Source organism: Pan troglodytes, chromosome 4 (genome assembly GCF_028858775.2).
Source record: "Pan troglodytes isolate AG18354 chromosome 4, NHGRI_mPanTro3-v2.0_pri, whole genome shotgun sequence".
Lineage (NCBI taxonomy): Eukaryota > Metazoa > Chordata > Mammalia > Primates > Hominidae > Pan > Pan troglodytes.
In genome coordinates this window covers 138341069-138482182 of record NC_072402.2, presented here as the reverse complement: position 1 = coordinate 138482182, position 141114 = coordinate 138341069, and the positions used below count along the sequence as shown (strand labels likewise).

At 43.9% G+C, this 141114-nt stretch overlaps 9 protein-coding genes and 2 long non-coding RNA genes across 22 annotated transcripts; 5 read left to right on the top strand and 6 right to left on the bottom strand.

Annotated features, from left to right (window-relative positions):
• Positions 1–33389: 33389 nt before the first annotated feature.
• LOC107974883 (uncharacterized) lies at positions 33390–55613 on the bottom strand. Its single transcript, XR_001717939.4, has 3 exons — positions 55326–55613; positions 34721–34784; positions 33390–33801 (listed from the first exon to the last, which is right to left on the bottom strand). It is a non-coding gene; the product is annotated as an uncharacterized LOC107974883 (long non-coding RNA).
• A 71-nt stretch (positions 55614–55684) lies between these two features.
• Positions 55685–57871, top strand: LOC134810110 (uncharacterized). The gene is made up of 2 exons (XR_010157337.1): positions 55685–55804; positions 57768–57871. It is a non-coding gene; the product is annotated as an uncharacterized LOC134810110 (long non-coding RNA).
• A 2346-nt stretch (positions 57872–60217) lies between these two features.
• On the bottom strand, positions 60218–66493 carry ZMAT2 (zinc finger matrin-type 2). The gene is made up of 6 exons (XM_001140609.6): positions 66381–66493; positions 65947–66040; positions 64731–64854; positions 62875–62948; positions 62295–62440; positions 60218–61271 (listed from the first exon to the last, which is right to left on the bottom strand). The coding sequence occupies exons 1-6, from the start codon at positions 66396–66398 to the stop codon at positions 61128–61130; spliced, it is 600 nt and encodes a 199-aa protein (XP_001140609.1). The 5' UTR covers positions 66399–66493; the 3' UTR covers positions 60218–61127.
• A 1060-nt stretch (positions 66494–67553) lies between these two features.
• Positions 67554–75429, bottom strand: HARS2 (histidyl-tRNA synthetase 2, mitochondrial). Of its 5 annotated transcripts, XM_009449815.4 has the most exons (15): positions 75344–75421; positions 75103–75252; positions 73346–73363; positions 73189–73263; positions 72800–72919; positions 72574–72669; positions 71212–71337; positions 71000–71107; positions 70644–70742; positions 70231–70324; positions 69780–69907; positions 69444–69686; positions 69165–69281; positions 68772–68918; positions 67554–68357 (listed from the first exon to the last, which is right to left on the bottom strand). In XM_009449815.4, the coding sequence occupies exons 2-15, from the start codon at positions 75208–75210 to the stop codon at positions 68298–68300; spliced, it is 1539 nt and encodes a 512-aa protein (XP_009448090.1). In that variant the 5' UTR covers positions 75211–75252; positions 75344–75421; the 3' UTR covers positions 67554–68297. The 5 variants fall into 5 exon arrangements, with proteins under 5 accessions (XP_009448090.1, XP_009448091.1, XP_063667613.1 ...); XM_009449816.4 differs by lacking the exon at positions 73346–73363 and having other exon boundaries at positions 75344–75429; XM_063811543.1 differs by lacking the exons at positions 70644–70742; positions 73346–73363 and having other exon boundaries at positions 75344–75422.
• On the top strand, positions 75167–92975 carry HARS1 (histidyl-tRNA synthetase 1). Of its 3 annotated transcripts, NM_001246379.1 has the most exon segments (13): positions 75167–75644; positions 75915–76004; positions 83658–83777; positions 86994–87089; positions 87750–87875; positions 88862–88969; positions 89124–89222; positions 89457–89550; positions 89761–89888; positions 89981–90223; positions 91750–91866; positions 92058–92204; positions 92555–92975. In NM_001246379.1, coding segments are annotated over 13 exon segments (1530 nt in total). In that variant the 5' UTR covers positions 75167–75554; the 3' UTR covers positions 92627–92975.
• Positions 92976–93236: 261 nt separating this feature from the next.
• On the top strand, positions 93237–96085 carry DND1 (DND microRNA-mediated repression inhibitor 1). Its single transcript, XM_517978.7, has 4 exons — positions 93237–93360; positions 93491–93608; positions 93973–94434; positions 95131–96085. Exons 1-4 carry the CDS (start codon positions 93337–93339, stop codon positions 95586–95588), a joined length of 1062 nt encoding a protein of 353 aa, XP_517978.2. The 5' UTR covers positions 93237–93336; the 3' UTR covers positions 95589–96085.
• WDR55 (WD repeat domain 55) lies at positions 94534–102094 on the bottom strand. The gene is made up of 8 exons (XM_024356755.3): positions 101799–102094; positions 98563–98663; positions 98395–98482; positions 98106–98285; positions 97907–98006; positions 97649–97818; positions 97207–97564; positions 94534–95612 (listed from the first exon to the last, which is right to left on the bottom strand). Exons 1-7 carry the CDS (start codon positions 101987–101989, stop codon positions 97243–97245), a joined length of 1152 nt encoding a protein of 383 aa, XP_024212523.2. The 5' UTR covers positions 101990–102094; the 3' UTR covers positions 94534–95612; positions 97207–97242.
• Positions 102095–104445: 2351 nt separating this feature from the next.
• Positions 104446–119099, bottom strand: IK (IK cytokine). Its single transcript, NM_001280036.1, is given in 20 exon segments — positions 104446–104622; positions 104711–104745; positions 104917–105025; positions 105216–105304; positions 106109–106166; positions 106742–106822; positions 107103–107181; positions 107604–107622; positions 107773–107998; positions 108161–108200; positions 109298–109406; positions 110978–111141; positions 112242–112288; positions 112383–112453; positions 112917–113031; positions 113831–113998; positions 114828–114887; positions 115169–115261; positions 118458–118524; positions 119043–119099. Coding segments are annotated over 20 exon segments (1674 nt in total). The 5' UTR covers positions 119059–119099; the 3' UTR covers positions 104446–104594.
• A 248-nt stretch (positions 119100–119347) lies between these two features.
• Positions 119348–121521, top strand: NDUFA2 (NADH:ubiquinone oxidoreductase subunit A2). 3 transcript variants are annotated; one of them, XM_016953948.3, is made up of 3 exons: positions 119348–119484; positions 119576–119711; positions 121317–121521. In XM_016953948.3, the coding sequence occupies exons 1-3, from the start codon at positions 119452–119454 to the stop codon at positions 121406–121408; spliced, it is 261 nt and encodes an 86-aa protein (XP_016809437.1). In that variant the 5' UTR covers positions 119348–119451; the 3' UTR covers positions 121409–121521. The 3 variants fall into 3 exon arrangements, with proteins under 3 accessions (XP_016809437.1, XP_517976.1, XP_001140839.1); XM_517976.6 differs by having other exon boundaries at positions 119351–119484; positions 119605–119711; XM_001140839.5 differs by having other exon boundaries at positions 119351–119484; positions 119605–119711; positions 121270–121521.
• A 69-nt stretch (positions 121522–121590) lies between these two features.
• On the bottom strand, positions 121591–127654 carry TMCO6 (transmembrane and coiled-coil domains 6). 4 transcript variants are annotated; one of them, XM_001140277.8, is made up of 12 exons: positions 127408–127654; positions 127169–127281; positions 125229–125344; positions 124956–125139; positions 124589–124693; positions 124337–124422; positions 123967–124101; positions 123334–123445; positions 123043–123229; positions 122815–122909; positions 122269–122436; positions 121591–122024 (listed from the first exon to the last, which is right to left on the bottom strand). In XM_001140277.8, exons 1-12 carry the CDS (start codon positions 127490–127492, stop codon positions 121911–121913), a joined length of 1500 nt encoding a protein of 499 aa, XP_001140277.1. In that variant the 5' UTR covers positions 127493–127654; the 3' UTR covers positions 121591–121910. The 4 variants fall into 4 exon arrangements, with proteins under 4 accessions (XP_001140277.1, XP_009448088.1, XP_003310922.1 ...); XM_009449813.5 differs by having other exon boundaries at positions 123967–124086; XM_003310874.7 differs by having other exon boundaries at positions 123967–124083.
• Positions 127655–133863: 6209 nt separating this feature from the next.
• Positions 133864–135183, top strand: CD14 (CD14 molecule). The gene is made up of 2 exons (NM_001130466.2): positions 133864–133970; positions 134059–135183. Exons 1-2 carry the CDS (start codon positions 133968–133970, stop codon positions 135181–135183), a joined length of 1128 nt encoding a protein of 375 aa, NP_001123938.1. The 5' UTR covers positions 133864–133967.
• The last annotated feature ends 5931 nt before the right edge of the window (positions 135184–141114 follow it).

The following is a 141114-nucleotide window of genomic DNA, read 5'->3' as shown; positions in this document are numbered from 1 at the left end:
ATGGAGATATACAAATCACCAGTTAAGGTAAATATATGGGCATATGCAAAAGCCAATATTGTGGTAATTTTGGTTTCTAAGTGGTATAGTTTGGCTCCATGTTCCCACCCAAATCTCATGATGAATTGTAATTCTCGAAGTTGGGAGAGGGATCTGGTGGGGGATGATTAAATCATGAAGGCAAATTTCCCCCTTGCTGTTCTCACGAAAATGAGTGAGTTCTCATGAGATCTGGTTGTTTGAAAGTGTCCCCCTTTGCTCTCTTTCTCCTGCCACCATGTGAAGATGTGTTTGCCTCTCCTTCACCCTTATGCCATGATTATAAATTTCATAAGGCCTCCCCAACCATACTTCCTGTACAGCCTGCAGAACTGTGAGTCAATTAAACCTCTTTTCTTCATAAATTATCCAGTCTCGGGTAATTCTTCATGGCAGTGTGTGAATGAACTAATACAGTAACTCTACTTTTTGCTGTCTACAGAATTTAAAAGACAAATGCATAAAAATATTATAAAACTATGTTATTTGGCATACAGTGTCTAAAGATGCAATGTGTAACAACTATTACACAAAGTGAGAAATGGAGCAGTAGAGAAGCAGAGTTTTTATTTGTGATTGAAGTTAAGTTTGTATCAACCCAAATTAGATTTTTATAACTTTTTTTTAGACAAGGTCTCACTCTGTTGCCCAGGCTGGAGTGCAGTGGTGCAATCTCAATTCACTACAACCTCAACCTCTCAGGCTTGAGTGATTCTTATGCCTCAGCCTCCCCAGTAGCTGCCATTACAGGTATGTGTCACCAGGCCCAGGTAATTTTTGTATTTTTAGTAGAGACAGGGTTTTGCCATATTGGCCAAGCTGGTCTTGAACTCCTGACCTCAAGTAATCTACCCACCTCAGTCTCCCAAAGTGCTAGGATTACAGGCATGATCCACCATGCCTGGCCAGATTGTTATAACTTTAGGATGTCATGTGTAATCGCCATGGTGATCACAAAGATAGTATCTATAGGATATAAACAAAAGGAAATGAGAAGATAATCAAAGTATATGACTTTAAAGAATCAACTAAACACAAATGAAGGTAGTACTGTAGTAAATTAAGACAAAGATATGACATATGTAAAACAAATAATGAAATGATGAGAGTAAGTCCTTTCTCATCAATAATTACTCTAAATATAAATCAGTTAAACTCTCCATTCAAAAGGCAAAGTTTGGCAGAATAAATTTTAAAAAATGCAAACCTACTATTTGCCATGTACAGGAGACACATTTTAGATTCAAAGAGAGAAGTGAATTAAAAGTAAAGGGTTGGCAAAAGATAAATTATGAAAACTGGAATCATACAAAAGCAAGGGTGGCTATACTTAGACACAATATAGTTGAAAATAAAAATGTCATTAGAATAAAGATTGATATTCTATATTGATAAAATGGTCAGCCCATCTTGAAATTATGAAAATTATATATATATATATATATATATATATATATATATCTCCACTGAAACATCAGAGCCCCAAAATACATGAACCAAAAGCTGAAAGAATTGAGGGGAGAACTAGATAACTGAACGATAATAGTTGGAGACTTCAACATTCCATTGTCAATACTGAAAACAGCAACTATGCAATGATCAGCAATGAAATCAGAGACTTCAACAATAGTATATGCAAGTTACACCTAACAGATATCTATAGAGAACTCCATCCAACAACAGCAGAATACACATTCTACTCACGTACATATGGCACAGTTTCCACGTTTGACTATATGCTAGGCCATAAAGCAAGCCTCAACAAATGTAAAAGCATTGAACTCATAAAAGAATAAACAATCACAATGAAAACTGGAAATTAATAACAGAAAGAAATGTGGGAAATGCATCCAGAACATATATCCAGAACATATCTATATATACATATATTCTGATATATATCTGATATATATATCTGTAAAGGCTTTATTGTACTTCTTATATCCATAAAGATTCTTACCAGTATGAATTCTCTAATATGTAGTAAGGCAGAATTAACTTTATATATTTTCCTACATTTCTTACATTCATCAAGTTTCTCATCAGTTTGAATTCTCTGATATTGAGCAATGTGTCCAGACACAATAAAGGCTTTACTACATTCTTTACATTCATAAAGTTTGTCACCAGTATGAATTATCTGTTTCTCAGAAGAACTCAAATCAGATTAAAGACCTTATGTTCCTTACATTCATGAAATTTGGCACTTACATGAATACTCTGATATTGAGTACATTGTCCGAATACAAGGAAGGCTTTATTGCATCCCTTATATTCATAGTTTCTCACCATATGAATTCTCTGATACATAATAAGGATTAAAATTTAAATGTCCTTCCACAGTTCTTACATTTTTTCAGGTTTTTCAACAGTATGAATTCTCTTATAGTGAGTGACTTGCCGGCACACAAGAAAGGATTTCCAACATTCCTAATACTTATAAAGTGTAGAATCAGCATGAATTCTAATTTACAGAATAAACTCAATTCATTCTAAAGAGCTTCCCACATTCCTTATATTCATAGAACCTCTTACTAGTATGAATTCTCTGGTGTTGGCTAAATAGTCCACACAAATAATAGCTTTCACATATTCTTAACATTCATAAAGCTTTTCATCAGTATGAATTCACTATGTCTGTGATAAGGACTAAATTGAATTGTAATATCTTCTCACATTTTTTTACATCTATTGTGTTTTTCACAGTATGAGTTCTCTGATGTTGTGTAAATTGATATCCACTACTGGTCATCTCAAATTGTTTGTGATCACACCATTTCTAAACAGAACAAATTTTCTTTCAATGTATAAGTAATATAATATTACTTCTGTTTATAATACAATAATAGTTTCTGGCTCTTATAAATTACGTGATATAAAATTTGAAATTTCTATTTACTATTACTATTACTGTTACTATTGTAGATAGTAATTTAAGTAAAATCCTCCTTCTTAAGCATGCGCTCACAATTTCAGTTATTTCTAAAAACAGAGGCTTCAAGGTCAATTGTATTACTTCTTAGCCTGATTCCTTAATTCCTGGATTACATATTTAGTGTCTACTCTCCAGAATTCTGGGTCCAAAGGCTGTTGTGGTGATAGAAGATTATCCAGAAATAGACTGGCATATCTATAATGACAGTTTCATTTTTTAAAAGTTTTGCTAGTAAGCTAGGTTTTTTCTGTTTTGTTTTGTTTTGAGATGGAGTCTCACTCTGTCGGCCAGGCTGGAGTGCAGCGGCATGATCACAGCTCACTGCAGCCTTGACCTCTTGGGCTCAAGTGATCTTCTCACCTCAGTTTCTGAGTAGCTAGGACTATAGGCACATGCCATAGACATCCAGCTAATTTTTTTATTTGTGGAGATGGGGTCTTGCTATATTTTCCAGGCTGGTCTTAAACTCCTGGGCTCAAGCAATCCTCTTGCCTTGGCCTTCTAAAGTGCTGGGATTACAGGTGTGAGCTGCCACACCCAGCTGGTAAACCAGTTTTTTTCAGCTTACTACTTAAGCCCTTCCAAAAATTTTGTTAGCACACAATTTTCTGTGTGAATCTCCTCCCAATTAAAAGTACCTGCAATTGTTTGATATTGGCACTGAACACTAGTCAGAAATTGACTGTGTAACAAACTAAAAGATAAAAATCAAATAATAAAGAAAAGCATTTGTATTAATTTCACAAGGCTGCTGTAACAAATTACCACAAATATGGTGGCTTAAAACAAATTTATTCTCTCACAGCTGTAGAGGCCATATGTCCAAGATCAGGGTATTAGCAGAGTTATCCTTCTGCCAAAAGGCTCTAGGGGAGAATGATCCTTCTTTGTTCCAGCTTCTGGTGGCTGTTGACATTCCTTCTAGGTGTATCAGCCCAATATGTTCCTCTATATTAATTTGCTTCTCTTCTCTGTGTCTTTTTCTGTGTCTTATATGGACACTTATCACTGAATTTAGTGCCAACCTTGATAACCCAGAATGATCTCATTTTAAGATGATTAAGTTAATTACATCTGCAAAGACCCCTTTTCCAAATAAGCTCACATTTCCAATAAGGTCCATATATTAGGAAACGGGCATATCTTCTTGGGGGCCAACATTCAAACAACTAGAGCATTTAATAAGGTTCAATACATAATTCTGATTTAAAATAACTTTTAGGAAAATTCCTCTACTTGGTAGAACTACACATTAGAAACCTATAGTAGACATTAACTTTATATAGAAAGTTTAAATACATTACCTTTAAAACTGAAAATAAAATATGGATGCTTGCCATTATCTCTACTGTTTAATATGGTACTGTAGGTCCTGGTCCCAATACTATAAGACAAGAAAAAAATAAGCCAAGTGTGGTGGCTGAAGCCTATAATCTAAGCACTATGGGAGGCCAAGGCAGGAGGATTGCTTGAGCCCAGGACTTTGAGACCAGCCTGAGCAACACAGGGAAACCACATCTCCACACACAAAAAAATCTTAAGTTAGCCAGGTGTGTATGCACACACCTGTGGTCCCAGCTATTTGGGAGGCTGAGGTGGGAGAACTGCCTAAGCCCAGAAAGTCAAGGCTGCAGTGAACCGTGATTGCACTACTGCACTCCAGCCTGGGTGACAGAGTAAGACCCTGTCTCAAAAAAAAAGTTGAAAAAGGAAGAGATAAAACTCATTCATTATTTATTATTGATGCAATAATCTACCTAGAAAAACAAAAATAAGTCATAAACTCAGAACTGATCAGAAATATCAGCAAAGATGATAGAATCAAGAGAAATTTTAACTTATTAATAATATTTCACTATATTATCAATAATCTAACAGAAAATATAAATAAAAGCTAACATACCATGCACAACATTAAGAAAGCTATAAAAATGGCTGGGCATGGTGGCTAATGTCTGTAATGTCAGCACTTTGGGAAACCCAGAAAGGAGGATTGCTTGAGCCCAGCAGTTTAAGACCAGCCTGAGTGGGGCATGGTGGCTCATGCCTGTAATCCCAGGACTTTGGGAGGCTGAGGCAGGCGGGTCACAAGTCAGGAGATCGAGATCATCCTGACTAACATGGTGAAACCCCATCTCTACTGAAAATACAAAAAATTGGCCAGGCGTGGTGGCACGTGCCTTTGGTCCCAGCTACTCAGGAGGCTGAGGCAGAAGAATCGCTTGAACCCAGGAGGTGGAGGTTGCAGTGAGCCGAGATTGGGCCAGTGCACTCCAGCCTGGGTGACAGGGCAAGACTCTGTCTCAAAAAAAAAAAAAAAAGACCAGCCTGGACAACATAGTGAGACCCCATCACTACTAAAAATTTAAAAACTTAGCCAGGCATGGTGGCACACGCCTGTTGTCCTAGCTACTTGGGAGGCTGAGGCAGGAAGATCACTTAAGCCCAGAAGTTCAAGGTTACAGTAAGCTATGATTATGCCACCTCACTCCAACCTGAACAACAGAGCAAGACCCCAACTCCAAACAAAAGCTATAAAGCATCTAGGAATTAACTAAGAGTACACAAGATCTCAATGAAGAAAGATACAATATAATTTTACAGTATAGAGAAGATTCTAAATAAATAGAGACACATTCTATGTGCCATTCTAATAGCATCAGTTGGATGCCATTAATTAATATGAAATACAATCACCCCAAATTAGTCCATAAATTAAAAATCATTGACATTGAAATTCCAGTAGTATTGTTTTCATTTTTGTTTTTGTTTTGTTTTGTTTTGTTTTTGAGACAGAGTTTCGTTCTTGTTGCCCAGGCTGGAGTGCAATGCACGATCTTGGCTCACTGCAGTCTCCACTTCCCGGTTTCAAGCAATTCTCCTGCCTCAGCCACCCCAGTAGCTGGGATCACATGCACCCACCACCACGCCTGGCTAATTTTTGTATTTTTAGTGGAGACGGGGTTTCACCATGTTGGCCAGGCTGGTCTCAAACTCCTGACCTCAGGTGATCCACCCACCTCAGCCTCCTAAAGTGCTGGGATTACAGGCAATAGCCACTGCCCCCAGCCTCTGGTGGTATTTTTAAGGTGATAGATAATCTTAATCTAAAACTTTAAAAGAAGCATAAAGATCGTAGGTATTTTAATCTCTTTGAAGCAATTGTGAATGGGAGTTCACTCATGATTTGGCTCTCTATTTGTCTGTTATTGGTGTATAGGAATGCTTGTGATTTTTGCACATTGATTTTGTATCCTGAGACTGCTGAAGTTGCTTATCAGCTTAAGGAGATTTTGGGCTGAAATGATGGGGTTTTCTAAATATACAATCATGTCATCTGCAAACAGGGACAATTTGACTCCTCTTTTCCTAATTCAATACATTTTATTTCTTTCTCCTGCCTGATTGCCCTGGCCAGAACTTCCAACACTATGTTGAATATGATTGGTGAGAGAGGGCATCCCTGTCTTGTGCCAGTTTTCAAAGGGAACGCTTCCAGTTTTTGCCCATTCAGTATGATATTGGCTGTGGGTTTCTCATAAATAGCTCTTATTATTTTGAGATACGTCCCAACAAGACCTAGTTTATTGAGAGTTTTTAACTTGCAAGAGAAGTGAAGGACTTCTTCAAGGAGAACTACAAACCACTGCTCAACGAAATAAAAGAGGACACAAACAAATGGAAGAACATTCGATGCTCATGGATAGGAAGAATTAATATTGTGAACATGGCCACACTGCCCAAGGTAATTTATAGATTCAATGCCATCCCCATCAAGCTACCAATGACTTTCTTCACAGAATTGGAAAAAACTACTTTTAAGTTCATATGGAACCAAGAAAGAGCTCGCATTGCCAAGACAATCCTAAGCCGAAAGAATAAAGCTGGAGGCATTATGCTACCTGACTTCAAACTATACTACAAGGCTACAGTAACCAAAACAGCATGGTACTGGTACAAAAACAGAGATATAGATCAATGGAACAGAACAGAGCCCTCAGAAATAATACCATGCATCTACAACCATCTGATCTTTGACAAACCTGACAAAAACAAGAAACGGGGAAAGGATTCCCTATTTAATACATGGTGCTGGGAAAACTGGCTAGCCATATGTAGAAAGCTGAAACTGGATTCCTTCCTTACACCTTATACAAAAATTAATTCAAGATGGATTAAAGACTTAAATGTTAGACCTAAAACCATAAAAACCCTAGAAGAAAACCTAGGCACTACCATTCAGGACATAGGCATGGGCAAGGACTTCATGTCTAAAACACCAAAAGCAATGGCAACAAAAGGCAAAATTGACAAATGGGATCTAATTAAACTAAAGAGCTTCTGCACAGCAAAAGAAACTACCATCAGAGGGAACAGCCAACCTACAGAATGGGAGAAAATTTTTGCAATCTACTCATCTGACAAAGGGCTAATATCCAGAATCTACAAAGAACTCAAACAAATTTACAAGAAAAAAACAAACAACCCCATCAAAAAGTGGGCAAAGGATATGAACAGACACTTCTCAAAAGAAGACATTTATGCAGCCAACAGACACATGAAAAAATGCTCATCATCACTGGCCATCAGAGAAATGCAAATCAAAACCACAATGAGATACCATCTCACACCAGTTAGAATGGCGATCATTAAAAAGTCAGGAAACAACAGGTGCTGGAGAGGATGTGGAGAAATAGGAACACTTTTACACTGTTGGTGGGACTCTAAACTAGTTCAACCATTGTGGAAGACAGTGTGGCGATTCCTCAAGGATCTAGAACTAGGAATACCATTTGACCCAGCCATCCCATTACTGGGTATATACCCAAAGGATTATAAATCATGCTGCTGTAAAGACACATGCACACGTATGTTTATTGCGGCACTATTCACAATAGCAAAGACTTGGAACCAACCCAAATGCCCATCAGTGATAGACTGGACTAAGAAAATGTGGCACATATACACCATGGAAGACTATGCAGCCATAAAAAAGGATGAGTTCGTGTCCTTTGTAGGGACATGGATGAAGCTGGAAACCATCATTCTGAGCAAACTATCACAAGGACAGAAAACCAACACCGCATGTTCTCACTCATAGGTGGGAATTGAACAATGAGAACACTTGGACACAGGAAGGGGAACATCACACACTGGGGCCTGTTGTGGGGTGGGGGGAGGCGGGAGGGATAGCATTAGGAGGTACACCTAATGTAAATGACGAGTTAATAGGTGCAGCACACCAACATGGCACATGTGTACATATGTAACAAACCTGCACGTTGTGCACATGTACCCTAGAACGTAAAGTATAATAAAAAGAAGAAGCATAAAGATCAATAAATTTTATGTCAGCATTACAAATGAAGTGGAAAGATGGAAGATTCGGCCAATTAGGTATTACCATAAAATATATATATGGGGTGTGTGTGTGTGTGTGGTATGTGTGTGTATACACCATAATAATCAAAGGTGGACTCCAAGTAGATTAAACACAATATGGAGGTAAAGCAATCATGTTGATAGAAGGAAATATAGGGTGATACCTTTAAAACATAGGGGCAAGAAAGGACTTTTAAAATGAAACTTCAAACATAAGGCAAAAACAAATACATAAATCTCATTATAATTGTGTATTCAAGAGTATGTATTAAGCACTTCTTATGTGCTAGGCACTAAGGCTGTATATTAATAGTACATATAGATTATAAATACCACTCCTCACTAAAAGGAAACAGAGCTTTTGGGAGAAATTACTCACCTCAGGATAGTGGTGACAAAAGTGCAAGAAGAAACGAATATCTGTTTTTTCTTCAGAAAGTAAGAAACTGCTCAAAAATTATGGGAATACTTGTAAAAACACCACAGGAAACATGTGAAGGGTCTCCCACTGGAAAAATATGATACAGTTTGAATACCACAATGAATACTGACAGTAATGCATTATAACAAAATGCATAAAACAGAATCCATATATTAATGACTAATAATGGATACTAATGAATACATTAATATGAATAGATGTAAATATGGCTTAAACAGGGGTAGGGGAAATGGGAACATTTTTTACAGAAGAATGCCAATTAATACATGTAGAATAAATGACCATTTGAAAGTTACTATTTTTTAATCATCATAGGAATAATTGATTCAGACAAGAATCTTCAACAAATACTAAAACATTGGGGTAAAAGTTTATTGGTGATTAGTTTCAATGTATCTCCCTACAAATTAGTTATTAATTACAAGGAAAAAATGGTATCTTTGCAGTTGAGAAACTTGGTGAACATAACACTAACCAAGTTACATCACCAATAATGAGACAAACTGACATTATGTATCTTCCAATGTGCTATACTGAGAAGTCATAATATTAATTTCTGCTGCGATTATAAGGAAATAATCAGACAAGCTAAAACTCAGGATCATTCTATAAAACTATTGGTTTTTGTACCCTTTAAAATTTGTTAATATCATCAAAAATAAAGAAAAGCTAAGAACCATTTCAGATTAAATATGACTAACAGACCTAGGAACTAAGTGCAATGTGTGATTCTAAGTCAGAGAAAAAAATTCCATCAAATATATTATTTGGAAAATCTGTGAAACTTTAATATGGGCAGTATATTAGATAGTCAAATTATAATAAGATTAAATATTCTAATTTAATCATCATGCTGCCATTTTGAGGTGTATATTCTTGTTCTTGAGAGTTACATGCTGAAGTATTTCAATATGAGGTAAAAGGATTTAATAGCTGTAAAATTATTTTAACATTGTAAAAAGCATTTAACAATTAACATTTTACCATACACAGTCTTTCTCTGTGTGTGAGTGTGTGTGTACCTATAGATAGATATAAATAGATACAGATCTATTCCATATATCTCCAAATGAATATACATAGTGAGAGAGAGAAAGAATGTGGCAAATGGTAGCTTAGATTCACCAACTATGTAAACGTTCATTGTCCTGTTTTTGTAAGTTTTCCATGGGTTTGATATTTTCCAACATTTGAAAAAATATTCATAATCTGATTATTTTCTTTTCCCCACTGCTGCCACCCTGGTCAAAATTATTATAACCTTTCATTGAGGTTACTGAAATAGCTCTTATTGTATCCTCCTGCTTTTACCCTTTCCTCCTACATCATATTTCTAATATGGCAGCCAGAGTAATCCTTTAGCCACATCACTCCTGTGACAAAAAGAGTAGCTCTAGCTTCCTGTTTCCCTCAGGAAAGCAAAGACTTACAGTGACAAAGAAAACCCAAGTTATCTGTTTCTTTTATTACCACCTTGGCCTCATTTCCTCCTAATAATTATTATCTCTCTGATCCAAGCACACAGACGTCTCTGCTACTCCTTGAACACAACACAACAAGCATTCTTCTTCCTTAGGGCATTTGCTGTAGTTTTTCCCTCTGCCTTAAATGTTTTACCCCAAGAAAACAGCTTGGCTAACTCCCTCACATCCTTCAAGTTAGATATAATTTCTTAATGAAGTCTATCCTGATTATTCTATATAGCTCTTTAATATTGTGACATTCGTCCCATCTCTCACAGATTTCTGATTCTCTTAATCTGTTCTACTCTTTCAGTATGCCAAAGCACATTTTATCTTCACCTTAATGAATATAATTTCATGCCACTGCACTTCAGCCTGGGCGACAGAGCAAGACTCTGTCTCAAAAAAAAAAAAAAGAATTTCCATGCAAATGGAGACTGTAAGAGAGCAAGAATAGCTGTACTTACATCAGATAAAATAAACTTTAAATCAAAAACTCTAAAAAGAGACAATGAAAGTCATTATATAATAATAAAAGTTCAATTCAGCAAGAGGATATAACAATTGTAAATACAAAAGCATCCAATATTGGAACACCTAAATATATAAAGCAAATATTAATAGATCTAAAGGGAGAACAAGACTGCAATACAATGATATTAGGGGGATTTGCTATCCATTTTCAGCAATGGACAGGTCATCCAGACAGAAAATCAACAAAGAAACTTCAGATTTAAACTGCACTGTAGACCAAATGGACCTAGCAGACATTTACAGAACATTCCATCCAACAGCTGCAGAATACACATTCTTCTCAACTGTACATAAAATATTTAACAGAATAGATAATATGTTAGGCCACAAAACAAGCCTTGACAAATTTTAGATTGAAATCATATCAATTGTCTCTTCTGACCACAATGATATAAAACTAAAAATCAATAACAGAAGGAACTTCAGAAACTTTATACATTCATAGAGAGTAAATATGCTCCTGAAAAACCAATGAGTCAATGAAGAAATTAAAAGACATTTAAATATCCCTTTTGGACAAATAGAAATGGAAACACAATGCACCAAAACTTATGGGATACAGCAAAAGCAGTTCTCAGAGAAAAGTTTATAGCTATAAACACCTACATCCAAAAAGAAGAAAGGTTTCAAATAAAGAATCCAACATTATACCTCAAGGAACTGGAAATACAAGAACAAACTAAATCTAAAATTAGGAGAAGGAAGTAATAAAGGTCATAATTTAGGTGAGATGAGGTGGCTCACGCCTGTAATCCCAGCACTTTGCGAGGCTGAGGTATATGGATGACTTGAGCACAGGAGTTCAAGACCAGCCTGGGCAACATGGTGAAACACCATCTCTTCCAAAAATGAAAAAAAAAAAATAGCCAGGCGTGGTGGCAGGTGCCTGTGGTTTCAGCTACTCAAGAGGCTGAGGTGGGAGGAACTCTTGAGCCTGGGTAGTAGACGTTGCAGTGAGCCAACATCACACCACTGCATTCCAGCCTGGGTGACAGAGTGAGGCCTCGTCTAAAAAATATCAGCATATAAATAAATGAAATAGAGGCTTGAAAAAAATACAAAAGAGCAACAAAATTAAGAGTTGGTGTTTTGAGAAAAAATAAAACCAGCCAACAGTTAGCTAAACTACCTAAGGAAAATAGAGAGAAGACAAACAAAATCAATAATGAAAAAGGAGACATTATAACTGATACCACAGAAATAAAAAGGATCATAAGACATTATTATACAATTTTACACCAACAAATGGAATAACCTAGAAGAAATAGATAAATTCCTGGACACATACAACCTACTAAGATTGAATTATGAAGTTATAAAAAAATTTCAAGAGACCAATAATGAGTAAGGACATCGAATCAGTAATAAAAAGTCTCCCATCAAAGAAAAGCCCAATACCTGGTAGTTTCACTACTGAATTCTACCAACATTTAAAGAAGAATAAAAACCGGGCGCGGCGGCTCATGCCTGTAATCTCAGCACTTTGGGAGTCCAAGGCGGATGGATCACGAGGTCAGGAAATCGAGACCATCCTGGCTAACACGGCGAGACCCCGTCTCTACTAAAAATACAAAAAATTAGCCGGGCGTGATGGCGGGCGCCTGTAGTCCCAGCTACTCGGGAGGCTGAGGCAGGAGAACAGCGTGAACCTGGGAGGCTGAGCTTGCAGTGAGCCGAGATCGCACCACTGCACTCCAGCCTGGGAGATAGTGCGAGACTCTGTCCCAAAAAAAAAAAAAAGAAGAATACCAATTATTCTCAAAATATTTCAAAATACTAAAGAGGAGAGAATACATTCAAACTCATTCTGCGAGGCCAGCATTACTCCGATATCAAACCTGAAAAAAAGCCCCCAATTACTCCAGGGGAAGGAGCAAGTTGAACTGGAAAGGAGCAACCTGCCCTCACCACATGCCTCTGGAATCTGGGCAGGAGGAGACCCCTCAACCACCATGGACACTTGAGTTGGCAGGGAGAGCTGCTTAGAGAAGTGGTAGGGGAAGCAATCCAGCTGGTGCAGAGCCCAGAGGGTTTGATGTGGTAATGTCTGTAGTGAAGCATAATCAGGGATGCCCATCCCCCTAGGCTTGATTTGCTCCCATAAGAGACTTTAGCCCTAGGGGAACTGTTGGACATGAGCTCTCAGGGCAGTCTTGCCCACCAAATGAGGCCAGTCTGACGTGAGCACCCCTTTGCCTGCTGACCTCTCGCAGGGCCCCAGCCTGGCTGCACCTGCTTGCAATGCAGCCTCGAGTGCCCTCGGGGGGCTGCATCATAGCTCCTGCGCTGGCAGACTGCACCAGCCCACCCACTCCCTCCCCTCACTCCAGGCCCACAACCACCCCTATATTGCTGGAGTATATGTGCATGGGTGGATTTTACCTTCCCTGTCCTACCAGCATGTGCGTGCCCATGAACCCTCTGCTGCCACTGCTGCTGGGGTAAGTGCAGTCCACTCCACCACCTCCCCCATCATACTTCCACTGTAGTCAGAGTGCAGCCCAGCCACCACCAGCACCCTGTCCCAGCACCAACATTGTCACCAGAGTGAAACTAGGCAGAGAAGAGTGGACCCTCCACTGCCCTAAGTGACCACCTCCACCTACATGAAAACACACAGAAGGTGCACACAGTCCTGCACCTGCCAGCACCTTGCCCCCATGCTAACACCACCACCAGCAAACCACACACACAGTCAGTCACCAGCAGGGACCCCAACCCCTGAGCCATGCTGTCTCTGCCACTGTTATGAATGCCCGAACACCCATGAGCACCAGGCTACAGCCAATAAGCATGTACCCTGCCATGCTGCTTCTGGCACATGCAAATGAGGATGGACCCCGCTGCCACTGCCCTATGAAATGCTTTGGCTGTCACCACCTGTAGGAATGCTGAAACCAAAGATGCAGGAGCACCTCAATTCACCCAGTGCAGTGAGTTCCTAACCTCAAGGAGCCAGAAAACAAAGTTGGGGTCCAGTATTGGTCCCCTAGAGTTAGAGCACGTAGTCCAGGAGTTGTGAGCTGAGCCTTGGCCCCCTGAAATCTTCCAGAGACAAAGCCGGTCAACTGAACCCACCTTATACCACAATCAAACCCTTGAGGTCATCAAACGGGATAAAAGAAAAAACCCATCAAAGGACAGCAACTTCAAAGATTGAAGAAACATCAGCCCACAAAGATGAGAAAGAACCAGCACAAGATCTGACAACTCAACAAGTGAGAATGCCTTTATTCCTCCAAACGACTGCACTAACTCTCCAGCAAGAGTTCTGAAAGAGGCTGAAATGACTGAAATGATGGAAACAGAATTCAGAATATGGATAGGAATGAAGATAATCAAGATGCAGGACTGCATTGAAACACAATCCACAGAAGCTAAGAATCACAATAAAACAATGCAAAAGCTGCCAGACAAAATAGCCAGTATAGAAAAGAACATAACCAACATGACAGCTAAAAAAAAAAACACTATAAGAATTAAAAAAAAAAGAATTTCATAGTGCAATTGCAAGTATTAATAGCAGAACAGGCCAAGCTGAGGAAAGAATGTCAGAGCTTAAAGACTAGCTTTCTGAAATAAGACAGTCAGACAGTAATCAATAAAAAAAGAATGAAAAGGAAGACGAAGACCTCTAAGAAATATGGGGTTATGTAAAGAAACCAAAGCTATGATGTATTGGTGTCCCTGAAAGAGATGGGAAGAATGGAACCAACTTGGAAAACGTATTTCAGGATATCATCCATGAGAACTTCCCCAACCTAACTAGAGAGGCCAACATTCAAATTCAGGAAACGAGAGAACCCCAATAAAGATAGTTCATAAGAAGATAATCCCCAAAACACATAATCATCATATTCCCCAAGGTTGAAGTGAAAGAAAAGATGTTAAAAGCAGTTAGAGAAAAAGGTCAGGTCACCTACAAAGGGAAGCCCATAAGACTAACAGTGGACCTCTTAGCAGAAACCCTACAAGCCAGAAGAGATTGAGAGCCAATATTCAACATCCTTAAAGAAAAGAAATTCCAACCAAGAATATCATATCCACCTAAACTAAGCTTCATAAGCGAAAGATAAGTAAGATCCTTTACATACAAGCAAATGCTAAGGGAATTCGTTACCACCAGACCTGCCTTACAAGAGCTCCTGAAGGAAGCACTAAATATGGAAAAGAAAGACCATTACCAACCACTACAAAAACACACTCATGTACACAGGCCAGTAACATTGTAAAGCAACCACACAAACAAGTATCTATAATAACCAGCTAACATGATGACAGGATCAAATCCACACATATCAATACTAACCTTGAATATAAATGGGCTAAATGCCCCAATTAAAGGAACAGAGTGGCAAGCTGGATAAAAAAGCAATACCTAATGGTATGCTGTCTTCATCTGACCATCTCACACACAATAACATCCGTAGGCTCAAAATAAAGAGATGGAGGAAAATCTACCAAGCAAATGGAATCAGATAAAAGCAGGGGTTACAGTCCTAATTTCATATAAAACAGACTTTAAACCAACAAAGATCAAAAAAGACAAAGAAAGGCGTTATATTTTGGTAAAAGATTCAATAAGAAGATCTACCCAAATATGTATGCACACAACACAGGAGCATCCAGATTCATAAAGCAAGTTCTTAGGGACCTTCAAAGAGACTCAGACTCCCACACAATAATAGTGAGAGACTTCAACACCCCACTGACAGTACTAGACTAAGCATCAAGTCAGAAAATTAACAAAGCTATTCAGGACCTGAACTCAGCACTGGATCAAATGGACCTGATAGACATCTAAGGAACTCTCCACCCAAAAACAACAGAATATACATTCTTCTCATTGTCACATGGCACGTACTCTAAAATCAACCATACAATTAGATGTAAACCAATCCTCAGCAAATGCAAAAGAACTGACATTATACCAACTACTCTTTTTTTTTTTTTTTTGAGACGGAGTCTCGCTCTGTCACCCAGGCTGGAGTGCAGTGGCGCGATCTCTACCAACTACTCTTATACCAACCACAATGCAATAAAATTAGAAATGAAGACTAAGAAACTAGCTCAAAACCATACAATTTCATGAAAATTAAACAAACTGCTCATAAATGACTTTTGGTTAAATAATGAAATTAAGGCAGAAATCAAGATGTTCTTTGAAACCAAAGAGAACAAAGTTACAGCATACCAGAATCTCTGGGACACAGCTAGGCAGTGTTAAGAGGAAAATTTATAGCACTAAATGCCCACATCAAAAAGTTAGACAGGTCTTGGCTGGGCACAGTGGTCCATGCCTGCAACTCCAGCACTTTGGGAGGCTGAGGCGGGTGGATTACTTGAGGTCAGGTATTTGAGACCAGCCTGGCTAACATGACAAAACCCTATCCCTACTAAAAATACAAAAATTAGCCGGGCATGATGGTGTGAGCCTGTAATCCCAGCTACTCGGGAAGCTGAGGCATGAGAATCGCACGAACTCGGGAGATGGAGGTTGCAGTGAGCCAAGACTGCCATTGCACTCCAGCCTGAGTGACAGAGTGAGACTCCAACTCAAAAAAAAAAACAAAAAGAACTACAGTACTAGGAGCAAACCAACCCCAAAACTAGCAGAAAACAAGAAGTAACCAAAATCAGAGTTGAACTGAAGGATATTGAGACACAAAAAACCATTCAAAAGATCATTGAATAAACAACAAAAAAAGAACAATGAATCCAGAAGTTGGCTTTTTTGAAAAAATTAATAAGATAGGCCACTAGCTTGACTAATAAAGAAGAAAAGAGAGAAGATCCAAATAAACACAATTAGAAAGGACAAAGCGGGTATTACCACTGACCCCCCAGAAATACAAATAACCATCAGAGAATATTATGAATGCCTCTATGCACACAAACTAGAAAATCTAGAAGAAATGGATATATTCCTGGATATATACACCCTCCCAAGAATGAACCAGGAAGAAACTGAATCCCTGAACAGACTAATTATGAGCTCTGAAATTGAATCAGTAATAAGTACCCTATCCAAAAACAATCCCAAGACCAGATGGATTCACAGCTGAACTCTACCAGAAGTACAAACAAGAGCTGGTACTATTCCTACTGAAACTATTCCAAAAAATTGAGGAGGAGGGATTTCTCCCTAACTCATTCTAAGAGGCCAGCATCATTCTGATACCAAAACCTGGCAGAGACACACACACACAAAAAGAAAACTTCAGCACAATATCTGTGATGAGCATCAGTGCGAAACTCCTCAACAAAATACTGGCAAACTGAATCCAGTAGCATATCAGAAAGTTTATCCACCATGACCAAATAGGCTTTACTCCTAGGATGCAAGGTTGGTTCAACACATGCAAATCAATAAATGTGATTCATCACATAAACAGAACTAAAGACAAAAACCACATGATTATTTCAATAGATGCAAAAAAGGTGATAAATTTCAACTCAACTTTATGCTAAAAGCTCTCCGTAAACTAGGTAGTGAAGAAACATATCTCAAATAATAAGAGCCATCTATGACAAACCCACAGCCAACATCATACTGAATGGGCAAAATCTGGAAGCATTCCTCTTGAGAACTGGCACAAGACAAGGATGTCCTCTCTCCCCACTTCTTTTCAAAATAGTATTGGAAGTCCTGGCCAGGGCAATCAGGCAAGAGAAAGAAATAAAAGGCATCCAAATAGGAAGAGAAGTCAAAACTATCCCTGTTGCAGATGACATGATTCAGTATCTAGAAAACCCCATAGTCTAGGCACAAAAGCTCCTTCAGCTGATAACTTCAGCAAAGTTTCAGGATACAAAATCAATGTACAAGAATCACTAGCATTCCTATACACCAACAACAGCCAAGCAAAGAGCCAAATCAGGAATGCAGTCCCATTCACAATTGCCACAAAAAGAATAAAATACCTAGAAATGCAGCTAACCAGTGAGGTGAAAGATCTCTACAAGGAGAACTATAAAACACTGCTCAAAGAAATCAGAGATGACACAAACAAATGGAAAAACATTCCATGGTCATGCTCATGGATAGGAAGAATCAATATCATTAAAATGGCCACACTGCCCAAAGCAATTTATAGACTGAATGCTATTTCTATCAACTACCAATGACATTGTTCACAGAACTAGAAAAAAACTATTTTAAATTTCATATGGAACCAAAAAAGAGGCTGAATAGCCAAGGCAATCCCAAGCAAAAAGAACAAAGCAGGAAACATCACACTTCTTGACTTCAGACTATACTATAGGGCTATAGTAACCAAAACGGCATGGAACTGGTACAAAAACAGACACATAGACCGATGGAACATAACAGAGAGCACAGAAATAAGGCCACACATCTACAACCATCTGATCTTCGACAAAGCTGACAAAAGCAAGCAATGGGAAAAGCTGAGAAAAACAAGCAATTCAACAAATGACGCTGGAATAACTGGCTAGCCATATGCAAAAGATTGAAACTGGACCCATTCCTTACACCATATACAAAAATCAACTCAAGATGGATTAAAGACTTAAATGTAAAACCCAAAACTATAAACTAGAAGATAACCTAGGCAAAACTATTCTGGATGGAGGAACTGGCAAAGATTTCATGACAAAGATGCCAAAAACATTCACAAAAAAAGCAAAACTTGGCCAATGGGATCTAATTAAAGAACCTCTGCACAGCAAAATAAACTATTAACAGAGTAAACAGACAACATACAGGATGGCAGAAAATTTTTGCAAACTATACATCTGATAAAGGTCTAATATCCATCATCTATAAGGAACTTAAATTTACAAGAGAAAAAAACACCATTAAAAAGTGGACAAAGGACATGAATGGACACCTTTTAAAGGAAGATATACATATGGCCAGCAAGCATATGAAAAAAAGCTCAACATCACTGATCATTAGAGAAATGCAAATTAAAGCCACAATGAGATACCATCTCACACAAGTCAGAATGGTTATTACTAAAAAGTCAAACAATAGGCCAGGCGCAGTGGCTCATGCCTGTAATCCCAGCACTTTGGGAGGCCCCAAGGAGGGAGGATCACTTGAGCCCAGGAGTTTGAGACCAGCCTGGACAACATGGCAAGACCCCATCTGTATAAAAAAATACAAAAATTAGCCAGTGTGGTGGCATCCGCCTACAGTCCCAGCTACTCAGAAGGCTGAGGCAGGAGGATCACTTGAGTCTGGGAGGTCAAGGCTGCAGTGAGCTGTGATCATGCCACTGCACTCCAGCCTGGAAACAGAATGAGACCCTGTCTTAAAAAAAAAAAAAAGTCAAAAAATAACAAATGCTGGTGAGATTGCAGAGAAGACAGAACACTTACACACTGTTGGTAGAAGTGTAAATTAGTTCAATCATTGTGGAAAACAGTGTAGTAATTCCTCAAAGAGCTAAAAACAGAACTACCATTTGACCCAGCAATCCCTTTACTGGGTATATACCCAAAGGAATATAAATTGTTCTATCATAAAGACACATGCATATTTACTGCAGAACTACTCACAATAGCAAAGACATGGAATCAACCTAAATGCTCATCAATCGTAGACTGGATAAAGAAAATGTAGTACATATACACACCATGGAATACTATGCAGCCATAAAAACAATGAAATCATATTTTTGCAGGAACATGGATGGAGCTGGAGCCCATTATCCTTAGCAAACTTATGCAGGAATGGAGAATCAAATACTGCATGTTCCTACTTCTAAGTGGGAGCTAAATCATGAGAACATATGGACACATAGAGGTGAACAAAAGACACCGGGATTTACAGGAGGAGGGAGAGGATCAGGAAAATTAACTAATGAGTTCTAGGCTTAATATCTGGGTGACAAAATAATCTGTACAATAAACCCCTGTGACACAAGTTTGCCTACATAACAAACCTGCATTGTATCCCTGGACTTAAAATATAAGCTAAAAAAAGATGTTGTAAATTTATAGTATTGATAAATACAGTACAGTACTGTAAATGTATAAAACAAAAACAAAAAAGAAGAGCTTTAAACATATTATAACTTGCTTAATTTCATCCATAACAAGAATACAAATTAAAACCACATTGAGACATCATTTTTCATCAATCCGATGAACAAACATTTAGAAAAATTGACAATAGGCTCTATTAATAAGGTTGTGGAAAAATAGGCATTCTCATATATTGTTTGTAGGAGTGAAAAACATGGTAGAACCACAATGGAGGTAATTTGGCAATATCTTCAAAGAATGATGAATGCATTTGTCTTTTGAACTAGCAATTCCATCTTTAAAAATTTAAATATACACCTTCACAAATATTAAACATTATATACACCAAGTTATTTATTGTGACATCATTTATAATAAAATAACTAGAAAACAACCCAATGGTAATCAGCTGAGACTGAATGAAATATGATGAATCTACTGAACAGTGTCAATGGTGTACAATATAATTGTTAAAAAAAAATGAGAGGCCGGGCGCGGTGGCTCACTCCTGTAAACCCAGCACTTTGGGAGGCCGAGGCAGGCAATCACGAGCTCAGGAGTTCAAGACCACACCAGCCTGACCAAGATGGTGAAACCCTGTCTCTACTAAAAATACAAAAATTAGCCGGGCATGGTGGTGCGCATCTGTAGTCCCAGCTACTTGGGAGGCTGAGGCAGAAGAATTGCTTGAACCCGGGAGGCAGAGGTTGCAGTGAGCCGAGATCACACCACTGCACTCCAGCCAGGGTGACAGAGGGAAACTCCCTCTCAACAACAACAACAAAAAAAAGTCTTAGCCGGGCGCGGTGGCTCACACCAGTAATCCCAGCACTTTGGGAGGCCGAGGCAGGTGGATCACAACGTCAGGAGCTCGAGACAAGCCTGACCAACATGGTGATACCCCGTCTCTACTAAAAATACAAAAATTAGCCAGGCATGGTGGTGGGCGCCTGTAATCCCAGCTACTCAGGAGGCTGAGGGAGGAGAATTGCTTGAACCCAGGAGGCGGAGGTTGCAGTGAGCCGAGATGGTGCCACTGCACTCCAGCCTGGGCGACAGAGCGAGACTCCATCTAAAAAAAAAAAAAATACTTAGGCCAGGCACGGTGGCTCATGCCTATAATCCCAGCACTTTGGGAGGCCGAGGCAGGCAGATCACAAGGTCAGGAGTTCAAGACCAGCCTGGCCAACATGGTGAAACCTTGTCTCTACTAAAGATACAAAAAATTAGCCAGGCATGGTGACGTGCACCTGTAATCCCAGCTACTCAGGAGGCTGAGGCAGGAGAGTTGCTTGATCCTCGGAGGTGGAGGTTGCAATGAGCCAAGGTCGCACCATTCCACTCCAGCGTGGGTGACAGGGTGAGATTCCATCTCAAAAAAAAAAAAAGTCTTATCTGAGATTCTTTATGGAACAGAGTTCCATCAAAACCAATTAAAAGAAGCCTATGTGGCAAATAATTACTCTTGCTGCACTTTATACAAATAATTAGGCCAAGTATATTAAAGCAAATTGGTCTTACCATGATTTGTCTTTAGTAAAAATGGGAGACTGGAGAGAGAAAAAATATGTTTCAGGAACTATGGTACACCTTTTGTCAGATTTTAGTCTCATCAGTTGTTTTTGAGTTTTTTGTCTGCAATTTAGACTGCTTATTCCTGTAAACCAACCAGTGGTGTCTGGCTGATAGAAGAAACAAGGATAGGTGATATAAAAATGTGGATCAATATTCTAATTCTGGGCATGTATTGAAATCAGCTAGTGACTCCATATTAGCTCAGTTCCAACAGTTGCCTAGCTCATGGAAAGCCTTCTTATTTAGTTTACTTGAGATAACTTTACTTATTTTGCTTTACTTTTGTGGAATATATTGGTGTTGTGCTCTTTGCGTAGGAATGCAGAATAAGCTTACTCAATGTTTTCCCAAATTAAACACTTATTAATCTTCCAGATGTCACCTTTTATCAGTACTCAGGGTTATGAATGGTGCTTGACATACTGATGCTTTCTGATTGGGCTACTCTCTACCCTGAATACAAGAGACCCTAATAATTAGGCAGGAATATCATTGCCCCTATTCAGCCTGAAGAAGTTACAAAACATGGATCTTCATCCTGCTACAACCCTTAGGATTAAGAGTTTTCTTATAAAAGGGAGGGAGGGGCCAGGTGCAGTGGCTCACACCTATAATCCCAACACTTTGGGAGACTGAGGCCAGTGGATCACTTGCGGTCAGGAGTTCGAGACCAGCCTGATCAACGTGGTGAAACCTCGTCTCTACTAAAAATACAAAATTAGCTGGACATGGTGGCACACACCTGTAATTTCAGCTACTTGGGAGGCTGAGGCAGGAGAATCACTTGAACCTGAGAGGCAGAGGTTTCAGTGAGCTGAGATCATGCCATTGCACTCCAGCCTGGGCAAAAAGAGCAAAACTCTGTCTCCAAATTAAATAAATAAGTAAATAAATAAATGGGAGGGAGAAAGTCTGTCAGAGGCCTTTGAATCAGAGCAACTCCATCTTGAATGGAGGCTGGGTAAAATAGGGCTGAGACCTACTGGGTTGCATTCCCAGTCACATTCTAAGTCACAGGATGAGATAGGAGGTCGGCACAAGATACAGGTCACAAAGACCATGTTAATAAAGCAGCATGTGGTAAAGAAGCCAGCCAAATCCCACCAAAACCAAGATGGCAAAGAACGTGAACTTTGGTCATCCTCACTGCTCATTATATACTAATTATAATGCATTAGCATGCTAAAAGACACTCCCACTAGTGCCATGACAGTTTACAAATGCCATGGTAACATCAGGAAGTTACTCTATATGGTCTAAAACTAGGAGAAACCCTCAGTTCTGGGAATTGCCCACCCCTTTTCCAGAAAACTCATGAATAATCCACCCCTTGTTTAGCATACAATCAAGAAATAGCCATAAAAATAGGCAACCAGCAGCCTTCGGGGCTGCTCAGCCTGTGGGATAGCCATTCTTTATTCCTTTACTTTCTTAGCAAACTTGCTTTCACCTAAAAAAAATACCCAACATCATTTATCATTAGAAAAATGCAAATTAAAACCATATGAATATCATCTCACACCAGAAAGAGAGGGAAAATAAGTGTTGGAAGGGGTGTGCAGAAATTGGAACCTTTGTGCACTATTAATGGGAATGTAAAATGGTGCAGCCTTTTTAGAAAACAGTAAGGCAGTTTCTCAGAAAATCAAAAATAGAATTACCGGCAGGGCACGGTGGCTCACGCTTGTAATCCCAGCACTTTGGGAGGCTGAGGCCAGTGGATCATGAGGTCAGGAGCTCGAGACCAGCCTGACTAACATGGTAAAATGCCATCTCTACTAAAAATACAAAAATTAGCTGGGCATGGTGGTGTGCGCCTGTAATACCAGCTACTAGGGAGGCTGAGGCAGGAGAATAGCTTGAACCTGGGAGGCGGAGGTCGCAGTGAGCGGAGATCATGCCATCACACTACAAAATAACAAATACTATATGATTCCACTGATATGAGGTCCCTAGAGTAGTCAGATTCACAGAGACAGAAAACAGAATGGTGGTTGTCAGGAGCTGGGGTGTGGAAAATGGGAAGTTGTTGTTTAATGGGCATACAGTTTCAGTTTTGCAAGAAGACAGCCCTGAAGATTGACTGCCCAACAATGTGAATGTGCCTAACATTACTGAACTGTACACTTAAAAATGGTTAAGATGGTAAATTTTATATTATGGATTTTACCACAGCTTTTTAAAATTATTTTAAAACTGGCTGTCACAAAAAGGAAAAGAATATCAGGTGAGATTGGTCTAGATTAAAGAGACTGGAGAGATGTCATGACAACTAAAAGCAATGCATGATCTATAATTGGTTCCTGACTTTAAAAAATATTATATATATATATTTTATATATGTATATATGTATGAGTCCAATTGTCCAACCAAGTACCAAATGTCATTCTTCATTTCTTGCAGGCACTCACATTCTCCACAGAGGCCTACTGAATTCTTTCTCATCACATGGCTCCCTAGATGAAAGGAAAGGTTTCACACTGTGACAACCTTCCCCCAACCCACTGTCAAGGATTCTGACAACTATCCCTTTCCCTAGTACCTTCTTTATACAAACTGGGGATTGGGGAAAGGTAAGGGGGTGATACCGTGATTGGTTATCAGAAAGCTGGCTTGGCCACTAACTCTTGGCAATCAGGTGGAAGCTACTCTTAGAATTACTTCTTTCTGTTTTCAGCATAGCTCAAATTCCTGGGCAAAAGAAAAACTCTTAACCAGATGGGGCAGCTCATGCCTGCAATCCCAACATTTTGGAAGGCCAAGGCGAGAGGATTGCTTGAGCTCAGGAGTTTGAGACTAACCTGGGCAACAGAGTGAGATCCCCTCTGTACAAAAACTTTTTAAAAATTAGCCAGGTATGGTGGCATGTGCCTGTAGTCCTAGCTACTCGGGAGGCTGAGGTGGGAGGATGGCTTGGGCCTGGGAAGTTGAGGCTGCAGTGAGCTGTGATTGTGTCATTGCACTCGGATCTGGGCAACAGAGTAAGATGCCATCTCAGAAAAAGAGGGGAAATCCCTTGCATATTATCCTTTTACTTATTATGACAATTATTATTCTCTTTTCCCTTGTTTTGCTTTTTCAGGCTGGTCAACTATCTGTTCATTTGCTCTCTTCTGTATATGGGTGTAGGGGCATGGCTCTGCCACGTTGACCTCCCAACCTTATATGTACTCACATAGGCCACACAGGCAAGGCTTAACCATAATTAATCAAAGTCTTGGCGGACATTCTGTGATCCTTGGGGAACAGGATTATGAGGAACTACCACAAGGCCACTTTCAACTCATCTTTTTATCTTCTTCGGAGGCTGTCATGAGGCAGTTCTTATCACTTCCCAGGTTCTGATAAGGTATGAGGCATTCTGCCTCATCTTTCTTAGGGCAGAACTGCAAGCCATAAACTTCTTAGTTGCAAATGGACTCAGCTCCTCAGCAACAGGGTGTCTCATTACTCAGGTTGCCATCCCCTTTTGTATTGGTGCTGTCCTGTGGGAGAGCTGGAAATTCTGCTTATTTCCTTTTGTGTCTATGTAAGTAATAAACTGTCTGAATCAAACAAGGACTGCTGTTTCTTTACTAATCAAAGCTGCTAGGATTTGCCTGAGAATGGGTTCTTATTTTTCCTTGAAGTTCTGTTTCAAAATAGTTTCTTTTTCAAACCTTGTCAACTTGTCTTGGCAACCAGGGATTTGGTTCATATCTGGGAGAGATGACAGTAGTGAGAAGCTGCTCAGAGGAACTGTGGGGATCTGGAAATTTGGTGAAGAGCAGATTTACTCATGGAGTAGGTCTCAAAAGACTCTTACCAAGGCTAACCTCCAGAGTTTCTGTCCCAACCTTAAACCTCTTCAGCTCCTGACCCAGCCTAGTCTTCTCAGGAATCCATGCCTTTTTAGACCCCTCCTTGAAAAAGGGCTCTCTCCCATCTCCAAGAAAATGATAAGTTTGGTGGGGACATACATAGAGAACTAAAGAGGGTCCATGGACATCAAACCTGCCCCCAAAACACAGACAGGAAGAAGCATGCAAATATATCACTGAGATAATGCAGAAAGTAGATTGAATTTGGAGTTCCTTGACAGATAAGTGTCATGAGTTGGTATACCCTGGGCAGTAGGGTCAGCCTAGGCCTGAATGGTTCAGGAATGATGCTGAGTTTGAAGTTTCCTTCTACGCACCACAACTTCCAGACCAGAACACACAGACTTGGGAAGCCCCCATTTGAGGATGCACACCACTGAGAGAAACCCATGTCTTCCTTTCCCTAAAAACTGTTCCCCCAGCTGTGTCTAGGCTCACTCTCCCTCCTCCCACTCAGTGGCTACCTGCCACAAGTCTTGGACCAGCCTCAGTGCTTCCCAGATGACCAAACCGGGGTCATTTTAGCTCAAATCAACTTTCACAGCCAGTACATGAGTCAGACCCATGAAATCCTCCCAAACTGCCAAATGCCAGCCTTGGGTCTTTAAAGCTACCAGAGCTTCATTGTTACCTGGTTACTAGGTAATAACCCACAACAATTACTCCTCTCTGGATCTGGGCCTAAACACTCTGGTATCTTATAGCTCTTTTGTATTAATACTTTCTCTACGTGAAATGATATACCACATAGAAAACTGTACTAAGAGTTATTGAAGAATGTGCAAAAAATTAACAAGAGGTCCAAAGAAAACTAAGCACATGAAGAAAAGTCAAGCATTAACTTCAGGAAAAGTAGAAAGAAGAAAAGGAGACAATCATGGTATATGACCGTGTTCTGCTGGGAATTATATTTTGCAAAGGCATAAAAATGTTAACATGAATATTTATCTAACAAAGAATTGTTAGGGCCAGGCACAGTGGCTCACACCTATAATCCCAACACTTTGGGAGGCCGAGGTAGGAGGATGACTTGAGCCCAGGAGTTCGAGATCATCCCATGCAACACAGTGAGACCTCATCTCGACTAAAAATAAAAAATTAGCTGGGCGTGTGGTATGTGCTTGTGGTCCCAGATACTTGAGAGGTTGAGGCAGGAGGATCGCTTGAGCCCAGGAGGTGGAAGCTGCAGTGAGCCATGATCGCACCACTGCATTCCAGCCTGGGTGAGAGAGCAAGAGCCTGTCTCAATAAAAGAAAAAGAAAGAAAAGAAAAATTAAGTCATTTCAATCATATACAAACTATCCTAATTAATAAGAAGGAACACTTCCTAAATGATTTTCTAATGCTAAAATAACCTGATAGTGAATCCTATTGTAAAAAATACACACAAAAAAGGAAAAGCCCAGTCTAATGTCATTAATGTAAATAAATGGAAAAAAACCCATACTAATTATTAGAAAATTAAATCCAGTAGTACATAAAAAATAATAATACAGCATAAGTAGAATTTCTCCAAGATATGAGGTTGACTTAACATTATAAAAGTAATTAATATATATGCAAAGTTAATGAACTAAAGGGAAAATCATGATTATCTATGTACATGCAGAAAAATTACTTAATAAAATTCAACACCCTTTCATGATTTTAAAATAATCTTAATTAATCTTAAGATTTTTAGCAGATATTAGGTGTATCCCTAGGCATATAAGAGAATATTTGTAACTTGGTAAGGGTGTCCAGGGGAAAAAAAAAAGCTAAAGCAAACATCATACTTAATGGTGAAATGATGAAAGCTTTCCCTTTGAAATCCAGAACAAGACAGGGATGTCTGCTATCATCACTTTAATCATCCTGTCATCATTGTTCCAAAGGGCCTAACCAGTGTATACAACAAGAGAAAAATATAAAGGTCTGAGGTGTTCATATGGCATTCTCCATGGTTAGAAAAAGAAGGGGAAAAGTATAAGGAGGTTATTCCATAGGATTTTGGGGAACAGGTGGTATTTGGTTACGTGAGTAAGTTCTTTAGTGGTGATTTGTGAGATATTGGTGTACCCATCACCAGAGCAGTATACATTGAACTCAATTTGTAGTCTTTTATCCCTCACCCGCTTCCCACCCTACACCCCTGAGTCCCCAAAGTGCACTGTATCATTCTTATGCCTTTGCAGCCTCATAGCTTAGCTCCCACTTATGAGTGAGAACATACACCTTCTTATATGAAACTTTTTTATTTAGAGTTAAAACTCTGTATGTTTAGAGTTAATACGATTATAAAACTCTCTTTATTTAGAGTTAATATGATTATAAACATTATAATATCCAGAAAATTTACAGAAAAACTAGTAGGTAATAAGAATAGCAAATTTTCTGAACATGGAAGTAAATATTCATGAAAGGTCATTTATAAGAAAAACAAACCTGACGCTTCATTATAAAAACAAATATTAATTACATCTCATGGGTCAGAAGTAAAATTTTAAAAAATAAAATAGGTTTTAAAATTTAAAAATATTAAATTGGCAGTGAGGGAGCAACTCACAAATTATTTTATAACGACAAATGTTATCATAAAGGCCCATGCTTAAGAATCAGGCTGAAAGTTGCTTGTTCTGGGCCAGGGGTGGTGGCTCACGCCTGTAATCCCAGAACTTTGGGAGGCCTAGGTGGGTGGATCACTTGAGGTCAGGCGTTCCAGACCAGCCTGGCCAACATGGTGAAACCCATTTCTACTAAAAATATAAAAATTAGCCAGGCGTGGTGGCCCAGACCTGTAAGCCCAGCTACCAGGGAGGCTGAGGCAGGAGAATTGCTTGAACCCTCCAGGCGGAGGTTTCAGTGAACCAAGATCACACCACTGCACTCCAGCCTGGGCAACAGAGTAAGACTTTGTCTCAAAAAAGAAAAAAAAAAGTTAATTATTCTGCAGAACTTGGAGGTGATCCCAATGGTACCTCTGAGAAGCCACCCTGTCATTCTAAAAAGGATGAATACGATTAAGAAACATGTTCACCAGCCTGGACAACATGGTGAAACTTTGTCTCTACTGATACAAAAATTAGCCGGGAGTGGTGGTGTGCACCTGTAATCCCACGAAACTGAGGCATGAGAATCGCTTGAACCTGGGAGACAGAGGTTGCAGTGAGCTGAGATCGCACCACTGTACTCCAGCCTGGGCAGCAGAGTGAGACTCTGTCTCAAAAAAAAAAAAAAAAAAAAGAGAGAGAGAGAAAGAAAGAAATATATTCAGAGGAATCCTATGAAGAAATAGAAAGTAAAACATCTAGTATTTCATCATTAATAGGTAATCATAGAGAAGAATAAAAAGAAGAATAAGGAAGGATATGAGCAGAATTGTTACTAAAGGAAATCTATGTTGTATTTTACTAATTGTTCATTTTGGGGCTTTTTTATCTTTATTTTTTTGTAGAGACGAGGTCTCACTATGTCACCCAAGATGGTCTCAAACTTCTGGCCTCAAGTGATCCTCCTACCTCGGCCTCCCAAAATGCTGGGATTATAGGTGTGAGCCACTGCACCTGGCCTCCTGTTCATTTGGATTTTCACTTCTCTGTTTTATTCTTCGTGCCTTCATCTTACTTTAATATTTTCTAAAATTCTATTTTGAGCTAATACTATGTTTTTTAGTGCATCTCTTTGTATAACATGTTAGCGGTTGCTCTGTCCATAACTTATCAAAGTCTATTCATTTTTTTTCCGTCTAATTTCTCTCTGTTGTTTAGGTTGGATAATTTTTATTATTCTATCTTCTAGTTCACTTGTTATTTTTTCTGCCCCCTCTATTATGCTGCTGAACCCACCCACCCCATCCACTGAGGTTTTTATTTCAGTTATTATATTTTTCAGTTCTAAAATTTCCATTTAGTTCTTCTTTTATCATCTATTTCTTTGCTTATGCATTCTATTTTTCATTTATTCCAAGAATGTTTATAATTGCTTATTGAAGCATTTTTACAATGGCTAATTTAAAATTTCTGTCAGATAATTCTAATATCTCTGTCATCACAATGTTGGCATCTGTTGATTGTCATTTTTTCATTCTGTTTGAGATCTTCTGGTATGATAAGTAACTTTTCATTAAAACCTGGATATGTTCATATTATATTCTGCTACTCTGGATCCTGTTTAAACCTTCTGTTTTAGTTGGATTTCTCTGATACCATTTAGGCAGAAGGGGGAACAGAGAAAGAAGGAGATGTCACCTAATTACTGCCAGGTGCAGGCAGAAGTCCAGGTTCCCCACAGAGCCTCCATTGCCACCTGAAGAAGGGAGCTCATTGTTACTGCTGGGTAAGCATGGAAGTTCTGGCTCCCCTGACACCACAGTGAGGATGGCCACATTACCACTGGGTAGAGGTCTAAGTCCAGTCTTCTCATATAATCCCCCCTGCTGGGAAGGGAAGTATTAACAAAAGATCATGAGATTTGAGGAAGAAGAAAAAAAGAGAGTTTTATTTCCTATAAACGGTTACAATCTGCAGGTTGGGAAATGAAACATCCAGCCAAAACGAAAAGCATCTGCTTCAGAGACAAAAGGGAGAAGCTGGGATTTATGCCCAACAAGATGAGCTATATGTACATATTCAGTAGCTTATAGGAGAATCTATGAATATTTGAGAAAACCCTAATGCACGCAAAGAGAATAAACATATACGTTACATATGTTCCATGTTCATTTTGGGGTGGGGATTTAATAGTAAAGTGAAGTGGCACGTGGCTGTTTATATATAACAAGGTGAAACAGAACACAAAGGCATCTTGTGCACAGCCTCTGTGGACTAGGTGCAATCAGTCTGTGGTCGGTGGTCAGTATAACAATGGAATGTTTAATAAGGCTGGTCAGTAGTCATGGTGAAACCATGATAAAAGAGGGGAGGTCAGCCATGACATCAAGAGGTCTCTTGAGGTTGAGTGAGAAATCTTCCAGACAGTTTTTTAGGAATTTGTTTCTGTTTAATTGTAGGAAAGAAAGTTTTGAGGCAGTTAACAAGGTAGGGGAGTGTTGAGGTGTGACTGACCTCTTGCCTTGCCAAAGCCATAGAATGCAGTTTTCAAAGTTTCTGGGGTCTCTTTTGCAACAAGAAGTCCATTCTGTTTCACCTAGGGGCTTAGGGACTTTAGTTTTATTTCACACTTTCCAGCTTTAGGCTGAAATCTGCCATAGGCAGCATTGATGGCTAAATTTTCTAACATGTCCCATGTCGTTCCCAGGATGGTGTGGATACCTGCCCCAGGTCTATCTAGTCTGTCAGTGGGACTCATGTGGCTAGGAGACTTACAACCAATTGAATATTTTAGGCCAGGCAAGAAGGAGGCAGACAGCTATTAAGACCCTTTGAACCTTTGAGACTAGAAAAACAGTAACAACAGAAAAGTTGAGAAGGTAAGTTTATGTTTATGTTGTCTGTCATTTCTATGCATTGTGCTACCATAACTTTTGTTTTAGTGACAGACTTGAAGTAGTTGGTTATAGATCTTATAAGTACTTTGATTATCAAAAATAGGAACAAGATAGTGATATGATAATGACAAGGGTTTGTAAGATGGATTGGAAGTAATTTCTAATACTGCAATGAGTCAGCTAAAAACGTTATTAAGAGGATCTGTGGTTTGTACCTCCTGTAACCAGGCAGCCTGTTGGGTGATCTTACCTACATGGGTTGTTAAATCTCCTATAATATTGATATAAGTGCAACAAGTGGTGTGGGCTATCATGCAAATTCCCCCTTGTTTAGCAATGAGAAAACCTGGTGCAATTTGATTGTCTAAAACCACTTGAGCGAGAGAATTTAAGGACTTCTACTATGTCATAATACTTATTGCAGCATTTTCAGCAATTTGTCCTATGGTGGCCAGCATTTTTTTTTTATCATATCTCTGTTAGTGTATACTCCGTAGCTGAGAAAAATTATACCCCAAAAACTATGCTACCACATATCCTGATATCCGCTTGGTAGCTCTCTTTTAGCTTACCGGAAAGCAAGATTTTCTTTATGATTGAGATGGATGGAAAAGAGGGCAACGTAATGACCTAGAAGGCAAAGTCCTTCAACTTGCCAGCTGTTTATGCATCTGTGTGCCTCTTCTTGAACTGGGGGATCTGACTCAATTCTATATAGGAAAGTGTGTCCTCAAGGGGCACAAGTTATACCTCCAAGGGTATGCCAATTTATACGTTCATTTATGAACAAGATATCTATTATGTGAGTGAACCACAAACTGGTTTTGTTGCAAGCCTTCTAGAAGCCTGCAGAGGCATGATATCTAACAAAGAGGAGCTGTTGTCAGTGTTTGATATTTTTTCTTTGGGCATTCAGTGGTTATGTACAGTAGCAAGGGTGGGAGTCCCAGAATCTCAGGAGAAAGCTACATAGACATAAAAATCTTAATCTTTTTAAAACTCAGTTTTCTGGTTTGGTGCAGTGGCTCATACCTGTAATTCCAGCACTTTGGGAGGCTGAGGTGGGAGAATTGCTTGAGCCCAAGAGTTTGAGACCAGCCTGGGCAATATACTGAGACCTAATCTCTACAAAAACCTTTTTAAAAAAATAGTAAAATTACCTTTTACTCAAAAGGGTAAGGGTTAAGGTGTGGGTTTGGTAACAGAAGTGGTCAATAAAACTAAAATTGTGAGGAGTGAAACAGAGGAGGCCATTTTAGTTATAAAAAAATTAAACCAAGAGAGAAATCATAAATTCCATACAAATTGCTGAGGGTCACTATCTAGAGTCTGGGGGTATTCTTTAAGGTAATGGAGTATTTGATTAACAAGGAGCATGGTAACTATGTTTTCTAAAGTGAGGATTATAGGCTCTGGGAAAGGGATTTTGGACTTAGAGGTGGATGAGAAATTTTAGAAGTATCTAAAAATGGAATACAAGGGTAAGCATTGTAGCACAACATAGGATCTCCAGAATACATAATATTCCCAACGTCAGGGTAATCAGTCAATAACGCAGGTACTTGAGGCAATGGCAATGGTAATTTGTCTTAAGTCAAAAGTGGGCGAGTTAAAATACAGCCCTGGTCCAGCATCTTGGACAGGCAGTCCACCTCAGCTGTCATCTTCTTCCCAGCCATGAGGTGGAACCCTAGACTAAGTCTGGTGTCAGATACTGGTGTTGAGGTCCAGTCTTCCGCGGAGGGAAGAACTTCGTTATTCCAAGTGAGAAATTGGTATTCAAATATGTTAAAGTCTTTTCGATAGAAAGCAATTTGGATTATAGCTTATTGCAAATGTTTTCAGAGAAGAATTAAAAACAGTAACTGTAGATGACAAAAACTTAGAATGGCTATGGTTAAAATCTAATGAAAGTTCTCAATTGACAAGAACATTTAGTTATTTACATTATATGTAGTATTTTAAGATAACAACCAAAATTATGACTGATAACACATTAGATCTTTCTGAATTTATATAAATTTTGAAACATTTATATCAACAACATATCATAGTGTAATTAAAAGAAGATCTAGTATTGCTTATTATTTGACAATGTTTTTATATAATTTACCAAATAAGCCTAATCATTTAAAATATCTCTATAAAATGAGAGATATATCTGTTGAAGCTTTTTAGGGGCCCAATTAGAGAATCTCAAAGTTAATTCTAAGTAAAAAGACTTAATTTAGGATTGATTTTGAGGATGTTTGTCAAAGATGTTAAAAGGCCCAAAATATTTGATCAAAACAGGATCACGGGTCATTGTAAAATAATATTCATTTAACCAAAGTGACAATCAAAAGACTTTAAAAGTAATACAGAAAGCTACATAAACATAAAAATATTAATCTTCTTGAAACTCAGTTTTCTGACTTGGTGCAGTGGCTCACGCCTGTAATTCCAGCACTCTGGGAGGCCGAGATGGGAGAATTGCTTAAGCCCAAGAGTTTGAGACCAGCCTGGGCAGTATACTGAGACCTCATCTCTACAAAAACCTTTAAAAAAAAAATTAGCCTAGGATGGTGGCACATGACTGTAGTCCCAGGCGTTTAACTGTAGGAAAGAAAGTCTTGAAGCAGTTAATGAGGTAGGGGAGTTTTGAGGTGTGACCAAACTCTTACCTTGCCAAAGCCATAGAATCCAGCTTTTAAAGTTTTCCGGGGTCTCTTTTGCAACAAGGAGTCCATTTCATCTTGCCTGGGGACCTACGGGCTTTATTTTTATTTCACAGGGGGAAAAAGGGAACCTCATAACTGGTCAGCATGGATAAAAATCTTGTCCCCTATTTGGCCTTCTTTAACACCACGTTGGTGGGGTCTTGGGGTAACTTCTTATAGCCGCTCAGTGGTGGAAGTCTAGGCTCCTACTCAGCCTTTGCTGAAGTGGGTGGGGCCATAGTTGTTGGAGTGTGTGTGTGTGTGTGTGTGTGTGTGTGTGTGTTTGGTGTTTGGCTGGGGTAGAACAGTTATTGTCTAAGAATTTTATGTCTTTCTAAGCTGTCCTCTTCCTGATCCTGGTCCTATGAATAGAGAAAGCAGACTTTTGCTGGGGCTTTTAAAATCTGCGTCCATTGGCATTTCCAGATTGCCAGCTTCTTCAGTTCCAAGTCTGGAATACAAAAGGAAAAAAAAACTTACGACTGTGTTGTACCTTGAGTCTTGAGATCCCTAGCTGGTCTGCCTTTTGTCTGCCTTTCATTGTATTACATTTGTTTTATGTACAATGCTTTGGGGTTTTAGCAGGATGAATGGGGAATATTACATTTACTCCACCTTCCTGGAAGCAGAAGTATGTGTAATATTTTGAATAAATACCATAAACTATTCCATGCATTCATGAAATATGCAATTTCTCATTCACCAATGTAAATGGCTTGATTCACCATTATAGAACCATACATAAGTACAACAAGGAAGTTTTATTTAGGGAAACTGAAGCAAAAATAAAAAGGCAATTTGTCAAATGTAAAAAGGTATTTGCCTGCAAATATAAGAAGTATAGACCAAGCGCAGTGGCTCATGCCTGTAATCCCTGCATTTTGGGAGGCCAAGGTGGATGGATCACCTGAGGTCAGAGTTCGAGACCAGCCTGGCTAACATGATGAAATCCCATCTCTACTAAAAATACAAAAAATTAGCTGAGCGTGGTGGCACGCACCTGTAATCCCAGCTACTCAGGAGGCTGAGGCAGGAGAATCACTTGAACCCGGGAGGCAGAGGTTGCAGTGAGCCGAGATCCCGCCACTGCACTCCAGCCTGGGCAACAACAGCAAAACTCCATCTCAAAAAAAAAAAAAAGAAGAAGAAGTATAATAAACACTTTCTATGTTCCAAACCTCTTGCTAAGCACTGTTGTAGCTCTCATAACCTATACTATATTGAGGAGCCCAAATTGCTTTCGAAAGTATTTCTACTTTCAAAAGTATTAAGTCTTCTGACTTAATTTCCATACAGCAATGCAAATAAGCAACTGCTACGCACAACAAAATAGATGAATCTAGAAACATAATGAGAGTCTTTGGCCATACCATCTTGAACGTGCCCGGTCTCCTCTGATCTCGGAAGCTAAGTAGGGTCAGGCCTGGTTAGTACCTGGATGGGAACATAAGGAGGAATGAGAAAATCAGTCACGTATTATTCCATTAATACAAAGTTGAAAAAACAAAACAATCATAATACTAGAAATCACCTCAAGGCTTTCTTCTGAGGACAAGTGTGAGAGAAGTGACTACAGGAGGCTCTAGAAGGGCTTTATGGAACAGTCCTATTTATAGACATGTGGTGATTTCATGGTTTTCTTTACTTTGTATTAATTCATAGAGCTATAAATTTATGATTTGGGTACTTTTTTGAAAATATACTATTTTATCTAAAGATGTATTTTTAAAAAAAGATGCACACTATTCAGCATTCAAGGTTAAATAAGAAAATACATTACGTGGGCCGGGTGCAGTGGCTCACGCCTTTAATCCCAGCACTTTGGGAGGCCGAGGTGGGCAGATCACGAGGTCAGGAGATCAAGACCATCCTGGCTAACACGGTGAAACCCCGTCTCTACTAAAAATACAAAAATTAGCCGGGCGTGGCGGTGTGCACCTGTAGTCCCAGCTGCTGGGGAGGCTGAGGCAGGAGAATGGCTTGAACCCAGGAGGCAGAGCTTGAAGTGAGCCGAGATCGCGCCACTGCACTCCAGCGTGGGCGACAGAGCAAGACTCCGTCTCAAAAAAAAAAAAAGAAAAAGAAAATACATTATGTGAATTTATTCTATATACTTAAAATGAATATTTTGTCTTTTTTCATGAAAATACAATGAGGTACCAAATTACAGCCATAAAATTGACAAAAATTTTTAAAGTTGTACAATGCCAAATATTGGGGACATGATACACTGCTGGTAGATGTGTACGCTGGTAGAAATACTTTGGAAAACCACTGGGCAAAACTATAAAACTGAAGACATGAATCCACTAAATACTTAGCAGTTTGACTCCTAGGTATGTACCCTGGAGAAATATATGCTGAAGTGCCGCAGGACATATGTATAAGATGGGAATATCTGTTTTTTCTGGGTTTCAGTTATTATGAACAATGAACCAAAACTAGAAATGCTACAAATATCCATCAATATTAAAATGAATAAGTAAATCATCTTATATTCATTAAATGGAATAGTAAGCCACAACATAAACAAAATGGATAAATCTTACAAATGTATTATTGAACAAAAGAAGCAAAACAAAACAAACACTTCAATATAACTATATTTATGAAAGTAATCAAAATAGGAAAACTGAATTATAGCACCCAGGCATTCATATATAAGTGGTAAAGATATAAAGAAGAGTGAGAAAATTATTATTATAAAAATCAGGTAAATGGAGGGGGCGGGCACAGTGGCTCACGCCTGTAATTCCAGCACTTTGGGAAGCCGAGGTGGGCGCATCACTTGAGGTCAGGAGTTCGAGACAAGCCTGGCCAAAATATTGAAACGCTGTCTCTACTAAAAACACAAAAATTAGCTGGGCATGGTGGCACATGCCTGTAATCCCAGCTACTCAGGAGGCTGAGAGAGGAGAATCACTTGAGCCCAGGAGGCAGAGCTTGCAGTGAGCTGAGATACCCCCACTGCACTCTTGCCTGGGTGAAAGAGCAAGACTCTGTCTCAAAAATAATAATAATAGTAATAGAAATATTAATAAATAAATAAAAATCAGGTAAACAGGGCTGGGCACAATGGTGCATGCCTACAGTCTCAGCACTGGAGAGGTTGAAGCAAAAGGATCACTTGAGCCCAGGAATTCAAGGCTGTTGCCACTATGATTATACCTGTGAATGGCTACTATACTGCAGCCTGGGCAACATAGCAAGACCATCTTCTCTAAATACAATAAAAATAAATAAGATAAACAATCAGGTGAATGGTTAATTCCAAAAGAAAGTGAAGGGATTGTAAAAATCAAAAGAGAGAGAGGGTTTCTGGGATGTTGGCAATGTTTTCTTACCTTAGTAGTGATTATATGGATTCATTTTATAAGCATTTATTTAAATCTATGTATTTACCTCATGAATTTTCTGCATGTATGTTATATCTCACAGTTTAAAAATGTTTAATTAGTGAACAGTAGAAAATTGATACAGTCATCATAAGCATATATGCATCTACAATACAGTCTTGAACTACATCAAATAGGAAAAAATACATAAATCACCAATTGTAGTTGGAAATGTTTTAATATGCATCTCTAAGGACTGTAGATCACATAGACCTGAAAATAGTATGGATATGAATGAGCTGAAAAGAAAAACAATTTTAAAAATATGTAGATCCAAAATAAACAGGCATTATTTTTGAATATATATATAACACTTACAACAATAGACCATGTGTTAGGCCATAAATTCCACAGATCTGATCCCATTCAGACAATGTTCTCTATTACAATGCATCCTGGAATTAACATTTGTAAAAACAATAGCTACAATAAAATCCCATGTGTTTGGAAACTAAATAACATATTACTAAATAAGATTCTGCTTAAAAAATACTTAGAAGTGAATGAAACACTACATGAAGAATTTGTGTACTACAACTAAAGCAGTACTTAAAGGCAAACTTGCAGTTTTAAATACACTAATGATTAAGAAAGATTAAAATCAAATGAGCTGCCACAGGAGATACAACCTCACACCCTTCAGGATAGCTGCTATCAATCACACACACACACACACACACACACACACAGAGAGAGAGAGAGAGAGAGAATAAGTGTTAGTGAAGACGTGGAGAAATTGAAGCATTTCTGCACTATTGGTGGGAATGTAAAATGATACAGCTGCTATGGAAAACAGTACAGCAGTCACTTAAATAATTAAAAGTACAATTACCATATAACCCAGCAATTCCACTTCTGGGTATATACCCAAAGGAATTGAAAGCAGAAACACAAACAGATATTTGTACACTCATGTTCATAGCAGCATTGTTCATAATAGGCAAGAGGTCAAAACAACCCAAATGTCCATTGATGGACAATGACTAAACAAAACATTCCATTTTAATAGTATTCCATTGTAGTATTCACATACAATAAAATATTATTTATCCTTTTTCAAAAGGAATGAAATTGTAGTACATGATACAACATGGATGAACCTTAAGAACATTGTGCTGGCTGGGTGCGGTGGCTCATGCCTGTAATCCCAGGAGAATCATGGGGTCAGGAGATCGACACCATCCTGGCTAACACAGTGAAACCCAGTCTCTACTAAAATTACAAAAAATTAGCAGGACATGGTGGCAGGAGGCTGAAGTCCCAGCTACTTGGGAGGCTCAGGCAGGAGAATCGCTTGAACCCAGGAGGTGGAGGTTGCAGTAAGCCGAGATTGTGCCACTGCACTCCAGCCTGGGCGACTGAGCCAGACTCCATCTCAAAACAAAACAAAATAAAACATTGTGCTAAGTGAAATAAACGAGTCACAAAAAGACAACTACTGTATGATTCCACTTCTATGAGATACCTAGAGTAGTCAAATTTATAGAGACGGAAAGCAGAATGGCAGTTGCCAGGGATTAGGGATAGAGGGAGGTGGAGAGTTATTAGTTAATGGGTATAGAGTTTCAGTTTTGAAAGATGAAGAGTTCTGGAGATGGATAGTGGTGATGGTTGCAAAACGGTGTGAATGTACCTACCACCACTGAGCTGAACATTTTAAAATGGTTCATATGCCAAATTTTATATTCTGTGTAGTTTACCACAATTAAAATTTTTTATGGAAAACAAAAACAAATGTTCTGGCTTCCAGATTCCTATAGAACAACACCAGTTACCTAAATTTGAATCTCTCCACACATCCTATAAACAAACAAAACTAAGGAGAACGAATAAAACCATCCATGGCTACAATATAATTTACAGACAGAGAAAATTATAAACCCCATTTTATATAAAAGCAGGTATATACATCCAAAACCAGCAGATCCAGTTACAGAGCCATGCTCTAGAAAAGAAGCCAAGATGGCACAGAAAGGCTAAACCACCACCAGAAAAAGAGAGTCCCATCTTGAGTGGAGAAATACTGACAATATGTCCGGGATCTGGTAGATGAAAGAACTGAGACAGATTTTAACAGGGGGTGAAATTGTTTGAGACTGGCAATGGCAATGTTGCAAAGGCAAGAGGAAAGGCAGGAGGAAAGAGGCGACTTGAAGGGGAGGTACCCCTTCAGGGCTTGATGGTGAAGAAAAAAGAAGCAAGCAGTGCATAAGAGTCCCAGACTGGGCGCAGTCGCTGACTCCTATAAACCCAACACTATGGGATGCCGAGGTGGGCAGATCTCTTGAGCTCAGGAACTCGAGACCAGCCTGGGCAACATGGTGAGACCCCCATCTCTACAAAAATAAAATAAAATACTAAATTTAGCCAGGCGAGGTAGTGCGCCCCTGTGGTCCCAGCTACTCGGGAGGAGGCTGAGGCAGGAGGATCGCTTGAGCCCAGGAGGCAGAGGTTGCAGTGAGCAGAGATGGAGCCGCTGCACTCCAGCCTGGGAGACAGAGACAGGCCGTGTCTCGAAAAGAAAAAGAAAAAGAAAGTTAAGAGTCCCACAGAAATGAAACAGAATCACAAAATCAGAAGACATCAGCCAGTGCGCCACTCTAAAAAAGAAGGCACTCTTGAACTAAGAAAGCTGGTAAGGCACCCAACCTCCTGCCTCATTTGCAGTTGCTGAAACTGGAAAATAAAATATTACAAAATGCACAGAAAATTGCAGACATATTATATAGAAAAAATTTAAGTGAAAATCTATATTTTCTAAAAAAAAAAAAAACTCAACATGATACCAGAAACCTGAAACATAATATTCCAGCCAAAATTAAATAACCTTAAACAATAATTTGGTAACATGAAAAAAAATGCCATGAATCAGAAAAATAACTCAGAACAGAAATGGACAAAGAACGAAATAACTAAGAAAACAGTTTGTTAAAAAAAAAAAAAAAAAAAGCAGGAGAAATAGAAGAATAAAAAAATCAGAAAAAAAAACTAAATTATAAGATGTTCAAAGAGGAAGAGCTTTTACTTAAAATATAATAACTGGTATTGAGGAAAGGTATTAACACAGCCAATAAAATAAAAATAAAATCAAAAGAAAGCAATTCAGCCGGGTGCAGTGGCTCACACCTGTAATCCCAGCACTTCGGGAGGCCGAGGCGGGTGGATCACAAGGTCAGGAGTTCGAGACCAGCCTGGCCATTATGGTGAAACCCTATCTCTACTAAAAATACAAAAATTAGCCAGGCATGGTGGCATGCGCCTGTAGTCCCAGCTACTCGGGAGGCTGAGGCAGGAGAATCGCTTGAACAAAGGAGATAGAAGTTGCAGTGAGCGGAGATCGCACCATTGCACTCCATCCTGGGCAACAGAGTGAGACTCCATCTGAAAAAAAAAGCCATTCAAAGGATCAGACAGAAAGTGGCGTTGGTGTAGAGGCAAAGATCCAACATACATTGCAGTCCCTGAAGAAGAATAAAACAATGGAACCGATGTAATCTTCAAAACTATAATAAAAGAAACTTGGGTCTACATATCGAAAGGAAACCTAGGAAAAATTATATGGAATGATCAAGTCTGAGGTATATCTTAGAGCATCCATTAGATTTGAAAGAAAAACTCCTGTGGGCCTCAGGCAAAAAGGACAAGAAGATACAAATATACAGGTAACTGTTAGAACAAACACGTGAACATTACTGAACACTGAAAAAACTTTAAAAGTTAAGAGTTTGGTTGTTTTTGGATTTTAAGCACTTCCTTGCTTTCTAGCACTACGAGGTGCTCCGTGTCCATTTCTATATTTCCTGCCCACTACTAAAATCAGCCATTTCTCCAAGAAACCCTGGATCCTTTTATTATGGAAAGTGAGCTGAACTTCAGCAGTAAGAGAGATGGAGAGCGCCCACGGGTCTCGAACCACCCAGAGAGGTGGTTTGATGACACGCGAAGTAACCGCTGAGCTAAAGCCAGCCCAGAGGTTGTTTTCGGATTGTATTTTCTTGACTGGTGAGAAAGACCTACGTCACAAAGAGTGAGTCAAAACAACGGTGCTTTAGCATGACTCAGCGACCTGGACTGTCCAATCCGCCGCTACCTCCAGGCAATTGCAGAGTGTCCATCTGGGGACATACAGCAGTGACAAGTACTCAGCCTTCCTCTAACCCCTGGAGAGCTCTTCCGCGGTTGTGCCCCCGGTTTATTCTCTCCTCAGCAGTCACCTGGTCCACAACTCTCGACACGCCCCCACCTCCTTTGCCTCCAGCTTTTGCGCTCCCAAAACAACCACGCAGGGTCACTTTGTGATCAAATCGACTTTTACAAGTAGAGCTTGGGTCATAAGAGTGGAGTCTTTACAAGGTGTAAATTGTATTTCAGACCTTATCTTAGAACTTCGCTGCTAAACTAGATAAACCTTACAACCTCTCCCCAGGGGAAACTTCCTGCGGCGCTTTTTTTTTTTTTTTTTTGACAGAATACTCCTCTGTCACCCTGTCACCCAGGCTGCAGTGCAATGGCCCCATCTAGGCTCAACTCATACGCCCCTCTTAGCCTTCCCAGTAGCTAGGACTACAGGCAGTCCACCATGCCCAGCTAATTTTTTTTTCCTGAGACGGATTCTCCACGCCGTTGCCCAAGCTGGATTGCAGTGGCAACAACTCGGCTCACTGCAGCCTCCGCCTCCCAGGTTCAAGCGATTCTCATGCCTCATCCTCCCAAGTAGTTGGGACTACAGGCATGCGCCACCACACCCAGCTAATTTTTATATTTTTTAGTAGAGATGAAGTTTCACCATGTTGGCCAGGCTGGTCTCGAACTCCTGACCTCAGGTGATCCGCTTGCCTCGGCCTCCCAAAGGGCTGAGATTACAGGCTTCAGCCACCATGCCCAGCCTTTCTTGTTTTGTTTTGTTTTGTCTTTTTGTAGAGACAGGCTCTTGCTATGTTGCCAAGGTTGACCTGGAACTGGCCTCAACAGATCCTTCCACCTTGGCCACCCAAAGCGCTAGGATTACCCGTGTGAGCCTCCATGCCTGGCCTAAAAATTATTTCCATTTTTAATACTACAGGAACACCTATTATTTTTATGTGCACTGTAAACAGCTAACCTTTCTTCCCCAAATTCCTACTTTTCTCCAATTAACCACTGTTTATATTTCAATGTGTATCCTTCCAGTCCTTTCCCTCAATCTGTATATTTAACTGTACACAAAACATAAGGTTTTTCTTGGCTTGCTGGGAATCTTGGTTGTTGGATATTGTTTACTTAACAGCATGTCTTGGAGATCCTTCCAGTCACTGCATATAAACCTAAATCACTTGTATTGTAACAGCTGCATTATATTCAAGTATAAATGTACTAGTTTTAAGTTTCACTATCATAAAGCTGCAGTGATACACATCTTGGTACATATATGTACACATACACAAGTATGTTGTTAGAATATATGCTGGATTAAAGAATCTGCACACATATTTGGAGAAAGTTATGGGAGAAATGCAAGAGGCCTTGAGGGTGCCTGAAGCCGTAGGATCATCTTTAGTAATAAGGATCATCTTTTGTTCCCCAGGTACTCTGAAGGGCAATTCCACCAGAATGTACATTCCATGACATCTGGGACTTTGATGCATTGCCCCAGACGATAATACCAGTACCTACAGCATGTTCACCTAAGCACTGGTCAAGTGGATATTCCTCAACCAGAATGCAAACATTTCCATTGGTTTTAGAAAGCCCTGAAACAAGCTTCTCTTTGAGATTTCTGAGTTATCTGGGATTGCTGTCGGCTCTTGAATTTCCATTCCATTTCCTTTCCTAAGACACCAACTTGAGCACCTCCAAACACCCCCATGACTTAGGTCCCTTTGAGACTCAAACCACTTACCAGTCCCAAAAGAGTTTAAAGATTCTGAAATTCAGAACTGCATTTTAGAAGTGACCAGAGATGGCCAGGCGCCGTGGCTCATGCCTGTAATCCCAGCACTTTGAGAGGCCAAGGCGGGCGGATCACGAGGTCAGGAGATCGAGAATATCCTGGCTAACACGGTGAAACCCCATCTCTACTAAAAAATACAAAAAAAAAAAAAAAAAAAAAATTAGCCGGATGTGGTGGCTGGCGCCTGTAGCCCCAGTTACTCGGGAGACTGAGGCAGGAGAATGGCATGAACCCGGGAGGCGGAGCTTACAGTGAGCCGAGATCGCGCCTGTGCACTCCAGCCTGGGCACAGAGCAAGACTCCGTCTCAAACAAAAAAAAAAAAAAAGAAGAAGAAAAAAGAAAAAAAAAGAAGTGACCAGAGGTAAGCTCCACTCTACCAAAAAAGGAACGACATCCTTTGAAGCTAAATTAAACTAGATGGTTTCCTGAAGAATGAGACTGGGTGCGGTGGCTCAGGCATGTAATCCCAGGACTTTGGGAGGCCGAGGCAGGCAGATCATTTGAGGTCAGGAGTTCAAGACCAGCCTGGCCAACATGGTGAAACCCCATATGAACTAAAAATACAAAAAAATTAACCAGGCATAGTGGTGGGCGACTGTAATCCCAGCTACTCAGGAGGCTAAGGCAGGAGAATCCCTTGAACCCGGGAGGCGGAGGTTGCAGTGAGCTGAGATACCCCCACTGCACTCCCGCCTGGGTGAAAGAGCAAGACTCTGTCTCAAAAATAATACCAGTAATAATAAAAAATCAATAAAAATCAGGTAAATGGAGCTGGGCAGAATGGTGCATGCCTAGAGTCCCTGCAACTCGGGAGGCTGAGGCAGAAGGATCACTCAAGCCCAGGAGTTCAAGGCTGTTGCCTGCTATGATTATACTTGTGAATGGCTACTGTACTGCAGCCTGGGCAAAATAGCAAGACCCTCTTCTCTAAATAAAATAAAATAAATAAAATTAAAAAATCAGGTGAATGGTTAATTCCAAAACTGAAGGGGTTGTGAAAATCAAAAGAGAGATACAGGGTTTCTGGAATGTTGGCAATGTTTTCTTATCCTTAGTAGTGATTATATGGATTATATAGTAGTGATTATATGGATTCATTTTATAAGTATTTAGATTTACGTATATACCTCATAAACTTTCTGCATGTTTATCTCACAGTGTTAAAATGCTTAATTAATTAACTGTAGAAAATTGATACAATCATCATAAGCATACATGCATCCAATATACAATCTTGAACTATATCAAATAAACAGGAAAAAATACATAAATCACCAACTGTAGTTGGAAATGTTTTAACATGCATCTCTAAGAACTGTAGATCACATAGAACTGAAAATAGTATGGATATGAATGAGCTGAAATGAAAAACGTTTTTAAAAATATGTAGAACCAAAATAAACAGGCACTCTTTTTGAATATACATATAACACTTACAACAATAGACCATGTATTAGGCCATAAAGGAAGCATCAATAAATTCCAAAGATCCAATCCCATTCAGACAATGTTCTCCTACTACAATGCATCCTGAAATTAACATTTGTAAAAACAATTGCTAAAATAAAATCCCACTTACTTGGAAAATAAATAACATATTACTAGATCAGACTCAGCTTATAAAACACTTAGAAGTGAATGAAACACTACATGACAGAATTTGTGTACTACAAATAAAGCAGTATTTAAAGGCAAACTTACAGTTTTAAATACACTAATAATTAAGAGAGATTAAAATCAAATGAGCTGCCACAGGAGACACAACCTCACACCCTTCAGGATAGCTACTATCAATAACACACACATAAACACACACACTCAGAGAGAGAGCGAATAAGTGTTAGTGAAGATGTGGAGAAATTGAAGCATTTCTGCACTATTGGTGGGAATGTAAAATGATACAGCTGCTATGGAAAACAGTATGGCAGTCACTTAAATAGCTAAAAATAGAATTACCATATAATCCAGCAATTCCACTTCTGGTATATACCCAAAGGAATTGAAAGCAGAAACTCAAATAGAAATTCGTACACTTATGTTCATAGCAGCATCGTTCATAATAGCTAAAAGGTCAGAACAACCCAAATGTCCACCGATGGATGATGGCTAAACAAAATATTCCGTTTTAATAATATTCCATTGTAGTATTCACATACAATAGAATATTATTTATCCTTTTTAAAAAGGAATGAAATTATGGTACATGATACAACATGGATGAACCTTAAGAACATTGTGCTGGCCGGGTGCAGTGGCTCACGCCTGTAATCCCAGCACTTTGGGAGGCCGAGGTGAGTGGATCACCTGAGGTCAGGAGTTCGAAACCAGCCTGGACAACATAGCCAAACCCGTCTCTACTAAAAATACAAATATTAGCCGTGCATGGTGGTGGGCGCCTGTAATCCCAGCTACTGAGGAGGTTGAGGCAGGAGAATCGCTTGAACCCGGGAGGCAGAGGTTACAGTGAGCTGAGATCGCACCATTGCACTCCAGCCTGGGAGAAAAAGCCAGACTCTGTCTCAAAAAAAAAAAAAAAAAATTGTGCTAAGGGAAATAAAGGAGTCACAAAAAGACAGCTACTGTATGATTCCACTTCTATGAGATACCTAGAGTAGTCAAATTTATAGAGACGGAAAGCAGAATGGCAGTTGCCAGGGATTAGAGATAGAGGGAGGTGGAGAGTTATTAGTTAATGGGTATAGAGTTTCAGTTTTGAAAGATGAAGAGTTCCTGGAGATGGATAGTGGTGATGGTTGCATAACAGTGTGAATGTACCTACCACCACTGAGCTGAACATTTTAAAATGGTTCATATGCCAAATTTTATATTCTGTGTAGTTTACCACAATTAAATTTTTTTATGGAAAACAAAAACAAATGTTCTGGCTTCCAGATTCCTATAGAATAACGCCAGTTACCTAAATTTGAATCTCTCCACACATCCTATAAACAAACAAAACTAAGGAGAACGAATAAAACCATCCATGGCTACAATATAATTTACAGACAGAGAAAATTATAAACCAGCAGATCCAAAACCAGCAGATCCAGTTACAGAGCCATGCTCTAGAAGAGAAGCCAAGATGGCACAGAAAGGCTAAACCACCACCAGAAAAAGAGAGTCCCATCTTGAGTGGAGAAATACTGACAATATGTCCGAGATCTGGTAGATGAAAGAACTGAGACAGATTTTAACAGGGGGTGAAATTGTTTGAGACTGGCAATGGCAATGTTGCAAAGGCAAGAGGAAAGGCAGGAGGAAAGAGGCGACTTGAAGGGAAGGTACCCCTTCAGGGCTTGATGGTGAAGAAAAAGGAAGCAAGCAATGAGTAAGAGTCCCAGGCTGGGTGCGGTGGCTCACTCCTGTAAACCAACATTATGGGATGCTGAGGAGGGCGGATATCTTAAGGTCAGGAACTCGAGACCAGCCTGGGCAACATGGCAAGATGCCTGTCTCTACAAAAATAATAAAATAAAATAAAATAAAATAATAAAATAAAATACAAAATTTAGCCAGGCGAGGTAGCGCGCACCTGTGGTCCCAGCTACTCAGGAGGAAGCTGAGGCAGGAGGATTGCTTGAGGCAGAGGTTCCAGTGAGCTGAGACAGCGCCACTGCACTCCAGTCTCGGAGAGAGAGAGATAGACCCTGTCTCAAAAAGAAAAAGAAAAAGAAAAAGAAAAGAAAATTAAGAGTCCCACAGAAATGAAAGAGAATCACAAAATCACAAGGCATCAGTCGGTGCTCCACTCTAAAAAAGGGCTATTTCGGGGAAAAATGCATTTTGTTCTACCAACAAAAGAGGGCACTCTTGAACTAAGAAAGCTGGTAAGGCACCCAAACTTCTGCCTCATTTGCAGTTGCTGAAACTGGAAAATAAAATATTACAAAATGCACAGAATATTGCAGACATATTATATAGAAAAATTTTAAGTGAAAATCCATACTGTTTTTTTTTTTTTTTTTTTGAGACGGAGTCTCGCTCTGTCGCCCAGGCTGTAGTGCAGTGGCGCAATCTCGGCTCACTGCAAGCTCCGCCTCCCGGGTTCACGCCATTCTCCTGCTTCAGCCTCTCCGAGTAGCTGGGACTACAGGCGCCCGCCACCACGCCCAGCTAATTTTTTGTATTTTTGGTAGAGACGGGGTCGCACCGTGGTCTCGATCTCCTGACCTCGTGATCCGCCCGCCTCGGCCTCCCAAAGTGCTGGGATTACAAGCGTGAGCCACCGAGCCCAGCCAAAAGTCCGTATTTTTTTTAAACTCACCATGAAACCGGAAAACTGAAACACAGTACTCCAACCTAAATTAGATAACCTTAAACAATCATTTGGTAACATGAAAAAAATGCCACGAATCAGAAAAATAACTCAGAAGAGAAATAGACAAAGAACAAAATAACTAAGAAAACAGTTTGTAAAAAAGCAGGAGAAATAGAAGGAAAAAAATCAGAAAAAAACTAAATTATAAGATGTCCAAAGGGAAGAGCTTTTACTTAAGATATAATAACTGGTATTGAGAAAAGGTATTAACACAGCCAATAAAAAAAAAAAGATATCTCTTAGAACATCCATTAGATTTGAAAGAAAAACTCCTCTGGGCCTCAGGCAAAAAGGATGAGAAGATACAAGTATACAAGTAACTGTTACAACAAACACATGAACATTACTGAACATTGAAAAATATTTTTAAAGTTAAGAGTTTGGTTGTTTTTGGTTTTCTTTTCTTTTTGTGTGTGTGTGTGATACGGAGTCTTGCTCTGTCGCCCAGACTGGAGTGCAGTGGCGCGATCTCGGCTCACAGCAAGCTCCACCTCCCTAATGGCTCACGCCATTCTCCTGCCTCAGCCTCCCAAGTAGCTGGGGCTACAGGCGCCCGCCACCACACCCGGCTAATTTTTTTGTATTTTTAGTAGAGACGGGGTTTCACCGGGGTAGCGAGGATGGTCTCGATTTCCTGACCTCGTGATCCGCCCGCCTCGGCCTCCCAAAGTGCTGGGATTACGGGCATGAGCCACCGCGCCCGGCCTGTTTTTGGTTTTCAAGCACTTCCTTACTTTCTAGCACTGTGAGATGCACCCTGTCCATCTCTATATTTCCTGCCCAGTGCTAAAATCAGCCATTTCTCCATGGTTCCCCATGGAAAAAGAGCTAAACTTCAGCAGTAAAAGAGCTGGAAAGCACCCGCGAGTCTCGAACCACCCAGAGAGGTGGTTACAACGTACTCGAAGTAACCGCTGAGCTAAAGCCAGCCCGGAGGCTATGTCCGGATTATATTTTCTTGACTGGTGAGAAAGACCTACGTCACAAAGTGAGTCAAAACAACAGTGTTTTAGCATGACTCAGCAACCAGGACTGTCCAACACGCCACCGCCTCCAGACAATTGGAGTGTACAGCCAGGGACACACAGCAGTGACAAGGACACAGCCTTCCCCTAACCCTGGAGAGCTCTTCCGCAGTTGTGTACCTGGCTTATTTTCTCCTTCTCAGCAGTCACCTGGTCCACAAGTCTCGACACACCCCCACCTCCTTCGCCTTCAGCCACTGCGCTCCCAAAACAACCACGCAGGGTCACTTTGTGATCAAATCGACTTTTACAACTAGTGCTTGGGCCAGGGGAGTGGCGTCTTTACAAGGTGTAAATTGTATTTCAGACCTTATCTTAGAACTTCGCTGCTAAACTAGATAAACCTTCCAACCCCGGCCCAGGTGAAACTTCCTGTTATGCTTTTAAAATTTTTTTTGTTAGAGACAGACTCTCCCTCTGTCACCCAGTCTGGAGTGCAATGGCCCCATCTAGGCTTAACCCATACGCCCCTCTTAGCCTCGCGAGTGGCTAGGACTACAGGCATAGGCCACCATGCCTAACTAATTTTTTTTCTTTTCTTTTTATTTATTTATTTATTTTATTTATTTATTTTTTTGAGATGGAGTCTCCACTCTGTTGCCCAAGCTGGATTGCAGTGGTACCACCTCAGCTCACTGCAGCCTCCGCCTCCCGGGTTGAAGTGATTCTCATGCCTCTCCCTCCCAAGTAGCTGAGACTACAGGCACGCGCCACCACACCCGTCTAATTTCTGTATTTTTTAATAGAGGCGAGGTTTCACCATTTTGGACAGGCTGGTCTCGAACTCCTGACCTCAAGTGATCCACTTGACTTGGCCTTCCAAATGGCTGGGATTACAGGCTTCAGCCATCGGGCCCAGCCTTTTTTGTTGTTGTTGTCGGAGACGGAGTCTTCCTATGTGGCCAAGGTTGACCTGGAACTGGCCTCAAGAGATCCTTCCACCTCAGCCACCCAAAGTGCTAGGATTACCCGTGTGAGCCTCCATGCCTGGCCTAAAAATTATTTCCATTTTTAATACCACAGGAACATCTATTCTTTTTATGTACACTGTAAACAGCTAATGTTTCTTCCCCAAATTCCTACTTTTCTCCAATTAACCACTGTTTATATTTCAATGTGTATCCTTCCAGTCCTTTTCCTCAATCTGTATATGTAACTGTACACAGAACATAAGGTTTTTCTTGGCTTGCTGGGAATCTTGGTTGTTGGATATTGTTTACTTAACAGCATGTCTTGGCGATCCTTCCACTCACTGCATATAAACCTAAATCACTTGTATTGTAACAGCTGCATTATATTCAAGTATAAATGTACTAGTTTCACTATCATAAAGCTGCAGTAATACACATCCTGGTACATATATGTACACATACACAAATATGTTGTTAGAATATATGCTGGATTAAAGAATCTGCACACATATTTGGAGAAAGTTATGGGAGAAATACAAGAGGCCTTGAGGGTGCCTGAAGCCACAGGATCATCTTTAATAATAAGGATCATCTTTTGTTCCCCAGGGACTCTGAAGGGCAATTCCACCAGAATGTACATTCCATGACATCTGGGACTTTGATGCATTGCCCCAGACGATAATACCAGTACCTACAGCATGTTCACCTAAGCACTGGTCAAGTGGATATTCCTCAACCAGAATGCAAACATTTCCATTGGTTTTAGAAAGGGTTTTAGAAACCCCTGAAAGAAGCCTCTCTTTGAGATTTCTGAGTTATCTGGGATTGCTGTGGGCTCTTGAATTTCCATTCCATTTCCTTTCCCAAGACGCCAACTTGAGCACCTCCAAACACCCCATGACTTAGGTCCCTTTGAGACTCAAACCACTTACCAGTCGCAAGAGAGTTTAAAGATTCTGAAATTCAGAATTGCTTTTTTGAAGTGACCAGAGGTAAAATCCCACTGTACCAAAAAGGGAAAGACATCCTTTGAAGCTAAATTGAAGCTAAATTGAACTAGATGTTTTCCTGAAGGATGAGACTGGGCGCAGTGGCTCACACCTATAATTCCAGCACTTTGGGAGGCCAAGGTGGGCAGATGATTTGAGGTCAGGAGTTCAAGACCAGCCTGGCCAACATGGTGAAACCCCATCTGTACTAAAAATACAAAAAAAATTAGCTGGGCCTAGTGGCGGGCAACTGTAATCCCAGCTACTCAGGAGGCTAAGGCAGGAGAATCACCTGAACCCAGGAGGCGGAGGTTGCAGTGAGCTGAGATACCTCCACTGCACTCCTGCCTGGGTGAAAGAGCAAGACTCTGTCTCAAAAATAATACCAGTAATAATAATAAATCAATAAAAATCAGGTAAATGGAGCTGGGCAGAATGGTGCATGCCTAGAGTCCCAGCAACTTGAGAGTCTGAGGCAGAAGGATCACTCGAGCCCAGGAGTTCAAGGCTGTTGCCCGCTATGATTATACCTGTGAATGGCTACTGTACTTCAGCCTGGGCAACATAGCAAGACCCTCTTCTCTAAATAAAATAAAATAAATAAAATAAAAATCAGGTGAATGGTTAATTCCAAAAGTGAAGGGGTTGTGAAAATCAAAAGAGAGATACAGGGTTTCTGGAATGTTGGCAAAGTTTTTTTGTTTTGTTTTGTTTGTTTGTTTGTTTGTTTTTGAGACTGAATTTCTCTCTTGTTGCCCAGGCTGGAGTGCAATGGCGCGATCTCGGCTCACCGCAACCTCTGCCTCCCGGGTTCAAGCGATTCTCCTGCCTCAGCCTCCCAAGTGGGATTACTGGCATGCGCCACCACCGCAGCTAATTTTGTATTTTTACTAGAGACAGTGTTTTTCCATGTTGGTCAGGCTGGTCTTGAACTCCTGACCTCAGGTGATCCACCCGCCTCAGCCTCCCAAAGTGCTGGGATTACAGGTGTGAGCCACTGCGCCCGGTCGGCAACGTTTTCTTATCCTTAGTGGTGATTATATGGATTATATAGTAGTGAATATATGGATTCATTTTATAAGTATTTATTTAAATCTACATATATATCTTATAAACTTTCTGCATGTATGTTATGCCTCACAGTTTTAAAATGTTTAATTAGTAAACAGTAGAAAATTGATATAATCATCATAAGCATACATGCATCCACAATACAATCTCCAACTATGTCAAATAAATAGGAAAAAATACATAAATCAACAATTGTAGTTGGAAATGTTTTAACATGCATCTCTAAGAGCTGTAGATCACATAGACCTGAAAATAGTATGGATATGAATGAGCTAAAAAACAATTTTAAAAATATGTAGATCTAAAATAATCAGGCATTCTTTTTGAATATACATGTAACACTTACAACAATAGACCATGCATTAGGCCATAAAGGAAGCATCAATAAATTCCAAATATCCAATCCCATTCAGACAATGTTCTCCTACTACAATGCATCCTGGAATTAACATTTGTAAAAATGATAGCTAAAATAAAATCCCACTTGTTTGGAAACTAAATCACATATTACTAGATCAGACTGTGCTTAAAAAATACTTAGAAGTGAATGAAACACTACATGACAGAATTTGTGTACTACAACTAAGCAGTACGTAAAGGCAAACTTGGAGTTTTAAATACACTAATGATTAAGAAAGATTAAAATCAAATAAGCTGCCACGGGAGATACAACCTCACACTCTTCAGGATAGCTACTATCAATGACACACACACACCCAGAGAAAGAGAGAGGCAGAATAAATGTTAGTGAAGATGTGGAGAAATTGAAGCCCTTCTGAACTATTGGTAGAAATGTAAAATGATATAGCTGCTATGGGAAACTGTATGGCAGTTACTTAAATAACTAAAAATAGAATTACCATATAATCCAGCAATTCCATTTCTGGTATATATCCAAAAGAATTGAAAGCAGAAACTAGGCCGGGCACGATGGCTCATGCCTGTAATTCCAGCATTTTGGGAAGCTGAGGTGGGTGGATCATGAGGTCAGAAGTTCGAGACCAGCCTGGCCAACACGGTGAAACCCTGTCTCTACTAAAAATACAAAAATTAGCTGGGCTTGCTGTCACACGCCTGTAATCCCAGCTACTCAGGAGGCTGAGGCAGGAGAATCACTTGAACCCAGAAGGTGGAGGTTGCAGTGAGCCTAGATCACACCAATGTACTCCAGCCTGGGGGAGAGAGCAAGACTCCGTTTCAAAAAAAAAAAAAAAAAAAAAAGAAAACAGAAACTCAAACAGGTATTTGTACACTTATGTTCTTAGCAGCATTGTTCATAATAGCCAAAATGTCAAAACAACCCAAATGTCCATTGACGGACAATGGCTAAACAAAATATTCCATTTTCATAATATTCCATTGTAGTATTCACATACAATAGAATATTATTTATCCTTTCTAAAAAGGAACAAAATTGTGGTACATGATACAATATGGATGAACCTTAATAACATTGTGCTGGCCGGGCGTGATGGCTCACACCTGTAATCCCAACACTTTGGGAGGTCGAGGTGAGCAGATCACCTGAGGTCAGGAGTTCGAGACCAGCCTGGTCAGCATGGTGAAACCCCATCTCTACTAAAAATACAAAAATTAGCCAGGCGTGGTGGTGGGTGCCTGTAATCCCAGCTACTTGGGAGGCTGAGGCAGGAGAATCACTTGAACCTGGGAGGCGGAGGTTGCAGTGAGCCGAGATCATGCCACTGCACTCCAGCCTGGGTGACAGAATGAGACTCCCTCTAAAAAAAAAAAAAAAAAAAAAAAAGAACATTGTGCTAAGTGAAATAAATGAGTCACAAAAAGACAAATACTGTATGATTCCACTTCTATGAGATACCTAGAGTAGTCAAATTTATAGAGACTGAGGGCAGAATGGCAGTTGCCAGGGATTAGGGATGAAGGGAGATGGAGAGTTAGAGTTTCAATTTTGAAAGATGAAGAGTTCTGGAGATGGATAGTGGTGACGGTTGCATAATAGTGTGAATGTACCTACCACCACTGAACTGAACACTTCAAAATGGTTCATATGGGCTGGGGATGGTGGCTAACACCTGTAATCCCAGCTCTTAGGGAGGCAGAGGTGGGAGGATAGTTTGAGCCCAGGAGTTCGGGATCTGCCTGGGCAATATAGTGAGACCCCATTCTCCATAAAAAGGAAAAAAAAGACCAAAAAAAGGTGTAAAATGGTTCATATGCCAAATTTTATGTTCTGTGTATTTTACCACAATTAAAAATTTTTATGGAAAACAAAAACAAATGTTCTGGCTCCCAGATTCCTATAGAATAACGCCAGTTACCTAAATTTGAATCTCTTCACACATCCTATAAACAAAAAAAACTAAGGAGAACAAATAAAACCATCTATGGCTACAACATAATTTACAGACAGAGAAAATTATAAACCCCATTTTATATAAAAGCAGATATATACATCCAAAACCAGCAGATCCAGTTACAGAGCCATGCTCTGGAAGAGAAGCCAAGATGGCACAGAAAGGCTAAACCACCACCAGAAAAAGAGAGTCCCATCTTGAGTGGAGAAATGCTGACAGTATGTCTGAGATCTGGTAGATGCAAGAACTGAGACGTATTTTAAAAGGGGGTGAAATTGTTTGAGACTGGTAATGGCAATGTTGCAAAGGCAGGAGGAAAGAGGTGACTTGAAGGGGAGGTACCCCTTCAGGGCTTCACGGTGAAGAGAAAGGAAGCAAGCAGTGAATAACAGTACTAGGCTAGGTGCGGTGGCTTTCTCCTCTAAACCCAACATTATGTGAGGCCGAGGTGGGCGGATCTTGATCTCAGGAATTCGAGACCAGCCTGGGCAACATGGCGAGACCCCCATCTCTACAAAAATAAAATAAAATAAAAATAAAATAAAATACAAAGCTGGGTGAGGTAGTGCACAGCTGTGGTCCCAGCTACTCTGGAGGAGGCTGAGGCAGGCGGATCGCTTGATCCCAGGAGGGAGAGGTTGCAAAGCTAAGATGGTGCCACTGCACCCCAGCCTTGGAGACAGAGACAGACCCTGTCTCAAAAAGAAAAAGAAAATTAAGAGTCTCACAGATATAAAAGAAAATCACAAAATCACAAGATATCAGCCTGTGCTCCACTCTCCAAAAAAGGGCTTCCTATTTGGGGGAAAAATGCATTTTGTTCTACCAACAAAAGAGGGCACTCCAGCCAGGCGCAGTGGCTCATGTCTGTAATCCCAGCACTTTGGGAGGCTGAGGTGGGTGGATCACCTGAGGTCAAGAGTTCGAAACCAGCCTGGCCAACATGGTGAAACCCCGCCTCTATTAAAAATACAGAATTAGCCGGGCATGGTAGCGCATGCCTGTAATCCCAGCTATTTGGGAAGCTGAAGCAGGAGAATCGCTTGAACCGGGGATGCGGAGGTTGCATTGAGCCGAGATCGCGCCATTGCACTCCAGCCCGGGCAACAAGAGCGAAAGTCTGTCTCAAAAACAAAACAAAACAAAACAAAAACAAAAAAAAAAAAACGAAAACAAAAATAAGAGGGCACTCTTCAAGTAAGAAAGCTGGTAAGGCACCCAAACTACTGCCTCATTTGTAATTGCTGAAACTGGAAAATAAAATATTTCAAAATGCACAGAAAATTGCAGACATGGTATATAGAAAAAGGTTAAGTGAAAATCAATATTTTTTTGAAAACTAACCATGAAACCAGAAAACTGAAACACAGTACTTCAACCTAAATTAGATAACCTTAGGCAATCATTTGGTAACATGAAAAAAATGCCATGAATCAGAAAAATAACTCAGAACAGAAATGGACAAAGAACAAAATAAGCAGTTTGTAAAAAAGCAGGAGATATGGAAGAAAAAAAATCTCTGAAAAGAAAACTAAATCATAAGGAAAGCTTTTCCAAAGAGGAAAAACTTTTACTTAAAATATAATAACTGGTATTGAGGAAAGGCATTAAAACAGCCAATAAAATAAAAATAAAATCAAGAAAGCAATTCAAAGGATCAGAGAGAAAGTGGTATAGAGGCAAAGATCCAACATACATTGCAGTCCCTGAAGAAGAATAAAATAATGGAACCGATGTAATCTTCAAAACTATAATAAAAGAAAATTTGGGTCTACATATCGAAAGGAAACCTAGGAAAACTTATATGGAATGATCAAGTCTAAGGTATATCTTAGAACATCCATTAGATTTGAAAGAAAAAAATCCTGTGGGCCTCAGTAAAAAAGGGCGAGAAGATACAAGTATACAGGCCACTGTTAGAACAAACACATGAACATACTAAACACTGAAAAAACTTTAAAAGTTCAGTTTGGTTGTTCTTGGTTTTTAAGCATTTCCTTACTTTCTAGCTCTACGAGATGCTCCACGTCCATTTCTATATTTCCTGCCCAGTACTAAAATCAGCCATTTCTCCGAGGAGCCCTGATTCCTTTTACCATGGAAAGGGAGCTGAACTTCAGCAGTGAAAAGGACTGGAGAGCTCCCGCGGGTCTCGAACCGCCCAGAGAGGTAAAAGGACTGGAGAGCGCCCGCGGGTCTCGAACAACCCAGACAGGTTGCTTGTTTCAATTAAAGAATTGTCGAAGTAACCGCTGAGCTAAAGCCAGCCCAGAGGTTGCTTTCGGATTATATTTTATTGACTGGTGAGAAAGACCTACGTCACAAAGAGTGAGTCAAAACGAGAGTGCTTCAGCATGACTCAGCGACCAGGACTGTCCAACACGCCCCCGAACTCCAGACAATTGAGGAGTTGTCCATCTGGGGACACACAGCAGTGAAAAGGACGTAGCCTTTCCTAATCCCTGAAGAGCTCTTCCGCAGGTGTGTCCCCGGTTTACTGTCTCCTTCTCAGCAGTCACCTGGTCCACAACTCTCGAAACGCCCCCACCTCCTTCGCTTCCAGACTCTGCGCTCCCAAAACAACCACGCAGGGTCACTTTGTGATCAAATCGACTTTTACAACTAGTGCTTGGGCCAGGGGAGTGGAGTCTTTACAAGGTGTAAATTGTATTTCAGACCTTATCTTAGAACTTCGCTGCTAAACTAGATAAACCTTCCAACCCCCGCCCAGGTGAAACTTCCTGTTACTCTTTCTAATTTTTTTAGAAACAGAATCTCCCTCTGTCACCCAGGCCGCAGTGCACTGGCTCCATCTAGGCTCAACCAATACGCCCCTCTTAGCCTCGCGAGTAGCTAGGACTACAGGCACAGGCCACTATGCCCAACTAATTTTTTTTTTTTTTTTTTTTTTTTTTTTGAGACGGAGTCGCTCTGTTGCCCAGGCTGGAGTGCAGTGGCACGATCTCGGCTCACTGCAACCTCCGCTTCCCGGGTTCCAGCGATTTCTGGCTAATTTTTGTATTTTTAATAGAGACAGGGTTTCACCATGCTGGCCAGGCTGGTCTCAAACTCCTGACCTCAAGTGACGCGCCCGCCTCGGCCTCCCAAAGTGCTAGGATTACAGGCGTTTTTTTTTTTTCTTTTCTTTTCTCTTTTTTTTTTTTTTTTTTTTTTTTTTTTTTTTTTTTTGAGACGGAGTCTTGCTCTGTCGCCAGGCTGGAGAGCAGCGGCAGGATCTCGGCTCACTGCAACCTCCGCCTCCCGGGTTCAAGCGATTTTCCTGCTTCAGCCTCCCGAGTAGCTGGGACTACAGGCGCACGCCACCACGCCCAGCTAATTTTTGTATGTTTAGTAGAGATGGGGTTTCACCATGTTGGCCAGGATACTCTCGGTCTCTTGACCTCATGACCCACCTGCCTCAGTCTCCCAAAGTATTGGGATTACAGGCGTGAGCCACCGCACCTGGCCAAATTTTTTTTCCTTTTTCTTTTTCTTTTTTGAGACGGAGTCTCCACTCTGTCGCCCAGGCTGGATTGCAGTGGCACTACCTCCGCTCACTGCAGCCTCTGCCTCCCGGGTTCAGGCGATTCTCGTGTCTCAGCCTCCCAAGTAGCTGGGACTACAGGCATGCGCCACCACACCCAGCTAATTTTTATATTTTTTAGTAGAGAAGAGGTTTCACCAAGTTGGCCAGGCTGGTCGCGAACTCCTGACCTCAAGTGATCCGCTGCCCTCAGTCTCTCAAGGGGCGGGGATTACAGGTGTGAGCCACCGAGCCGGGCCTTTTTTCTTTCTTATTTTCTGTAGACAGGATCTTGCTATGCTGCTCGGTTGACCTGGAACTGCCCTCAAGAGATCCTTCCGCCTTGGCCACCCAAAGTGCTAGGATTACCCGTGTAAGCCTCCATGCCTGGCCTAAAAATTATTTCCATTTTTAATACTGCGGGAACATCTATTCCTTTTATGTATACTGTAAACAGCTATCCTTTCTTCCCTAAATTCCTACTTTTCTCCAATTAACCACTGTTTATATTTCAATGTGTATCCTTCCAGTCCTTTTCCTCAATCTGTATATTTAACTGTACACAAAACGTAATTTTTCTTGGCTTGCTGGGAATCCGGTTGTTGGATATTGTTTACCTAACAGCATGTCTTGGAGATCCTTCTGATCACTGCGTATAAATCTAATTCACTTGTATTGTAACAGCTGCATTATATTCAAGTATAAATGTACTAGTTTTAAGTTTCACTAAGATAAAGCTGCAGTAATACACATCTTGGTACATATATGTACACATACACAAGTATGTTGTTAGAATATATGCTGGATTAAAGAATCTGCACACATATTTGGAGAAAGTTATGGGGGAAATGCAAGAGGCCTTGAGGGTGCCTGAAGCCACAGGATCATCTTTAATAATAAGGATCATCTTTTGTTCCCCAGGTACTCTGAAGGGCAATTCCACCAGAATGTACATTCCATGACATCTGGGACTTTGATGCATTGCCCCAGACGATAATACCAGTACCTACAGCATGTTCACCTAAGCACTGGTCAAGTGGATATTACTCAACCAGAATGCAAACATTTCTATTGGTTTTAGTAAGACCTGAAAGAGGCTGGGCGCGGTGGCTCACGCCTGTAATCCCAGCAGTTTGGGAGGCTGAGGCGGGCGGATCATGAGGTCAGGAGATCAAGACCATCCTGGCTAACATGTGAAACCCCCTCTCTACTAAAAATACAAAAAAAAAAAAAATAGCCGGGCGTGGTGGCGGGCGCCTGTAATCCCAGCTACTCGGGAGGCTGAGGCAGCAGAATGGCATGAACCAGGAAGGTGGAGCTTGCAGTGAGCCGAGATAGCGCCACTGCACTTCAGCCTGGGCAACAGAGCGACTGTCTCAAAAAAGACCTGAAAGCAGCTTCTCTTTGAGATTTCTGAGTTATCTGGGATTGCTGTGGGCTCTTGAATTTCCATTCCATTTACTTTTCCAAGATGCCACCCTGAGCACCTCCAGACACTCCATGACTTAGGTCCCTTTGAGACTCAAACCACTTAACTGGTCCCAAGAGTTTAAAGATTCTTAAATTCAGAATTGCTTTTTAGATGCAACCAGAGGTAAGATCCCACTGTACCAAAAAGGGAAAGACATTGTTTGAAGCTAAATTGAACTAGATGGTTTCCTGAAGAATGAGGCCAGGGGTGGTGGCTCATGCCTGTAATCCTAGCACTTGGGGAGGCCGAGACGGGCTATCACTTGAGGTCAGGAGTTCAAGACCAGCTGGCCAACACGGTGAAACGCCATCTCTTCTAAAAATACAAAAAAATTAGCTGGGGATAGTGGCGGCCACCTGCAATCCCAGCTATTCAGGACGCTGAGGCAGGAGAATCACTTGAACCCGGGAGGTGGAGGTTGCAGTGAGCTGAGATCGTGCCACCGTACTCTAACCTGAGTGACAGTGACACTCTCAAAAAAAAAAAAAAAAAAACTGAACCATGGAACTCACAAACCTCCAGCCTGCCTTGAAAGGGGTAACAAAATACCTAGTCAACAAGAAGACGGTCACCCAAGGGACCTGAAGTGCACATAATCCTGCCAAGGAAAGCACGCACCAATCTGCCCCCAGTTGCCCAGTACTTACTGTATCTAAAACTGAGCCAGACCTTCAGCCCATAGGTGAAGATACATTCAGTGTTCCCAGTGGCAAGATTCAGCATCAGAAATTAATTAGACAAAGGGCATGTCTTACAGTAAGGGAATTTTGTACAAAAGTCCAAAGGGAGGTGTATGGTGCTTTGTGGTTCAGATAATACAGAAAGTTGAGGAGCTTGATGGGGCAGAGAATGAAAACCAGCTACATGGTGGCAGCCTTGTTAACCCAAACAGATTCATTTACAGGTCCATTTTTTCAGGGTATAGAACCAGCAAGTTACAGGTTTCATCTGCTTGAAGTTAATGTGACTGTAGTTCTTCGTGTATGTATGGCTATTTTTTTCTTCTGCATCCCCTTGACTTGGCATAGTACTTGATCCAGTGGATATCAAAGTTTTGTGAGTTTCTGTTTTGAGTTTGCCAGTCTGTGCCATCTAATTCTCAAATCAGACCAAGGTAGGGAAGACAGCTAGCTTCTTCTTAGTGGTTTTCAATGTGGGTAGGGAGGGATTTTGCCTTTCTCAGGGGCATAGACATTTTTAGTTGTCACAATTGTGGAAGAGGGTGCTACTGGCATCTAGCAGGTAGAGGCCAGGGATGAAGTTAATCCTAAATCAAAATCAAAATAATAAACATCCTACAATGCCAGCATTGGTTTCTACAACAAATGATAATCTGGCCCAAAATCTCAACAGTGCCAAAATTAAGTAATCCTGTGTCTAGCAGACAGTAAGAAAAACACTAAGGGCCGGGTGCAGTGGCTCACGCCTGTAATCCCAGCACTTTGGGAGGCCGAGGCAGGTGGATCACCTGAGGTCAGGAGTTTGAGACCAGCCTAGCCAACATGGTGAAACCCCATCTCTACTAAAAATACAATATTAGCCACTTGAAGCCAGGAGGCGGAGGTTGCAGTGAGCCAAGATTATGCCACTGCACTCCAGACTGGGCGATAGAGCAAGACTGTCTCAAAAAAAAGAAAAAAGAAAAACATTATGTTCAATCCTGAGCTCTGCTGTTCCAAAAACAAAAGATCAAAGGAGTCTGAAATGATAGGAATCGTTTTGGTTCAGACTTCTCTGGACATAGATCCCTTATCAGAAGAAAACATAACTCATGCTAAAAAAAACCTAGGCAAAAATAAGATTTAAAATGGAAGAATAAAATACTCTATATGGAAATCCTCAGCATGAGAAGGAAAAACAAATATTCACAGGCAAGATTATGGAATGTTCTCACCAAATGTAAAGCAGGCCCAGTCAATGCCATTTATTATACATGTCAAACAGCTTCTAAGACCAAAGGGCTCCCATAATAAGGTTTTGGGGATTTTTTGTTTTGTTTTTCATTTTCTTTTTTGCATCAGACAGGTTCTTCCAAAAGCCTGCTCACAAGGAAGACAAAAACATAAATCTTCAGGAAAATGAAACAAGAGAAGCTGAAACAATCTACACCTGAATGTTAAAAAACTCATCAGACACAAACCACACCAAACACTCATCCCATTTAATTTCCTGTTACATGCTCTGAGGAAGCCAAGAACATCAGGCCCCAGGGCAGCAATGCTCTAGGATTCCAGCTCGGACCCCCTCTATATGACAGATTCATGCACACACATCCACACACCATAGAACCAGGCAGAAATACACATGCATGCACAGGTGGCTAGAGAACCATAGGGCGGGATGGGAAAAAGGGCTGATCAAGGATATGCAATCAACTGGAAACTGGGACCTAGAGAATGCTTCTGTTGCAGGATGAACATGAGTTAAAATTAAAACAAAGGCAGAACACAGGATTAAGGTGGGATGTTCAGACAAGAGGTGGGATAGATGAAGAGATAAAGATGCAGGGGGAGTTTTGGGAAAGCAGCCTCAGAAGGGGAGGTTTTTCTTTATTGGGAACTCAGGTGGGCAGGGGTCCTGTGACTCCAGTGATATACTGAGGCAGAAGCAATATGCCACAGCATTACCTCTGCAATCTGTGCCCTCTCCCAAAGTAGAGGGAAACCATGAGCCCCCACCCTCTATCCTTCCCCATTGACACTCTTAAGAACTTTCCCATTACCCAAAAAGAAATGACCCCCGACTACACACACACACACACGCAAAGTTAGGTCCAGCATAGGCCAAAGTCAGGCCAAGCATAGAAAGCCTCAGTAACTCTTCTTGGTGGAACCAAAGCCAGAGAAGCCCATCACAGCTGCCATCTCATCGTCCTCCTCAAATGTCAAGTCCTCCTCAGCCCTCCTTTTCTTCTCCTTCTGTTTCTCTTTCTTGTATGCTTTGGCCTTTTCCTCCTGGAGGGAAAAATCACTCAGAATCAGTTTAGACTCCTCAGCCAAATGTTGTTTGTAACAACAACTAACATTCTGGGGCATGCAGTACATGCCAGAAATTGCTCTGAGTACTTCATGTATATTAAGATCTCTAATATGGGGATACTGAGGCACAAAGAGGTTATATAACTTGCCCAAGATTCACAGCCAGTAAGTGGAAGAAACAGAATTTTGACCCAGTCAGCCTGATTTCATGGGTCTCTTTAGGACTAGGTACATTTAGTTAATTCCTCTTGCAGTTAAAAAAAAAAAAAAATTATGGGGGAGGCTATGCATGTTGTGGGGGACAGTGGGTATATGGGAAATCTTTATAACTCCCTCTCAATTTTGTTGCAAACCTAAACTCCTCTAAAAAAAGTTTAGTCTTTTAAAAAAATTAAATCAAAGAATACAGATGAGACAGTCCTCAACTTATGATGCTGACAAGATTTTTCAATTTTACAATGGTGAAAAACTGACATGCATTTGAAACTGTACTTCAAGTATCCATACAACCATTGTTTTTCACATTCAGTACAGTATTCAATAAATTAATGAGATGAATACTTTATTATAGAATAGGCTTTGTGTTAGATAATTTGGGTCAATTGTAGGCTAATGTGTTCTGAGCACATTAAGGTAGGCTAGGCTAAACTACAGTAGGTTAGGTGTATTATGCATTTTTGACTTATGATATTTTTAACTTGATGATAGGTTTATCAGTAGGTAACCCCATCAGAAGTTGAGAAATATCTGTATGACCAAAAAAAAAAAATTACAAAAAAAAAAGGCCCAGAGAGTCTAGGAGAAAAAAGTAGTTTCAGAGCCATTTCCTTCAGATCATGAGAATCCTAAACAAAGGCAACAAATGTTTCCGCTAATATACAGAACTCAGGAGATACAACTCTGGGGGTGGGAGTAGGAGTGGGATGAGGACAGGGTCTCCCATGATTCATAACATAAAACTCAAATCTGGAGGAGAGGGGAAGGATAGGAGACCCTTACCTCTTCTCTGAGCTCCTTCATCCTTTCCTCAAAATCATAATCCTTCTGCTTCTCTTCCATCTTCTTCTTGTTGACCTCAAAACGTTTCTTCACCTGATCCAGGGTGGAACGTTCCACACGCATAGACATGCCCAGGTTTCTCTGATCTGGATAGGGTCAACAGTGAAGAAGGCAAGTTCATTACAACATCCTCAGCCCCTCAAAAATTATTTTCCTGACTTCTCTGACATCTCATAAAACACACAGCAAAAATAATTATGGCTAAAAGAAACTCCCTTGGCCAGCTGGGTCCAGGAGCAGCACATGGTTTGGGTGCTGTTGAAAGCCTCATGGCCTCCAGAATAAGGCCTCTTACCTCACGGCCTCCAGAAATATTACATAATGAAGTAAAAGACGGCCTGTGCTGAAACAACTGGAGAGTTCTAATAGGGGCATCAAAAAAGAGCCCAGTAGAAACTACCCTTCTTACTCCAGCCATCTTTTGAAGAGTAAAAAGAAGAAAAAAAAAGCTACCCTTCCATTCCACCCCACCTCCAAAACCCAATTCCAGCCCTAGTCACAAGCTACCTCCAAGCCTTACGTTTCTTTCCATTAATGTGATCCAGAAAGTTGATGGAGTCCTTCACCACACAGTCACAGACATTGCAGTAATATCTAACAGGAAGAAACAGCACCTGAGTCAAATATGGTTTTAAGGATCTTATCATTTTCAACCAAGAAACTCAAATTTTTAGGTAAACTTCTTTTTAGAAGTGTTAAGCCTTCATTTCTATAAAGCCTTAGCTTTCGAGAGAGTATAGCAGTCATCTTCCAAGACAGCCCCAGGATGAGCCCCACCCTCTTGGTATTCCTACTCTGTGTAGTCTCTTCCCAATTTGTACCAGAGTTGGTCTGTTTGGCCAATAGAATATGTCAAAAGTAGTATCTTCCAAAATTAGGTTATTTTAAAAACCATGCCTTCTGTCTTTGTTTGGGTTACTTGCTCTGGGGAAGCCAGTTGCTTTATTGTGAGCAGTCTTATAGAAAGGTCTATGGGGTGGCCGGGCATGGTGGCTCACGCCTGTAATCCCAGCACTTTGGGAGGCCGAGGTGGGCGGATCACCTGAGGTCGGGAGTTCGAGACTAGCCTGACCAACACGGAGAAACCCCGTCTCTACTAAAAATACAAAAAAATCAGGTGGTGCATGCCTGTAATCCCAGCTACTTGGGAGGCTGAGGCAGGAGAATCGCTTGAACCCAGGAGGCGAGGCTGTGGTGAGCCGAGATCATACCATTGCACTCCATCCTGGGCAAGAAGAGTGAAACTCTGTCTCAGAAAAAAAAAAAAAAAAGAAAGAAAAAAGAAAAAAGAAAGGTCTATGGGGCAAAGAACTTAGGCTTCCAAACCACAGGCATGTGAGAGAGCTTGGAAGCAGATCTTCCAGCCCCACTTAAGATTCATATGAATGCAGACCTACCTTGCCAACTCCTTGATTACAGCTTCATGAAGACCCTGAGCCAGAACCACCTAGGTAAGCCACTCCCAGATTCCTTACCCAAAGAAACTGTGAGTGGTGTAGTTTATGCTGCTAAGCTTTAGGTTAATTTGTTAATTTACATAACAATAGATAACTAATACAGACAGGAATGGACAACAGTGGGTTTACTAAGCAGCTCAGAGAAGTGTCACTCATTGCTATCTGTGTTGCTCTCCTGCCAGAAAACCTAACTGGACAGAGAAGCAGTGGGGGGCAAAAGGGTGACAAGCTCTTGTGGGACCCTTCTTCCTATAGGTTATAGTCTTGGAAGAAGGTGTACAATCAGGCATCCATAACAACTACAGCCTTTGCAGCTAGTCTGGAACCTCAAACCCCTCTTCTTAACCATTAACAACTCCTGGGCTCTATTCTAGCTCCACCTAATTTCTCTCCTAGAAATCTCCTCAGTAGTCCTTTCCTTCATTTCTTCCTCTCACAGATCAAATAATCCCTTTTAAAATATTAATAGTAAATCAGAATTGATAACAAGTACAATGGCAATAAAAAATTTAAAAACTATATTGAGTAGTAGCTGTAGTGCTCATAGTATGATTTTTGTTTGTTTTGGTTTTTTTAATTGAGACAGAGTCTCACTGTGTTACCCAGGCTGGTCTTGAATTCCTGGGCTCAAGCAATCCTCCTGCCTTGGCCTCCCAAAGTGCTGGGAATACAGGCGTGAGCCACCGTGCCCAGCCAATGCTAATAACATGAAGAAACCCACTGAGTGACCACTCCTAGAGACACTATCATGTCAACTTGAGACCTTGGGAGACACAGAAAAACAAATATAAAGATAGAATTACAGGCAAGAAGGACGTAATCCTGGGGCCAAGGACCTTCCTCAACACTTCCTAAAACCAAAATAGGTGGCTTATTAGATGCATTCTTGCCTGCAGAGGAAAAATGATAAGCAACTCACCCTCCCATCTCAGATTGAGGGGTTGTCTTGGTAATGACAATTGTCTTCCCAAGCTTGGATTCCAAGTCCACCTTGTAGTCCCTATGCCGTAAAAGCTCTCGCTTGACAGGCTGCACTGGTTTTCCTGAAACATAATGGGGAAGGAAGTCCCTTCAATATTATAGTTCCTCAACCAGAAAGGAAAAAAAATGCATGAAATCCAAAATTCAGGTCTACTCATTTCAAAATCATTCCTGAAAGGACACAACAGACACTTAAAGTAGCAGCTGGGGAGAATCTCAACACAGGAAAAAATCATAAGCAATCCTCAACTCTACAGCTTTTCTCCACTTTAAAGCCAGCAAATCTAAAAACAGTATGTTTTATATTCATTGATTAACTGAATTGTGGGGGAGAATTTCTGAAGAATTACTAGAAGCAACTTTTTCAAAACAGGAGCAAGGACATTCAAGAATGCTTTCAGGCAGATACCCTAGGCATAACGGAAAGGAACCTTCTGAGAGCCGGGCAAATTTATAAAAGGGGACCAACATCTAGGAAATGCCTGTTACATGTCAAGCACTATTTATTTTACATGTTACATAAAAAATGAAAGAGTTAGTGAGTGCAAGGTGGCCTGGAGGTAAAGGGAAAGAAGAATGTACACGTTTGAAACAGATGACAAAATAAAACATTTCTTTATGCAATCTCTTAAACAGGAGAGAAGCACCAACTCCCTGATGTACAAGGCACAGAGAAACAGCACTGCTAAGCTCTAGCTGAAACAATCACAGATCCTGCAAAGTTCCCCGGCTTTTCTCAGACTATATGGGAGGATCTTGATTGGGCCAGGAATGTTCTCTCCCTTAAGAAATTTCAAGGGAAAGAGGGGGGTCACTGATAGCGGTAATGCACAGCAGCAAAATACTCTACTTAACTTCTCTGTCACTACTAAGGATGCCGTTATCTTCTCTGTACTTCAGGAAAGCATTAAACGAGCCAAGCAAAGGGTGGGCAAGGAAGCAGAGTGAAATAGAGCTGAAGAGCATCTCAAAACTACTTACTTCATCCCACCTCCTCGCTCTCATTTTGTAAATGCAGAAACCTAGGCCCAGGGAAGCAGCACTCTGCCAGAGCTCACACCGCGTGGGAAGGCAGCGCACTTCAACTCCCACCCGCTCTCCATCATCGCATCGCCTCTGTGATACCCTTAGCCCTTGATGTAGTTAGCACCCACCATCTTTCTTTTCTCTCTCTTCCGTGAGCCTCTTCTCGGCGAGTTTCTCATATTCATCTTTGTCCCACTTTCGGCGAAAGTCCAAGTTTTTTGTCTGTGGGGGGGAAAAAGCGTCAAGATCCGTCGCCGTGTCTGGACCCCTAGAGAAGCAGGGAACCGCGCCCTCGCGGTCCAGGTGTCTACAGGACGTTTTGAAAGCGAAGCCTCTTTGGACTGTACGAGAAGGCTGAGGTTGCCTCAAGACCCCAACCCGAGAAACCTCCGCGATTCTACTGACCCTCTGCCAAGGCCTATTACTGGGGAGTTCTTGAACCTGAACCCTGGGATCTCGAGGAGATATCGGGAACCCAGTCGGGTGCAGGAGTTTGTCTCTATTCAGGTCTGAAAAACCATTCCCCACCCCGCAAAACCTCCTCCTCAGACACAACACCTACCCCGCTGCCCGACGCCATCTTCACAGTGAAGTGAATGGCGAGCTGAAAAACGCCGTAAAAAGCGGCTTGGAGCCGTAAGGCAAGCTAGCCCTCCAATAAGCTTGGAGTCTTGTGTTCTAAACGAGCTAAGGACTGGAGGGTTTCTAAAACAGGCTTGTTGGCCCCGCCTCTGCTCCAAGGAGACAGCGCAGGCGCAAGAGGAGTATGAAGCAACACGGAAGTAAGGGCGCCTGCAATTGTTTTTTGCCTTGGATTTCAAAACAAGCATTAAAGGGTCAAGATTTAGTTCAACTATTTTACAAACAAGGAAACTGAGGTTCGCAAAACAGTGGTCTCTGATCTAGTCTAGCAACTTTGCGTCCACTGCCAAGAATTTCTAAACCCTTTTTAAGGCCGAAGCGCCATTAGGGGGTCTAGATGCCTCTCATTCACCTGCATGCACTAGGGATATGACCCTAAACTACACTGAAACGTTTGCAACAGAGGCACCCTTCCCGACGCACATATAAAAAGCATGTTTTGCACTTGGGCTCTTTTCCTTGAAGCAATGCTACCACCCTTTGGTTCACTCATTTTTCCATCATCTGGGGAACTTTATAGTAGAACATAATTTAATCAGCATAATTGGATTTGGAAAGGCCAGTCATCAACAACACTCTAGAGTGAAGCACTGTGGCATACCGGCTCACTATATGTTGATTTTTAGCAACAAAACTACCTCTTGGCCGGGCGCAGTGGCTCATGCCTGTAATCCCAGCACTTTGGGAGGCTGAGGTGGGTGGATTATGAGGTCAGGAGTTTGAGACCAGCCTGGCCAAGATGGTGAAACCCTGTCTCTACTAAAAATACAAAAATTAGCCGGCTACTCGGGAGGCTGAAGCAGGAGAATCTCTTGAACCTGAGAGGCGGAGGTTGCAGTGAGCCGAGATCACGCCACTGCACTCTAGCCTGGGTGACAGAGCAAGACTCCGTCTAAAAACAAACAAACAAAAAAACTACCTCTTGAGGAGACGGGGAAAGAGGGAAAAACTGTGGCTGCTCATCACTGAATACAGAAGCATCATCCCAGGGAGGTTACTTCTACCTCACAGAATTCTCCAATGTACACTCAAGCATTTTCTATGGTCTATGCAAACAAAGCCCTTGATAACAATAACAAATTACCCAAACTACTACACTTAATATTTTATTTAACATGTTATCCAACCACTTCTAAAACAGCCTCCATGGCACGGCATGCAATAGAGCAGTGATTCTGGCACAGGAAATGGTCTCCAAAATCTCAGATCTCTACCTTGTCAAGTCATCTATTAAGTTCAATGTTCAAGATTATCAAGCATACAGCCCCACTCTTCTACTGTAAGCAATGGATGGGCTAGAGAGATGTCAAATCAACATGGGTACTGCCATGCCCTTAGGATAGCATCTGTCCTCAAAGCTGAAAGCAGCCATTGCCCCTCTTTGCTGTCTTCCAAAAACTCCCCAGACAGGCCAATGGCTGATTGTGGACAAATTCACCAGAATCTGGTTCCGTAGCTACAGTAGAAGGCTAAGTATCTGGTTTCTGATCTCAATGGTTCAGAATCCTGAGCCTGAGGTGACTCTCCCAGAGCCTTGCTCACAGCAACAATCTCAGTACCTCTTGACAACATTCCGTGGCACTTCAAATTTGCCTCTGCAGCTAGAGCATCTCTTTCACATACCAGCCATCTGCACCCATGCAGAATAGCTGCTCACACTAGCCCAGGAGTCCTCAGGGTCTTCTACAGTTCTGCACCCAGGAAGAATGGAGGAGGCAGAAGGTACTTGTCACCCTTCCTGGCTAGTTGTTGTGAAGTCCATCACTCAATTCCAGAGGAATTCAGTTCTAGAGGAAACCTTTTCTACAAAGAGCAGCAGATGGGAATCAGGCAAGGATCAAGACTCAGACAGTCGCTTCTGAATTTCAGCCACAAAATTTTCCCGTTTAATGGCCACCTGAAACATAAGAGAATCCTCATGTGATAAACTAGAAAGTGATACTAACTCCTTAGCCACTGTTTTTCCAGATTTGTTTTACTCTGCATCTTCTCCCATTACTTATACAACCAGAAAGGAGTAGTGTGGGTTGACCTCAAGAATGTATACCCTCAAGATGAAAGGGATTCAAACACCGGATCTATGTCTATTATGTTGATTAGTCTCAAAATACCCATTCGGATTTCATTTGTCTTTCTTCTGGCCACCCAGTCAATACTCACAGGCAGCAATGGTCATCTTGAGTGAGTGTTTGTTCATCTCTACCACTATTAACCATGAAGATAATTTCTCAGCCAGAAGATGCATATTTCTTACAGAATCTGGGAAAGGCAGAAACACTTCGTCCCTTCTATTTCTGCTGCCGCCACTCACCTCCTCTCTGCTGGCCACTGAACGGATCTTGATGACCCCTTCTTTCAGTTCTTGCTCACCAATAATGACCACCAGTGGAATGCCCGTGCTCTCACAATAGTGCAGCTGGGTTAATAGTTTGGGGTTGTTCTTGTATAGCATCTCTGCCTGAAAAGGATCAAGACAGAGTAAGGGACTTAGAAGTGAACACAGCAACAAACCTCAGGAATATGGATATCCAAGAAAGCCAGAGATAAGTGGCTAGTCCGCCCACCCTAAAAAGCCAATCTAGTAGCCAGTAGTAGCTAGCAGACTAAAAAGGTTTTGAGTTCCACCCTAGACATAAGATAGATATAGCCCTGGGTCCTAAATTCCACACATACCCAGATGGCTCAGATATCAGCTCCACCATACCTTGATTCCAGAATCCCAAAGCTCTGCAATAAGCTTTAACCGTTCTTGGAGAAAGTTCTTCTGTGGTGTGGCCACAAACACTTGAGTCTCTGTAGTCCGCACCTTCTCACCTTTGGTCTAATAAGACAGAAGAAAGTAAAACTAATAAAAACCTCCTTTCCACCAGCAATTCCAAAAATCAAGACAAAAAGAATCATCAGAAAACCACTCCAACTACACCTCCAGAAACAGGAGGGTTTTTAGGTCTCCAGCCCCACCTCACACCTATCTAGGACCTACCTTCATCCTCTGCTCCACAATGTAGAAGATTCGCTCAACCCCAATGCTGAGTCCCACACATGGCACCTTGTGGCCCTTGGGGTCAAACATGCCCACCAGCCCATCATAGCGCCCACCAGCAGCCACACTGCCCACATTCAGGGGCTCCTCCCCAGCCTGAGTTGGGGTCTGCAGCAGCACTGCTTCATAGATCACTCCTGTATAGTAGTCTAGGCCCCGAGCCAGGCTGAGGTCAAAGGAGATCTGTGGGGACAAGATTACAGTCAGTCCCAAACTAGACTCGGGACCCTGAGAGCCCTAGAGCTCAGCAGGAGGTCCATTTGCAATTCAGCTTACCTTATCAGCAATTCCAAATAAAGTCAGGTATTCAAATAGCAGCTTTAGGTCTCCCAGGCCCTCCAGGGCCTGCTTGTTCTGGGATAGTCTGGGATCCTGAAACATTTGCTCTACTAGGGATACCCCACCTGGAGAGAAATAAAGTCTCTGCTGTTCACTCACATGTGTTTCATTCAAAATTATCCCTGATGTGCTCTAGCTAGTCTTCCTCATTTTCTTTAAAAAAAAAAAAAAAAAGATCCCAGTCTCACATGACAAGACCCTCCTCCTTTGCCTCTAGCTTTGCCATCTGAAGACACAAAGTCGTTACAGTAAGTAAAAGAGAAATTAAATTCAGGACAGGCCCTGGAGCTTAGCATATCTACAGAAAAGAGTTGTTTCAGAGGTAGAATTTGAGCACATGTCACCTTCAGCCTGGTTCTATCACAGCTCTGAAAACCCTGGTTCTTACCATGACACTGGACATAGTCCCCAATTCGATCAGCCACCTCAGGAGCCAGGCCTTTCTTCACCACCATCTCATGTCTCACATCTTTCCAAGCCATCTGCATAAACACCCAAACATTAGCCCAGCCCCAAGATCTTTCTTTCTCAAACTGAAAAAGGACAACTCAACTTCCATTCAGTATATACATCACAAGTAGCTAACTGTATACTCAGCAAAGTCAGAGACAGCTTAAGAAATCCAGTCACAATCCCCACTGTATAGCATGACTCAGATCTTCCTTCAGAGTATGCCTCCTTACCTTCCACCCCAAAATAGCCCACTTCCAGCCACAATCTCCTTATTTTTCACTACTGGTATGGATTTGAGGGCAGAGCAGAAGCTAGATAGGGTCTACTGAAGTATGTCTTCTTTGTTACCTTGTCTAGTTTATCTATGGAGGAGCAGATGGCACGGAACTTGCTTTCAGGAACACCACAGACAGCAAACATCCCATCCACAATCCGCCGGTCATTTACCTGAGAACTCAATGTCAGTGACCCAAGTGCTTGTCAATGCCCTTCCACTCAAAACAATGGCAGTACCTACTTTCCTGACACACAAAAAGGATGGAAATTTCACAGGAAGAGTACAGACATATAGGAAATACAACAGCTTTACTAGGAAAGTCCTACAGTTGCAGGCTTAAGGGTTGGAGTCACCCAAGTTTGGGACTTGCATAAACAGTATTAGGCCAAATCCAGACTTCTCCCACAGTTCTCAGCCCTGGCCTCACCTTAATGAGAAAGTCTCCCAACTGCAATCCACTTAGGATTTCACACATGATCTTCAAACACTCTGCATCGGGGATCATAGGGTCAAACTGACCAGCAATGTCAAAATCCTACAGCAAAGAAAAAGATGGGAAAAAACATCCATTATCCAGCCAGTTTCAAGGCTGTGGCCCCTAGAACTATCAAACTGTGCTGCTCCCATCAGGTCACTTACACACTGGCAGAACTCCCTATAACGGCCTTGGACTATGGTTGGGCTCTCTCGCCGCCACACCTTTCCAACATGATAACGTTTCATCTTCTTCACCTTATTCATGGCCAGATAACGAGCAAAGGGAACCTCACATAAATGGGTTAAGGAAGAGGGATACTGCATCCAAAGATTAGGCCCGGTATACAGACATTAGGGAGGACTGGGCCTATATCAACTGGATCTCATCCACTAGGGTAAGAACAAGGACCTTCCCTTTTTTCCACTATCCCCAAGGCCTAGCAGTGCTTGGAATTCAATATATATTGAATAGTGTCAAATGAAGGAATCTCACCTAGCAAAACTAAAAGTTCAGCAGAAAGCAAGGCAAGTAGAGATAGAAGTGACCCAAGAACTAACTTCAGGTCTTTTTGCCCATTCAGATCAATTCCGAACCATCTCAAAATAGTCAAGCTTCAGAACTTGGATTTGCCTAACAACTTCTAAGCTACTGGTTCTGAAAGTGCAGGGAAAGGACTACATGCATCTTAATTACCCACGATGCTTGTTTAAAATGCAGACTGTAGGCCAGATGCAGTGGCTCACACCCGTAACCCCAGCACTTTAGGAGGCCAAGATGGGAGGATCACTTGAAACGATGAGTTTACGACCAGCCTGGGCAACAAAGACACCCATCTCCACAAAAAAAAATTTTTTTTTGAGACAGAGTTTTGCTCTTGTCACCCAGGCTGGAGTGCAATGGCACAATCTCGGCTCACTGCAACCTCTGCCTCCTGGGTTCAAGTGATTCTCTTGCCTCAGCCTCCCTAGTAGCTGGGATTACAGGCGCCTGCCACCACGGCCAGCTAACTTTTTAGGTCAAAAGAGATCTGTGGAGACAAGGTGACAGTCAGTCCCAAACTAGACTCAGAACCTGAGAGCCCCAGAGCTCAGCAGGAGCTGAGTAGAGATGGGGTTTCACTATATTGGCCAGGCTGGTCTTGAACTCCTGACCTCAGGTGATCCACCTGCCTCAGCCTCCCAAAGGGCTCGGATTACAGGCGTGAGCCACGTGTCTGGCCAAAAAAAAAAAAGTTTTTAATACAAATTATTGAGCCCCATTCCAGCTACAGAATTAGCTAAGAATCTCTGGGACTGCAGCCAAATGTCTGTGCTTCTGCAAGCTCCCCCAAAGGATTATGATACACACTAGAGTTAAATGACAGGGCTCCAGGCCAGGCTCCCGTAGCAGAACTGCCTTCTGGGAGAAACTAGAAGTATAGGCAATGGACCTCTAAGATCCCAAAGTCACGTTCTCCACTTTTGTCAGAGAAAGCCCTCTGGATTTGGAAAGAGACAGGTCAGGCTCCAGTACTCAAAGGATACAGTAAGGTCATAGCGGAGGGACAACAGCTCTCCACCTTGATCCTTCAGATCATACATGAGCCCAGAGTCCTCTCCATACTTCTCAGTCAGGGTTTCCTATAGGGGTGAAACAGAATGAGCCACAGTTGAAAGCATGACTCCAAAACACAGATGAGAAGCCCTTTGGGACACTGAACGCCATTGAAGAAGTGAGTGAGGTTGCACGTACTCTTTCTTCTCCCCTTACCTTCAGCTCAAATGCTGGGGTGTCCATCCCCTTTGCTCCATGACGTTTAAAGCAGCTGATAACCAAATCAAGAATTTTCTCCCTCACAACCATATGCTGAGGACTAAGATCCCTGGTACCCTGGAAACCAAAAGCAGCCATAGTGAAAACAAAAACAAAAAATAAGTCCATTTCAGACAAGGAGTTAAACTACACTTATTATGTAATCTTAGGTCTGGAGCTGAAATCTACTGAGTTCAAATGACTCTGAGCCGCACCTAGTATCTCAAGAGTAGTATATATTTTTAAAATTTACTGTAAAGGACATTAAAAGGGGTCAGAGAGACATGCAAGGCAGAGGTCAGTCCTCCAAGGCACTCTAATGGGATAGGGTAGGCAAAAAGTATTACCTTTGGGGTCTTGATAATAAAATTTGGTTTCTCTTGATGTGCTTTCAGTTGGGATGTTAACACTGCCTCTGCAACCTGGCAGAAGAATGAATGTGAGATGTGGCTTCTCTGGACACTGGCCAGACCTGTGGCATCTCTGACCCTGTTGACCACCAACCTGCAAAGACTCTTCACCCTGAGCAACAGGAAGCCAAAGCACCATTTCATCTATCCCAATCTCAGTCCCACCCCAAAGAATCCATGTTGTATTTACAATTACACGTGTAATATATACGAGGTCAGGTCTTCACCACACAAGCTTCCTCACTGTATATGGATTTTTTTTTTTTTTTTTTTTTTGAGACAGAGTCTCGGTCTGTTGCCCAGGCTGGAGTACAGTGGCACAATCTCGGCTCACTGCAATCTCTGCCTCCTGGTTCAAGCAATTCTCCTGCCTTAGCCTCCCGAGTAGCTGGGACTACAGGCGCGCCACCACCACGCCCAGCTAATTTTTGTATTTTTAGTAGAGATGGGGTTTCACCATGTTGGCCAGGCTGCTCTTGAACTCCTGACCTCGTGATCCAACCACCTCAGCCTCCCAAAGTGCTGGGATTACAGACATGAGCCACCGAGCTCAGCCGCATTTTTAATATTCTCAAATACTTTAAGAATCTGAGAATAATGAAGGCACTGAACAACCCACCACTACCAACACCAGCCATTCAGGGGTAGGGATTATGGTGATCTTCTCCAGGTCACCGTTCCTACTGAAAGAGCAAAAATAATTTTTTTTTTTTTTTTCCAGATAGAGTCTTACTCTGTCGCCCAGGCTGGAGTGCAGTGGCACGATCTCAGCTCCTGCAACCTCCGCCTCCCGGGTTCAAGCGATTCTCCTTTCTCTGCCTCCTGAGTAGCTGGGATTACAGGCACATGCCACCACGCCCGGCTAATTTTTGTATTTTTAGTAGATACGGGGTTTCGCCATATAGGTCAGGCTGGTCTCAAACTCCTGACCTCAGGTGATCCACCCCCCTTGGCCTCCCAAAGTGATGGGATTACAGGCATGAGCCACTGTGCCCGGACAAAAAAATAATAATTTTTAATAAGGTAGCACTGGTTATCAGGTTTAGAGAGAGGAAAACTGTAACTTGAAGACAAGGGAACCAGCTCAAGGACACAGAACAAGCCTGTGGAATGATAAGATATGGATTTCTTGAATGAACTAAAAAACTCAGACTGGTAAGATGCTGTGATTGAATATCAATAAAAGATCTGTGCCCTATTGTTCACGATAGCACAAAGCATCTGCTAAGAGAGCATTAGAATCTTTCCGAAGTAAGGCAAAACTTAATCAGTGACATTACCAGCACGCTGTATGCCCTTCCAAAAATAGAGGATGTGGTGGTTCCATACTATGGCGATTATCTGCCCTAAGAGAAGTCCAAGTTCAAGTCCACAATCCCTTATCTGCAATTCCAAAATCCAAAACTCTCTGACATCTGAAAATGTTTTTGAGATTCATTTTGAGGTAAATTCTAAGATGAACTCAGTCTACTTCTGATCTTTAGTCATCTCATTTACTAGGAATATTCATATATTTCGCTTAAAAATGTTACTGTTTGAGTCCAAGAGTTTCAGGAAAAAGTGTGGATATGAATTAAAATACTCCCTTACTACATATCCATGTATAAGTCATTCATTTAATCTTGCAGCCTCCGTTTCCTCAACTGCAGAATGGAAATCAAAACTCCAACCTCTCAAGATTGCTCCAAGGATTAAATGACCAGGCATCCAAATCGCTTAGTTCAGTGTCAGTACATAGTGGGCACTCGATAAAAACCGATTGTAACACTACTGGAATACAGGCCGCGAGGCTATGCTTTCAGATCTGGAGACCCTGCTGGGACAGACCAGAGATAATTCTGTCTCGCTCACCTGGCTTTGGCAACGGACCGCCCCGGTGCACGAAGCGCAGGGAGGTCGCAGGAGCTGGCTGAGCAGCGAAGCCCAGGCCCTCCTGGGAAGAAGTCCGAGCAGGGGCATCGCGCGGCAGGACGCCGGCTTTCCGGGACAGGAACAAAAGGCCTGGGAAGGAGGCGGGTCAGACACCAGGAAGGGTGGAGGGCACTGCAAAGGTGGAACCCGCGCACCAGGGAAAACTCGGGCGTTTGCGCACCTCACTAGTCACGAAGGCTGAGATGGGATCCTCCCAAGTTCCCTTAGAAGCCAGCTTCGGCACTTCCGGGAGGAGCCGGAAATAATTTTTGTGCTCGGCGGAGGCTCTCTAGGCGTGCGACCCAGCGACTCGATAGCCGGAAGTCATCCTTGCTGAGGCTGGGGCAACCACCGCAGGTCGAGACAGCAGGCGGCTCAAGTGGACAGCCGGGATGGCAGAGCGTGCGGCGCTGGAGGAGCTGGTGAAACTTCAGGGAGAGCGCGTGCGAGGCCTCAAGCAGCAGAAGGCCAGCGCCGAGCTGGTGAGATTTAGGCAGCAGGGGAGAGGGCCAAGGCAAAGCCTGGGAGGACATAAAGCCAGGGTGTTCGGGACATAGGGTAGAGATGTGAGGGAAGCGACCAGTCTTGTAGGGAGGAGAGTGGGCTGCGTGGGGAGACATCCGGGGTGGGTCCCGAGAGAAACAAAGCTAGGCCTGAGCAGAGAGATGTGATGAGGGAGGAATATTGAATGAATGGCGGGGGAGGGAGGAGAGTGACAGATGGATAGCTCAGCGCCTTCTTTCCCTCCACAGATCGAGGAGGAGGTGGCGAAACTCCTGAAACTGAAGGCACAGCTGGGTCCTGATGAAAGCAAACAGAAATTTGTGCTCAAAACCCCCAAGGTAATATCATTCCTGTAGGGAGCCACTGAGAAAGTCTCTAACTCTACTCACGGGGCGCTTATGTCTGCCTCCCTAAACCAGGTCATTGAGGAGGATCTGAAATGCTGCAGAGGAGAGGACAGTCGCTCTGGGCGCTGGGCTGGACTGGACTCTACCTGAGTCATTCTGGGATGGCAAAATGATGGCAGAAACTAGGCCAGCTGGGTGATCAGGGGAGTCAGCCTGCTGCTGCTACTCCTTCGTTCATTCAATAAATGTGTATTTAGCGCTATGTCTCTAGCACTATACAAAGCACTGAATATATACCATGGTGGACAATATAGCCTACCCTCATGGAGCTTACATTCTACTGAAGGAGAGAGACTTAGAACAAATAATCCCACACAGATTTTTTTTTGTTTTTTTTTGAAACGGAGTATCCTCTATTGCACAGGCTGGAGTGCAGTGGCACATCTTGGCTCACTGCAGCCGCTGCCTCCTGGGTTCAAGCGATTCTCCTGCTTCAGCCTCCTGAGTAGCTGGGACTACAGGTGCCCACCACCATGCCCAGCTAATTTTTGTATTTTTAGTAGAGACGGGGTTTCACCATATTGGCCAGGATGGTCTTGAACTTCTGACCTCAAGTGATCTGCCCGCCTCAGTCTCCCAAAGTGCTGGGATTACAGACGTGTGCCACCGCACCCGGCCACCACACATGGTTATGTAATTACATATTGTGAAAAATGATATAAGAAATTAAGGTTGCTCTGAGAAAAATAAGGGAGAACTGGGGAGTCTGAGAAAGGCTAACTGAGGAAGTGATATACTAACTGATCTAATGAATGAGTAGGAGATAGCCAGAGGACAAGTGTGACAAAGATAGGTCCAGGTAGAGTATGGAAACCCTAAAGTGGGAAAGAACTTTGGTAGTTTTGAGGAACTAGAGGATGATCTACATGGCTAGAACTAAGTTAAGGAGAGTAGAGTGGAATGAGGTTGGAGATTCTGAGCTCATCCTCCAGTTCAGTTCCACTTTCTGTAAGTTCTATAAACAGAACTGTTTACCCCTTCATCTAGGTGCTCTTGGCACTTCATACATATTTGTTATTACACCAACTTTAAGTAGTTATTTATGTCGTTTATTTACCCTGAGACTGAGACTAGATGCCTAAATAGGTATAGTCAGCCCTCCATATCCCAAGGTCCTACATTCACAGATTCAACCAACTGTGGATCAAAACCATTCAGGGGGAAAGAAACGATTAAGAAAAAAAATCTGGCTGAGTGTGGTGGCTTACACCTGTAATCCCAGCACTTTGGGAGGCCACAAGGGGAGGATCATTTGAGCCCAGGAGCTTGAGACCAGCCTGAGCAACATAGTGAGTCCCTATCTCTAAAAACAAACAAACAAACAAATAAAAACCTTTTGAAATCTAACAATAAAAATTTCAAATAAAAAATATAGTATAGCAACTATTTACATAGCCTTTACATTGTCTAAGGCATTATAAACACTCTAGAGACTATTTAAAGTATATAAGAGGATGTGCATATAATTTTATGTTAAGGGCTTGAGCATCCATGGATTTTTGGTATCCACATGGGGCCCAGAACAAATCTCCTGTGGATACTGAGGGATGATTCTATTTAATACATGTATTTGAAATTGAATTCCAAAGGAGAGGGGAGATGGTCTGTTTTCCTTGTGTTAAGGTTAATTCTTTGGGCTCCTAAATTCATTGAGCTGTTTCTTTCTACATATAACTAATTTTTGAAGGTTAAAGAGACAGTGTAAAATCCCAAAGTGGTGATCATCAATGATTTTTCAAACTATTAGATGAAAAGCTTACTGTGGAATTTATGATGGATCAGTCTGTCCTCACCAGTGATCAGTTTTAACATCACTAAAAGTAGGACAACTAGACATTATGTTCCTGCTGATGTGATGCAAGAAGAAGTACACAGCACCACCTGGGAAGTATTCTTGCCAAGTAAATTGAACTTGAATCTAATCAGATCTTTGGACTAACTATCAGTTTACAGGAAATACTAGAGATGGAGGAACATGTTAGATGGCACATCAAGCATATTGTTCACCAAATCTAGAATGTGAAAATTTTTTTTTAGGACAAATGGCCCAATTTCCTCAGTTCATAAATGACCTTTTTAAAATAAAAAAAAAAAAAGTTGGGGAGGGAAGGAAACTATTGTAGATTAAATAGACATATCAGCTGATTACAACGCATAGACTTCATTCTGAAGCTGATTCAAATAAATCAACCATAAAAAGATATTATTGAGGCAACTGGGGAAAACTGACCATGGCTTAGCATTAGATAATATTAAGGAGTTGCTGTTAGTTTTGTTGGTTATAATAAAGATAGAGTCTTTGGGGTTTTTTAAATGTCCGTATGAGTTAGAGATTCATACTGAAGTATTTATGGATGAAATGATATGACGTCTGGGATTTATTTAAAAATATGTAAGAAAAACATGTCAGGGCTTAAATGAAATAAGAATAGCAGATGTTAATGGTTGTTGAAGCTGGGTAATGGATAAATGGTGACCTGTAATACTATTCTCTATATTGTGTCTTTGAAAATTTCCATACTATAGTGTTAAGATTATGCTAGAGAGTTAATATCCATTTTAGTATTAACAATAGAAAACTCAGTATTGTGGGGACAAGACTCTTTCAAGGGATCTTCATGGTCAAAACTATTTCTATAATAATTCTTTTGTTTTGTTTTGTTTTGTTTGAGACAGAGTCTTGCTCTGTCGCCCAGGCTGGAGTGCAGTGGCGTGATCTCAGCTCACTGCAACCTCTGCCTCCCGGGTTCAAGCGATTGTCCTGCCTCAGCCTTCCGAGTAGCTGGGACTACAGGGGTGTGCCACCGCACCTGGCTAATTTTTTGTATTTTTAGTACAGATGGGGTTTCACCGTGTTGGCTGCGCTGGTCTTGAATTCCTGGCCTCAAGTGATCCTCCCACCTCGGCCTCCTAAAGTGCTGGGATTACAGGCGTGAGCCACTGCACCTGGCCCTTCTATAATAATTCTAAGACATTATCTGTCTTTTTTGTTGTGTTAACATTTGCACTGAAGGCACAAAAGCGCTGGTGAGTAGAACTGCTGGTGCCTTAGCATACATTAAGACAGTGACACTAAACTGTACTAATAGCCAGTGTGTTCTTCACTGCCATGCACTCACAGTAAGTAAATAAATAAATAAATAAATTAATTAATTAAAAAAATTCAGTTTTACTTAACAATGTCATTGATAAAATGGTAAAACTTTGTTTGTTTGTTTTGGGGTTTCTTTGGAGACAGAATCTTACTCTGTTGCCCAGGCTGGAGTTCAGTGTCACGATCTTGGCTCACTGCAGCCTCCACTTCCCGGGTTTAAGCAATTATTGTGCCTCAGCCTCCTGAGTATCTGGGATTACAGGCGGGTACCACCACACGCAGCTAATTTTTTGTATTTTTACAGAAATACAAAAAACATACAAGAAACCTACAACATGTTTCACCATGTTGCCCAGGCTGGTTTGGAACTCTTGAGCTCAGGCAATCTGCCCACCTTGGCCTCCCAAAGTGCTAGGCTGAGCCACCATGCCTGGCCAAAAACTTACTGATTTTATTGAATCTTGACCCTTGAGGACCCTATTTTTAAATATTTGCTATGACAAAATGGGAAGTACATATAAAGTACTTCTGCACTCCAAGGTAGGGAAAATGCTTATGCCATTGTTCAAGTTGCAAGCTGATCTAGCTACTTTTTTCATAGAACATCTTGTTTTATTTGAATTAACAACTGAAAGATAAATTATGGTTTTTCAAACTTAAATATTTGGCAGACATTTTTACAACAATAAACGAAGTGAGCCTCGTCACCTCAAGGAAAACATCTGACAGTACTTGTAGGCAGTGAAAAAATTCAAGTATTCAGGTGAAAGTTAGAATTTTAGAAAACTTAGGGCATGGTGGCTCAAGCCTATAATCCCAGCACTTTGGGAGGCCAAGGCGGGCGGATCACCTGAGGTCGGGAGTTTGAGACCAACCTGACCAACATAGAGAAACCCCATCTCTACTAAAAATTAGCTGGGCGTGGTGGCGCATGCTTGTAATGCCAGCTACTAGGGAGGCTAAGGCACAAGAATCGCTTAAACCTAGGAAGCAGAGGTTGTGGTGAGCCAAGATCGCGTCATTGCACTCCAGCCTAGGCAACAAGAGTGAAACTACATCTCAAAAAAAAAAAAAAAAAAAAGAATTTTAGAAAACTTGCATCTTCCATCATAAGCTTGACAGCTTCCCAATAATTAAAGAGTTTTCTACTGGGTGTGGTGGCTTACGCCTGTAATCCCAGCACTTTGAGAGACCAAGGTGGGCGGATCACCTGAGGTCGGGAGTTTGAGACCAGCCTAGCCAACATGGTGAAACGCTGTCTCTACTAAAAATAAAAATTTAGCCAGGTATGGTAGCGCACGTCTGTAATCCCAGCTCCTCGGGAGGCTGAGGCAGGAGAATCGTTTGAACCTGGGAGGTGGAGCTTGCAGTGAGCCGAGAACACGCCACTGTACTCCAGCCTGGGTGACAGAGTGAGACTCCATCTCAAAAACAAACACACAAACAAATAAAAACAGGCCAGGCAAGGTGGCTCACGCCTGTAATCCAAGCACTTTGGGAAGCAGAGGCAAGTGGATCATGAGGTCAGGAGAACAAGACCATCCTGGCTAACATGGTGGAACCCTGTCTCTACTAAAAATACAAAAAATTTGCTGGGCGTGGTGGCACGCGCCTGTATGTAGTCCCAGTTACTCAGGAGGCTGAGGCAGGAGAATTATTTGAACCCGGGAGGTGGAGGTTGCAGTGAGCCGAGATCACACCACTGCACTTCAGCCTGGGTGACAGAGCGAGACTCCATCCCAAAAAAAAAAAAAAAAAAAGAAAAGAAAAAAGACTTTCTTGATGAGATCTGAAGTGATGTAAATAAATAAGGCTTCCTGATATTGTATAATGAAATGTATCAACATTTGAAAGACCTGTTATGAAATCATGCACAGGCAAAGGATCCATTCATTCAAAGTACAAAATACAGTAGTGGATTTTTTTTTTGTAGGAAAATATACGTAACATAAAATTTACCATTTTAATGATTTTTTTTTTTTTTTTTGAGACAGAGTCTCACTCTGTCACCAGGCTGGAGTACAGTGGCATGACCTTGGCTCACTGCAGCCTCCACCTCCTGGGTTCAAGCAATTCTCTTGCCTCAGCCTCCCAGGTAGCTGGGACTACAGGTGTGTGCCACCACGCCCAGCTAATTTTTGTATTTTTTAGTAGAGATGGGGTTTCACCATGTTGGCCAGGATAGTCTCGATCTCTTGACCCCGTGATCCACCTGCCTTGGCCTCCCAAAGTGCTGGGATTACAGGTGTGAGCCACCACGCCCAGCCCATTTTAATGATTTTTAAGTGTACAGTTCAGTAACATGAAGTACATTCATACTCATAACCATCACCATTATCCACCTCCAGAATTTTTTCATCATCCCCAATTGAAACTCTGTACCCATTAAACAATAACTCCCCACTTCACCCTCCCTCCAGCCCCTGGTAACTGCTATCCTACTTTCTACTTTCTGTCTCTATGAATTTGACTATTCTAGGTACTAGATAAGTGAGAGACTAATTGTTCTTTTTATTTTTTTTTTAAGTTCATTGATCTAGCTTTCAAATTCCACATTGCAACCAATCTTTAAGAAACAACCACTTGTTGGATTCTGATGTAGTACCAAAGAAAAATATCCACAGTTAGCTGAAAAGTTTGTTAAAATACTCTTCCTTTTACAACTACATATCTGTGTAAGGTTAGATTTTCTTTATATACTTCAACCAGCACGACATATCACGACAGATTGAATGCAAAAATCACATATGAGAATCCTGCTGTCTTCTATTCAGTCAGACATTAAAGATTTGCAAAGATGTAAATCAGTGCCACTCTTCTCACTAAATTGTTTTGGAAAACAGTTACCTTTTTCTAAAATATTATTTGCATTAACATATAATAGATATATTATTTGTGTTAACATATATTATTTGTTAAATGAATAAATATTTTAAAATTTTTGCCGTTCTAATTCTAATACAGTAAATATTGATAGGTATAATCCACTTTGGGGTCTTGAATACATAGTAAGAGTGTAAAGAGGTCCTGAAACCAAAGACTTTGGAGTAGGGTATAAAAGCCCAGATTGGAAGCTCTGACCTGGAAGGAGAACACAGTTCTAGTCCTGACTGCCACAAACATGCTGAATGGCCTTAAGAAATGACTTAACTTCTCAACATCCTGTACTTCATCTGTAAAATTTATCTGCCTAGCCTATGTAATAGAGTTGTTACCAGAAACAAATTAGAGAACAAACAGTTGTAACCAAGATTTAAAAGAAAAGTTATATTGGGAGAGAAACGTTGCTTATAAAATTTGGAATTCAATTAGTTGAGCCAGTTTGAGTTGGTTATATTGCCTATAATGTAGGTATTTTTTTGTTGTTATTATTTTTGTTTGTTTGGTTTTTTTTTGTTTGTTTGTTTGTTTGTTTTTGACAGAGTCTTGCTCTGTCTCCCAGGCTGGAGCGCAGTGGCGCTATCTCAGCTCACTGCAAGCTCCGCCTGCCGGGTTCACGCCATTCTCCTGCCTCAGCCTCCCAAGTAGCTGGGACTACAGGCACCTGCCACCACGCCCGGCTAATTTTTTTGTATTTTTAGTAGAGACGGGGTTTCACAGTGTTCGCCAGGATGGTCTTGATCTCCTGACTTCGTGATCCGCCCGCCTCGGCCTCCCCAAGTGCTGGGATTACAGGTGTGAGCCACCGCGCCCGGCTGGTTGGTTTGTTTTGTTTTGTTTTTGAGACAGAGTCTCGCTCTGTCTCTCAGTCTGGAGTGCAGTGGCGCAATCTTGGCTCACTGCAACCTCCGCCTCCCAGGTTCAAGTGATTCTTCCTGCCTTGAGCCTCCTGAGTAGCTGGGATTACAGGCACCTGCCACCACCATTTGTTTGTTTTATTGAGACAGTCTCACTCTGTTGCCCAGGCTGGAGTGCAGTGGCACAATCTCGGCTCACTGCAACCTCCACCTCCCAGGTTCAAGGATCCTCGTGCATCAGCCTCCCAAGTAGCTGGGACTATAAGGGGCATGCCGTCGCACCCGGCTAATTTCTGTATTTTTAGTAGAGACGAGGTTTCACCATGTTGGCCAGGCTGGTCTCGAACCCCTGACCTCAGGCAATCCATCTGCCTCGGCCTCCCGAAGTGCTGGGATTACAGGCGTGAGCCACTGTGCCTGGCCTCAGGTAGGTGTTTGTTATTAGGCCAGGAAATGTTCTGTTATCCGAGAGAGAGTGTTTAGAAAAATGGCTTAAAGAAAAGAGTTCTAAGAATTTTAGAAAATAGACCCAAACTTAAAAGGGAATGGAGTTTGGAAGGCAGATAGCAAATGGGTGTGGGAATTAATAGGGAATTATTTGTACTTGTTTTAAAACTCAGTGGCCTGTAGGAAAATCTGTTTAGAGCAGGATTTGCTTTTTCATTATTGAGGTCATCCTTTTATATTTCCAAAACATATTGTTCTTGGTTTTCAAACCTCGTTTCTGGTTCTCTGGCTGATTTCAACTCCAAGGGCACAAGAGACTATAGTCCCCGGCAGATGGCAGTTCGCGAGAAGGTGTTTGACATAATCATCCGTTGCTTCAAGCGCCACGGTGCAGAAGTCATTGATACACCTGTATTTGAACTAAAGGTGAGGAATGGGCAAGAAGAAACTACATGGTAGATGAGTGGGCATTTGAATAACAAAGAAGATGACAACAAGAGAGTGAGGGTCCAAAGGGCCCACTCCTGTTGTGGACACAGACCAGTCTTTGCTCCAATAAGAAGCGGGACAAGAATGGCTTGGAGGGAGAGGCCCTGTCTTTTATTATCTTGGTTGTGGCCAGCAGATTCCAAAAGAGAGCCATTCTTTGGAGTGGTAATTGTTCTGGGTCCTCTCTACATTGTATTGCGTGGCATCTGTACTTGGAATATTTTCTAGATTCATGCAAACCATACGTACATAAATATGCAACCACTCTCCTGTTGATGGACTCTGAAGTTGTTAGTAGTTCTTTGCTATTAAAAACTAGATTGCAACTGGGCACATCTGTAGTTCCTGCTTGTCAGGAGGCTGAAGCAGAAAGATCACTGGATCCGAGGAGTTCAAGGCTGTAGTGTGCTATGATGGTGCCTGTGAATAGCCACCATACTCCAGTCTGGGCAATGTAGCAAGCCCCTGTCTCTAAAACAAACCAGCCAACCCAGATTGCATTACTACCTGCTTCAAACCCAGTGATTCCCACTGCACTTATAGTACAACCCAAACTCTTTACTCAGGTTTACAGAGCCCTAGGTGATCTGGCCACTGCCTCTCCTACCTCATCTCATGCTATTTTTCCTCTTGCCCACTATGCTACTCTGGTCTTCTTCCTACTCTTGGAACATAGTCAGTGTGTTTGTACCTCCACACCTTTGTTCTTGCTCTTCCCCTTTCCTGAACTCCCTTTCCTTAGCTCTTTGCATGATTTATTTCAGATTATACTAGAGACTGCAGATTTTAATTCCTTTTTTCAAAAAAAAAAAAATACAAATAGAGACAGAGGTCTTGCTATGTTGCCCAGGCTGCTTGCGAACCCCTGGCTTCAAGTGGTCCTCCTTCCTCAGCCTCCCAAAGTGCTGACATTACAGGCATGAGCCACCACGTCCAGCCAGCCAGATTTTAATTTCAGAGCTCAGCTAAAATGCCACTCCTCAAGTAATCTTCTCCAACTACCTTCTTTAAAGTAGCTGTTCTCTCTCTTATCACAATGAGCTAGTTTATTGCCTTTAGGCTATAAAACTGTCTGAAATTATCTGTTGTTTCCTTCGTCAATGTCTCTTTTTATTGATATTTAATTGTACATATTTATGAGTCTGTTTTTACCTACTGTATTAGTTTGCTAGGGCTACCATAACAAAGTACCATAGACTGGGTAGCCTAAACAACAGAAATTTATTTTCTCACAGTTCCAGAGGCTGGAAGTTGACATAACATGTTGGCAGGCCTAGTTCTTTCTGAAGGCCATAAGGAAGGATCTGTTCCAGGCCTCTCTCCATGGCTTGTAGATGGCCATCATCTCCCTTTGTTTTTTTTTTTTAATTGAGACAGAGTCTCGCTCTGTTGCCTGGGCTGGAGTGCAGTGGCACCATCTCATCTCACTGCAACTCCACCTCCCAGGTTCAAGCGATTCTCCTGCCTCAGTCTCCTAAGTAGCTGGGATTACACACGTGTGCCACCACACCTGGCTAATTTTTCTATTTTTAGTAGAGACGAGGTTTCACCATGTTGACCAGGTTGGTGGTCTTGAATTCCTGGCCTCCAGTGATTCGCCCACCCCAGCCTCCCAAAGTGCTGGAATTACAGGCATGAGCCACCGCGCCCAGCCTCCCTTTGTCTTTACATCGTCTTCCCTCTGTCCCTATCTAAATTTTCTCTTCTTACAACAACATATTGGATTAGAGCCCAACTTGGAGACCTCATGTTAGCTTAATCATCTCTTTAAAGACCCTATCACCAAATGTAGACATGTTTAGAGGTTACTGGGAGTTAGGACTTAAACAAATGAATTGGGGAGGGTGGGGCCAGGGGGACACAGTTCAGCCCGTAACACTAGTGTGTGACTGTTTCTGATACTGCATACTGGGAAGTTTCAGGCTTTTTAATCTTTGCCAACCTGGTAAGTGAAATATGCTATTACCGATGATAGACATCACAGGGCAAGGACTGCTGTAATGCCCTTAAGACATTCCCCAGTTTTTACTTTTGACATTATTCGAATCTCAGGCATCAAAAAACATTTATGTTTGTTGGTCTAATAACCTATTCCTAGTAGTTTATCATCAAGAAAAATACTTTTTTTTTTAAAAAAAGAGCTATATACCTAAATATTAGATATTGAAATGTTATGGGGAATTTTTTTTTTTTTTGAGACAGAGTTTCACTCTTGTCACCCAGGCTGGAGTGCAATGGTGCGATCTCTGCTCACTGCACCCTCTGCCTCCCGGGTTCAAGCGATTCTCCTGCCTAAGCCTCTGAATAGCTGGGATTAGATGCCTACCAGCTCCCCCAGCTAATTTTTGTATTTTTAGTAGAGACAGGGTTTCACCATGTTGGCCAGGCTGGTCACGAACTCCTGACCTCAGGTGATCCATCCGCCTTGGCCTCCCAAAGTGCTGGGATTACAGGCGTGAGCCGCTATGCCTGGCCTAAAAAAATTTTTTTTTAAATTAGAATAACCTAAACACCTAACAGTATAACATGAGGGAGGAAGTAAGTACAGAGCTTCTTCTCACTGGAATTTATGCATCTTTTAAAAACACTTCAGGCCGGGCGCTGTGGCTCATGCTTGTAATCCCAGTACTTTGGGAGGCTGAAGCGGGCAGATCACGAGGTCAAGAGATCGAGACCATCCTGGCCAACATGGTGAAACCCTGTCTCTACTAAAAATACAAAACTTAGCCGGGCATGGTGGCACCCGCCTGTAGTCTCAGCCACTCTGGAGGCTGAGGCAGGAGAATCTCTTGAACCCCGGAGTCAGAGGTTGCAGTGAGCCGAGATCACGCCACTGCACTCCAGCCTGGTGACAGAGCGAGACTCCATTTCAAAAAAAAAAAAAAAAACTTCATGCTGAGAAGTCTGAAGAAAAAAAAGATTTTTAAGAGGAAAATGTGTAAGAAAAATACTTCAGCTCTGTTACAAAATCAAAATAGAAAAAACACAAAATTGGTGTTTCCTTTTAATGATAACTACATCAGACACCTAAGAATTGGGATAAAGAGCAGAGGGAAATGTAGACAAGTTGGAATCAGTCATGTTTGTTTTCAAAACTTCCTTTTAAATTGTTATGTTTATTATTATGACCACATTTATTTATGTTTTCTCCAGGAAACACTGATGGGAAAGTATGGGGAAGACTCCAAGCTTATCTATGACCTGAAGGACCAGGGCGGGGAGCTCCTGTCCCTTCGCTATGACCTCACTGTATCTTTCTAAACTTGGGCTCTTGAGACTTTGGATGGATTGGCACTCACTTGGCTCAGGTTTAAGAATGGTAGAGTAGGTAGGATCAAATACGAGGCCTTTGGCGATTAGGGGAATTATTTCTCTAAACCAGGAGTGGAAATTTGGCTAAACAGAGCATACACATCCTTAGAAATCTTCTGAATCCTGAGTGAGACCTCAGCTTGATGTCAGGGCCCAGTTCCAACTCTACAGTCATCCCCTGGCTCCAGAATACCTCTCCCCTGCCCTGTCCAGTGAACAAAATTCTTCTTAATGGACTAGCAACACATTTCCCTTGTCTCCAAGCTACACAGAGAATCATCTGCTTAGAAATCCCATATGGGGGCCTTTTTCTGGTCGCCTTTTTCTGGTCTGTGGCCAACCTGCCCAGCCCCTTGCCATGCTCAAAAAAGTCCAGTCAACACTACAAAAGGGAAAGGTGCCTTAATCTTTTTTGAGCCTTCAGCTACCTCATGTGGTAGCACAGCTGATGCTTTCTGATGTTTGTAAGTGCTATTAATCTTATGGGTGGCAGTTTTACCCACATAGGGAGGGGTTAGACCCCAGCTTCTGTTGGTGATGATAATCAACTTGCAGACAGTGATAGGAGGGGCTTTCTCCTTAACTCTTTGTCATCAGGTTCCTTTTGCTCGGTATTTGGCAATGAATAAACTGACCAACATTAAACGCTACCACATAGCAAAGGTATATCGGCGGGATAACCCAGCCATGACCCGTGGCCGATACCGGGAATTCTACCAGTGTGTGAGTGTTGGGAAACCGTGGGGCAGGATGAGTTACTTGGGGCTCTCTCAAGCCAGCAGAATCTATTGAGTACTCACGGTGTCCTGAGCAAATTGGATGACCCAGATAATGCTCTTAGGGTTTCTATGGTGGTTTTTTTGTTTGTTTTTTGTTTTTTTGAGACGGAGTCTCGCTCTGTTGCCCAAGCTGGAGTGCAGTGGTGCAGTCTTGGCTCACTGCAACCTCTGCCTCCTGGGTTCAAACGATTCTTCTGCCTCAGCCACCTGAGTAGCTGGGATTACAGGCGCCTGCCACTATGCCCGGCTAATTTTTTGTATTTTTAGTAGAGACAGGGTTTTACCATGTTGGCCAGGCTGGTCTCGAACTCCTGGTCTCATGATCCGCCTGCCTCGGCCTCCCAAAGTGCTGGGATTACAGGCGTGAGCCACCGCACCCAGCCTCTTCTATGGTGGTTTCATGCAGATTTCACAAAATCCTTGTGGTGGGGGAGGAGAATAAAGTCTCTCCATTTTACATATGAGTAAACTTGATACCCAGCAGATGAAGAGATCATAGGGATAAGAAAGGCAAAGTCAGGACTAGAACTCTTGGTCCAGTGCTCTTTATTTTAAACCACAGTGATAGGATCACAGCAGAGAATAAGGAAATTAGCTTTGATACATCAAATCATCCAGACTGATGCCAGGGCTTCTGGATGAATAGGGAAAATGGCTAAGCACTAAAGCCATATAATCACCCCATCCAGTAGGAGGAGTTAAGAAGATGATGAAGTAGAAAATGAAGGAATAGCCCAGTAGATGGAAAGGAAACCAAAACTGGTGAGAAGCCCAAAGATGCCGGGGTTTACCTCTGGGCTGATGATCAGAAAATGAAAGAGAAATTCTATGCTTGAGTGCAACCAGGCCTTCCTAGAGGACAGAGCTCCCAGAGTCCCCCCTTCAGAAAGGTGAATCCCTGAAGACCGCTGGCTAACCCTCTCCCTGCAGGATTTTGACATTGCTGGGAACTTTGATCCCATGATCCCTGATGCAGAGTGCCTGAAGATCATGTGCGAGATCCTGAGTTCACTTCAGATAGGCGACTTCCTGGTCAAGGTCAGAGCTGACAAGGCTGGGAGGGCAAAGTTGGGCCTGGCCTCTCACAAGAGAAGATCCTTGTGCAGAGGGACCAGTAGCCTAAGTGGCCATGACTATTGCAGGTCATGTAAGAAAAGAGATTCCCCCCTCACTATGCATTGGTTCCTTGCAGGTAAACGATCGACGCATTCTAGATGGGATGTTTGCTATCTGTGGTGTTTCTGACAGCAAGTTCCGTACCATCTGCTCCTCAGTAGACAAGCTGGACAAGGTAACAACCCAAGTACTTGACTTCTTTTCCCAGATCCCACCCTGCCTTGGGAAATGGAAAACAAGATTGAGAGAGAGAGAGGTGCATGCCTCTATACCCACCAGAGGAAGGTTAGCCCCAGGATGTAGGCTCATGGGCAGCTACTGCTCCAAAACGGTTCCCCGAGGACAGTACACACTTGCTCTGTGGTGCGGAAGCTGCCCAGGGGTCCCTGACTGGTGTCTGTCTGCCTAGGTGTCCTGGGAAGAGGTGAAGAATGAGATGGTGGGAGAGAAGGGCCTTGCACCCGAGGTGGCTGACCGCATTGGGGACTATGTCCAGCAACATGGTGAGGAACAGAACCAAGCCTCCCCAGCAGCCGTCCCACTGCCCTCAGTCCTAAAGCTGAAACTGGTCTGTGTTATGTATGTAGGGGAGTGAGTGTGTCTATGCATATGTACACACACATGCATGGGCGACTAGAGTCCAGGCAAGAAGGTCAACCCTCCTTACCTTTTTTGTTTCCTTGTCAGCCTCACTCACAAGTCTGTCTCCCCAGGTGGGGTATCCCTGGTGGAACAGCTGCTCCAGGATCCTAAACTATCCCAAAACAAGCAGGCCTTGGAGGGCCTGGGAGACCTGAAGTTGCTCTTTGAGTACCTGACCCTATTTGGCATTGATGACAAAGTGAGTCAAGTTGGGGACGGGATCCCTTCTGAGCTCTGGGGCTTCAGGTCCCTGATCTTAATCTGGCACTGACCATTTTCTTATCTCCACAGATCTCCTTTGACCTGAGCCTTGCTCGAGGGCTGGATTACTACACTGGGGTGATCTATGAGGCAGTGCTGCTACAGACCCCAGCCCAGGCAGGGGAAGAGCCCCTGGGTGTGGGCAGTGTGGCTGCTGGAGGACGCTATGATGGGCTAGTGGGCATGTTCGACCCCAAAGGGCGCAAGGTGCCATGTGTGGGGCTCAGCATTGGGGTGGAGCGGATTTTCTCCATCGTGGAACAGAGACTAGAGGTAGGTCCTAGGAGGTGGGTAGAAGATAGTCTGAGCAGGTGGTGGCACCTAAGCTATCTGATCTCCAAGGGAGCAAGTGGTGCTGCTTTGGGCAGGGAGCATCTCACAGAAATGGAGAAAAGATTATTGCTCTTTTTCACAGATTTCTACCCCATTATATGTAAGTTTTATGGATCTTTAATCCATAATCTTTCTGCACTCAATCCTCTGCTCTGGGTCTCTACTTCCTTCAGGGCTGTCACAAACCTGGGCTGGTGTATCCAAGACTTAGATCTTCCTCATGATACAGAATACTTAACATTTTACTGCCTTGTGCCAGGCACTGTGCTTGGTGCTTTTCATGCATTATCAAAATATAATTGTTACTACAGCCCTGTGAGAGTAGCTAGTTTTATTAATTGCATTTTCCAGATGAGAACACTGAAGCATTATAGATCAAATAATTTGCTTAAGGCCATGAAACTTGTAAGTGGTAGAGTCAGAATTTGAATCCAGGCAGTCTGACTCCAAAGTCTTGCCACTAACCACACTGCAATACTGTCTCTAAATGGGAAGCATGTGTCTGAGGCCCTGGGATCCCTCAGATGGCTACCGTGACTCTCTAGCACCTAGAGTAACACCAAGGAAGCCTCTTGTAGCCTCAAGCCCTCCTTTGTTGCTGCTGGTCTTAAGTGGCTGGTTGCATTTCATCTTCTGGGAAATGCTCTGGCAACCTCCCCACGGTCCTATGCCTTTTCTCTAGGGTGGAAACCACCCATTTCCCAGTTGAGATCATTTTTCCAGTAGGCATCTTACATTCTAAGAACTATGAAAATAGTTTTCCTGAAAAAGACAAGGGAAGCAGCAGCAGCATTCTCCTTTCCCCACACCCATATACACGCCTGTGCCCTGTAACTGAAGTGTGAGAGGCACAGTGTCATAAATGGGTAGATAGTAAGTGGGGACTAAAACTGTCAAGGGTGATCTAATTGGGGTGGGCTCATAGTAGTACTTCTGTGTGAATGCTTTGGTGGACCCTTAAGGTACTACATGGACCAGCCTGGGCAACATGATGAGACCCTGTCTCTACAGATTTAAAAAAAAAAAAATTTTTTTTTTTTTTTTTTAATTAGCTGAGTATGTTGGTGTGTGCCTGTAGTCAGGAGGCTGAGGTGGGAGGATCACTTGAGCTTGGGAGGTCGAAGCTGCAGTGATCACACCACGGCACTTCAGCCTGGATGACAGAGACCCTGTCTCAAAAAAAAAAAAAAAGGTACTACATGGAGATAAGCTTGAAGTTACTGTAAAAAAGCTACCTTTACTCTTGCCCTAAGTTATTTATTCTGATACGTCCTATGTACAAGTCAGTCAGTTCAGTCCTCATATCTACTAAAAGCTACCTTTATGCCCAAGGTGCTAGATGAGAAGACAGGGCCCCTGCCCTGGTAGAGCTGAGTTGGGCCTGGTCTCAAAATCCCGACTAGAGCCTGCTTTGTTTGCTCCTTGAAGGTGTTAGCCCAGCTCTCTTTTATCTGCCCCTTCCCCAGGCTTTGGAGGAGAAGATACGGACCACGGAGACACAGGTGCTTGTGGCATCTGCACAGAAGAAGCTGCTAGAGGAAAGACTAAAGCTTGTCTCAGAACTGTGGGATGCTGGGATCAAGGTACGGGAGGCAAGCCCCAGGGTGGCAGCAAACTTAGGTGTGCTGGACACAAACTGAATAAAAGCTCACCCATAATGGATCCTGCCATTACTTCTCAAAAGTAGAGCTAAGAACAGGGTGCCAGCTTGGACACCCTCTGTCCCTGAGGACAGCAGAAGCCAGCCTTCATCTTCTGCTCTTGTCCCCTGCAGGCTGAGCTGCTGTACAAGAAGAACCCAAAGCTACTGAACCAGTTGCAGTACTGTGAGGAGGCAGGCATCCCACTGGTGGCTATCATCGGCGAGCAGGAACTCAAGGATGGGGTCATCAAGCTCCGTTCAGTGACTAGCAGGGAAGAGGTGAGGGAGGTGGGCAGGAAGGCTAAGGGACAGAGAATGTATGCCATTTTGGCAGGCCCATGCCCATTCAAGACCTGAGAAAAAGCCTGGCATTGATATTAGTACAACTCATAAAAGCCTTGAGGGCTTAACCTGTTATTGTGGTCTTAGTAGGGTGAGATCTCCATCCCTGCATATACCTTATGGTTTGTTGGCTCCCCCAAGAGGCACACTCTAGCCTGAGGTGTTTAATTAGGTTCCTGCTCCCAGCTGAGACAAGCCTGATGCCTAGAGGGCTAGAGGAAACTAGGCACTCGGGGAGCAGTGGAATGGAAGATGCTTATACCACCTTCTTCTCCCATCCTGGCCAGGTGGATGTCCGAAGAGAAGACCTTGTGGAGGAAATCAAAAGGAGAACAGGCCAGCCCCTCTGCATCTGCTGAACTGAACAAACTATCAGAGGAAAGGAAGTGGGACTGGCACTATTTGAGGTTAAGACAAACTGCATATGTACTTCAACTGCTTTGCACTTTTCCGTTTCAGCGGAAGACCTGAAGAGTGGTCAGAACAGAGCCTTTAATTTTTATTATGGTTATTTTATTATTACTGGCAAAAACGGCCAGGTACAACACCTTTTTCATACAAGGCCCAGGAGGCTTAGTCCAGTCTGTGCTCCTGGGCTACAAGGACCCAGCCTGAGATGGTCCCATCTGCAGGGCCCCGCACCAGTTGGAGCAGATGCCTCCCCACCACCAATTGCCAAAGGTCCAATAAAATGCCTCAACCACGGAGTCTGCGTGTGTCAGTGATGCCTAGCCCCGCCTTCCCCAGCAGACCAATGTAGGGATGGAAAAGGGAGAAAAACAGTAAACTTGTGACCCTGAGGTTCTTGTCTCCAGCGTCCACCCTGCGGCTTGGGAGCTCCTCCTCGGGAGGCAGCCCCCGTACATACGCACCCGCGACTTTGCAGCTTTCACCTGAAGGTCTGAGCGAAGCCCGGGCGGCGCACGTGCAGTGGATACCTCCACCCCCCTGGGAGGCGGGGTCGCGCTCAGAGCCAATGAGAGCTTGCGGGGTGGAGGGGTAGGGAAGCTTCCAGAGGCCGGTGGGGAGGAGGTTATAAAGAGGGTACGAGGGGGCCAGCTGGAGAGCCATGCAGTCCAAGCGGGATTGTGAGGTAAGCGGCTGGCGACTTGGGGGCCGGCGAGCCCCGCCGGAGCGGGGGTCGGCTTTAGGGACCCCAGTACCACAGGAGAGGTGGGGGCGCGCTTGGCGATCCGCCATTCCAACCTTCCTTTCCCTCTCAGCTGTGGTGTGAGAGGGTGAATCCAGAGAACAAGGCGGCGCTGGAGGCGTGGGTCAGGGAGACAGGCATCCGCCTGGTGCAGGTGAACGGGCAGAGGAAGTATGGCGGGCCACCCCCAGGTACGGTAGTCCCAGCCCCTCCGCCTGTCCGGCTACACCAGCCCCCTTTGGGGGAGGGGCTGCTCCGAGCCTTCACTGTCAGAAACTGCGAACTACCCGGATTTATACCCCCCAGCAAAGGAGGAACTGTAGCTCCACGTCCACCCGCCCCGTCGAGGGAGGGGGCCAATCTCAAGGTGTACCTACTCTGTGCCAGCCCCCTCGTTAGCGCAGTCACCTAATTATGCCAACCACCCAGGGTACGGGTGTAAACCCATTTCACAGACCTTTGTTCACATCGCCTCCCACCCCCGCGCGCTGGGTCCGTGGGCTCAGAATTCGAAAGCGTCGCCTGACGGTGGCCTTGCATACCCCCTTCCCACAGGCTGGGTGGGCAGCCCGCCGCCAGCTGGGTCAGAGGTGTTCATCGGGCGGCTGCCTCAGGACGTGTACGAGCACCAGCTTATCCCGCTGTTCCAGCGCGTGGGCCGCCTCTACGAGTTCCGCCTGATGATGACCTTCAGCGGCCTGAACCGCGGCTTCGCCTATGCCCGCTACAGCTCGCGGCGCGGCGCGCAGGCCGCCATCGCCACGCTGCACAACCACCCGCTGCGGCCGTCCTGCCCGCTGCTCGTGTGCCGCAGCACCGAGAAGTGTGAGCTGAGCGTTGACGGCCTGCCGCCGAATCTGACCCGCAGCGCGCTGCTGCTCGCGCTGCAGCCGCTGGGTCCCGGCTTGCAGGAGGCGCGGCTGCTGCCCAGCCCCGGACCGGCGCCCGGGCAGATCGCTGTGCTCAAATTCAGCTCGCACCGGGCCGCTGCCATGGCCAAAAAGGCCCTGGTGGAAGGTAGGCTGGGGCGGGGGTGCTGGTTGGGGCCAAACGCGTTCTGCCCGGCACTTTATACTGAGCATAGCTGTTAAAGTTACAAGATCTTAGAGTCAAACATGCCAGAATTTGCAACCTTTTACTATTTGATCTCAGATTTTTAAAACTTCCAATGGTGCTACCACCACCGCTTACCTAAATTTGTGACACTTTCCGAGCATTACCTCCTGACTTAATTCTCAACCTTCCCCCACTCCCACACCGCAAAATAGGCACAGGACCCTCAAGCTATGAGGAAACTGTTAGAGAAATTGATTTGCTCAAGGGAATCCAACTGAGCTTTTTACTACTATAGAATCTGTTTCCTCAGACTGTTAGGAGAATTAAGTAACATAATGGGTGTACGGTACTTAGCACACTGACTGACTTACAGCAAGTTTTCCCAGTAAAGATTAGCCATTATGATGGTTATGAGGCAGACAAAGCCTGCAATTAACCAGTACTTCTCCAAGGAAACTTGTAAGGTAGCAGTGTGTTATATACTCCCTTTGCAAATAATGGAGGCTGAAGGCTTCATTGTCTTTTCTTACCCATGGTCACACTACCAGGAAATGGGAAGGCTACAAATTACAGGACTGTGTAGCTCCAAAGGGCTCACAACCTGGAGGCTTGGGCCCAGGGTTTAGACCTGCCCTTGTCTTTGCATTTTTCCTACAGGGCAGTCACACCTCTGTGGAGAGCAGGTGGCTGTGGAGTGGCTCAAGCCAGACCTGAAGCAGCGACTTCGCCAGCAGCTTGTGGGTCCCTTCTTGCGGTCCCCACAGCCAGAGGGCAGCCAGTTGGCTTTGGCAAGGGACAAGTTAGGGTTCCAAGGGGCTCGGGCTACCCTGCAGTTGCTGTGCCAACGAATGAAGCTGGGCAGCCCTGTGTTCCTCACCAAGTGTTTGGGCATAGGACCTGCTGGCTGGCACCGCTTCTGGTACCAGGTGGTGATTCCTGGGCATCCGGTGCCCTTCAGCGGCCTCATCTGGGTTGTGCTGACCCTAGATGGCCGGGATGGGCATGAGGTGGCCAAGGATGCTGTGTCTGTACGGCTGCTGCAGGCACTCAGTGAGTCTGGGGCCAACCTCCTGTGGTCTGCTGGGGCTGAGGCAGGTACCATGGTTAAACAGTGACTCCATTCTTTCTCCACAGGCACCCTGAATGGGCATGCAGAGCCTGTGTCAGGCCCCATCCCAGCAGGCCTGGGTGGCCACTTTCTGACCCCCAAAGGTGGGGAGGGGCATGGGCCCAGGCCCATCAGCCTCGCCGCTGGGACAGGGACCTATGGCACCTGGGGGCAGCTTAGGTTTGGGTTAAGTTGTGGTGAGGGGCCTTGCCCTCCCCCTCCCAGCCCAGGGTCCAACCTGACCCAGTGATCTTCCATGGCCGTTCCTTGTCCCACCCCCACCCGATCATACCTTCCCCCCTCTGCCACAGCTTAGCATGAATCTTCTTTATTGTCCTGATTTGTCCTCTTTGTTGGTTTTTATTTGTGGGGAAGGGCAGCTGAGCCAAAGGGGTCAGAAATTCTGCCCTTTGCCTCCACCACATGGCATTCTGGTTTTGGTTTCTGTATAGTTTTGGGTCTTTCTATGCTGGTTGTATTTATATTAAACCCCTGGTTAGTATATACTTGTGTCTGTGCTGTCTTGCCCTAGCTTAGAGTTTGTTTACACTGGTAGAGTGAATAGCTGCTACGGGGCAAGTACTTCCTCACATCAGTGCTTTGAGTGCATCTTCTTGTGCTGCACTGTAGGGTATTATAAATTCATATCCAGGCCGGGTGTGTTGGCTTTTGCCTGTAATCCCAGCACTTTGGGAGGCTGAGGCGGGTGGATCACCTGAGGTCAGGAGTTCGAGACCAGCCTGGCCAGCATGGAGAAACCCCGTCTCTACTGAAAATACAAAAATTAGCCTGGCATGGTGGCAGACACCTGTAATCCCAGCTACTTGGGAGGCTGAGGCAGGAGAATTGCTTGAACCCGGGAGGCGGAGGTTGCAGTGAGCCAAGATCACGCCATTGCACTCCAGCCCTGGCAACAAGAGCGAAACCCTGTCTCAAAAAAAAAAAAAAAAAAAAATTTCATATCCAGCCAGGCACAGTGGCTCATGCCTGTAATCCCAGCATTTTGGGAGGCCAAGGCAGGAGGATCACTTGAGCCCAGGAGTTCCAAGACCAGCTTGGTCAACATAGTGAAACCCCTGGTCTCTACCAAAAAAAAAAAAAAAACCACAAAAATTAGTCAAGCATGGTGGCAGATGCCTGTTAAGTCTCAGCTACCAGGCAGGCTGAGGTGGATCACTTGAGCCCAGGAAGTCAAGGATGCAGTGAGCCATGATCAACCCACTGTACTCCAGCCTGGGTGACAGAATGAGACCTTGTCTCAAAAAATATAAATTTTTTTGGCCAGGTGTGGTGGCTCGTTCCTGTAATCCCAGCACTTTGGGAAGCAGAGGCAGGTGGATCATTTGAGTCCAGGAGTTGAAGACCAGCCTGGGCAAAACAGACCCGTTTCTACCAAAAAAAACAAAAAAAACAAAAATTGGCCTGGTGTGGTAGTGCACACCTGTAGTCCCAGCTACTCCAGAGGCTAAGGTGGAAGGACAATCTGAGCCTGGGGACATTGAGGCTGCAGTGAGCCAAGATCAAGCCAGCGCACTCCAGCCTGGACGACGGCAAAACCCTGTCTTTTCAAAAAATAATAATTCATATCCTCTCTGGGGATGCAGCCCAATAAGCAAGACTCTTGCCTGGTGAGGACCCGTCTCAAGATTCAATTCATTCCTTCAGTCACTGTCATCCCCAGTCTCCTCCTTTTCTTCCTGAGCCATGGAGTCTTCTCCCTCTTCCCTCAATCCTGCGAAGAAGTCATCGGTGCTCCAAGTCTTGCTGCTCAGAGCCCGCAGTGGTCCTCCCTTTTTTTTGCGCCGACGGTAGTCATCCACCACCACAGCTCGCAGCTGGGCCATGTCCCAAAACTTGAGGCGCTGGTCATGGCCACTACTGGCCAGGAAGCGGCCACAGTGGGAGAGGGCCAGCTCCTCCACAGGCTCCCCAGTGTGCTGGCCCACACTGCCCACCACTCGGTTCGGTAGGATGTTCACAGCCCTGGGCAGGGAAAGAACAGTGTTGAGTACTGGCTATCTGGGTCTGCCCTTCCTGTGACCTAAGGGCTGTCCAGGCTTCCCTCACCTGATGACTCCATCAGTGGAGCCAGTACACAGCAGACTCTCGGTGACTGGAACCATGCAGTCGATAGATTCAGCTCTCAGGGCAAAGCGGTCACTTGTGGCCCCAAAGCCATTCCAATTGAAGAGGTAGATGGTACCTTCACTGGAGCCACAGGCTACCTTCTTCCCCCACTGCAGGGAAATAGGGAAAACAATGTGGAAGCTGCCTCAGACTAAGCCCCCAGCACACACCCCTCCATCCCACCATAACCAGCTGTACTTTCATGAGAGTGACAGAGGTCAGGTCCCCAGACTGAGGTTCTGAGAGCAGCTCAAACCGACGCCTCTTAATGTTGAAGACGCCAAGGCAGCCATCCCCGCTGTAGAGAGTAGAGCAGTAGGCTTAGACACAAGGTCTATTTGAGGAAGACATTTCACACAGGGAGGGGAGGGGAGGCAAGGCAGCTTTGAAGTTGTACCTGGCTGTCAGCAGCAGCTTTTTGGCTGGATCCAGAGCCATGTCTGCGATGTACTCTTCATGTTGCCTCATATCCATTAAGGGGCCCTCCTTCCGCTGGTCCCAGAGACGGATACCACCTGTGTCATCCCCAGTGGCCAGAACATTCTCATCCACCAGCAGAAGACTGTTGATGGGGGCACTAGAGACACAGATGTAGAACTTCTTGGAGCATCTCTGTCCCAGTGGGGACCTCCTGGTCCTTACCCTTCACCTCCATGCACATACACAGAATTGGCTGCTCTCCTTACCCATGAGCCTTGGAAACACGTCTTTCCAGTTGGCCCTGCTCCACATCTAGAACATGGATGGCTTTGTCCTTGGAGACAGTAATGAGCTCTGGGGAAAAGGTGCCCAGGTCATGGTGCTGCTCACTGCTCCCTTCCACCACATTGCTGGTTGTCTTCCCCAGTACTCACTCTGCCCATCTTCAGAGAAGGCCACAGCTCGGCAGGCCTTGAGATGGTGACCCGATGACCAGAGCTCCTTGGTTTCTCCCTCTTGGCAAGAGTAGGAAAAGCTGGGGAGAGGGGAAGGAGGGTAAATGACTCCAGACCCAGCCTGGGTTGCACTGAGTGCAGAGACCAACTAGACAGAGCAGCCTTCCCACCTACCTAAGAGTTCCTGCTTCTACACCGCTAAGCCCCAAAAGTTTACCATCTCATTTCTCCATTTTCAGTGAGTTTGAAATGTTAGGTCTTGCTTTTTTCAATATATATTAGTTCAAGGTATATTTGCGCAAGATTTCTTTGTGATTCCACCCAACCCCTCTTTATCATCTTTGAAAGCCCCAGCCTGGACAAAGATTGGGTCTGGACCACTGTGGAGGAGATATTTGTTACATCAATGACAAAAGACCAGCCCCAGAAGTTAGAAATCTAAAAATCAGTAAGGTAGAGCAGGCTCTTGCACTTCAGGTCTGCAGGAGCTAGAGAAAGCCACAATTAATTACAGTACATTGAGAGTACGTGCTGAAAAAGAGGCAAGATCAAAATGGAGGTGGGGGAGAGGCACCAGCCTGTAAACAACTTAGGTGAGTACTGTTTACGGAATACCCCCAAGTGCCTGCCTCAGAGCAGATCCTCAAAAAGCGCAGAATGAATACATGCTTAATTGCCAGTGAGTTCCAGGTAGGCAGAACTGAGCCTGCTCATTTTCTCTGTCCCAGTGCTGAACATGAAAAAGTAGCTTAATAAACATTCACAAATTGAATGAATACTTGGGAAGGGAGAAGAGAGCCCTGGAAAGCTAAGGTGGTGACATGTGGGTTGGATCATACAAGAGTAGAATTTGCCTGGCGGAGAGCAAGGGCCAGATACTGGAGGCAGCAGAGATAAGGAATGAGGAGGGTTCCTTGTAGCAGGAGAGTAGCATGACTGAATCTAGAAAGATGGGCTGGGGTGGGCATGAGACCACATGAGCCAAGCAGAAGTTTGAATTTAATCCTCGGAAAAGGAACCTTCTCACAATAGTCACGGCTGAGGGTGGAAAAGGGGAGAACCAAGAATTTTCCTCCAGAACCTTTTTTAAGACAAGGGAAGCAACAAAGTTGTGTGGAATGTGAAGAAAGGTGGATGTCTAGGGCAACTCCCAAGTGCCTGGCACCATAAATATGGATAGTAGTAGAAGGGAACCTACATTTGTTGAAGAGCTGCTTAGGCGCTGTACTGCAAACTTGTCCCCTCTGCAAGGGTAGGTATAATTCCCCCTTTCAAAGATGAAAATACAGAAGTTAACACGCTCAAGGCCATTACAGCTAATGAGGGGTTGAGGTTTAAATTCATTAAGTAAATCTGATAAGCATAACATCTTCAACTTTTCCACTGCCTCTAACCTGTATCTTTTGTTCAAAATCAAACATGTATTGAGCATCTACCCTAGACTAGAGGTTGGAGATAAAATAGAGAACAAAACCGATGACAGATTACACTCCAGAACAGTGTTTTTTCACATTCTAGTCATATAACGGACTAGTAAGCTACAATCAGCATTTTGTGTACATGTACAAATAGAATAAAATCAGAAATTGTATCACAGAGCATCATATATAATGTAAAAGGTATTTCTCTGTGAGGCAAGGTCAAAGACGTTTGAGAAACATTAGTGAAGGAGACAGCATTCAAATAATTACACAAATGGACATATGGTTACCAACCATTCATTAGTAAGGGAAAGGTACCATGGCACCTGGTGCCATGGCAGCATCTAACAGGTAACCAATTTTAGTCTGGGGAGAGAGGAAGAGGGAAGAGATCCTGGAAACTCAGAGATAGTAGGTAAAAGTGAGGGGAAAGGAGTTTTCCAGACAGAATAGCACATGCAAATGGGCTGAGGTTTCAAGATTTTTTTTTTTTTTTTTTTGAGATGGAGTTTTGCTCTTGTTGCCCAGGCTGGAGTGCAATGGCACGATCTCGGCTCACTGCCACCTCCGCCTCCCTGGTTCAAGCGATTCTCCTGCCTCAGCCTCCCGAGAAGCTGGGATTACAGGTGCCCGCCACCACACCCAGTTAATTTTTCTATTTTTAGTAGAGACAGGATTTCACCATGTTGGCCAGGCTGGTCTCTAACTCCTGACCTCAGGTGATACCCCACCTTGGTCTCCCAAAGTGCTGGGATTACAGGCATGAGCCACCATGCCTGGCCCAAGACGTATTTTTAAAAGGTATGGATGAATGAGCACAGATGGTCAGGGCGTTGAAGGCAGGATTGAGAAATTTGTACTAAATCCTAAAAGCAGACCATTGAAGGGTTTTAATCAAGGGAGTGTCTCACTCTATTGTCCAAGCTGGAGTGCAGTGGCACGATCTTGGCTCACTGCAACCTCCACCGCCCGAATCCAAGTGATTCTTCTGCCTCAGCCTCCCGTGTAGCTGGGATTACAGGCCCGCGCCACCACACCGGGCTAATTTTTGTATTTTTAGTAGAGACGGGGTTTCACCATGTTGAACAGGCTGGTCTCTAGCTCCAACCTCAGGTGACCCGCCCACCTCGGCCTCCCAAAGTGCGGGTATTACAGGCGTGAGCCAAGATTTGTGGTTTGAAAAATCACTTAAAAGGGCCTGCTGAGCCTGTCTCGGGCACAATATAATAATCCGGTAGGAGTCCGGGCACGGTGGTTTACGCCTGTAATCCCAGCACTCTGGGAGGAAGGCAGGTGGATCACGAGGTCAGGAGTTCAAGACCAGCCTGGCCAAGATGGTGAAACCCCGTCTCTACTACAAATACAAAACAAATTAGCCGGGCGTGGTGGCGGGCGCTTATAATCCCAGCTACTTGGGAGGCTGAGGAAGAGAACTGCTTGAACCCGGAGGGGGGAGGTTGCAGTGAGCCCAGATCGCGCCACTGCACTCCAGCCTCGGCGACAGAGCGAGACTCCGTCTCAAAAATAAATAGGTAAGTAAATAAATAATAATCGGTGGGAAATAACAAGGCCTTAAAGGGCTTTTTGTCCTACTATGGTATCTGGGCTCTGTCACGACATTCCAGTTCTTTCAACAGATTGGTGTGATAGAAGAGCCGAATGTTACTGAATGAATTGGACCCAAAGAATCTTGCAAAATTTGTCTCCCTGCAACTTTCTCTCCTCTCTCCTGTTCCCAGGTCCACCCCCGGGAAGCTTCCAGACCCGGCGCCCCCGGCCCTGCCCCGCTCTCACACGAATACGTCCCCGTCCACGTCCCCTGCAGCCAGTAGATCACGGGCCGGATGGAACGCCAGCCCACTAGCAGGAGCTTCCAGCACGATGTCTTCCGGAGTGTCCCGGATCCGGGTTGGGGCTTCCATGGAGTCTGGGTCCTCTTCGTCGCTCCCATCCTCAGCGGGCCTCTCCTCACAAGTGCGGTCCATGCTGAGAAGGACTGCGAGCCGCACCGCCGCAGGGTAGTCAGCCTCGGAACCACCCACACTGCGGGAGGAGTAGCCTGGCACTCCGCTTCCGCCTCGGGGGGCGGGGCCGGAAGTGTCTCCGGGACGTTCTTCCTCTTACAGGAGAGGTGGGTGGGCCGCTGCTGGTGCGGGTGGAGCGGAGCGAAGAGACCGCATCTGGGAGATCTGCTACTTCCTTGTCCTGCTGTGACCCCGTTTGGGCTAGGTAGACGGTGCGACCGTCAATTCCCTCCCTAGTCACGTCACGTAAAGTTGGGAACTGCGTGTAAATCTTTCCTCTCCTACTTCATCCAGACAGGCTTAATGCCCTTGGGATAGGAGAGAAGGGACCAAGTCCTTCGTGGCTTGGTGAAACCCAAGATCAAGTCAAGCGACAGCCTGGGCTGTCAGGAAGCCGCAAAATCCCACGCTGCGCGATGACATACGGGAGTCTTGGACAGCAGGCAGCTCAAGCAGCTGGTGTCCACGCCCCTAACGTCTTTGTGGCCAGTTTGCTGTGCCAGTTCCTACAATTTGTCTACAGAAACTCAATGGGCTGGACAAGCAGTGCTCAGTTACCAAGAATTTTTTTTTCTTTTGCTTTGTTTTGAGACAGGGTCTTGCGCTGTCGCGCAGGCTGGAGTGCAGTGGCACGATCACCGCTCGGCTCAAGCGATCCTCCGAGTAGCTGGAACTACAGGCACGCGGCACCACGCCTGGCTAATTTTTATTTATTTATTTATTTATTTGTTTGTTTATTTATTTATTGAGACGGAGTCTCGCCCTGGCTGGAGTGCAATGGTGCGATCTCGGCTCACTGCAACCTCCGTCTCCCGGGTTCAAGAGATTTTCCTGCCTCTGCCTACCGAGTAGATGGGACTACAGGCGCATGCCACCACGCCCAGCTAATTTTTTGTATCTTTAGTAGAAACAGGGTTTCACCATGTTGGCCAGGCTGGTCTCAAACTCCTGACCTCGTGATCCGCCCGCCTTGGCCTCCCAAAGTGCTGGGACTACAGGCGTGAGCCACCGCACCTGGCCAATTTTTGTATATTTTGTAGAAACGAGGACTCAGTATGTTGCCCAGGCTGGCCTTAAACTCTTGACGTGTCTTCCCACCTCAGCCTCCCAAAGTGCTAGGATTATAGGCGTGAGCCACGGCGCCCGGCCCCTGAATTTCTTTTTTTAAATCAAGGTCTTGCTCTGTCACCCAGGCTCAGAATGCAGTGGTGTGATCATAGCTCACTACAGCCTTGAACTCTTCGGTTCGATCCTCCTGCATAGCTATAGACTCATGAACTCCTGGCCTCAAGAGACTCTCCTGCTTTGGCCTCCCAAAGCACTGAGACTGTGGGCATGAGCCATCGAGCCTGGCCTCAGAAACTGAATTTCAAACCAACAATCTCCAGGTCTTGCTTTTAGTGACTCTCCAGATGTCTTCACCTGTGCCATGTCTCTGTGACCATTTTTAATAATTGGGACTGCTGCCTACCTACATCCATAGAACCATGGTGACATTTGTCTGAAATTAGCCATTCTAGGTGCTATTGCAGCAAGGCCCAATTTCAGCCTCTTACATGCCATGCACAATACTGGCTTCCTCACAAAAACCTGTCCTACCAAGGTGAATATAATCAAAGACAAGGTAATGGCTAAGGTGACTTTCTAGCTTTCTTGGATCTGGTGAGGCCACAAATCTTGGGCTCAGGGTAGACAGTGGCAGCGTGGCATCCAGCCAGGAAGCAGTGGTGACACCTAATGATGAGCACCAGACCAAAGTGCTGGTAATGAGCAGAAGGGAAGAAAAGGGAAGGGAATGGTGTGATTCAAAGGTCAACAGACCTATTCTGGGCCTTGGCAAATGTTTCAGGGTGATGAAGGGCACCAAACCCTTCTGGTCTAGGATAGGAATTCCTGTACCTGCAGGGCCACACTATATCAGCTCTAAACCCGAAGCACTTCCCTAAGGTTACACCTTTAGCCAAGGAGACAGTGATTTGTACTCAACATTAATAAAGCTCATAGGACATAAACTCATAAAAGGTTTTGGTTCCCACCCATAAGTGATTTTCATTAGATGCCTTCATCCAGAGCCCAGTCCTTCATAGCCTGGAGATCAGATTAGCAGCCCATCAGGCTGACAGCAATCCCCAGGAAATCTTTCCCCAGGGACTAGGCCTGAAGATGGGCCTGAATGAGTCTGACATTTGAGACCAATCATCCTTACATTCCTCTATCCACCTCTTGCCCATCAGTGAGGATCATTATTCTCTTCTCTACTGGGCACACTGGCTAGAGAGCATCCTTACTGTAGGAATCTAGAACCACAGCTCAGGAAAGGACTGATGACTTTCTGCATGTGATTTTACACAACCAGTGGAATTAGTGTTCTTGGTGCTTCAAGGGCACTGGAGGGGACATGCTCAACAAAGAAAATAGCAAGTTAACCAATTTTAATGGAACCAAGTAATTACACAATAAAATTTTATATTCATCCACAAAAAAACATCTTGCAACCTTTGGAAATTGTAGAAAGAAAACAGTGGGGAGCATATCCTTGTGGAGCATCTCTGGTTGTAACTAGTGATTAGTATTTTGGTCTTTTGACTTCAACCCTGCAATGGAAGGAGAAATGGGTCAGTATAAGATCAATACACTAAGCAATTCCCACCAGTCCCACAGAGGAAGAATAATGCCGCTCACCCATCAGCTTCCATCTTCTTCCTCTTCTCAATGATCTGCAAAAACAACAGGATAGTCTATCACCAAGCTGCCCATCTAAGCTCACCTGAGGCCCAAGGCTGACCTCTCATTTCCATGGCTCTCCAGCCCCTTGCCTGTTCCTGAATCTGCAGGCTAATGTCTTCTCCCAGCTGAAACCCTCCCACCCAAGGGGCCATCCTACTTACTGCACTAATCTTCTTCCACTGGCGATCAAGCTCTGCTTTGTCATTGGTTTCCTTGAAGCGCCTGGTTTTCCGCCCTTCAGACATTTTGATACCATACTGGAATGCAGCCCTGAAAAAAGCAGTTGGGAAAGAATGCATCAGAGATTGCATAGCAGTGGCGAGGTTTTCCCGGAGTCCTGTGGGCAAAGAACTTAGTTGGGAATATCTCAGCCAGACCACACCCTCTAACCTTATATGCACTATTCCACCAAATCCCCACACCCCTCCTCACACCCTGCCCATATTCAGTACCGACTCACTTGGGCAAAGCCTCTTTGTTGTTCATATACTCGCTGTATTCTTCCTGGGTATCAAAGTCCCAACGGCCTAAGGGCCCCTTCTTGTTACCCTGTTGCAGGACAGAATGGGGGGATGGGGAAGGAAGAGATGTCAGTGGAAATGGAATTTCAGCCCTTGATTGAAGCCAGACTCTCCCATAATCCCAGGTTCCACAATTCATAAATCATACCCTGATAAGTAATAATAAATGCTTATTACATACTTACTATGTGACAGGCATTATTCTGTACACTAAATGCATATCTCATTTAATTCTCATAAAATCTATGAAGAAGGAACTATATTTCTCTCCATTTTCCTGATGAGGAAACTGAGGCATGAACAGTGAAAGAACTTGGCAAGTTCACAAAACTAAGAAACAGTAGAGGCAGGATTAAACAAGGCTCCAAGATTAAACCATGCTATTTCAATACAGTGAACTCAGGGGAAGAACAGAGACTTCTTCACTATTAGTGGCATTAGTGGTTTTTCTCTTTTTAATTTTGCTTAAGACTTAGAGGAAAACTTCAATCCTGGCTAGAATAAAATTTAGTTATTTTCCAAAGACTGCAATTTTTTCTGCCCTTTCTACTTATGCATTGATGCTTGCTTACTGCCTACCATGGGAATCAAAGCCTGGCACTTTACTATAAGAAGTAAAAAATAGATTTTTGACCCTATGTCATTTGATCTTGTGCAAAGACTCTGAAATAGTTAAGCTGCTCGTGACCCTCAATGCTGCTGTTTCTACTGCTGCAGCTAAAGGAGGGTGGGGCCCAGTAAATGAGATAGATTTTTTAGGAGTAGGGAAGGAGATACATGTAAAACAAATAATAACTGCCCAAAGGCGCCCACCATCCTTCTGACTACATACCTGGTCCATTTTGCTATAATCCACCTCCTCATCACTATCCACAGCCATGTCATCCATCCTAAGGAGAAGCAAGAGTTAAACAGATGTTGCATACCCTGACCCTATGCTTCATCTGGAAACCTACCCGACTAAGAGGTTATCTGCATAGGAATGACCACCCCCTAGACCTCCCACTTAGAGCCTAATAAAATAGTTCATCCAAGTAAGAAGTAGCCTTGGGCCAGGCGCAGTGGCTCACTCCTGTAATCCCTGCACTTTTGGAGGCTGAGGAGGGCAGATTACCTGAGATCAGGAGTTCAAGACCAGCCTCACCAACATGGTGAAACCTCATCTCTACTAAAAATACAAAAACTAGCCAGGTGTGGTGATGCATGCCTATAATCCCAGCTACTTGGGAGGGTGAGGCAGGAGAATCGCTTGAACCCGGGAGATGGAGATTGCAGCGAGCAGAGATTACACCATTGCATTCCAGCCTGGGTGACAGAGTGAGACTCTGTCTCAAAAAAAAAAAAAAAAAAAAAAAAAAAAAAAAAAAAGAAGTAGCCCTGGAACTTAGCGAATCAAATTTCCATTTCACCCCCAACTTGTTTCCCAATCATCCCAGCCTCCCTTCCTTAACCAGGTTTCACATACGTGGCTGGGTAGCACTCTGCATAACTGTTGGACATGCCAAAGAAATCTCCCAGCTGCTTTTTGTCTTCTGGCTTCTTCAGCATATGCTATGTTAAAGAAAACACTAGACAGGATTCTACCTATTGCTGTAAAGCTTCAGCCAGGAGGGGGCCAAGGGCTAGAAGCCCCAACATGAAAATTCTGAGTGGGCTGTGAGCTGTTATGGGTGCTCTGGGAAGGAACAAGGGATGGTTTCATTCTGTCAAAATTCAGCATAAAAGGGAAGGAGAGGGGCAGGGTAGGAGGGAGCAGGGAGGCAGGGGGGGTTGGAGTAAAGAGACCAGTTCTGTGGAACCCAGGAACGTATTAAAATAAAGGATATGATTCTGTGCCTTCCCAGCCAGCAGACCCAGCAAACTTTTCATTGATGGACTTGATCAACTCCTTGGTAGACCCAGGTCCTAGGAGAAAAGAGAACTCAGCCCAGACCTTGAACTGAGGCTCTCACAACCTCCTCCCAACAACACACTTAAAAAACATTTTTAAGGCATAGAACCCTTTTGTCTAACAAAGTTTTAAACAAACTCCAATTAATGAGTCACTCTGGTTGAGATGAGGGTAGGGTATCCAGAACATTCCATACTTGACCTCCACCTCACCTCCTCAGAACCCCAGGGCCACAGGAATTATATCTAAGAGCAAATATGCCCTGCCATGGCCCAGGAAGGTGGAGGGAACTCCACCTATTCAATAAAGCAAGACACAGTTCTTACAAGAACCCAGAACCAGGAGGTCCCCCAATCCCACCGTTGCCAGCTCTGAGCCCTACCAGGGGAAAGCAGGACTGCTAGAGCAACTGTGAGATGCTGTGTGTACAACTCACCTTTGTCAACGTCCATGGGCTGGAAAGAACACAAAATGTGAAGTTAGTGTTACCATGAGAGATTCCTACTCATCCCTCCCCCAAGTTTGAAACAATTCCTTACCCAACCTTGCTCACATTTCCAGAGAGGGGCAACTCCATCACCTGGTACTAAGGGCCCACATCTCACCTCATCATCTACTTTTGGCTTCTCAAAGTAGCTGTGTCTCTTCTTTTCCTCTTCTCTCTCTCGGTCCCGCTCTCGCTCTCGTTCCCGATCTCGTTCTCGCTCTCGCTCTCGGTCACGGTCTCTGTCTCTTTCCCGATCACGCTCCCGTTCCCGATATCTCTCCCGCTCCTTGTCCCGAGGTGTCTTGGTTGTGGAGGGTACGTAATCCCCAATGTCTTCAAAAATACTGGGAAAATGGAGATCACTAGCTGGCCAAATTCACACATACACCTTCACTCCCCCTGACCATTTCTCCAGATTCTCATGTCAGCACCTCCCCAAAATGCCAGACACAAGAAATGTACAGACCCCCTCCCTCTGATCAGATGCCAGGGGCTAGGATACATACTTCATGTCAGCCTCAGGAGGTTTCTTCTCTTCCAGCTTCCCTGAAATTTAAAGAGGGGAGTCAGGAACATACTCCTCAGTTAATTTCCACTGAACTTCACCATCCTCTCCAGCTCTTAATGCCCTTTTAAACATCTTCTGTTTAAAATGTGGGTCAAGGCTGGGTGCGGTGGCTCACGCCTGTAATCCCAGCACTTCGGGAGGCCAAGGCGGGCGGATCACTTGAGGTCAGGAATTTGAGACCAGCCTGGCTAACATGGTGAAACCCCATCTCTACTAAAAGTACAAAAAAATTAGCCGGGTGTGATGGCAGGTGCCTGTAATCCCAGCTACTCAGGAGGCTGAGGCAAGAGAATTGCTTAAACCCAGGAGGCAGAGGTTGCAGTGAGCCGAGATGGCATCACTGCACTCCAGCCTGGGCGACAAAACAAGACTCGTCTCAAAATAAATAAATAAATAAAAATAATAAAATAAGGCCAGGAAGAGTGGCTCATGCCTGTAATCCCAGCACTTTGGGAGGCCGAGGTGGGCACATCATAAGGTCAGGAGTTCGAGGCCAGCCAGGCCAATACAGTGAAACCCCGTCTCTACTGAAAATACAAAAATTAGCCAGGCGTGGTGATGCGTGCCTATAGTCCCATAGTGCCCTATAGTGCCTATAGTGCCTACTTGGGAGGCTGAGGCAGAAGAATCGCTTGACCCCGGGAGGCAGAGGTTGCAGTGAGCAGACATCGCACCACTGTACTCCAGCCTGGGTGACAGAGCGAGACTCCGTCTCAAAAAATAAATAAATAAAATAAAATAAAATAAAATGTCGGTCAAGTATTAGAGCCTTTTTAGAATCTGTCTAGGTTTTCTGGTTTTCACCAAAAAATCTCTTTTAAAAAAAATAAATAAATAGGACATAAGCTACCCACTCTCCATCCCTCATGCTTCAGACCTGACCACTGCTTCTTAGGTAGGTTAAGGAGACAGAATCTGGCTGTAACTGTCTCCTTGCCAGTGCTCCAGTACTCCCATTTTTCTCTGCTTCCCAGGAGCCTCTCAATATTCTGGAGACAGAAAGCTCCAGGAGACCTTGGTTTTATCCCCAAATGTCCTCTGTGGGTAAGGTTTCTCTCTCTAACCCTTCAGGTACCTTTATCCTTCTTCTTAAGCTTCTTGTTACGGGTTCCCTGCCTCAGGTATGAAAGGATCTGGGTCAGCTTGCTAATGACAATGTCATTTGTGGTCAGTGTGGTCTGGGCCTGAAAATACCAAGAAACAAGAATGTTAAACCACTGAGCAGGAATCTCTTCATTTATTCATTCATTCACTTAACAAACTAAAGACTGAATTACAATACAGTAGGTGAAGGGAGGGAAAGGAAGTGCTGTGAAAGGATATTCCAGAGATAAAACAGCCTGCACAAAAGCCCTGCATCAAAATGAATCAAGACCATTCAAGAAAGTCAGGAGTCTAGAACATTCTAGAAAGGCCAGATGTTGCAGAGGCTCAAAGTCATGGTAAAGATTTTGCTCTTTATCCTAAGAATGAGATACTACTAAAAGCTTCTAAACTGTAGTGAGACAAAAATTTACATTTTATTTATTTATTTGGAGACAGAGTCTCATTCTGTCGCCCAGGCTAGAATGCAGTGGCACGATCTTGGCTCACTGCAACCTCCACCTTCTGGGTTCAAGCAATTCTCATGCCTCAGCCTTCCGAGTAACTGGGATTACGGGCACATGCCGCCACGCCTGGCTAATTTTTAGTAGAGATCGGGTTTTACAATGTTGGCCCACCTGGTATTGAACTCCTAACCTCAAGTGATCCTCACACCTCAGCCTCCCAAAGTGCTGGGATTACAGGCGTGAGCCACTGCACCCAGCCAAACTGTATATTTTAGAAGGGTAGGGGAGGTAGGGGTGGTTAATAGGTACCAAAAAAATAGAAAGAATGAATAAGGCCTACTACATGATAGCACAACAGGGTGACTATAGGCAGTAATAATTTATACATTCTAAAACAACTAAAAGAGTATAAATGGATTGTTTGTAACACAAAAGATAAATGTTTAATGGGATGGATACCCCATTTTCCATGATGTGATTATTATGCATTATATGCCTGTATCAAAACATCTCATGTACCTCATAAATATATATACCTACTATATATCCACAAAAATTTTTTTAAAAATTCTTTTTAAAGGATGAATTATATGGCATGTGAATAACACCTCAATAACAAGATATAATAACAAATCAGAGTGGAAGTGCGGAAACCAATCAGAGTGGAAGTGGAAGTGCGGAAACCAATTAGAAGCCTTTTTAATAGTTCCAGAGGACTGGCGCAGTGGCTCATGCCTGTAATCCCAGTACTTTGGGAGGCCAAGGCGGATGGATCACTTGAGGTCAGGAATAGCCTAGCCAACATGGTAAAACCCAATCTCTACTAAAAATAAAAAAATTAACCAGGTGTGGTGATGAATGCCTGTAGTCCCAGCTACTTGGAAGGCTGCGGCAGGAGAATCGTTTGAACCTGGGAGGCGGAGTTTGCAGTGAGCCAAGATAGCACCACTGCACTCCATCCTGGGTGACAGAGTGAGACTTGGTCTCTAAAAAAATAGTAAGTTAATAGTTCCAGCAAATGATTATAGCTTAGACTGGAATGTTATTGGTGAAAAAGTGGAAAAGTGAATGGATTCAGTTGAGATTTAGGAGGTAAAAGTGAACAGGACTTGGTGACATGGTGGACAAGGGACACGGGGCAGAGGCCAGGCTGATTCCCAGGCTTGAGGCTCACATGATAGGCTCTCAGGATTCCATTCACTCACCTCCATGGTGGGGCAATCAGCCTTGCTGCGGATAAGAGTGGTGGGGATATCTGTGTCAGCATACTCATCATCCAGGTCTACCACATAGGCCATGCGGCCCGGCAGGAACAACTCATTCCGCTCATATGCTTTGCTCTTAAAAAGCATTCGGTAAACATTGCGGCCTACAATAAGGAGAAGAGCAGCAAGTAGCCAGGATCTACAAGAACAGCTGTCACTTATGTGCTTACTCTGTGCTAGCCACCATGCCAAGTGCTATGCAAGCTTTGCGTCATTTAATCTTTGCAACAGCCCTATGAAGTGGATATTATTATCCTTTTTACTGATAAGAATACTATGGCTGAGATTTAAGTAATTTACCTAAAGTCATGTATCTACTAAGTAATGGAGCAAAGAATGGAACCAGGCCATGTAACTCCAAAGCCTGGGCTCCTGTCCACTCTTCTACATTGCCTCTTCAAGGGCACTATGCACCTGTATTGTATTAAGTCCTGTGAGGAAGAAGGATGAAGTTTAAGGTAATATTGATGATGATGGAAAAAACAGCTCTACTACCTGCTCAATATGATAGGCATGTTATAGATTTCATTTTCCTTCATCCCTACAATAAAGTCATGTGGTAAATAGTAACCCAATTTTTACAGATGAACAAACAGCAAAGTCAGTTGCCTAAAATCATACACTTAGTGCTGTTTCATCATCAAGGTTTAAACTCAGGTCTCTCTGACTCCAAATTTTGAACTTGTAATCACTAACCATGTTACTTCTTTTAACTCATAAGCCCCAAACTGAAAAATCTTTCAATCTACCTGAGGAGACATAAATGACATATGAAATAATTAAATCTATGTCTGAGTCTTATTAGAGTATTTTATGGGAGTTAGTTGTTTTGGGGGCAAGAAAGAATTCCAGCTCTTTGGGAGGTCAAGGCAGGAGGATCACTTGAGCCCAGGAGTTTGAGACCGGCCTGGGCAATACACAGAGAACCCCATCTCTGCAAAAAATAAAAAAAAAATTAGCTAGGTATGGTGGCACATGCCTGTGGTGCCAGCTACACAAGAGGCTGAGTCCAGGAGGTCAAGGCTGCACTGAGCCATGATCACACCACTGCACTCCAGCCTGGGCGATTAAGTGAGACACTGTCTCAAAAAGAAAGAAAGAAGAAAGGAGGTTGGGGGAAAGGAGAAGCATATCCTTCCCAGAGCATTAAATTCCCTACAATTCATCCAGAATGCATAGTCACTAGTATAGAAACTGTACTCACCCAGACGTGTTTTAAATTCAATTTTATTTTCAGGATCCTCATCTTTCCTGAAAAGACAAAACAGTTTTATTTTTGCTAAATGTGCTCTAACTTTAGGTCCCACCTTTCTAAATTCTCAACCTTTCCATAATATTTACTTACTTGGTTTCTTTCTGGGGCTTTTCCATCAGTTCCTCTTCCTCTTTCTCTTTGCTGGCAATCTCAGCTCGTACCTAACAGGAAAGCAAGCAGGGTTAGGACACTCATTTTATATATTTATTGAACATCCACTACACCACACTGTACCAGGAACTAAGAATATAATATTAAACATGACAGATATTGTTCTTACTCTAATGGAGCTTATAGCAGATGAGACAGACAAATTAAACAATTTCAACAAAGTACAATAACTGCTGTGGTAAATGAAACAGAAGGGCTATGCAAAGGTACAGGAAGCAGGAGGTGAAGGGAAGTGCTTAACCACACCTGGGTGATCAGGGAAGGTTTCTCCAAGGAAATAAAATTTGGCCTGATACTTGAAGGATGAGTAGCAATCAGCTTTTCAGAGGGGCCATCTTTAGCCCTTCTTCTACTCAGTCTGAACTCTCAGGAATCTCCCTCCTCATCTTGCCAGACCCATACAAGAGCATTCAGCACGACAGTATTACTCCCCACCTGACCACCAGGACTCACCTTTTGAAGCAGAGCAAAATCCAAGCCTTTCACCAAATGGGTGTGTTCCATGTCACCACCCAAGAATTTGGACTCCTGGATCAACTGTCTTCTCTTCTCTGCAGCTGATTTGTCCCTGTATAATGAAAGAGGCCACATAAGAACAGTACTGTCCAGGCGTGGTGGCTCACGCCTGTAATCCCAGTACTCTGGGAGGTCAAGGCGGGCAGATCACAAGGTCAGGAGTTTGAGACCAGCCTGGTGGATATGGTGAAACCCCATCTCTACTAAAAATACAAAAATTAGCTGGGCATGGTGGTGGGCGCCTGTAGTCCCAGCTACTCGGGAGGCTGAGGCAAGAGAATCGCCTGAACATGGGAGGCGGAGGCTGCAGTGAGCTGAGATCGTGCTACTGCACTCCAGCCTGGGCAACAAGAGCAAGACTCTGTCTCCAAAAAAAAAAAAAAGGGGGGGGGGGGAATGGGGGTTGGGGGGCCAGGTGCGGTGGCTCACGCCTGTAATCCCAGCACTTCAGCAGGCCGAGGCGGGTGGATCATGAGGTCAGGAGATCGAGACCAGCCTGGCTAACACAGTGAAACCCTGTCTCTACTAAAAATACAAAAAATTAGCCGGGCGTGGTGGCGGGCGCCTGTAGTCCCAGCTACTCGGGAGGCTGAGGCAGGAGAATGGCATGAACCTGGGAGGCGGAGCTTGCCGTGAGCCAAGATCGTGCCACTGCAGTCCAGCCTGGGTGACAGAGCGAGACTCCATCTCAAAAAAAAAAAAAAAAAAAGAACAGCCCTTTGTGGGTGGCAAATGCCTCTGAAATCGCTTATTGTAGGCTCCAGGGCAGGAAAGTAAGAGGAAGAGTTCACATTGTATTTGCATGACTCTCGGATGCTGAGGGAACCATGCCCTGTTCCCTCAGTACTCACGCCTCAGCAGTGGGGCCAACAGCCCTATAGTTAGCTGTGGTGCTGATAAGCTCAGTTTCTTCATAATCTTTGTTCACTCCATCTCTCCGTTCCTTGGCACGATCCCGGTACTTCTCTGCTAGCTCTCTCTCTCTCTCAATTTCTTGTTGGCGTAGCTTGGCATAATAACTGTGACCAGAGAAAGGCAAATGTATAAGGCTCATCAGCTGCTACCTCAAGGTCAACAGAACTGTTCCTGCTTGCTTCCCTACATCTCCAACCTACTCTCTATGGGGAAAAGCTCATGTCTGTCCTGATAGAACTGCTGGCCACCTCTTCGTAGTTACTCAGAATCAGAACTACAACTTCTTCCAGCTTATAGATATACTTTTCCAGTGCCAACTTGGGACACTCCATCTGTCACTTCAGAACTTTTTAATACCACCCAACTCTACCAATTCTCTATAGATATAAGACTTTTCCACACAAAAATCAGAAAATCTTCTGAATTTTTACCACCTTCTAAATTTCAGCTGAAAAGAACGTATTATTTGCTGGTCCACTCTCAGAATAAAGGAAAAGCCAAGTACCAGGTCCTGAAACTTTCGTATCATATAAATAACGATGATGATATAATAATGATGATGGCCGTCAAGATTTATTGGGTGGTTACCATATGCCAGGCATTGGTGCTAAATGCCTACATGTACTTTCACAGCTGATCCTCATGACATCCTGATAAAAGTTATTATTGCTACTGTATCTCCATTCTATCTGTGGATTAGAGAGGCTAAGCAAATGTCTAGGTTATCCACCAAGAAACTAGCGAAGATGAGATTAAAATATAGATAGGCCTATTCCAAAGCCCTCTACTGCCACTCTAAGTATCACTCTGTTTCATTAAGAAAGTAGAGAGCCTCAAGACAAAATCTTAGTTTCTAGCTTCATAATTAGCCCCTACTTCTTTCCCCTAAACACTATCCACCTTAAAATCTAAAACCCTTCACCCTTCCTTCACCTTTTCTTTTTCCTCCTTCGTGCAGCTGGGTCTTCATCCTCATTGTACTCCCTTGGCATCCTAGAAGAGACGAGAAATTCACTGATAGCAAAATATTGCCACAGCCCCAGAAACCCCAAGAAGTCTCCTTGAGGATTTTTAGAAAGACCTAGAATACTGACCAAAGTAACACTTTCAATCAAGCAGAAATCCACATCAATATTTGTAGGTGGGCAGTTCTCAAACTTTAGAGAGTATCATAAATACCTGAGGGACTATTAAAAGTCATTCTACTTAGTAGAAAGAAATAGGAAGGAGCAAGAAACAAGTTGGGAGACAGGTTGGATCACCCAAAGACTTACTCATGGTGACGTGACTTAGAAGGTGGTGCAGAGGTAGGTGCAGCCCTGGGGGTCATGAGAAGTTTCCTGAAGTCTTCATTGGTGAGTTTTGATCTAGAAGAAAAGGCAAAGATTTTAAATATTAGGACTCAATAAGAAATGAAAAAGGAACAAGTAAAAATCATGATTAAATTAACAGAAATCAGGGAAATACAAATTAAAACAAAGATATGACACTTTTTTTTTTTTTTTTTGAGACGGAGTCTCACTGTCACCCATATTGGCCAGGCTGGTCTTGAACTCCTGACCTTGTGATCCACCCACCTCGGCCTCCCAAAGTGCTGGGATTATAGGGATGAGCCACCGCACCCGGCTTTTTTTTTTTTTTTTTTAAGACAGAGTCTCCTTCTGTTGCCCTGGCTGGGGTGCAGTGGCATGATCTCAGCCCACTGCAACCTCTGCCTCCTGGGTTCAAGTAATTCTCCTGCCTCAGCCTCACAAGTAGCTGGGAATACAGGTGCCCGCCAACACACCCGGCTAATTTTTGTATTTTTATTAGAGGTGTTGGCCAGGCTGGTCTCAAACTTCTGACCTCAGGTGATCTGCCCACCTCAGCCTCCCAAAGTGCTGGGATTATAGGTGTGAGCCACCACGCCCGAACAGATATGCCATGCCACTTTTAATGCATCAGAGTGTTAACTACCAAACAGTTTGATAAATCAAGTGTGAGTGAGAATTTGGGAAGGGGGCTCTCTCATATAATGCTGATGAGAATGTAAACCAGTATAACCAATTTGAAGGGCAATTTTGCAGTATTTGTTAAAATTTAAGTATATATATCCTATGAGCCAGCAACTCCATTTATTTATATTTAGCCTGGCCCATTACTGACATATGTATATAAGAAGGCCTGTAAATGAAATTCAGTTATAGCCTTGAAAATAATCAGTCTGGCCGGGTGCAGTGGCTCACACCTATAATCGCCGCACTTTGGGAGGCTGAGGCAGGCGGATCACCCGAGGTCAGGAGTTCAAGACCAGCATGGCCAACATGGTGATATCCCATCTCTACTAAAAATACAAAAAAATTAGCTGGGCGTTGTGGTGGGCGCCTGTAATCCTAGCTACTCAGGAGGCTGAGGCAGGAAAATCGCTTGAACCTGGGAGGCGGAGATTGCAGTGAGCCGAGATCTAGGTATTACACTCCAGCCTGGGCAAAAAGAGCAAGACTCTGTCTCAAAAAAATAAAAAAAAGAAAAGAATCAGTCTGAAACAGACTAAGCGTTTATTAGCTGGAGACTGACTAAACTATGATGGTATTTCCCAAAGAGGGAAAGACAGCACTAATAGTACAAGAGATTATTTTAATTGGTACACTAACAAAGACTCCTCTCTTGATCAAATTAAAGTCAGACTCCTTTAAAGCTCTCTTCTGACTAGGGCTCTTCCTTGGCCTGCTGACCTCAGTTTTAAAAAGGAATCCTAAGTCAGTTCACAGAAAGTTTTCCCACTCTTGATATCCAATCCAGCTCCTCTTCTCCCACCCTTGATATCTAATCAAGTTCCTCTTCTCCCCAAGGAAGACTTTATTGAAGACTACTGTAACAAGAGTCAGGACCATTGTAATAGAGTAGAGAGACTGAACTTAATTCCAAATACAACAGGGACAAGTGAGAATTTACAGAAAATTACTAAAAGCAACTTGGTTAGGTATGGGGGTGGAGCGGCGGTTGATTTCTTTGTTAAAACTGTGCTCAGCAGGCCACGGATGAGTCCTGCTGAAAAATGGGACTCTTTGGGGAACCTGACTAAAGTTTAGCCAAGGAGGGAATGCTTGTCACTGCTCTGAAAGATAATCTCAGAAACACTGAGCAGGGTTTAAAAAGAAGCAAGTTGCAAAAATGATATATACAGCATAATATCATTTAACTCAAATATTTTAAATCACAAAGCAATGTTGTGTTTTCCTCAGATATGCATGTATGTGTATAAATGCATTTAAAAAAGAGTAGGAGGGCCAGGCGCAGTGGCTCATGCCTGTAATCCCAGCACTTTGGGCCGCCGAGACGGGCAGATCATTTGAGGTCAGGAGTTCAAGACCAGCCTGGCCAACATAGCGAAACCCTGTCTCTACTAATACAAAAATTAGCCAAGCATGGTGGGGCATGCCTGTAATCCCAGCTACTGGGGAAACTGAGGCAGAAGAATTGCTTGAGCCCAGGAGGCAAAGGTTGCAGTGAGCAGAAATAATGCCATTGAACTCCAGCCTGGGCAACAGGAGGAAAAGATACGCCAAAAAAGGTAACTGTGGTTACTTCTAAGAAAAGGACTGAGGCTGGGCACGGTGGCTCACGCCTGTAATGCCAGCACTTTAGGAGGCTGAGGCGGGTGGATCACTTCAGGCCAGGAGTTCAAGACCAGCCTGACGAACATAGTGAAACCCTGTCTCTACTAAAAATACAAAAAAAAAAAAAAAAAAATCAGTCGTGCATGGTGGCACATGCCTGTAGTCGCAGCTACTTGGGAGGCTGAGGCAGGAGAACCGCTTGAACTCAGGAGGCAGAGGTGGCAGTGAGCCAAGATTGCATCACTGCACTCCAGCCTGGGTAACAGTGAGACTCCGTCTCAAAAAAAAAGAAAGAAAAGAAAAGAAAAGAAAAAAGAAATGGACTGGAATTGGGGATGTTATCAAAGATGATTTTACCGGGGGCCAGGCACGGTGGCTCACGCCTGTACTCCCACCACTTTGGGAGGCAGAGGCGGGTGGATCACCTGAAGTCGGGATTTCAAGACCAGCCTGATCAACATGGAGAAACCCCATCTCTACTAAAAATACAAAATTAGCCGGGCGTAGTGGAACATGCCTGTAATCCCAGCTACTCGGGAGGCTGAGGCAGGAGAATTGCTTGAACCCGGGAGGCGGAGGTTGTGGTGAGCCGAGATCGCACCACTGCATTCCAGCCTGAGCAACAAGAGCGAAACTCAGTCTCAAAAAAAATAAAAAGATGATTTTACCCTTATTTCCTATGTTTTAATTTGCTATTGGAAGAAGTAATTCCTATATAATGTGTAATTACACAACACGTATTAAAAAAAAAAAAAAAAAACTTAACACCTTTCCTGCAGGAATTTCCCTTCTAATACCCTTATGCACTTGGCCTGATCCAGTTAAGGCTCACAAAGATAAAGGGCCAGCGGGTATAATTTTTTACCATCCTTGATGACAAGACATTCAGAATTCTTTCACCATCACCACCACTTTTCTATTCATTGCCCAACTCATTTCCATGGTCCTAGCACAAAATACTCACTGGTGGAAGGAGTGAGGATCATCCACATCGTGGCCATCGGGGGCCAAAGGGTTGGAGAACGGCTCACCTGACAAAAAAAATTGACGTTAATTTAATCGGTCTCTTACGTGTCAGATCCTATGCAAAAATTTGAGATATAGTAGTGAACAATACAGAACAAAAGTTAGAACAGCGGCAGTGTCAACACAATGTAATAAGTGCTGAAATAGGAAACTACAAGAAGCTGTGGGAGCACAAAGCAGAGGACCCTAATCCTGCGCTGGAGGATCAGAGAAGACTTCCGGAAGATCACGTCTAAAATACTACGTAAAAGATAAATACGCGCAACCCAGGATTAAGTATGGGGACAGGACTGGGGGAAAGCGATCCACGCACAAAAGCCGCCCATCATCACTTGGAGTAGGAGTGAGGATTGGGGACGGAGTTTGGAGCTGTCGGCCTCACTTAGGACCCTGTGGCTTCTCCGGGCTCAAGCGTCACACATACACACACACACACACACCCGGCTTAAGCTCAGAAGCTACAATAATGCGCCAAGTGCCCCAAGTGCCATGGGGAAGAAATAACGGATGGCCTGAGCCTTACTATCTCGCTCCGGCATTTTGTTATCGTTCTTCCGCTGTCACCAACAATCGAGTCTCCAACAGCAACACCGCAGCGACAAGCTCTTTCCCACAGTGCACCTCAGAATCAACCCACACTGCTTTGCGTTCGCAGCCTTTCCGCTTCCTGTTTTTCCCTCCGACCAACCCCGAGCGCAAAGAAATTGACCTCGCAGCGGTCCTACAGTACTTTTATATCACTGGCCAAGCTTTACCCCGCCCCTGCCTCATGCAGCCTATGGCCTAGGCTTTAGGGTCCGCAGTTGGTCAGACCGGAGCACTTGGCCTGAAGACCTGGAATTGGCGACTTCGATATTAACAAGGATGACGGCGGCCGCAGCAAGTCGAGGAATCGGGGCAAAGCTGGGCCTGCGTGAGATTCGCATCCACTTATGTCAGCGCTCGCCCGGCAGCCAGGGCGTCAGGTGAGGCGCGGCGTGGTGAGGCGGGCGGGCTTCGGGACGCCGGGGTCACGACCTCGACCTCCCTGAAGTTGAGGGAAGCCCGCGCCCACAGCACGCGCGGCGCTCTCTCCGGCCCCGCAGGGACTTCATTGAGAAACGCTACGTGGAGCTGAAGAAGGCGAATCCCGACCTACCCATCCTAATCCGCGAATGCTCCGATGTGCAGCCCAAGCTCTGGGCCCGCTACGGTGAGTGCGGGACGCCAGAGGTCTGGGGCTCCGGTAGGGGAACAAGGGTTTGAGAAGAGAAGGGACCGCCCAAGGTCGTGCAGAAACCCGTGGAGAAACTAGAACTCGGACTTTAGCCTTGCTGTTGATCTTGTTTCCATGAAGAAATTTATATTCGCAGGGTTATATGATGCGTTGTATTCCGGGCAACATAAGTATGGAGGCTGACCGAATCCTGCGTAGGGACCAGGAGCTGACGTTTTTGTAGTTAAGAATGGGTTTCAGACAGGAGAGAAGTTAGTCAATATAGTTTCTCCAAATAACGTGTAGCCAGTGTCAGTCCAGGTAGTGTGTGAGAATCTCAGTAATTTTGAGCACATAGAGCTGGGCCCTGTGCTGAGTGCTTCCCTGCCTAACTCATTTAATCTTCATTAGTTAGGAGGAAGCGTGTTCTTCTTTTCTCATTGTAGAGATTAGAAAACGGAATCAAAACTTTGTTTTGCACTATTGTTAAACTTTGTTTAACAATCCTGTTAAACTCTAGCTGCATCTAAAGTAATGCAGCTAGAGTTTAACAGGATTGAGCCTTTACATTTATTTCCCTTTCCTAGAATGCACTTACCCCTCTAAGACTGGCATGGCAATGTATTGCAAAATGAAATTTTCCTATCATGTTGCCTAACACATTGTAGGTATGCAATAAATGTTTATACATACTGAATAACAGGATTTTAATCACAGCTTTTAACTATATGGTGCCCTGGGAATGACGGGAGGAGGTGGAGGAGAGTGACCACCTTAAGCAGATTGGTTCTCAGAGTAGATATCTGTGAGACACAGTAGACATTAGACATGCACTAATAATTGGAGAAGGAAAAAAGCTTCTCCTTCCAAAAGCCAGTAGACTACAGGAGGAGATAGACACGAGTAACTTTAGTGTATTGTGCTGGGTATTATGTTAGATAGCCTATGGGAGCCTAGAGAATGGGCACCCAGCCGGGTGCGGTGGTTCACACCTGTAATCCCAGCACTTTGGGAGGCTGAAGCAGGTGGATCACCTGAGGTCAGGAGTTCAAGACCAGCCTGGCCAACATGGTAAAACCCCGTCTCTACTAAACATACAAAAATTAGCCGGGTGTGGTGGCGGGCGCCTGTAATCCCAGCTACTCAGGAGGCTGAGGCAGGAGAATTGCTTGAACCCAGGAGGTGGAGGTTGCAGTGAGTGGAGATCGTGCCACCACACTCCAGCCTGGGTGACAGAGCGAGACTCCATCTCAAAAAAAAAAAAAAAAAAGAGAGAGAATGGGCTCCCAGCTGAGGCTGGACCCATGCAATACATTGCTCACTGTAGTTAATAATAAATGCCCTACAGTGCCCCCGAAAGCTTCCCTGAAACAACCCATTGTGGCCATCCAGAATCAGCCAAAATTCTATTTGGACTTGGGCTTCCTAGATGTGTTTGAGACCTATTGTATTAATTCTAGGCATACCAAATGTATTTTGATCATATCTCTTTAATACTCTTCCCATCTTAACAAGACTAAGATAAAGACAAAGATCTTTTATTTTACTTTGGTAGCCTCCACGGTGCAGAATAGTTAAAGACACCTCCCTCTCTCTCTTCAGCATTTGGCCAAGAGACGAATGTCCCTTTGAACAACTTCAGTGCTGAGCAGATAACCAGAGCCCTGGAGAACGTGCTAAGTGGTAAAGCCTGAAGCCTCCACTGAGGATTAAGAGCAACAGCCCCAGAGCCTGGGCTCTGCTGGACTTAGTATAATGTGAAAAAAATGTGTTCTCCTATTCCTCATAAAGCTTGTGCTGTAAAATACTTTCTCAGGGTGTTCTTGTCCTCATCTACCCTCTACCCCTTACTGTGCAACCACTGAGGCAAAGTAGCTTAATATAAAATTAAAACTTTATTCTGTCTCATCAAAAGCTACCAGCTGCTGAAGCAAAAATGAAGCGGGGGGGGGGGGGGGGGGGGGGTGGGCAGGGATTCTAGGGCCCCAGAGTAAGTAGACCACACTGAGTCCCTTTTGGTCCTCCTGCCTAGATAGTGCTGAGTGGAAGAGGAGGAGCTGGGACCCAAAGGTCTTGGCTTAGGTGTGGGAGCAGAGAACATGAGACCTCATTATGGTCCTAAATCTCCAAAGGCTCTACTGGACAAACAAGCTTGATGTTAAGAGAGAGGGGAATGAGTGACATTGAGAAACAAGATCACCCTTGAAGAGCTGTCTGCTGGAGAGCATACACACGATCCTGGAGCTGGGCCTCTTCCTGATGCCTTTCCAGGGCTTGCAGCCCTGACTGCTGCAGGAAGACCTGAACAGCCTAGGGGCAGGGAAGAAAATTCAACACACCTGGTCTCTGTGTCCTAAGACTCAATTCCCACAGCCTCATGGGTCAGCCCACTCCAGAGGGTGCATTCCCCCACAAGAGGATGAAGTTTCTGACATGGAACCTATATAGGTTAGCCAGGCCCAGAGAAACAACTATAGTTAGGACTGGATGGGAAGGGAGCCACTGTGTGGCTTCAGAACAGGGGTGACTGAGGATGTGGGCCAGAAACCTATACCTCTGGCTGATACAGGAACAGCAGATGCAGCAGCTCCAAACTCTGGCCTACTACTTCAGTGTCAGAAAAGGCTAGTGTGTGCAGCAAGGCGGGAAGCAGGGGTCCTGGCCACAGCCGCTGGCAGTAAGCAGGACCCTTTTCTGCAATATTGCACAGAACTGTGAGCACCTGCAGATAGACACATATATAGTCTACAAAGAATGAAACACAAAGATCATAACAATAGCTAAAATATATGACATGGTGACCACATGCCCAGGCACCATGCCAAGCTCTTCTACATGCATGTTCTCATACTCCTACAACTACCCTATGATGCAAGATTATCCCCAGTTATAAGTGAGGAGACTGAAGCTTAAGGTGGTTAGTTGATTTGTCCAAGGATAAATAATCCAGTTTAAGGGACACACACCTAGATTGGTTGGGCCCTGAGGCCACACACCACCACCTGCTGGCTCTCAACTAAGGGTACATCTGAGGGCTCAGGACTGCTGTCCCATACACTCCGACTACCAGATCTTGGATTCAAGTAACCCCAATACATACCATTACGCTCACCACGTTAGATACTGGCAACAGCTGTAAGAGAGGCTCAATCAGATCCAGGGAGAGCAAGGAGGTACAGAAACTAGGACTGTTTGCTGGAAGAGAAGTACCAGGGTGAAAAACTGCTTTCCCCCACCACCCCTGTCAATACTACCCACCTCAGCCTAGGCCATGAGGAAATATCCCCATTATCCAAATGTCCAGGCCTGGGCAGATTATGGTGCGTACCAGTGAGGTTGTTGAGGAGCCAAAGGCCCTCAGGGAGCAGACTGGGCTGTTTCTGGAAAAAGAACTGCAGAAGGATAAATAAGGCTGCCACAACACGCTCATCTCTGAGCTGCATTTGCCCTCCCACAGTCTCCACTGCTGCCTCAGTTAGCAGGTTGCTTAGACATCGAAGCACGGGGCATGCCAGCTGCAAAGACAAATTGGGGGGTCAGGTGTAAGAAGGAAGAGGTTACCTGCATTCCAGAGTATCAAGAAACATCTCCCAGAATTTCACCTGACATCTTCACCTACCAGCTCCAGTCCTGCATCCTCGGTTTTCTGGACAGCCCCAGCCAAGTCCAACAGCAGCAACCCCAGAGTAGACAGAGCCCCATGGCCAATGAGCAGAGGATTGCTGACCTGGCTGGGCAACAGGAAGCAAGCAGTCCCTATGTATATAGTCAATCCACCTTTAAGAAGAGAAGCAGTTGGCTAGGCGTGGTGGCTTATGCCTGTAATCCCAGCACTTTGGGAGGCTGAGGTGGGTGGATCACCTGAGGTCAGGAGTTTGAGACCAGCCTGGCCAACATGGCGAAACTCCGTCTCTATTAGAAATACAAAAATTAGCCGGGCATAGTGGCACGCATCTGTAGTCTCAGCTACTCAGGAGGCTGAGGCAGGAGAATCGCTTGAACCTGGGAGGCAGAGGTTGCAGTGAGCTGAAATCGCACCACTGTACTCCATCCAGCCTGGGTGACAGAGCGAGACTGTCTCAAAAAAAAAGAGAAACAGCTAAGGTCTGTGGGTCTCCTGGGCTCCAAAAAGAGAAGACAGCGGAGGGAGGAAAACTCACTATAGCAATTCCAGACACAAGTTCAAAGAGTTGAATGTCACGGAAGGGAGCCCCAGGGAAGATCTGTGGTACTTTCCCAATTGCCCTGTTACCTGCAGATGATGTAATGAAGGCACCAGGCAAACTCCACAGCGACCCCAGGGTTGAGCTTTGGGCCAGGTTGCAACATTTGTAGCATGTGCTGAGGGAGAGTGGAGGCCAAGATGGAGCTGCTGGCAGAAGCAGGGCTATAAGTAGGAACCATGAAGATGCCAGTGGTTCTTACCAAACCCTGATAGCAGGCGGGAGAGTGTCCAAACCCAAAGCCCTGCCCAGATGGGAAAGTGTCCAAACCCAAAGCCCTTCCTAGCCAGACACATGAATTTAAAATGTGCAACAGCTTTGGAAATCATTCAGGCATCCGGGAGCTATACTACTGAGTGGGTCGCCTCTGGCTGCACATCTAAAGACAATTTTACTCACGGAATGATCTTCTCTGGAGCTTCCTCAGCCTGTAGAAGCTGGGACAAGGCATATCCGAGAGCTTCCAGCACAGCCACATGGGGGGACTGGAAGTAGACAGGGTAAGGATCTGACTGGAAGCTGGGTCATCAGGTCTTCAGAGACTTTCAGCCCCTTGGCACAGGGCAGAGGCTGGAGCTACCTAACCAAAGTAGATGGAGCATGTGGGGAGGAGCAAAGGAAGGGTTGCCCAGGGAGGAAGAAAGGAGTCACCTGGATGCAGGCAGCCAAGGCTGGAACAATGCCCTGTGGCAGGAGCTGCCTTCTCACAGCCTCACTCTCCACGATCAGGTTACCCAGTGTATACAGACACAGCTCCTGAGAACAGGCAACAAAAGCACTGGGCTTGGCCTGTTTCATGCCAGGCTGGGTGTGGGGAGATGGGGAGGGGAGGTGATGGGGACGGCTGGAGCAGCTATCCTTGCGGCTCACAAGAGGGTGGGGAGATGATGGGTGTAGCCATGGCTGTAGGAATAAGGGCAAACATGTTTTCTTCCTCCTACCTGCCAGCTCAAACTGGTCCCAAAAGCACAATTTTAAAATCTAAACCAAGAACAAGATAGGAAGGGACAGGGCTTACTATGAAGTCTGAGCTGTGACCGGAGAGGTAGGTGAGGAGGTAGGAAGTGGCTGGCAGGCAGGCCTCAGCAACAGTGGACTGCTCGGAGTGAGAGAGCTCATGCAGGCACCGAGCCGCCTCAAGCTGCAGCAGGGCCTGGTTGCTGGTCAGGAGCCCGACCAGGGTCCGCATGCTGCCCTCCAGCCTATGTGAGTGAGTACCAGAACCCTGCTTAGCTTGTGGTCCATCCCTCAGAGCCCCAACTCCTCCCTCCCCCACACCATCCACACTGACCGGATGAAGGTTTGCTGTGTTTCAGGGTGCTGCAAGCCTCGACGAAGGCTGACCAGAGCCCCCTCTCTCTCCTTTTCCTCTGTCCCCTGCTGGGCTTGCCGCAGGAACTGCTGCACCTGGAGTTCAGGGCAGGGAAAGGAGAACACACGGTTCACAGAAAGCAAGTCCTAAGTCTCTCTCTGCCCACTTCACCTGTGAGCCTTCCAATATTACACCTTCAGAACTTGTCATTCACACTAATGCAACTAATAAGCATCTACCTTGCAGTGGAGTGGACAGAGAATCAGAACTGAGTTCTAATACCATACCTGCTACTTACTCCACATGGGACCTGAACCTAAGTTTCCTCACCTGAAAATGAGAATAACAATATCTATCCTGCCTTCATACAGGGTTCTTTCAAGGATATTTAAACCTCTCAGCCTGGCAAAACCTACTCCTCTAGCCATTCTCCCCATGCAACCTACACTCTAACAACAACTAGCCTAACATGAGCTTTTTCTTTTTCTTTTTTTTACATTTCCGAGCTTTTGCACATGCTATTCCTTCTGCCTGGATACCCTCTCCAGCTTCCCACTCTCTTCAGATTTCTGCTCCTCATTTCCTCTGGGAAGTTAGCTCTTTTTGAGAGACTTAGGAGTTTCTCTTGTTCCTCATGTTTCCTTCCCTTGTGACATCTGTCTTCTTCACCGGGCTGCGAGCACCTCAAAGAAAGGGACTCTATCCTTTCATCTTTGTGTACCTCAGTGACCAGCACAGTGTCCTGGCATAAAGTAAGCATATAATGGAATAGTATGACCTAGGAATAAGTTGATAATATATATGTCAACATGGTATGTACGGTTAACTATGTACGTAAACATAATACAAATACAGGGGCTACTCAATGCTTGCTGAATAAATCCTTTCATTCACTCATTCAATAAACACTGAGTACTTAACTATATGCCAGATAATGTGCAGGCAACCGGGTTTTCAATGACAAATAACACAGGATCTAGGTTTTCCTGCAATTAAAGTCTAGTTGGAGAAATAACAATAAACAAACCATTAGATAATGATTAATATTCTACAAGAAACAAGTAGGTGGCCGGGCACAGTGGCTCACGCCTGTAATCCCAGCACTTTGGGAGGCCAAGGCGGGTGGATCATGAGGTCAGGTGTTCCAGACCAGCCTGACAACATGATGAAACCCCGCCTCTACTTAAAATACAAAAATTAGTGGTGGCGCGCGCCTGTAATCCCAGCTACTCGGGAGGCTGAGGCAGGAGAATCGCTTGAACCCGGGAGGCGGATGTTGCAGTGAGCCGAGATCATGCCACTGCACTCCAGCCTGGCGACAGAGCGAGAGTCTCAAAAAAAAAAAAAAAAGAAAAGAAAAGAAAAGAAAAGAAATAGGCTCTCAAGACAGAATACCAAAAGAAACGAACGTTAGACGTAGCGAATGCCAAGGGCTTGAGACACGAATCCGATATATCGTTGCAGGAACTAAAAAGAGGACGGTGGGTAGGATGAGAAAACTGATAAAATTTGAGTTAGGAAGAGGCTAGACCATGCTATGCTTTGCAAGGCACAGGAAAGATTTTGGTCTCCACGTGTTTTTAAAGGACGTAGTGACGGTGACAAGCATAGATGCAGGGTGACCTTTTAGGAAACTGCAGTAGTATCCAGAGAGGAGGTGGTGGTGGCAGCTTCGATGGTGAGGCATGTAAAGACTCCAAAGCTCTTCAGGAGGTAAACAACTAGGACTTGATGATGGATCGATATGGGGTTGTGGGTCAAAGAGTTGTGCAGGATGATTCCCCTGTTTCTGGCTTGACCCACTGGATGCGTGGAAGTGTACAGTGGATTGCGTTCAGGTTTGGGGCAAACTTCGAGTACTCCCGGGAGTCTGGCGCCAGCGGGCGTAGACTCCAGCGCACCCTACCTTGCCCCCTCACCTCGGTTTCCCCGAGGATCGCAGCCACACATCCCTCTCCAGCTTCCTCTGGGGCGTCGTCTCTCAGCAGCCTCTTGCTGACCAGCTGCTGCTCCCTCCGCGCCTTCCGCAGTGCTGGGGGCAGAGGAGCCGGCTGAGCGTGGGAAGGGCGACCACAACCCAGAACCCGCGGCTCCGAGCCTGGGGTCTCAACTTATCTCCGACCGCCATATACCCCCGCGCTCCCTCGGCCGCCCACACCTGCCTCCCGCTCCCGCCGGCGGCGCCGTAGCTCCTCCACCCCGCAGACCGTGGGCCTGAGGCGGCCCTGCCGTCGGCTCCACATGGTGGAGCAGGAGGAGGAAAGCCGAAGGAAACAGCAGCCACAACGCTCCCAGGGGCGTAGAAGATGGCACCGACTGCGCAGCCTCAGCACAGGGCGGGAACAGGCGGGGAGGGCGCGAGGAGCGGGGTGGGTGCTGGGTGAGGGCGGGGCTCGGCGAGTGGACGCCTCGCGGGGACGGTGGGCGGGGCGAGGGCTAGAGACGCTGCACCACTAGACCAGAGCCAGAGGCGCCGCTCTGCCTCTGATTGATTTCCTGTCTTACCAATTCTAGGAAAAAAAGTCTCTCATCCCTGACCTCGAGTGACCCAAGCCAGCAGTGTCACAATCTACTCAGCAAACACAACTTCCCCACCCACAATACGCTCTAGATGAACGTTCAAAACAATCCCGAACTCCGGAAAGCGCCATGATGCCGTTTCACCATTAATGCGGATCCCACTGATGAGAGCTGCCAAAAACGCTTGAAGCGTCATTGAATTGTCAACGAAAAGAGTCCAACTCTGTAAAATATTTGAAGAGACTTATTCTGAGCCAAATATGAGTGACCATGGCCCTTGACACAGCCCTCAGGAGGTCCTGAGAACATGTGCCCAAGGTGGTCCGGTACAGCTTGGTTTTACATATTTTAGGGAGATACGAGACTTCAGTTCATTCAAGAAATACACGGGTTGGGCCGGGCCTGGTGGCTCATGCCTGTAATCCCAGCACTTTGGGAGGCCTGGGCGGGTGGATCAACTGAGGTCAGGAATTTGAGACCAGACTGGCCAACATGGTGAAACCCAAACATCTTTACTAAAAATACAAAAATTAGCCGGGAGTAGTGGTGGGTGCCTGTAATCCCAGCTACTCGGGAGCCTGAGGCAGGAGAATCGTTTGAACCCGGGAGGCGGAGATTGCAGTGGGCCGAGATCGCGCCCCATTGCCTGGGGTACAAGAGGGAAACTCCGTCTCAAAAAAAGAAAGAAAGAAAGAAAGAAATCTGGGATATGATGAGGTTTCTCTTCAAATAATTAGATCAATCTTTTATTCTTTAATTCATAGTACTCCCCCCCACACACACTTTTGTTTTCCTTTTTCTCCTTTTTGCCTTCGTTAGATGGCACGCCACAGTACAAGACGTTATCAGTACCAGACGTTATCAGTACCGGCTCACATTCCTTTCCTTATTTGGAAAGAGGACTAACTTTCTAGTTCATTACAAGCACCCCTTCCCCTTTCCTCTCCACTTTCTTTTATGTGCCCACATTACCTTAAAAAATCAAATGTTTAGCCAACCGGGATTAGTTCAGATTGTATGACCCGACCCCGGCCAATGGGGAAAGGGTACAGGGGCAGGACTTGCGTCAGGAATAAAGGCTCTCGTGCCCCTTTGTTCAGGTGTGCTCTCATGGCGACTGGCCAAGCAGACACCCCTCTGAGCAGAAGTAAAATTGTTTCGCTAATAATCCTTTGTTCGAGTGTTCAATTTCCCTTAGGATTTTGAGCGTTATTCCTAAGAGAAAGAAAAGAAAGAAAGAAAGAAAGGAAGGAAGAAAGGAAGAAAGAAAGGAAGAAAGGAAGAAAGAAATAAAAAGAAAGAAAGAAAGAAAGGGAGAAAAGAAAGAAAGAAAAGAAAAGAGGAAAGGAGGAAGGGAAGAGGGGAGGGGGAAAAAGAGAGAAAGACATTGGTTTGTGGGACAACAGAAAGGCGGGATAACTCGAAGTGGGGCGGTGGGGGGCTTCCAGCTTATAGGTAGATTTTAAATTTTTCTGGTTGACAATTGGTTGAGTTTCTCTAAAGACCTAAAATCAATAGAAAGGAATGTCTGGGTTAAGATAAAGGATTGTGGAGACCCAAGTTCTTATTTGCAGAGGAGACCTTCAAATCCTAGGCTTCAGAGAGAATGGGTTGTAAAATGTTTCTTATCAAACTTAAAGTCTGTGTTGATGTTAACGGTGGAGAGGTATAATGAGGCACGTTCAACCCCTACTTCCCATCATGGCCTGAAACGGTCACTGGGGTTTAATTTTGAAAGAGCCCTGGCTGAGGAGGAAGTCCATTCAGATGGTTGTGGGGGGCGGCCTTAGAATTTTAATTTTGCTTTACAGAATGTTCACCACAATGACCATTATTCTCATTTTATATGTGATGAAAATGAGAAAGATATCATTATTTCACTTCTCTGCATAAAACTGAATTCCCATAATTTTTAGGATAAAATCTTTCACCAAATGTGGAGTGCCACTAGTCTACTAGGCACTGAGGAAACACTAGTGAATAAAAAACCGTGTTCCTCACATTCAAAATTGGAATTGTGGCCGACTTAGCCCTATATGGTCTAACCCCTGCATACCTCTCCAAGCTGGACTCACCTCTTCTGGGACCTTCTCTTTGTCAACAAGCCCTGTTCTTTTTCTCCTCCACCCTACTCCCACTCTTGGGGGAGGCTCTTGCACAAGCTGTTTTCTCTGCCTGCATCCTTCCCTTTTCTTTCTACCAGCATCCTTCCCTCAACACCATTCTCAACATGTCAAGTCCAGTGTCACCTACTCAGAACCATTGTACCAATGACCCAGCTTCTTCACAACCCTTTTCACAGCTATCATTAAGTTATAGTGTAATTATTTGATGTTGTCTCCTCCCAGACCCCCTTGGCAGCTCCAGAAGATTAGGGTCCCGGTGGCACCTAAGAATTTTTACAGGAAACCTCTAATTTTTAAAAAGCCATATAACTTAGGCAAAGGTTCAATTAAGTACAAATCTAGGAAAAAGGTTATTCTTAAAACCAATTTCTTTCCCTTGAACTTAATTCTACCCCTTGGAGTTAATCAATGAAGTCTGCAATCTCTTCCACAAAACAGCATGTTAAAATATCTACAGGCCATCATTCCATCCTCCATATCTTCTCTCCCAGTATCCATCCAGCCCCTGGAGAGCCATTTACTGAGTACCTGCTGTGCACCATGCTCTGGCCAGGGATAGGGCCTGGATCTTGAGCCCTTCCTCATGCAACTGTCTGGCTTCTTTTTTAAATTTTTTAATTAAAAAATTTTTATTTTCTTATTTCCCCAATAAAAACTTTTTTATTTTTATTTTTATTTTTTATTTTTTTTTTGAGCCAGGGTCTTGCTCTGTTGCCCAGGCTGCAGTGCAGTAGTGCAATCATGGCTTCACAGCCTGGAACTCAGCCTTAAATGATCCTTTCAGCTTGGCCTCCCAAAGTGCTAGAATTACAGGCATGAGCCACTGCACCTAACCCAGGCTAGCTTCTAAGACCCACACTTGGCCCAGCAAGGTGGCTCATGCCTATAATCCCAGCACTTTGGGAGATGGAGGCAGGTGGATCACCTGAGGTCAGGAGTTCGAGACCAGCCTGACCAACATGGTGAAACCCCGTCTCTACTAAAAATGCAAAATTAACCAGGCGTGGTGGCACATGCTTGTAATCCCAGCTACTCAGGAGACTGAGGCAGGAGACTCGCTTGAACCCAGGAGGTGGAGGTTGCAGTGAGCCAAGATTGCATCATTGCACTCCAGCCTGGGCAACAAGAGTGAAACTCCATCTAAAACAACAACAATAACAACAACAACAAAACCCACACATGCTCCAGGTGGGGAAGATGAAACAAGTTCCCAGCCAAAAGCTATATTCTGCCCAGTGTCTGCTCAGACGGCTACAGCTGCCCAAATTGCCTTTGTGTATCTACCTGTCTAGCAACACTGTTAACCCTGTAAGAACCAGCCCCATGTCCTGTCTTGTACAGGGCTGGCTGTTCCTTTCTCCAGACCATGTTCCTCCCCTCCGCCCCTCTCCCCCAACAACACAAGCCTTTGGTTTCTCTTAAGAGCCCTCTGCACTATGGACGGAAGTTCTGGGTTCATGTTTGCTCTACCCACCTCCTGGAGCACTTCAGGGACTTGTCTTTGTCATGTCTGTGTCCCAGGGCTTTCTACCAATCCTAGTACTCGGTAGACAAATGGTAGATATTTGTTGAATCAAGCTGCGAGTTGGAGATCTTTGCAGAACCATCACTGCTCCTCTTAACTTGGAACTCCCCACCCAGAGTGCCTCCCCTAAGATGATGAGGTGTCAGACTTCAGTGGCCTGAGTTCTCTGAAAGCAGAGACTCTGAGAAAGAAGACTAGTCATCAAGACTACACTGAAAAGATGTGTTTCTGTGCCAAAGACTTTACTCACAAACAGGTAATACTATCATCTCCATTTTACAGAAGGGAGGCCCAAGTCTCATAACCTCAGTCGTAAAGCTGGGATTCCAAGACTGGCTATCTGACTTCGAGTCAGATATACTCATATCTTGGTCCTCAGGGATATCACAGAGGCCTGGCATGGCACCAGGGCATGGCCCAGTGCATTGGGGTATGCCCAACAGGACCCGCAGGGGGCAGTGATGAGCCTTCTTGTTTGGATTGGGGACAAATCTGCAGCTACTTCTTTCTCAATTAAAGAGGAAGTGGGAATTTAAAAAAGACTTTCTGCCGGGCGCGGTGGCTCACGCCTGTAATCCCAGCACTTTGGGAGGCAGAGGCGGGTGAATCACCTGAGGTCGGGAGTTCGAGACCAGCCTGACCAACATGGAGAAACCCCATCTCTACTAAAAATACAAAATTAGCCGGGTGTAGTGGCACATGCCTGTAATCCCAGCCGCTCGGGAAGCTGAGGCAGGAGAATTGCTGGAACCTGGGAGGCGGAGATTGCAGTGAGCCGAGATCGCGCCCAGCCTGGGCAACAAGAGCAAAACTCCGTCTCAAATAAATAAATAAAAATAAAAAAGACTTTCAGGCCGGGTGTGGTGGCTCTCGCCTGTAATCCCAGCACTTTGAGAGGCCAAGGCGGGCGGATCACCTGAGGTCAGGAGTGCCTGGTCAACATAGTGAAACTCTGTCTCTACTAAAACTACAAAAATTAGCCGGGCGTGGTGGTGGGCTCCTGTAATCCCAGCTACTCAGGAATCTGAGGCAAGAGAATTGCTTGAACCTGGGAGGCGGAGGTTGCAGTGAGCCAAGATCACGCCACTGCACTCCAGCCTGGGCAACAGAGCAAAACTCAGTCTCAAAAAAAAAAAAAAAAAAAAAAAGACTTTCATATAGTTCTTTCCCCAGAGGTCTAGGGATGTGGACCTGTGAGGGCTGTTGTAAATGCATAGCTCCTTATTCTCTGGGACATTTGTTGTTTTTTTGTTTTGTTTGCTGTTTTTTTCGTTTTGTTTTGTTTTCTGTTTTTGTTTGTTTTTTGCAAAACTGGTGAGTTACTAATTAATCCTCATTCAACACAGTCCCATCCCTTCCTTCCTAGGGCACAGAGATTGTACTGAGGGGAGGGCAGGAGAGAGCAATGTGCAAGTGGGAAAACTGATTCAAAATACCTTGCTTCACAATTTCAGGACAGAAAATGGATAGTGTAAGTGACCCAGAGACTTGGCCAATGTGTCTCTGTTAAATACCTCCACTTTTAAGAAAGTTAGTACTGCCAGGCACAGTGGCTCACGCCTGTAATCCCAGCACTTTGGGAGGCTGAGGCGGGTGGATCACAAGGTCAGGAGTTCAAGACCAGCCTGGCCAAGATGATGAAACCTCGTCTCTACTAAAAAATACAAAAATTAGCTGGGTGTGGTGGTGGGCACTTGTAATCCCAGCTACTCGGGAGGCTGAGGCAGAGAATTGCTTGAACCCAGGAGGCAGAGGTTGCAGTGAGCCAAGATCATGCCACTCTACTCCAGCCTGAGCAACACAGCGAGACTCTATCTCAAAAAAAAAAAAAAGAAAGTTATTACTTAATCAAAGGAGCAAGGAAAAAAAAAGGAAGGGGGAATTTTTCTTTAGACCAACTTCCTTTTCTTGAACCTAATTCTACCCCCCTTGGTGCCAACAGATGAGGTTCACAATCTCTTCCACAAAACATGCAGTTAAATATCTGAGGATATTCAGGGACTTGGATTTGGGTGGCAGGAGATCAACATAAACCAAGACAAGGAAGAAGTCAAAGAAATGAATCAAGTAGATTCTCTGGGATATAAGGCAGGGGGATTGGGGGGTTGGATAGTGCAGAGTATGGTACTGGCCTAAGGCACTGAGGATCATCCTTTTCCCATACCCACCAGAGAAGCCTTAGGCTCCCGAGTCATCAGGGCATTCACCGCCTGGGGCGCCTGAGTCATCAGGACACTGCCAGGAGACACAGAACCCTAGATGCCCTGCAGAATCCTTCCTGTTACGGCCCCCCTCCCTGAAACATCCTTCATTGCAATATTTCCAGGAAAGGAAGGGGGCTGGCTTGGAGGAAGAGAGGTGGGGAGGTGATCAGGGTTCACAGAGGAGGGAACTGAATGACATCCCAGGATTACATAAACTGTCAGAGGCAGCCGAAGAGTTCACAAGTGTGAAGCCTGGAAGCCGGCGGGTGCCGCTGTGTAGGAAAGAAGCTAAAGCACTTCCAGAGCCTGTCCGGAGCTCAGAGGTTCGGAAGACTTATCGACCATGGTGAGTGTAGGGTCTTGGGGTCGAACGCGTGCCACTCGGGAGCCACAGGGGTCGGATGGGGCCTCCTAGACCTCTGCTCTCTCCCCAGGAGCGCGCGTCCTGCTTGTTGCTGCTGCTGCTGCCGCTGGTGCACGTCTCTGCGACCACGCCAGAACCTTGTGAGCTGGACGATGAAGATTTCCGCTGCGTCTGCAACTTCTCCGAACCTCAGCCCGACTGGTCCGAAGCCTTCCAATGTGTGTCTGCAGTAGAGGTGGAGATCCGTGCCGGCGGTCTCAACCTAGAGCCGTTTCTAAAGCGCGTCGATGCGGACGCCGACCTGCGGCAGTATGCTGACACGGTCAAGGCTCTCCGCGTGCGGCGGCTCACAGTGGGAGCCGCACAGGTTCCTGCTCAGCTACTGGTAGTCGCCCTGCGTGTGCTAGCGTACTCCCGCCTCAAGGAACTGACGCTCGAGGACCTAAAGATAACCGGCACCATGCCTCCGCTGCCTCTGGAAGCCACAGGACTTGCACTCTCCAGCTTGCGCCTACGCAACGTGTCGTGGGCGACAGGGCGTTCTTGGCTCGCCGAGCTGCAGCAGTGGCTCAAGCCAGGCCTCAAGGTACTGAGCATTGCCCAAGCACACTCGCCTGCCTTTTCCTGCGAACAGGTTCGCGCCTTCCCGGCCCTTACCAGCCTAGACCTGTCTGACAATCCTGGACTGGGCGAACGCGGACTGATCGCGGCTCTCTGTCCCCACAAGTTCCCGGCCATCCAGAATCTAGCGCTGCGCAACACAGGAATGGAGACGCCCACAGGCGTGTGCGCCGCACTGGCGGCGGCAGGTGTGCAGCCCCACAGCCTAGACCTCAGCCACAACTCGCTGCGCGCCACCGTAAACCCTAGCGCTCCGAGATGCATGTGGTCCAGCGCCCTGAACTCCCTCAATCTGTCGTTCGCTGGGCTGGAACAGGTGCCTAAAGGACTGCCAGCCAAGCTCAGAGTGCTCGATCTCAGCTGCAACAGACTGAACAGGGCGCCGCAGCCTGACGAGCTGCCCGAGGTGGATAACCTGACACTGGACGGGAATCCCTTCCTGGTCCCTGGAACTGCCCTCCCCCACGAGGGCTCAATGAACTCCGGCGTGGTCCCAGCCTGTGCACGTTCGACCCTGTCAGTGGGGGTGTCGGGAACCCTTGTGCTGCTCCAAGGGGCCCGGGGCTTTGCCTAAGATCCAAGACAGAATAATGAATGGACTCAAACTGCCTTGGCTTCAGGGGAGTCCCGTCAGGACGTTGAGGACTTTTCGACCAATTCAACCCTTTGCCCCACCTTTATTAAAATCTTAAACAACGGGTCCGTGTCATTCATTTAACAGACCTTTATTGGATGTCTGCTATGTGCTGGGCACAGTGCTGGATGGGGAATTCATCATACTTAGGCTTTCTTCATCCTAACTCCCTAAGAAACCCTATCTGTCCTCCTTAAGAAAAGAACTGCGGGGATAGAAGGAGCCAGGAAAGGACTCCTGGCTAGGGCTACATGGGAGAAACAATGAGTGTGCAGTCAGGGCTTTCTGAGCAGATTATTGGCATCTGGATTAAAAGGTATTTGCATGATATTTGGAAGATACAAAATATTTCCTCTCCTATGCACTTCCCAAGAGTCAGCTGCTCCCTTTCAAAGGTAATAAAACCCACAGCCATTTGCTTATTTCCTTATTCTCTCTCTCACACACACACACACACACACACTCACACACCCTCCCTCTCCCTCTCAAGGAAGAGGGACAGCCTCCTATCCTGCACAAGCTCTGAGTTTCATAATATTAGGGTTCCTCTCTTGTAAAACCTCTCTACACCCGGAGGCTTTCACTGTGTCACTCCCCGACATAATGGGAAATTTGGGCCTAGGGAACTGACGCAAGATACAGTCGGTCTCTGAATTAGAGATCCTGTGTTCTGTTAGTACATATGCAGATAACCTTTTCAGGCTGACTGATTGGCAAATAGGAAAGCATCTCAGACTCTTCAAAACTTCAGAATAAACAGGATTTGTCCTCTAGTCCACATTAGCTCAGAGACCTACAGCATCAGCCATCAAGAGGTGCTGTTTCTTCTGAGCCCCTTCTTCATTTCAATGAGGAGGCAGCCACATCCATCAGAGAGCTAGATGCCTGCCTCACAGGGAGCATGGGAGAGAGGTGGGAGGAGGCATATAGGCCCAGCACCTGCCTCTGGACAATGTCCAGAGCCACACAGATAGGAATAGGGAATGGAAATTAACATCGATAAGAGAGTTACAGACATTACCAGAACCAGACTCAAAATATGTCAGAAAACAGTTAAATTAGCTGGACACTCACTGGAATGTCCCCAAGGGGCCTTCAACCAGCCAGTTGAGAGATTTCTAGTATCAGAGAATTAATCATCTCAAGGCAGTTTTTTTCTTCCCTTGAATAGCTCTGATCACACTTCATCAAATGGTTACAGAACCACATTTCACCTCAGGCCTTGTGCTAAAGCCTGAAATACAAAGATGAATCAGAAACATCCATGCCCTTAGGGAATTCCAATCCAGTGGGGGTCGGGGGAACACAAAAAAGATAGTTTTTTATGTGTGAGAAATAGCTGTGAGAATATATATAAATTTCTGTTGGTTAAGCCACCAGTCTATGGTATTTTATTACGGTAGCCTGAGCTGACTAAGGCAGTAGTGGTGATGTAACATATCTGATTGCAAAAAAAAAAATTTTTTTTAAGAGTAATATATCTGGGCCAGGTGTGGTGGCTCATGCCTATAATCCCAGCACTTTGGGAGGCTGAGGTGGGCGGATCACGAGGTCAAGAGATTGAGTCCATCCTGGCCAACATGATGAAACCCTGTCTCTACTAAAAATACAAAAATTAGCCGGGTGTGGTGGCATGTGTCTGTGATCCCAGCTACTCAGGAGGCTGAGGCAGGAGAATTGCTCACTAGAACCTGGGAGGCAGAGGTTGCAGTGAGCCAAGATCACACCACTGCACTCCAGCCTGAGCGAAAGAGTGAGACTCCATCTCAAAAAAAAAAGGGAGCAGATATTGTTGAGGATTGATATGTTATACAGGTTGACTATCCTTTTTTTTTTTTTTTGAGGCAGAGTTTCACTCTTGTTGCCCAGGCTGGAGTGCAATGGCGCAATCTCAGCTCACTGCAACCTCCACCTCCCAGGTTCAAGCGAATCTCCTGCCTCAGCCTCCCAAGTAGCTGGGATTATAGGCATGCACCACCACACCTGGCTAATTTTGTATTTTTAGTAGAGACGGGGTTTGTCCGTGTTGGTCAGGCTGGTCTTGAACACCCAACCTCAGGTGATCTGCCTGCCTCGGGCTCCCAAAGTGCTGGGATTGCAGGCATGAGCCACCACACCCAGCCAGGTTGACTATCCTTTATCCAAAATGCTCCAGACCAGAAGTTTTGGATTTTTTCAGATTTTGGAATATTTGCATATATATAATGAGATAGATTTGGATGGGACCCAAGTCTGAATACAAAATTCATTTATGTTTCATATACACTTTAGATAATAGCCTGAAGATAACTTTATACAATATTTTTGTCCTGATTCCCTAAACAATATAGTATAACAACTATTTACATAGCATTTACATAGCATTTACATTGTATTAGGAATTATAAGTAATCTAGAGATGATTTAAAGCATGTGGGAGATGTATGTAGGTTATGTGCAAATACTGCAACATTTTATTTATTTATTATTTTTATTTTTTTTAGTTTTTTGGTTTTTGTTTGTTTTGTTTTGTTTTTTGAGACAGAGTCTCTCTCTGTCACCTAGGCTGGAGTGCAGTGGTTTGATCTCAGCTCACTGCAACTTCTGCATCCGGGGTTCAAGTGATGCTCCTGTCTCAGCCTTCTGAGTAGCTGGGATTACAGGCATGCACTACCACACCCTGCTAATTTTTGTATTTTTAGTAGAGACAGGGTTTCACCATGTTGGCCAGGCTAGTTGTGAACTCCTGACCTCAGGTAATCCACCTGCCTCTGCCTCCCAAAGTGCTGGGATTACAGGCATAAGCCACTGCACCCAACCTAAAGTTTTAACTGTTTGGATTGTAACCCATCACATGTCCAGGATATGAATCATCCCTTTGTACAGTGTATCTACACTGTGGGCACTACTAGCTCATTAGTAACTTAGGAGCTGTCTGGGTTGTCAGATCAACAGTTACCATATAGCAGTGCTTGTGTTCAGTAACCCTTATTTTACTTAATAATGGACCCCCAGTGCAAGAATAGTGAGGCCCACAATTCAGATATGCCAAGAAAAGTCATAAAATGGCTGGGCATGGTGGCTCATGCCTGTAATCTCAGCACTTTGGAAGGCCGAGGTGGGTGGCTCACTGGAGGTCTCCAGACTTCAAGACCAGCCTGGCCAACATGGTGAAACCTGTCTCTACTGCAAATACAAAAATTAGCCAGATGTGGTGGTGTGCTCCTGTAATCCCAGCTATTTGGGAGGCTGAGGCAGGAGAATCACTTGAACCTGGGAGGTAGAGGTTGCAGTGAGCTGAGATCTCACCACTACACTCTAGCCTGGGTGACAGAGTGAGACTCTGTCTCAAAAAAAAAAAAAAAAAAAAGAAAAGAAAAGAAAAGAAAAGAAAAGCCGTAAAGTGCATCTGTCAGAGGCATTCAAATCAGAGCAACTCCATCTTGAACAGGGGCTGGATAAAATGAGACTGAGACCTGCTGGGCTGCAATTTCAGGAGGTTAGGTATCTTAGTCACAAGTTTACATTTCAGGGAACAGAAACAGACCTAAGAAAGAGGGAAATATAGGATAAGTCAGAATATCCAAGCATGTCATAGATGGTCTGTGTAAGTTGTGATAGGGTTCATAAAATGGGAAAAAAATTTATATATAGCTGGGTGTGGTGGCGCATGCCTCTAATCCCAGCTACTCCAGAGGCTGAGGCAGGAGAATCACTTGAATCTGGGAGGCGGAGGTTGTGGTGAGCCGAGATTGTGCCACTGCACTCCAGCGTGGGCAACAAGAGTGAAACTCTGTCTCAAAAAAAAAAAAAAAGATAGTCAACCTGTATACATATCAATCCTCAACAACAATATCTGCTCCCTTTCTCTGTTTTACTTGTCTTCACAGCATATTTCAATCAGATATGTTACTTGTTTTTTTTATTTTTTGAGATGGAGCCTCACTCTGTCACCCAGGCTGGAGTGCAGTGGTGCAATCTTGACTCACTGCAACCTCTGCCTCCCAGGTTCAAGCAATTCTCCTGCCTCAGCCTCCTGAGTAGCTGGGACTACATGTGCCCGCCACCACACCTGGCTAATCTCAAAAAAAAAAGAAAAGAAAAATGTAAAAACTGGCAAACGATAAAGCTTACAACAACTGGATCTTCTTCTGTCTGTCTATTTACATATGTTGTGTGTGTGTAATGTTTATATAAAAGAGCTCTAATTAATTGGCTTAAAGAAAAAGCACTTAAATATCTTGTCAGAAAAATTAAAACTTTAATGCCTTTTAGTTCATATGACTTTAGCAATCCTTGGGAAATAAAGACAGTTTTAAAGATTATTGGTAAAATAAAAATGTCTTCAAAATTTAGACATTTGGTCTAAATTAGGCAGGTTAGACACTGAGTTTACTAAACTACATAAACTGCTTCCTTGATATGATCATTGTTCAACTTACCTGCTTTGGAACCATTAGATTCTAGATAATGCCTAGAGACATGTGGAGTTAGCCATGCCCTCTAGCTATGCTGGAAAGGTCAGACCTTATCTGCACTTCTGTCTGGTGTCCTAGGCTCCACACCTGGTACATAATTAAAATTGCTTACTTACCAGGTTTTTCACCAAAAAAAAAAAGTTGCTGAGACATAACATTGTAACATATGCAATTGAGACTAGTAGAGAAACAGTTTTACATGGAAAGTGTGTAAGGAAAGTGAATGTGTTTTTGGCAAAAGATTATAAGAAGGCACGGAAATGTGGATTTTTTTTTTTTTTTTTTTTGCCTAATTTAGGGGGTTAAAGTATTATTTTAAGTTGGATAGGGAAAAGTAGAAGCTTTGAGCAAGTTGTGGCAGGTTTATGCAATATAAATTCTGTCTGTGGACATACTGGCTAAAGTTAAAGGGGTATTCAATTTTTCCATAAATTGAACATTGGAATAAAAGCACAATAGAGTTTTCTTAGAGCACTGACCTGCTCTTTAACAGAAAAATATAGGCTGGGCACTTTGGCTCATGCCTGTAATCCTAGCATTTTGGGAGGCCAAGGCAGGAGGATTGCCTGAGGTCAGGAGTTCAAGACCAGCCTGGGCAACATGGCAAAACCCCATCTCTACTAAACATACAAAAAATTAGCATGACATGGTGGCATGGTGGCAGAGGTGCAGCAAGCCAAGATCACAGAGTGAGACTCTGTTTCAAAAATAAAAATAAAAAAAGAAATGATAATAGATAGAGACACAAAGATTTGTGGCTGCTTAGAAGTGGGGTGGTCAAGGGGAATGACCTCTAATGGAATACAGTGCCTGTAATCCCAGACACTTGGGAGGCTGAGCCAGGAGAATCACTTGAACCCAGGAGGCAGAAGTTACAGTAAGCTGAAAGCATGCCACTGCACTCCAGCCAGGGTGACAAAGTGAGATTCTGTCTTAAAAAATAAAGAAAAAATATATAAAGGGTTATAAAAGGTTTATGAGACTCTTACCTTATGGTCAAACTGATTAAAATTGGATATCTTTGTCTATAAGGTTTTATTAAGAATTGGGTTTGACATTAATAGTACACCATTGCATTCCAGCCTGGGTGATAGAGCAAGACTCCATCTCAAAAAAAAAAGAAGACTGGGCATAGGTTGCTTAGAGCCACTCGCAGGTGGACAGTCCAGTAGGCAGTTAGCCATAGGGGCTAGAGCTTAGGGGACAGGTTTGGCCTGGCTATAAGAATTTGGGAGCCATCAGTGTAGAAATGCCTGTGGAAACCGTAGCCATGAATAGCCATGAGTAAGTTCACCCAGGCCAGGAGGGGAGAAAGAAGAGACCGTGCTAAAGAAGGAAACTGGGAATCATCAGTCAACATTTCAGGATGGAGAAAGCAGGGTCTTCAAAGGAGACAGAGAAATAGGAAGAGAAC

Bases quoted from the DNA above. Each gene is read 5' to 3' on its own strand.
- ZMAT2 (XM_001140609.6), bottom strand. The intron at 62,949-64,730 runs GTGAGTTGCTTA...TCTTCCTGTTAG, and splicing joins CCTCAATCTGAGATGGGAGG to ATATTACTGCAATGTCTGTG. The intron at 61,272-62,294 runs GTAAGGGTCTCC...TTTTCCCTCCAG, and splicing joins TGAAGGAGCTCAGAGAAGAG to GAGGAAAAGGCCAAAGCATA.
- HARS2 (XM_009449815.4), bottom strand. From the start codon at position 75,210: ATGCCCCTGCTCGGACTTCTTCCCAGGAGGGCCTGGGCTTCGCTGCTC. The intron at 72,920-73,188 runs GTAATACTTTTT...TTTGGTTTCCAG, and splicing joins TTATTATCAAGACCCCAAAG to GGTACCAGGGATCTTAGTCC. The intron at 70,325-70,643 runs GTAACAAAGAAG...GTGTTTATGCAG, and splicing joins CCATAGATAAACTAGACAAG to ATGGCTTGGAAAGATGTGAG.
- HARS1 (XM_009449779.3), top strand. From the start codon at position 75,555: ATGGCAGAGCGTGCGGCGCTGGAGGAGCTGGTGAAACTTCAGGGAGAG. The intron at 83,778-86,993 runs GTGAGGAATGGG...TGTTTTCTCCAG, and splicing joins CACCTGTATTTGAACTAAAG to GAAACACTGATGGGAAAGTA. The intron at 89,223-89,456 runs GTAACAACCCAA...CTGTCTGCCTAG, and splicing joins CAGTAGACAAGCTGGACAAG to GTGTCCTGGGAAGAGGTGAA.
- DND1 (XM_517978.7), top strand. From the start codon at position 93,337: ATGCAGTCCAAGCGGGATTGTGAG. The intron at 93,361-93,490 runs GTAAGCGGCTGG...TTTCCCTCTCAG, and splicing joins AGTCCAAGCGGGATTGTGAG to CTGTGGTGTGAGAGGGTGAA. The intron at 94,435-95,130 runs GTAGGCTGGGGC...TTTTTCCTACAG, and splicing joins CAAAAAGGCCCTGGTGGAAG to GGCAGTCACACCTCTGTGGA.
- WDR55 (XM_024356755.3), bottom strand. From the start codon at position 101,989: ATGGACCGCACTTGTGAGGAGAGGCCCGCTGAGGATGGGAGCGACGAA. The intron at 98,483-98,562 runs GTGAGTACTGGG...CCTTTTCCCCAG, and splicing joins CTTCTCTGAAGATGGGCAGA to AGCTCATTACTGTCTCCAAG. The intron at 97,819-97,906 runs GTACAGCTGGTT...ATTTCCCTGCAG, and splicing joins CCTCTGTCACTCTCATGAAA to TGGGGGAAGAAGGTAGCCTG.
- NDUFA2 (XM_517976.6), top strand. From the start codon at position 119,384: ATGACGGCGGCCGCAGCAAGTCGAGGAATCGGGGCAAAGCTGGGCCTG. The intron at 119,485-119,604 runs GTGAGGCGCGGC...CCGGCCCCGCAG, and splicing joins CCCGGCAGCCAGGGCGTCAG to GGACTTCATTGAGAAACGCT. The intron at 119,712-121,316 runs GTGAGTGCGGGA...CTCTCTCTTCAG, and splicing joins CAAGCTCTGGGCCCGCTACG to CATTTGGCCAAGAGACGAAT.
- TMCO6 (XM_001140277.8), bottom strand. From the start codon at position 127,492: ATGTGGAGCCGACGGCAGGGCCGCCTCAGGCCCACGGTCTGCGGGGTG. The intron at 124,423-124,588 runs GTGACTCCTTTC...GTCTACTTCCAG, and splicing joins CCTTGGCTGCCTGCATCCAG to TCCCCCCATGTGGCTGTGCT. The intron at 123,446-123,966 runs GTAACAGGGCAA...CCTGTTGCCCAG, and splicing joins CTTCATTACATCATCTGCAG to CCAGGTCAGCAATCCTCTGC.